General features: G+C 44.5%; 2 protein-coding genes across 5 annotated transcripts; both read right to left on the reverse strand.

Annotated features, from left to right (window-relative positions):
* Window positions 1–37,519: 37,519 nt before the first annotated feature.
* On the reverse strand, window positions 37,520–107,156 carry alg6 (ALG6 alpha-1,3-glucosyltransferase). 4 transcript variants are annotated; one of them, XM_070886146.1, is made up of 14 exons: window positions 107,086–107,156; window positions 101,967–102,051; window positions 101,241–101,330; window positions 100,459–100,547; window positions 94,440–94,519; window positions 85,372–85,439; window positions 84,449–84,631; window positions 82,227–82,362; window positions 75,219–75,304; window positions 56,280–56,364; window positions 49,446–49,516; window positions 43,028–43,096; window positions 39,250–39,448; window positions 37,520–37,820 (listed from the first exon to the last, which is right to left on the reverse strand). In XM_070886146.1, exons 2-14 carry the CDS (start codon window positions 102,032–102,034, stop codon window positions 37,623–37,625), a joined length of 1,422 nt encoding a protein of 473 aa, XP_070742247.1. In that variant the 5' UTR covers window positions 102,035–102,051; window positions 107,086–107,156; the 3' UTR covers window positions 37,520–37,622. The 4 variants fall into 4 exon arrangements, with proteins under 4 accessions (XP_070742247.1, XP_070742246.1, XP_070742248.1 ...); XM_070886145.1 differs by lacking the exon at window positions 107,086–107,156 and adding an exon at window positions 103,074–103,203; XM_070886148.1 differs by lacking the exon at window positions 107,086–107,156 and adding an exon at window positions 103,074–103,203 and having other exon boundaries at window positions 37,715–37,820; window positions 39,296–39,448.
* Window positions 107,157–108,708: 1,552 nt separating this feature from the next.
* Window positions 108,709–110,356, reverse strand: foxd3 (forkhead box D3). The gene has a single exon (XM_070886149.1). It carries the CDS (start codon window positions 110,279–110,281, stop codon window positions 109,148–109,150), a length of 1,134 nt encoding a protein of 377 aa, XP_070742250.1. The 5' UTR covers window positions 110,282–110,356; the 3' UTR covers window positions 108,709–109,147.
* Between the last annotated feature and the right edge of the window lie 33,823 nt (window positions 110,357–144,179).

The raw sequence follows: 144,179 nt of genomic DNA on the forward strand, positions 1-144,179 counted from the left end.
TCCTCAAAGAATTCCAGTAAATTAGTTAAACATGATTTCCCCTTCATGAATCCATGTTGCGTCTGCTTGATTGCACTATTCCTATCTAGATGTCCTGCTATTTCTTCCTTAATGATAGCTTCAAGCATTTTCCCCACTACAGATGTTAAACTAACCGGCCTATAGTTACCTGCCTTTTGTCTGCCCCCTTTTTTAAACAGAGGCGTTACATTAGCTCTTTCCAATCCGCTGGTACCTCCCCAGAGTCCAGAGAATTTTGGTAGATTATAACGAATGCATCTGCTATAACTTCCGCCATCTCTTTTAATACCCTGGGATGCATTTCATCAGGACCAGGGGACTTGTCTACCTTGAGATCCATTAGCCTGTCCAGCACTACCTCCCTAGTGATAGTGATTGTCTCAAGGTCCTCCCTTCCCACATTCCCGTTACCAGCAGTTTTTGGCATGGTTTTTGTGTCTTCCACTGTGAAGACGGAAGCGAAGTAATTGTTTAAGGTCTCAGCCATTTCCACATTTCCCATTATTAAATCCCCCTTCTCATCTTCTAAAGGACCAACATTTATTTTAGTCACTCTTTTCCATTTTATATATTGGTAAAAGCTTTTACTATCTGTTTTTATGTTTTGCGCAAGTTTACTTTCGTAATCTATCTTTCCTTTCTTTATTGCTTTCTTAGTCATTCTTTGCTGTTGTTTAAAATTTTCCCAATCTTCTAGTTTCCCACTAACCTTGGCCACCTTATATGCATTGGTTTTTAATTTGATACTCTCCTTTATTTTCTTGGTTAGCCACGGCTGGTTATCCCTTCTCTTACCGCCCTTCTTTTTCACTGGAATATATTTTTGTTGAGCACTATGAAAGTGCTCCTTAAAAGTCCTCCACTGTTCCTCAATTGTGCCACCGTTTAGTCTGTGTTCCCAGTCTACTTTAGCCAACTCCGCCCTCATCCCACTGTAGTCCCCTTTGTTTAAGCATAATACGCTTGTTTGAGACACTACTTCCTCACCCTCAATCTGTATTACAAATTCAACCATACTGTGATCACTCATTCCGAGAGGATCTTTTACTAGGAGATCGTTTATTATTCCTGTCTCATTACACATGACCAGATCTAAGATAGCTTGCTCCCTTGTCGGTTCTGTAGCATACTGTTCTAAGAAACAATCCCGTATGCATTCTATGAATTCCTCCTCAAGGCTACCCCGTGCGATTTTATTTGACCAATCGATATTTAGGTTAAAATCCCCCATGATTATTGCCGTTCCTTTTTCACATGCCTCCATTATTCCCTTGATTATTGTCCGCCCCACCGTGAAGTTATTATTTGGGGGCCTATAAACTACGCCCAAAGTGACTTTTTCCCCTTAATATCTCAAATCTCCACCCACAATGATTCAACATTTTGTTCATTAGAGCCATATCGTCTCTCACAACTGTCCTGATATCATCCTTTATTAACAGAGCTATCCCACCTCCTTTCCCTTCTTGTCTATCTTTCCGAATTGTCAGATACCCCTGTATGTTTAATTCCCAGTCTTGGCCACCCTGCAACCACGTTTCTGTAATGGCCACCAAATCATACCCATTTGTAATGATTTGTGCCATCAACTCATTTACTTTGTCTCGAATGCTGCGTGCGTTTAGGTAAAGTGTTTTAATGCTAGTTTTTAAACCATGATTTTTAGTTTTGACCCCTCCTGCATACATATTGTCCCTTCCTATCACCTTGTGGTTTACACTTACCCCAGTGCTACTCTGCTCTGTTGCCTCCTGCCTTTTGCATCCTTTCTTGGGGTTCTGTTCATCTGAGCTCTCACCCACTCTAACTAGCTCAGATTCCTCTCCTGGGTTCCCATCCCCCTGCCAAGCTAGTTTAAAGCCCTCCCAACCGCACTATCAAAACCACCCGCGAGAACATTGGTCCCGTCTCTGTTGAGGTGTAACCTGTCCGACTTGTACAGGTCCCACCTATCCCAGAAGCGGTCCCAATTGTTCAGGAAACTAAAGCCCTCCCTCCTACACCAATGCCCCAGCCACGTATTTATCTGACTAGCCTTCCTATTTCTACCCTCACTAGTACGTGGCACTGGCAGTAATCCCAAGATTACCACCTTTGAGGTCCTGGCTTTCAATCTTACTCCGAGCTCCCGAAACTCAGCTTTCAGGACCTCACCCCTCTTTCTACCTATATCGTTGGTACCAATGTGGACCACAACCACTGGCTGTTCCCCTTCCCTCCCCTGAATGCCCTGCAGTCACTCAGTGACATCATTGACCTTTGCACCAGGGGGAGGCAACACACCATCCTGATGTCACTTTTGCTGCCGCAGAAGCGCCTATCTGCTCCCCTAACTATTGAATCTCCTATCACTGTAGCCCTTTTTGGGGGCCTAAGTATGGCAAAAAAAATATTCTAAGTTTCCCTGTTGGATTTCTTCATTTTGTCGTGGCGTAACCCGATCTTTAGTTTTGGGGGTGGAGCCTTGATCCGCGCCAAAAAGATCGGGCTGCCATGGTAACCAGGGACACAATGTGAGCTGAGGCTGCAAAGTGAAGCATACAGGCAGCTCCCAACACATTAAAAGAATTGAAAAACACATAGCAGCAACTTACCTCCAACCCCACCCGAAGGGCTTGCCAGTCCGGTCCCATTCTCGGTCCCCATTCTCCTGGTCTGGTCCCATTCTAGCTCTCACTCTCGCTCTGTGTGTGTGTGTGCACTTGGGACTGGACTGGGAGAATGGGGACCGAGAATCGGACTGAACTGGCAAGCCCTTCGGGCGGGATTGGAGGGAAGTTGCTGCTATGAATTTTTCAATTTTTTTCGTGTGTCCGGGCATCTGCTGCGCCGATTTCCATACCTGCGTCAATTTCCTTAACTCTCCGGAAGCTTTTTCTAGAGAGGCCACATATGCTGGCCTAAGCAGAACTGGAGTAACTATCAGCTGGCCAAACTTCCCTAAATGACCAGAATTGGCGTAGGTGGCTGGTTACGCCCCCTTTGGCTGAAAAAAAAAACTGACCTAAAAAAATCGGAACTAACTGAGTTGCACTGGTGCAAATTGATTGGGGAAACTGTGGTTTTTCAACTTAGGCCAAAAAGAGCAGCCTGCTCAAAAAAAACGGTGCAAATCACTGGGGAAAATTGAGCCCATAGTGCTTTATCAATAAAAGATTTGCATTTATATAGTGTCTTATCAAGTCATTCAACTACCACAATGCAGTGAATTACTTTGTGTACATAAGTCACTACATTTTCAAACATGACAGCTTTTTACACGTTGCAAGATTCCATAAACAGCAATTCAATAAAAGACCAGTTAATTTGTTTTTGATAAATGAGGGAGGAATGTTGGCCAGAACACTGGGAGAATTTTGTGCTCTTTTAATAGTGATATAGAGTATCTAACATCCTCTTGAACCACCAGAACAGGCACACTGGGGCTTGGTTTAATGTCACGTCTGAAGAATGGCATTGATATAACTCTTAATACTGTACTGGAGTGTCAGCCCAGGAAACTTGAAATTAGAAAAACTGTTCGGCCCATCAAACCCACTCCTTCCATAGATCATAGAAAGATGACCCAACCCATTTAATCTCCTGAGAGTTCTGTGCAAATATATCCAAGGCTGATCAAACAAAGCTCAAAATATTCCATCCTCACCTCACCATTTAACCTTGGCATGCTGTCTCCTGGCCCCTTTAGCATTGGACCATTATGTCCTATATTTGATCATCTCAGTCTATACTCAAACCAATAACCTCCAATTATGTTGCCAACCAGATATTTATACAAAATAAAAAAAGAAAGTGCTAAAAATGCAGTGTGTTGGCCAGCACTGGTAAGGACAGGATGGGTTATTGTTTTGGGTAGAACCCTTTATCCAACTGATGAGCGAATGACACATAAATCATTTACATATCTTACTTTCTCCGATGATAACTGTTATGCATTTCCAGCTTTTAATTTTTTTTAAAATAAACATCTAAATATATTTCAAATTTTCAGTATTCGTACAATGTTTGTCTCATGGCTGTTCATCTAGTTCCTTTTTGAGGGAGTTAATGGCTACGATTTAAATTAAGTTTCACATTGAGCAGGTTGCTATAAGTATAAAGTACATTAATTAACCCCGGCTATATTGCCTGTAATAAACACATCAGGATTTAATGCTTTATCTGTATGGACAAAGTATCGGCATTGAATTTTATGCAATATTTCATGTATCTCATTTTGTTAAATATGGATTTTGTGTTTTATTTTTGCAATACTGAATGCACCTTTTTGGATTCAGCATCTATAAACTAACCTTAATTCACTTTCCATCATAAACATTTTAATCAATTCAATTTCTAAAACGTTTACATGGGCATAAAGTGTGTGTGGGATGAATGAAGGGGAGTATTAATCATTTAAGGTAATAGTGAGACACTGCTATTATTTTAACTGAAATGCACATGACACTTTAAACACTCCTTGAGTACAAGAAAGAAAGTCACATGCAATACTATGCACCTTTTCCAAATCAGGACTGGATTGTTGGCCACAGCAGTTGCCTAATGGAGTCCCATGTGCAACTGGATGATTGTGCAGGATAAAGCATTCCACTTCATAGCCACCACATGCCACTTTAAACATTCACACCCTCCACCACCGGTGCATCGTGTCTGCAGTGTGTACTATCTACAAGATGCACTGCAGCAATCCACCAAGGCTTCTTCAACAGCACCTTCCAAACCTGCGACATCTAGCACCTAGAAGAACAAGGCCAGCAGACACATAGGAACACCACCTCCAAGTTCCCCTCCAAGTCACATACCACCCTGACTTGGAAATATATCACCATTCCTTCATCATTGCTGGGTCAAAAGTCTGGAACTACCTAACAGCACTATGGGAGTACCTTCATCACATGAACTGCAGTGGTTCAAGAAGGTGGCTTACCATCACCTGCTCAAGGGCAGTGTAGGATGGGTAATAAATGCTGGCCTTACCAGTGATGCCCACATCCCGTGAATTAATAAATAAAAAAAAGATAATTGGTCAACTAATAGGCTTCAAGAAGTCTAAACATGATCCCAAATGTGTGAATGTTTCTGTGATTTTTGTGGGCCTGCAGATTTGAAAAACTTGTTCTTATTACAGTTACCGAGCTTGAGATGTATGAGAATCAGTAGAAACATAGAATCATAGAATGATACAGTACAGAAGGAGGCCATTTGGTAGAGCTATCCAATTAGTGCCGCTCCACTGCTCTTTCCCCCTATCCCTGCAATTCAAGGGTGAGGCAACCCAAACTGGGCTCATGTATATTCATGAAGGAAATGAGTGGTGTACAGAATAAGAATATACCTTTTTTACAGTTTCACAATATTATTTTCTTTCAAACCTCACCTTAGTGTATTGACTTTTTGAATTCACATGGCATTAGCCCACAAAAGAATTGCACTGCTGAAAATGTAAAGATTAGATCAAAGAATCACAGAAATTTATGGCACAGAAGAAGGCCATTGATACACTGCAATGAAAAGGATTACTGTAAGATTCTAACACATTACATTCACCATTGCAGTAATGGCTTTCCACCAGTTTGACTCTTCCACTCAAGGTGCTAGTTTGGGCAAGTTCCATGTGAAAAAAAAAACAGAATTTTGTCAAGCATGTACTGAGCATCTCTCTGTATCCAGGAGCGATAACACCTATTGCTGTCTGTGCATGTACCAGAATGGGCTCAGAGCTGATCATTAGGAATCCATACTGGCACCTACGGCAGATAACTCAATTTCCTATGTACTTTGCAGTATTTTGTAGAAGGTACACGAACCTGTTTCAGAAATTTAGTCTTCAAAATCAAAAGTGATGTGCATTTATACAATAGATATACTGGTGAACAATAAACTACATGTGCTTTGACTTAGCAGCTTAAAATAATACGTATTTTACTGTAGGTGCAAATGAAAAGAGCTCTCTTTGGTACGTAAAATACTTCCTAAATGGCAAAGCCAAAACTGCATTTCATCATGACCTGAGATTTCTTAGGAATCCTGGAAAATATTAGTTTGTGTAGCTATAGGAGTAAATTAATACTTTTTTCAGACTTGTATGGAGTGGTACAGGCAAGCTACCCCATTACAGTGACCCAATTTAATCTAAGGGGCAACATGGCAAAATGACAAGGGGGCACTGTGCTACTCTGGCTATTTAATGGATACGTGTAAAACCCAAACTAAGCATCGGTGAGCAGGTTATTGGTGAGTAAGTGTCGCTTGATAGCACTGTCGATGACACCTTCCATCACTTTGCTGATGATTGGGAGTAGACTGATGGGACGGTAATTGGCCGGGCAAGGACAGGACATACCTGGGCAGTTTTCCACATTGTCGGATAGATGCCAGTGTTGTAGCTGTACTGAAACAGCTTGGCTAGAGACGCGGCTAGTTCTGGAGCACAAGTCTTAAGCACTACAGCCGGGATATTGTCAGGGCCCATAGCCTTTGCTGTATCCAGAGCACTCAGCTATTTCTTGATGTCATGCGGAGTGAATCGAATTGGCTGAAGATTGGTTTCTGTGATGGTGGGGACCTCAGGAGGAGGACATGATGGATCATCCACTTGGCACTTCTGGCTGAAGATGGTTGCAAACACTTCAGCGTTGTCTTTTGCACTCACGTGCTGGGCTCCACCATCATTGAGGACGGGGATATTCATGGAACCTCCTCCTAAGTTAGTTGCTTAATTGTCCACCATTCACGACTGGATGTGGCAGGACTGCAGAGCTTTGATCCGATATGTTGATTGTGGGTTCGCTTAGCTCTGTTTATAGCATGCTGCTTTCGCTGTTTAGCATGCATGTAATCCTGTGTTGCAGCTTCACCAGGTTGGCACCTCATTTTTAGGTATGCCCAGTGCTGCTCCTGGCATGCTCTTCTGCACTCGTCATTGAATCAGAGTTTGTCCCTTTGCTTGATGGTAATGGTAGAGGGATATGCTGGGCCATGAGGTTACAGATTGTGATGGAATACAATTCCGCCGATGCTGATGCCCCACAGCGCCTAGTGAACACCTAGTTTTGAGCTGCTCGATCTGTTCTGAATCTATCCCATTTAGCACGGTGGTAGTACTGCACAACACGATGGAGGGTGTGCTCAGTGTGAAGATGGGACTTTATCTCCACAGTGACTGTGTGGTAGTTACTGCTACCAAACTGTCATGGACAGATGCATGTGAGACAAGTAGATTGGTAAGGATGAGGTCAAGTAGGTTTATTCTCTGTGCTGGTTCTCTCATCACCTACTGCAGGCCCAGTCTGGCAGTTATGTTCTTCAGGACTTGGCCAGCTTGGTCAGAAGTGTTGCTACTGAGCCACTCTTGGTGATGTACATTGAAGTCCCCCACCCAGAGGACATTCTGTGCCTTTGCTACCCTCAGTGCTTCTTTCAAGCAGTGTTCAACATGGAGAAGTACTAATTTATCAGCTGAGGTAGGCAGTAGGTGGTAATCAATAGGAGGTTTCTTTATCCATGCTTGACCTGAAGCCATGAGACTTCATGGAATCTGGAATAAATGTTGAGGACTCTCAGGGCAACTCCCTCCTGACCGTATACCACTGTGCCGCAACCTCTCGTGGATCTGTCCTGCCGGTGGGACAGGACATACCTAGGATTGGTGACTGAGGAGTCTGGGTATGATTCTGTAAGTATGACTCTGTCAGGCTATTGCTTGACTAGTCTGTGTGACAGCTCTCCCAATTTTGGCACAAGTCCCCGGTTGTTAGTGAGGTGGACTTTGCAGGGTTGACTGGGCTGGGCATGCTGTTGTGTCTGAAGTCAGTGCCTAGATTGATACCAGGTGGTCCGTCTGGTTTTATTCTTCTTATTGTTTTTCTTCTTCAGTTTTCTTCAGTTTCAGTGATAGCTGCAGTACCAAGATAGATAAACTGCACAATTCACTTAATACACAGGAAGCCTCCCTTTACGCCTTCCATAATGTTATTTCTATGTTCATTTTCCCCCATCATATACCTCATCCGGATCCTTCACTTCATCTTATGCAGGAGGCATCCAGCCATTGGTAAACCCCCCAACCCCCAAACCCCTTCCCCAAGAAAGTAGTGTGTGAAATGTATCCATAACTCTAACGGTAATCAAGCAAGCTGCCAGACTATTAATCCAAGATTACAAACCTCTGCCTGATTGCATTCCACTGTTTCAGCAATACGGCACCATTGTATTCTAGAGTATTGGATTATATCTACCCGTATAATTTTTATTCTATTTAGTGCAGATGTTATAGTAAAAATGAACTAACATACACATGAGGGGGTGCCATGCCTTAAATCCAATTTGTGTGGATTGTGCAGTTTATCTTTCTTAGTAGCTATCACTGAGACTGAGCTCGGAGGATGGTGATGTGGTCAGTACAGGAGACAAAGATGAACAAAGGCTAAGTTTGAAGAGGCAACTGGGACCTACTAACAGTGTCTGGCACTGCAGAGCTACCGGCTGCTCTCTGCAAACATCAGCAATTGCAATGTGTCTTGTGGAGCCTCGGTCCTAGGTACTACCCTAGTCTGTGCTAAGTTAATTGATCTCAGTCAGTGGAGCAGTACAGGGATTAGAGTTGGCCTCAGTACCTTCAGGTCATGGAAAGGAAAACAAAACTCTCAGGGCTAGAAATTCAGTTTTGGGTCAAAGCGTTTTTTTTTGGCGGAAAAAAACCGTTATGACTCCGCTATGATTTCGAGGCCAAACATTAGGGGAAAAATGGGGAAAAATATGCCCGGTGGAAAAAATTGGTGTTGAATGAAGATTTGCGGCACAAACTCCGAATTTTCTGCAACTTTTCTCTGAGGCCAATTGGGCCGACGGAGGGGGAACACAAAAAATGTTTTCCAAAAAACAAAAAACAAAAAAAATCACAAAACATTCACAAGACCCTTTTCTAGTGAATTGCTGCAAAAGAATTTAAAAATAAAACTTTAACTTACCTTTTTTACAAGGTTTCATACTTGCCACCGTTCCAAAGGCTGCACCGACAGGTTTTTCCTTGGTGTTATTTTTGGTCCCATCTACGGGTCACTGCTGAGCCAAATATCGGGCGAAAGCACTTTTTTCAGTCTTGCACGCCGGTGGTCCGCTCCCCAACGGTAATTCAAAATCGTCGGCACAAGACTTCAGGGAATTTCCCGCCACACCATTTTCTGCCCAAAATGGCGAAATTCCGCTGAAAAACCTGGCGCAAGGTTGCAAAATTTCCAGCCCTCAATGTTTCCACTCCTGATTGCTATCCAGTGAACTCTGCTGGAAAGTACACATGTGGAGATCAGGTGAAGGCAGCATTTGGCTGTGTTGTGATTCCTCTCGCATTTGAAAAGTTTGCCAATGTTCAGACATGAAAAATTTGCACGAAGCTTCTGGCACACTGTGCAATATGTCAGAAAAAGTCAGTGCTTTCAGGAGAGGGGGAGAATAATCCGCGGAAATAAAATACAAGCACTGTGCCCACTAAAAGTTCATGGCAGCTACGGCAATGCCTGACCAATTGAGATAAAAGTCATCATTCATACACAAATGTACATAGAACTAACATTAGTCCGATGTATTAAGTGAATTGTATAAATATTTCCAAATCTACAAGAGAAGATTTAGTTGAGTTTGAATTCTGGATAACGCCAAAGTTCTCAATATTTTATACTTTAAAAATTCTTCTTTGACAATAAACATTTTTGTTTGTGCTGAATGTTAGTCTGTAACGGACATTATTTTTCCCCCCTTATAACAAGAAGGAATGATATACTAATGCTGAAATAATGCAGCCCATTGACCATGGGAGGCTGTTTAAGTAAAGGTTATTTTTCTAAAGTACATGCATTTCAACATGGACCATGTGATAACAATGTGACTCCTCATCTGTAAGGCAACACAAGCCAGTCACAGTTCTATTCCCAACAGCCAATACCACTTATATTTAAAAGGATGATCATATCTGAAAAGTTGAAACACAATACTTGAATCATCTTTCTCATTCAGTGATTAGCTTGTTTGCACAGTGAAGGGATTATGTGGTTGAATCACAAGAGCATATCTTGGCAGAAATAATATTAGTGTTTGTTCAGCATTTCGTAATTTCAGAAGAATGTGAACAGACATACAAATTCATGTTTTTCAAATCTATTTAGTTGTCAAGAATGCTGCATTGCTACACCAAAAGGACAACAGTTTCCCCTCAAATTTCCCCTCAAAAAGGTTATTCAACACAAATATGAATTCAGAAAAGTTCCATAATTTTCTGACAGCTGGAAATTCATCAACCTTCCGCCGTGTTTTTCAGCGGTATTTCGTCGTTTTGGGCGGAAAATTCCCTGAAGTCTTGCGCCGGCGGTTTTGAAATACCGCTGGAGTGAGGACTGCTGGCGTGCAAGACTGAAAAAAGCGCTTTCACCCGAGTTTGGCCACAGCGCTGACCCAAAGATAAGGTAAAAAAAAAAGAGAGGAAAAACCTGTTGGTGCAGCCCTTGGAAACGACGGTATTTTGCAGCAATTCACTAGTTATGTATGAAGAAAGAGTCTGACTGAATACTGTGAGCTCAAAGTGAAGTGTGACCTTAGTCTTCTATTGCAGGTCTCCAGAGTGCCTCTCCAGCCTGTGAGGCCTTCTAAAGTACTTGTGCTCCCAAGGGATTATGCAAAACAGATACACTGCTTTGGGTACTGTTGAGGGGGATGACTCATCAGGGGAGGGCAGCAGCAGCCAAGTTCATGGCACCGTGGCTGGCTCTGTTGCACAGGAGGGCAGAAAAAAGAGTGGGAGAGCGGTAGTGATAGGGGATTCAATTGTAAAGGGAATAGATAGGCGTTTCTGCGGCCGCAACCGAGACTCCAGGATGGTATGTTGCCTCCCTGGTGCAAGGGTCAAGGATGTCTTGGAGCGGGTGCAGGACATTCTAAAAAGGGAGGGAGATCAGCCAGTTGTCGTGGTGCACATTGGTACCAATGACATAGGTAAAAAAAGAGATGAGGATCTACGAAACGAATTTAAGGAGCTAGGAGCTAAATTAAAAAGTAGGACCTCAAAAGTAGTAATCTCGGGATTGCTACCAGTGCCACGTGATAGTCAGAGTAGAAATCGCAGGATAGCGCAGATGAATACGTGGCTTGAGCAGTGGTGCAGCAGGGAGGGATTCAAATTCCTGGGGCATTGGGACCGGTTCTGGGGGAGGTGGGACCAGTACAAACCGGACGGTCTGCACCTGGGCAGGACCGGAACCAATGTCCTAGGGGGAGTGTTTGCTAGTGCTGTTGGGGAGGATTTAAACTAATATGGCAGGGGGATGGGTACCAATGCAGCGAGACAGAGGGAAACAAAAAGGAGGCAAAAGCAAAAGACAGAAAGGAGATGAGGAAAAGTGGAGGGCAGAGAACCCCAAGGCAAAGAACAAAAAGGGCCACTGTACAGCAAAATTCTAAAAGGACAAAGGGTGTTAAAAAAACAAGCCTGAAGGCTTTGTGTCTTAATGCAAGGAGTATCCGCAATAAGGTGGATGAATTAACTGTGCAAATAGATGTTAACAAATATGATGTGATTGAGATTACGGAGACGTGGCTCCAGGATGATCAGGGCTGGGAACTCAACATCCAGGGGTATTCAACATTCAGGAAAGATAGAATAAAAGGAAAAGGAGGTGGGGTAGCATTGCTGGTTAAGGAGGAAATTAAGGCAATAGTTCAGAAGGACATTAGCTTGGACGATGTGGAATCTATATGGGTAGAGCTGCAGAATACCAAAGGGCAAAAAACGTTAGTGGGAGTTGTGTACAGACCTCCAAACAGTAGTAGTGATGTTGGGGAGGGCATCAAACATGAAATTAGGGGTGCGTGCAATAAAGGTGCAGCAGTTATAATGGGTGACTTTAATATGCACATAGATTGGGTAAACCAAACTGGAAGCAATATGGTGGAGGAGGATTTCCTGGAGTGCATAAGGGATGGTTTTTTAGACCAATATGTCGAGGAACCAACTAGGGGGGAGGCCATCTTAGACTGGGTGTTGTGTAATGAGAGAGGATTAATTAGCAATCTTGTTGTGCGAGGCTCCTTGGGGAAGAGTGACCATAATATGGTGGAATTCTGCATTAGGATGGAGAATGAAACAGTTAATTCAGAGACCATGGTCCAGAACTTAAAGAAGGGTAACTTTGAAGGTATGAGGTGTGAATTGGCTAGGATAGATTGGCGAATGATACTGAAGGGGTTGACTGTGGATGGGCAATGGCAGACATTTAGAGACCGCATGGATGAACTACAACAATTGTACATTCCTGTCTGGCGTAAAAATAAAAAAGGGAAGGTGGCTCAACCGTGGCTATCAAGGGAAATCAGGGATAGTATTAAAGCCAAGGAAGTGGCATACAAATTGGCCAGAAATAGCAGCGAACCCGGGGACTGGGAGAAATTTAGAACTCAGCAGAGGAGGACAAAGGGTTTGATTAGGGCAAGGAAAATGGAGTACGAGAAGAAGCTTGCAGGGAACATTAAGACAGATTGCAAAAGTTTCTATAGATATGTAAAGAGAAAAAGGTTAGTAAAGACAAACGTAGGTCCCCTGCAGTCAGAATCAGGGGAAGTCATAACGGGGAACAAAGAAATGGCGGACCAATTGAACAAGTACTTTGGTTCGGTATTCACTGAGGAGGACACAAACAACCTTCCGGATATAAAAGGGGTCGGAGGGTCTAGTAAGGAGGAGGAACTGAGGGAAATCCTTATTAGTTGGGAAATTGTGTTGGGGAAACTGATGGGATTGAAGGCCGATAAATCCCCAGGGCCTGATGGACTGCATCCCAGAGTACTTAAGGAAGTGGCCTTGGAAATAGTGGATGCATTGACAGTCATTTTCCAACATTCCATTGACTCTGAATCAGTTCCTATGGAGTGGAGGGTAGCCAATGTAACCCCACTTTTTAAAAAAGGAGGGAGAGAGAAAACAGGGAATTATAGACCGGTCAGCCTGACATCGGTAGTGGGTAAAATGATGGAATCAATTATTAAGGATGTCATAGCAGTGCATTTGGAAAGAGGTGATATGATAGGTCCAAGTCAGCATGGATTTGTGAAAGGGAAATCATGCTTGACAAATCTTCTGGAATTTTTTGAGGATGTTTCCAGTAGAGTGGACAAGGGAGAACCAGTTGATGTGGTATATTTGGACTTTCAGAAGGCTTTCGACAAGGTCCCACACAAGAGATTAATGTGCAAAGTTAAAGCACATGGGATTGGGGGTAGTGTGCTGACATGGATTGAGAACTGGTTGTCAGACAGGAAGCAAAGAGTAGGAGTAAATGGGGACTTTTCAGAATGGCAGGCAGTGACTAGTGGGGTACCGCAAGGTTCTGTGCTGGGGCCCCAGCTGTTTACACTGTACATTAATGATTTAGACGAGGGGATTAAATGTATTATCTCCAAATTTGCGGATGACACTAAGTTGGGTGGCAGTGTGAGCTGCGAGGAGGATGCTATGAGGCTGCAGAGCAACTTGGATAGGTTAGGTGAGTGGGCAAATGCATGGCAGATGAAGTATAATGTGGATAAATGTGAGGTTATCCACTTTGGTGGTAAAAACAGAGAGACGGACTATTATCTGAATGGTGACAGATTAGGAAAAGGGGAGGTGCAAAGAGACCTGGGTGTCATGGTACATCAGTCATTGAAGGTTGGCATGCAGGTACAGCAGGCGGTTAAGAAAGCAAATGGCATGTTGGCCTTTATAGCGAGGGGATTTGAGTACAGGGGCAGGGAGGTGTTGCTACAGTTGTACAGGGCCTTGGTGAGGCCACACCTGGAGTATTGTGTACAGTTTTGGTCTCCTAACCTGAGGAAGGACATTCTTGCTATTGAGGGAGTGCAGCGAAGGTTCACCAGACTGATTCCAGGGATGGCGGGACTGACCTATCAAGAAAGACTGGATCAACTGGGCTTGTATTCACTGGAGTTCAGAAGAATGAGAGGGGACCTCATAGAAACGTTTAAAATTCTGATGGGGTTAGACAGGTTAGATGCAGGAAGAATGTTCCCAATGTTGGGGAAGTCCAGAACCAGGGGACACAGTCTAAGGATAAGGGGTAAGCCATTTAGGACCGAGATGAGGAGGAATTTCTTCACCCAGAGAGTGGTGAAGCTGTGGAATTCTCTACCAGAGAAAGTTGTTGAGGCCAGTTCACTGAATATATTCAAAAAGGAGTTAGATGAAGTCCTTACTACTAGGGGAATCAAGGGGTATGGTGAGAAAGCAGGAATGGGGTACTGAAGTTGCATGTTCAGCCATGAACTCATTGAATGACGGTGCAGGCTAGAAGGGCCGAATGGCCTACTCCTGCAACTATTTTCTATGTTTCTATGTCTATGTTTCTATGACTCCAGGGCATGAGCCCTCTGGTGGCTGTACAAAGTATATACAAGTTTACATATATAACACTCCCTCCCCCCCCCCCCCCGAAATCAACAGTGTAACTATTTACAAGGTGAGACGAACAGAGACCCTTCTTTGCCTGGTTGATCATCTCGGTGCAGATGCAGGTATTGGTGAACCATCTGTTGGGCCCTCGCTGGGCTGCTGTCCAGCTGGCCTTGCTGGGCTGCCTGGTGTGGTGAGTCCTGCTGGGCTGCTGCGGATGATGCGTTCTGTTTCGTGGCCAACCGCGGTGTCAGTTGCCACTGATGTGTGTGTTGGGGGGGTCAAAGAAGGTAGGATCCAAAATGGGTTGCTCAGGATAGCCAATGATTCTGAGTTTGATTTGGTCCAAGTGTTTCCGGTGAATGAGTCCATTTGAAAGTTTGACCTGAAACCCCCTGCTCCCCTCTTTGGCCACAACAGTGCCAGAAAGCCACTTGGGACCTTGTCCATAATTCAATACAAATACAGGATCATTGATTTCAATTTCGCATGACACATTTGCGCTATCATGATATGTACTTTGTTCATATCAGAGTTCAGAAGAATGAGAGGGGACCTCATAGAAACGTTTAAAATTCTGACGGGTTTAGACAGGTTAGATGCAGAAAGAATGTTCCCAATGTTGGGGAAGTCCAGAACCAGGGGTCACAGTCTGAGGATAAGGGGTAAGCCATTTAGGACCGAGATGAGGAGAAACTTCTTCACCCAGAGAGTGGTGAACCTGTGGAATTCTCTACCACAGAAAGTAGTTGAGGCCAATTCACTAAATATATTCAAAAGGGAGTTAGATGAAGTCCTTACTACTCGGGGGATCAAGGGTTATGGCGAGAAAGCAGGAAGGGGGTACTGAAGTTTCATGTTCAGCCATGAACTCATTGAATGGCGGTGCAGGCTAGAAGGGCTGAATGGCCTGCTCCTGCACCTATTTTCTATGTTTCTATGTTTCTATGTTGAAGCCGCCTGCTCTCTATCTGTTCATGTAGATCGGGCTGAACTAACGAGAGCCTTGTCTTAAGTGTCCTTTTCATGAGCAGTTCAGCAGGTGGAATCCCAGTGAGTGAGTGGGGTCTCGTGCCGTAACTGAGCAGGACTCGGGATAGGCGAGTCTGCATTGAGCCTTCAGTTATCCTCTTCAAGCCCTGCTCGATAGTTTGCACTGCTCTCTCTGCCTGACCATTGGATGCTGGTTTCAACAGGACAGATGTAACATGTTTGATCTTGTTGCTGATCATGAATTCTTTGAACTCAGCACTAGTAAAACATGGCCCGTTGTTGCTCTCAAGGACATCGGATAGCCCATGCGTGGCAAACATGGCCCGAAAGGTTTCAGTGGTGACAGCAGACGTGCTTGCCGACATTATCTCACATTCAATCCATTTGGAGTGCGCATCTACAACCACAAGGAACATTTTACCCAAGAATGGACCTGCATAGTCGACATGGACCCTAGACCACGGTTTGGAGGGCCAAGACCATAAACTTAGTGGCGCCTCCCTGGATGCATTACTTAACTGCGAGCATGTGTTACATCTGTGCACGCAGGACTCTAAGTCCGCATCAATACTGGGCCACCACACGTGGGATCTGGCTATCGCTTTCATCATTACGATGGTACTGTGGAGGTCACTGATGAAGGTGTCTCCTTCTTGGGAACTACTACCCAATTTCCCCACAGAAGGCAGTCTGCCTGTATAGACATTTCATCTTTGTGCCACTGGAACGGCTTTACCTTTTCCTGCATTTCCACTGGGACACTGGATCAGCACCCATGAAGCACACAGTTTTTAACTAGGGACAGTAAGTGGTCCTTGCTCGTCCAGGTTCTAATCTGTCGGGCTGTAGCGGGTGATTGTTCACTCTCAAATGCTTCCATAACCATAACTAAATCTGCGGGCTGCGCCATTTCCACCCTCGTGGTGGACAATGGCAGACTACAGTTTTCTGTGCCTAGCCTGTGGCGGATGGCGTAGTTGTATGCGGACAACGTGAGCGCCTATCTCTGGATGCAAGCCGATGCATTAGTATTTATCCCCTTACTGTCGGAAAACAGGGCTATCAGTGGCTTATGGTCAGTTTCCAATTCAAATTTTAGCCCAAACAGATATTGATGCATTTTCTTTACCCCATAGACACATGCTAACGCTTCCTTTTCAATCATGCTGTGGGCTTTCTCAGCCTTAGACAGACTCCTGGATGCATAAGCAACCAGTTGCAATTTCCCCAAATCATTAGCTTGTTGCAATACACACCCGACGCCATACGACGACGCATCACATGCTAGTACCAAATGCTGACATGGATCATACAACACAAGCAATTTGTTTGAGAATAACAATTTTCTAGCTTTTACAAAGGCATTTTCTTGGCTTTTGCCCCATACCCATTTGTCTCCTTTACGCAGTAAGATGTGCAGTGGTTCTAACAGTGTGCTGAGACCCGGTAAGAAGTTACCAAAATAGTTCAGGAGTCCCAGAAACTACCGCAGCTCCGTCACCTTCTGTGACCTCGGTGCGTTCTCGATTGCCTCCGTCTTCGAATCGGTGGGCCTGATGCCGTCCGCCACAATTCTTCTCCCCAGGAACTCCACTTCAGGCGCCAGGAAAACGCACTTCAAACGTTTTAACCTGAGCCCCACGCGGTTGAGTCAACTAAGAACCTCCTCCAGGTTCTGCAGATGCTCACTTGTGTCCCGACCTGTAACCAAGATGTCGTCCTGGAAGACCACCATGCGCGGGACCGACTTCAGTAAGCTTTCCATGCTTCTCTGGAATATCGCCGCCGCTGATTGAATTCCAAATGGGCATCTGTTATAAATGAAGAGACTTTTGTGCATGTTGATGCAGGTGAGGGCCTTCGATGATTCCTCCAGCTCCTGCATCATGTAGGCCGAGGTCAAGTCCAGCTTCGTGAACGTCTTTCCTCCCGCCAGCATAGCAAAAAGGTTGTCAGCCTTTAGTAGTGGGTATTGGTCCTGCAGGAAGAAATGATTGATAGTTACTTTGTAATTGCCACAGATTCTGACGGTGCCATCTCCCTGAGGACAGGAACGATCGGGCTGGCCCACTCGTTAAATTCGATGGGCAAAATGATGCCCTCTCTTTGCAGCCAGTCTAGCTCGATCTCTACCCTTTCTCTCATCATGTACGGTATTGCACTCGCCTTGTGATGGATGGGTCACGTCCCCGGAATTAGGTGGATCTGCACTTTTGCTCCTTGGAACATCCTGATGCCTGGTTCGAACAGCGAAGGGAACTTGTTTAAGACTTGGACACACGAAGTGTCATCAGCGGACGAGAGCGCGCGGACATCGTCCCAGTTCCAGCGTATCTTTCCCAGCCAGCTCCTGCCGAGCAGCATGGGACCATCGCCCGGTACCACCCAGAGTGATAGCTTGTGCACCGCTCCATCGTAGGAGACTTTTACAGTAGCATTGCTGATTACGGGAATCAATTCCTTTGTGTAAGTTCTCAGTTTTGTGCGAATTAGAGTCAAGACTGGCCTTGAGGCCTTGCTGCACCACAATTTTTCGAAAGTCTTTTTGCTCATAATGGACTGGCTCGCGCCCATGTCCAGCTCCATTGACACTGGGAGTCCATTTAGTTCAACCTTCAGCATTATCGGGGGACACTTTGTGGTGAATGTGTGCACCCCATGTACCTCTGGCTCCTCGGTCTGAGGCTCTGATTCGTCATGATCTGCCGTTGATCTGTCCTCCTCTGCAACATGGTGGTTTGCAGGATTAACAGGATTTGCAGCTCGCCTGCACATACGTTGGAGGTGTCCCATTGTTCCACAGCCCTTGCAAATGTACCCTCTAAAGCGGCATGAATGGAAACGATGATCACCTCCGCAGTGCCAACAAGGTGTTAATAGCCTTGCATTCATCACCCTTGATGGTGGACTCTGAGACATCTGTGGACGTGCAGCTGCAGGCATGTGGGGCCTGCCCTGCACGTTGCGATTTGAAAACAACATCAGTTTGTTTACAGTACTAGTAGCAGCACTCGTGTGCTGAGAGATTTGCTTAGTATTGTCACTGGTGGCAATGAGTGCCTGGGCTATTGCTATGGCCTTACTCAAGGTTGGGGTCGCTACAGTCAAAAGTTTGCGAAGTATCATTTCATGGCCAATGCCAAGTACGAAAAAGTCTCTGAGCATGTGCTCCAAATGTCCTTCAAATTCGCAATGTCCTGCAAGGCGTCTCAGCTCGGCGACATAACTCCTGGCTTTCAGACCTTTTGTAGGTGTAGAACCGATACCTCGCCATCAGAACGCTTTCCTTCGGGTTCAGATGCTCCCGGACCAGTGTGCACAAATCATCACATGATTTCTCTGTGGGTTTCGCTGGAGCAAGCAGATTTTTCATGAGGCCATATGTTGGTGCCCCGCAGACGGTGAGGAGAATTGCCCTTCGTTTGGCAGCATTCGCTTCTCCTTCCAGCTCGTTGGCCACAAAGTATTGGTTGAATCGCTCCACAAAAGTTTCCCAATCATCGCCCTCCGAAAATTTCTCTAGGGTGCCCACTGTTCTCTGCATCGATGGGTGCGTCATTTATATCTCGTTGACAGTTGTTGTGTATGAATAAAGAGTCTGACTGGATACTGTGAGCTCAAAGTAAAGTGTGACCGTAGTCTTTTATTGCAGGTCTCCAGAGTGCCTCTCCAGCCTGTGAGGCCTCCTTAAGTACCTGTGCTCGCAAGGGATTATGGGATCCCTTGGGACTCCAGAGGATGAGCCCTCTGGTGGCTGTACAAAGTATATACAAGTTACATATATAACAACTAGAAAAAGGTCTTGTGAATGTTTTGTAATTTTTTTTTTGGAAAAATATTTTGTGTGTTTTCCTCCTTCCCTAGGCCCAACTCGCAGCGATAATCGGCCTTGGACTAAAGTTGGCGAGGATCGCGGTTTCCGCGGAAAATCCTCGTGCAACGGCAATTTTTCCCGCCGGGCAGATTTTTTTCCGATTTTCTTTTCCTGAATTCTCTGCCTCGAAATCATAGCAGAATCATAGCACGTTTTTTGGCGAAAAACTGGTGATAGTGGAAGGGTGATGAATTTCCAGCCCTGAGTTTTTTATCCTTTACTCTCTTCCTCTACTGAAGGTGCTAACTCTTATAGGAGCACTGTTCTATGGGCACTGGCTGCTGGTCAGCACTTCACCAAGTAACCTTTCAACGTGGCTGGGCCTAGAAAGTTAATGTTGATATGTTGTAAGATCATTGTGCGGGCACCACAGCTGAGTCTGATCCTTTCTTCACATGTATACACTTCCCAATAGGGGTCTTTGGATAGGATTATGGAGCAGAAACTCCAGTTGTTCTGTCTCCCATCAGAAAAAGGCTGCTGAGAACAAATTTATTTTCCTGACCACAATACTGTTTGAGATCAGCTAACTCAACACAGATCAAAGATTGAATCTGGGATTTTCCTTGACTGTATAGCTTAGTGCATTCACTCATGAAGCTTTCATAGGAGCTCTTTATTCTCTCTCGTCTCCCTGAACTATGCAGGAAGATCCCAGGTTCCACCCCTGGTCAGCTGATATTAACTGGGGCAACAGTGGGGTATTACAGGTCCCAGTATTCCCAGTATCTCTAGGCTAAGAAGCAGTCACATATCCCACTTCTATTTGCTACTACTAGTCCCAGTGAAAGATGAATGGATAAGATGCACATCTGATGCTCTCCACTTTCAAATAGGCCATCAACACTAATTTTCTAGGCTTATTCATGAAGAATGGTCACTTGGGTGTGGTACTGGATGACTCCAGTGCAACAACTGAACTAGATTTGCAATATTAGTATCAAGTTAAGCTTGGTACAAGATTCTGGCTGCAGCTGGCTGTTAAACTCCTTGGCCTAAATGTTCCTCTCCATTGGGTTTAGCACTAAAATAGCGCCAAGACTAACGTTTCACTGCTCCTAGTGACCCCACTGTGAATCGATCCAATTTTCCTGGGTCCAACCTTTTGCATGATTGTAAGAAGGTCTCCAGTGTTATTTTTGCCTTCCATTGGTAGCCAGCTTCTGGGTGGAAAGGATATCCAATGCAGTCACAGAATCCGAGAAGAAAGCGAAGGAGCGTTGAAGAAGGTGCTGTCTGCATCATCAGGGCAGAAAGCTTCAAGTTTTGCAGAGTCCACAGAGAAGGTGTTATTTTCTGAGATAAGGAGAAGTGTGAAAATTCCTTTGGCACACAGAGCAGAAAATCAGAAAAATCCACACTGCAGGCGCAGTGGAAGTAGGTGTCAGGACCTCAGGTGTTCAGAACCCTGCAGATGGCAACTCAATGTCTTCTTCTTTTCCTCTTCTTAGGCAGTGCCCCAGAGTCGAGGATGACTTGCTTCCTCAATAAATGAATTCTAAGGTGACTGATGAGTCCAATGCGGGATCTACAGTCTCTGTCACAGGTGGGGCAGATAGCGGTTAGAGGGACGGGTGGGTGGGGTGCTTGATTTCTCGTACACTCCTTCCGCTGTTTGTACTTGGCTTCAGCGTGCTCCCAGCAAAGAGACTCGAAGTTTTCAGCGCCTTCTCGGATGCTTCTCCTCCCCTTTGAGTGGTCTTGGGCCAGGGATTCCCAAGAATCGATGGGGATGTTACATTTTTTTCAAGGAGCCTTTGAGGGTGTCCTTTCAAGACTTTTCTCTGCCCTCCTGGGACTTGCCTGTCGTGACGTTACTTGGAGAAGAGCACTTGTTTCGGGAATCTAGTATTGAGCATGCGGACAATGTGGCTCATCCATCGCAGCTGATCGAGCGTGATCAATGCCTCGATGCTGGGGATGTTGGCCTGAGAGAGAACGCTGATGTTGGTGCGCCTATCCTGCCAATAAATTTGCAGGATTTTGCAGAGGCAGCATTGGTGGTACTTCTCCAGTGCTTTGAGGTGCCTACTGTACAGAGTCCATGTGTCTGAAGCATATAGGAGGGTGGGAATCACTACTGCTCTGTAGACCGTGAGCTTGGTGCTGGGTTTGAGATCTTGGTCTTTAAACACTCTTTTTTCTCAGGTGGCCGAAGGTGTTGGACTTAGTCATCGATGTCTGTCCTTGCTGATAGTAGGCTCCCAAGGTATGGGAAGTGGTCCACATTGTCCAAGGCCTTGTCATGGATCTTGATAATTGGCGAGCCATACTGTGTGGTGGGGGCAGGTTGGTAGAGAACCTTTGTCTTACTGATGTTTAATGTAAGGCTCAGACCCTCGTACGCTTCAGTGAAGGTGTCAACGATGGTTTGGAGATCGGACAAACGCAAGTGTCATCTGCATATTGTACTTCAATGACAGAGGTTGGAACAACCTTGGATCTGGACGGGAGACATCGGAGGTTGAACAATTTCCCACTTGTCCTATAGATTAACTCCACTCCAGCGGGGAGTTTGTTAAAGGTGAGATGAAGCAAGAAAGATTGGGAAGAGCGTTGGTGCGATGACACAGCCTTCCTTGGCCCCGGTCTGCACTTGTATTGGGTTTGTGGTGGATCCGTTGGTAAAAATCACGGCTTGCATGTCATCATGAAGCAGGCGGAGGATGGCGACAAATTTTTGAGGACAGCTGTATTTGAGAAGGACACTCCATAATCCCTTGCAGTTGACAGAGTCGAAGGCCTTTGTGAGATCAAAGAAAGCCATGTACGGAGGTTGATGCTGCTCCCTATATTTTTCTTGGATTTGTCGCGCAGTGAAGGTCATGTCTGTTGTGCCCGTTAGTGGGCAAAATCTGCATTGCGACTCTGGGAGGAGCTCTTCAGCCACTGGGAGAAGGTGATTGAGGAGGATTCTTGCGATGATTTTCCCTGAGGCAGACAGCAGGGAAACTCCTCTGTAATTACCGCAGTTGGACTTGTCACATTTCTTGAAGATGGTCACGATTACGGCATCTCTGAGATCCCCTGGCATTCTCTCCTCCTTCCAGATAAGAGAGATGAGATCATGGATTCGCGCCAGGAGTACTTATCCTCCATGCTTCAGTACTTCGATGGTGATTCCATCTGCTCCTGAGGCCTTGTTGTTTTTCAGTTGTCGAATGGCCTTTTCAACCTCATGCCGGGCTGGGATAGTGCCGAGGTGGTGATGCGTAGCATGCTGTGGGATGGAGTCAAGAACACTCATGTCAAGGACAGAGTTTTGGTTGAGGAGATCCTCGAAGTGCTCCTTCCAGCAGGCACTGACTGTCTCTCTGTTCTTGATGAGCACATCTCCGTTCTTGACTCTCAGTGGAATAGGACCTTGAGTGCTTGGGCCGGAGATGGTCCCAACAGCGCTGAAAAATCCACCAAGTTGTGATTGTCGGCTAGTTGCTGGATTTCCTATGCTTTTTCCACCCACCATCTGTTCTTCAGGTCACAATTTTTTTGTTGGACCTCGGCCTTCAGTTGTCTGTATATCTGCTCTTTTCATAAGAATATAAGAAATAGGAGCAGAAGTTGGCCACATGGCCCCTCGAGGCAGCTTCGCCATTTAATCGGATCAATTGCTGATCCGACCAGGTCCACTTCCCTGCCCACTCCCCATAACCCCTTCTTCCCCTATTGGTTAAGAAACTGTCTATCTCTCTCTTAAAATTATTCAATGACCCAGCTTCCACAGCTCTCTGAGGCAGTGAATTCCACGGATTTATAACCCTCTGAGAGACGAAATTCCTTCTCATCTTAGTTTTAAATGGGTGGCCCCTTATTCTAAGATTATGCCCCCTAGTTCTAATCTCCCCTATCATGAAACATCTTCTCTGCATCCACCTTGTCAAGCCCCCTCATAATCTTATACGTTTTGATAAGATCACCTCTCATTCTTCTGAATTCCAATGAGTAGAGGCCCAACCTACTCAACCTTGCCTCATAAGTCAACCCCCTCATCCCCGGAATCAACCTAGTGAACCTTCTCTGAACTGCCTCCAAAGCAAGTATATCCTTTCACAAATATGGAAACCAAAACTGTACGCAGTATTCCAGGTGTGGTCTCACTAATACCTTGTATAACTGTAGCAAGACTTCCCTGCTTTTAGACTCCATCCCTTTTGCAATAAAGGCCAAGATTCCATTGGCTTTCCTGATCACTTGCTGTACCTGCATACTATCCTTTTGTATTTCATGCACCAGGACCCCCAAGTCCTGCTGTACTGCAGCACTTTGCAATTTTTCTCCATTTAAATAATAACTTGCTCTTCGATTTTTTTTCTGCCAAAGTGTATAACCTCACACTTTCCAACATTATACTCCATCTGCCAAATTTTTGCCCACTAACTTAGCCTGTCTATGTCCTTTTGCAGATTTTTAATGTCCTGCTCACACATTGCTTTTCCTCCCATGTTTGTATCATCAGCAAACTTGGCTATGTTACACTCAATCCTTCATCCAAGTCGTTCATATAGATTGTAAATAATTGGGGTCCCAGCACTGATCTTTGAGGCACCCCACTAATTACTGATTGCCAACCCGAGAATGAACCATTTATCCCGTCTCTCTGTTTTCTGTTAGTTAGCCAATCCTCTATCCATGCTAATATAGTACCCCCAACCCCGTGAACTTTTATCTTGTGCAGTAACCTTTTATGTGGCACCTTGTCAAATGCCTTCTGGAAATCCAAATACACCACATCCACTGGTTCCCCTTTATCCACCCTGTTCGTTACATCCTCCTTTCACTCGAGTTGTGGTTTTGTTTCCAATTCAAAAATGCCTTGCGTTTGCAGTTTATTAGCTCCTGAATCCCCTAGTCACTCTCATTGAACCAATCTTGATGTTTTCTGGTAGAGTGACCCAGTGTCTCTTCATAGGTGCTAATTATGGTGGACTTGAGGACAGATGAGGCACTGTGGACATGCTGCAGCTCTGGTTCATTGGAAGTTGTCGGGTTGGCTGTGAGGTGTTGGCTGAATAGGGCTTTCTTTGCAGGGTTTTTGAGTGCTTTAGTGTTGATTTTGTTGTGGCAGTATTTCTGTTGCCACCGCCGTTTTGAGGCTATGTTATTGGTGGTCAGTCCAAGAGACGTCAGCTCCTGTCATGGCGCAAGTGATGCGGATGTCCTTGTGGTCTCTCGCTCCAACGATGACGTAGTCTAGCAGATGCCAGTGCCTAGAGCGAGGGTGTTGCCAGGAGGCCTTGTACTTGTCTTTCTGACGAAACAAGGTGTTGGTTATGACAAGACCATGTTCTAAGCATTTCATCAGAAAACCTGAAAAGTCCACATTACAGGCACAGTGGAAGTAGGTGTCAGGACCGAAGAGCTTCATATTCAGAATCTTGCAGATGTCAAATCAATGTTGGAAAATATTTAATAGCATCCTCCGGTCAGCCAAGGTTAAGAGTACTAGCATTCATCATTTTCCATATTTGTTAAGTGCATGAGTATCTGTAACATTGACCTCTCAATGTTTCTCGTCGTGTCTTACTGTCCTGAGATTTCCTCAAAGTAGCATGAGACCCTTCATGTCCTCTTCTTTTCTCTACAAATGTTGCTTAACCCACTCCCTTACAGATATAAAGGTTATGAAAGTCTCATTGAAAACAGGGCTTTTGTCACCTGCTTAATGTAGTGGTCGCTTGTCAATTCATTTATGTAGCACATAATCTCCCAATATAGCCTGAAAAGAACCTGTATGATATAGATATTGCTTGCCACTGTCCTTTTAACTACCACACTTGAGTAGTTAGCACAACTCTGTAATTGTCTCCTTAGGAAAATGTTGCCTTCTGATGCATTGGCATCTTGACAAACTGTGATTTGAATGCATTGGTGTTAAGATATGGTGCAATGGGTATCTGCAGATTGGTGCTATTTTATGCCTGTGGTTCATTACCAAACTGGCATTCTTCTGGGCTTCCTCCACATATTATCATCCTATTCCTTCTCAAAACATAAGTACAGTGGGATGCATAGAGGAAAAGATTATTGTTGGGGATGAGGCAATGGCTGTCAAACTCAAGAATTGGCACAAAAAGTCTGAACCACCAGCAACAACCCTGTGGTCAGCAAAGTCCAAGTTCAGCAATCTTTGACACCAAGAACTTCCACAGTAATTGGTACATTAATCAAAATCAATTGAAAATAATCTCAAAGTAGCATCTTTACGTTTATGCATCTAGCAAGGTGCAGTGCCATTGATATGTTACATAAGAAATGGGTGTCTTTGTACAGCAGTCATTGAAAGCAAACATGCAGGTGCATCAAGCAGTTAGGAAGGCAAATGGTATGTTGGACTTCATTGCAAGAGGATTTGAATACAGGAGCAAGGATGTTTTACTACAGTTATACAGGGCCTTGGTGAGACCGCACCTGGAGTATTGTGTGCAGTTTTAGTCTCCTTACCCAAGAAAGGATATACTTGCCATAGAGGGATGCAGCAAAGGTTCACCAGAATGAATCCTGGGATGGCAGGACTGTCGTATGGGGAGAGATTGAGTCGACTAGGCCTGTATTCACTAGAGTTTAGAAGAATAGGAGGGGATCTCATTGAAATGTATAAAATTCTGACTGGGTTAGATAGACTGGATGCGGAGAGGATGTTTCCCCAGGCTGGGAAGTCTAGAACAAGGGATCACAATCTCAGGATACGGGGTAGGAAATTTAGGACCGAGATGAGGAGAAATGTTTTCACTCAGAGGGTGATGAACCTGTGGAATTCTCTACCACAGAAGGCTGTGGAGGCCAAGTCACTGAAAATATTTAAGAGGGAGATAGATAGATTTCTAGAATCAAAAGGCATCAAGGTTTATGGGGAAAAAGCAGGAATATGGTGTTGAGATAGAGGATCAGCAATGATTGTGTTGAATGGCAGTGCAGACTCGAAGGGCTGAATGGCCTACTACTGCTCCTATTTTCTATGTTTCTAAGAATATAAGAAATAGGAGGAGGAGTAAGCCATTTGGCCCCTCGAGCCTGCTCTGCCATTCAATACGATCATGGCTGATCTGATCTTGGCCTCAACTCCACTTCTCTGCTCGCTCCCCATAACCCTTGACTCCCTTATCATGTCCCAAATCTGTCTATCTCCACCTTAAATATATTCAATGACCCAGCCTCCACAGCTCTCTGGGGTAGAAAATTCCTAAGATTCACGACCCTCAGAGAAGAAATTCCTCATTTCCATTTTAAATGGGCAACCCCTTATTCTGAAACTATGCCCCCTAATTCTAGATTCCCCCACGAAGGGAAACATCCTCTCTGCAGTCTACCGTTAAGTTTTGGGGCTGGTAACCTGGTGTGTGGGGAGGAAAATTGAATGTTAATAAAGAATCACTCCACAAGGATTTTAATGATGAGGACTGGTTTTTCAGTGAGCGCTGAAAGGTGATAAGAGCAGGGATGGAGGAAAATACCAAAACCCTCTAGTTATCTGGTTAGGAGCAGGATTGTAAATTATAAGGTTATATAAGTTGTTCGTTATAAGTTACAGGATGATCAAATACTCTATAGAATTTAATGATTCCTTTGCTGTTGAATGGGGAGAGGGGGGGTTGTCTCTGAAGGTCTGCAAGTAAGCAGTAAATGGGCAAAGATGTAAGGGTGGATAAATATTTTCCAGTTTTGCTTGATTTCCCTTAGGAAGCAGTGAGTTTTTAAGCTGAACTTTCACTCAAGAAATGTAATGGGGTAGAGTCCATGATAGGGTAGACTGTATGTGGTCTGTCAAAGGAGCAGAATTAACAGTTTGCGTCGCCTGTTCTTGATCTATCCTTCCTTACCTTCTTAGCAGAGCAGGCCACCTTTTAGAACAGACACATGTGAGCACCAATGTCGTGAATCAGGTATATTTCCCAAGATAAGGGCCCAGGAATTCCTCTGGTGGTCTTCCCGCAGATAATTACCTCCTCGCTGGAGATTTTTTACGAAAGTACCTGTTGGTCTAGGAGGTGCCCTGGATTCCGGTTGGGAGGCCTTCTCCTCCCACGCTGCGAAGCGTGCTCCCGTCCCATGCAGAAGATGCAGTCACATGTGATTGCTCAGCCAATCAGGCAAGTATTTCACAGGTTCCCATTAATAGCATTGAGACTCGCGTAACTATGAGTTCTCAGTGCTATTAATAGGAACAAAACCAAAACGCATAAAATAATAAAAAACAGACCAAACATATTTAAAATTAATTGAAATTAGTTATTATGTCTTATAAAAATAATATATTTTCCCAATTTGTAAAAGTTTTTTTAATTATGGTTAAAAATAAACTTACCATAGCAGGGATGGTTTTTAACAATAAACTGTGTGTTTATAATTTAATTTTATCATGTTTTGGTATGTTTTAAAATACTTGCGCCTCTAAAAGTAGGCTATGCGTCTGCTTTTTCAGGCGCAAGATTTTTGAGGACATTTGCTGGGTAAGATATGCGTAAATCCCGCAATCTTGCCCAAGAAATGTCCTAGCTCCTGATATGCCTAAGATCTGTTAAGCTCCAGGTTGACGGGTTGGAAAAGCCTGTTTTCAGCGCATGCCTTCCCGGATCCGTAGAAACTTCGTACGGGCCCGGGACATTGGAATTTCTACCCCAATGTGTTGTGTGAAACTCTAAATTGATGGATGACAAATATTTTATGTTTATGCAGATTGAGCAAACATTGACACCTAACGGAAGTTAACAATTAGAACAGGATGATTCACTGACTTTTTACCAAGAGCCACTATCTCTATAACTCTTTCCACCTTTTTTCTTATTTTCTGTATCTGCACTGGTGTGTTGTGAATGTAAGTCCAGAGACACAAGGAGGACCTGGTCTCCCGAGGGTCACAGGTGACAGCCACTTCTTAGGTCTGACTTATAAGTACTACAGGAGTAGAGCATAAAGATATCAAGACTGCTGTGGGGATGAACTTTCTATTCACTGAAGGATACAAATTTTTACCCAGAATCCCCTGGCAAACAATTGGTCACAGTCCTCTCCTTTTTTTTAAAATTTATTTATTTATTCGTAGCCAATCTTTCCAATTCTTTGTCAAATCACAAACGCCAGAGGTCACCTTGCACACATCAAGGATCACTCTGCGTCAATGCTCTTAGCCAAAAGGCCGAGAGCCACTGCACCGTTCCTGGAAGTACTGCAATACCAGGTTCGTGCCATGGAGGTGGATGGGTCAGGCCCCCCACACACCTCCGTGGAGGTGGATGGGTCAAGCCACCCCACCCACCTCCTGTGACTAATGTTTTCTGCTGAAATTAATCAACCGTAATCAGCACCAATCAGTTTGTGTAGATTCACAGGTAAGTGCCTAGAAATATTTAGTCTAGTATTATTTGTGGCCCATCTCTCTTTCACTTGTGGTCTTCAACAAATTGCTGCTGCATTTACCTCTGTGCCTCCATTCATAACCTGCCTGGCTGGCTGTGGGACATTGACCAGCCTGTGATTCAGAACTGTTCTTCTCATCCTGCCTTACAGCAGAATAAACAAGCAGTTAATATTAAAAGACTTGGTGAGCCCAGCTTCCAAACAACAAGTGGATGAGCTCTATTAAAAAGAACTGTCTTAATTGCCCTGGTGACCAACCTCCCTGTCACAGGGAGGCCATGTGCCCAGCAGACAATGGTGGCTTTGAAAAGGGTCATTGGTAAGCTTTATCCAGAGTTGCCTTCTGTCCTGACTGGTTCCTGGTGCTCAGCTCGTGCAAAACACGCACAGACAGGTCATACACGTCATAGTGTTTGCACGGTAGGATGGTCAGCGCATGTTGTGCCCGGTCAGGTGAGCTTCTTTTTGACTTTTTTGTTTGGTTCACCGTTCAGTCACTCCGTTGGGCGGGCCACATCGTCCGCATGCCCGACACGAGACTCCCTAAGCAAGTGCTCTACTCGGAACTCCTACATGGCAAGCAAACCCAGGTAGGCAGAGGAAACGCTTCAAGGACACCCTCAAAGCCTCCTTGATAAAGTGCAACACCCTCACCGGCACCTGGGAATCCCTGGCCCAAGATCACCCAAAGTGGAGGAAGAGCATCCGGGAGGGCACTGAGCACCTCGAGTCTCATCGCCGAGAGCATGCAGAAATCAAGCACAGACAGCAGAAGGAGCACGCGGCAAACCAGACTCCCCACCTACCCTTTCCTTCAACCACTGTCTGTCCCACCTGTGACAGAGACTGTAATTCCCGAATTGGACTGTACAGCCACCGGAGAACTCACTTTTAGAGTGGAAGCAAGTCTTCCTCGATGTCAAGGGACTGCGCCTATGATGATGATGATGACATGACTGAAGTGAGGAACTCACGCCAGGTTGAGGTTCAAACATCATTGTTTCGTGATTCAGCATGTTGCACCATTCCTGACAGCAGCCTGCAAGCAAGTAACTTTGTGAAAGTCCATTTGTTCGGTTTAGAACTGTATGTTTGTTTTGGGGGAGTGGCAACTTCTTTTTTCCTGCAGCACGTTTTCCTAGATGCAGACCATTGTCTTTCTGTGCAGCTAGCGAAGAAAACAGGTTAATTTTATTTTATTCCAAACTGTTTTGGATGCAGCAGCTCTCACACTCCTTGACAATATATAGAAAACCCGCATCAGTTGATAATTGATTTGTCCCTCACCTCCAGCCTCTTTGATGCAACATTTCTAGTCTTTATTTTACCAATACCACAATCACTATTACACGTTCCTCATGTTCCTTCGAAGCTTGAATATACCATCTTATGCATTTTTCCTTCTCCTTGCATTTCAAGATTCATTATACCATCGCCTACTTTGAATTTCTTTTCAGGACTTCAACATTATGGAACTCCTTATCCATCAGTTTTCTCTTCACCTTTCAATCCACAGGTATTTAAATCTTGCTATCAGCTAACCATCAGCTCTTGGTTTTGTTTCCTCCTGCTCTTTTCTGCCTTGGTGCAGTTTTGTATAATGGGCCTGGGTCTTTCACTTAGGTTTCTCAATGAAACAAAGAAAATAATTCAGATATTTAGGATCTGACACATCTGTTGCTAAGAAAAGTTAATTTTTCTTGTTTTTTTGAGTATCTCAAAAGGAACAATAGTGTATGAGGTAAATATAAATTATTTGTCAAGACATTACAGATATCCAAAAGCTCTTGTATGTGCTGATGACAACAAAATTGGAAAGATAGCCAGTAATGTTTCTGACGCTGGAAGATATTGATTATTTGTGTGCGGTGAGAGATTTGGAAAATTCAATTAAAGGATTTGAGCAAAGGTTTCATAAATTTTTTTTCTTTCTACAGCATTGTTGTGTTTTAATCAATATTTTACTTTGCTATAGATTTTTTTTGAACATAAAAATAAATAACATTTAAACAGTTCTGCTTACCGCAGAAACAAATTTAACAATCTCTGAAAAGCGTGATCAGATGTTGTTACTGACTCGTACACACATTTGCTGGCTGTAACTCATTTCATTACTCATTTTATAGGTATTTTGTCCAAGGAGCTCTTATTTACTGTGACTTTGTGAGGGCAAAAAAGAAAACCTCAGCATTAAAAATAAATTGATTGGCAAGGTGCGATAATAAATAAACCAGTGTGGAGTGGAGTTGGCAAAAACTCGCAGTTGCTGCCCTTTACCCTGGCTTTAAGCATGGTTCAGAGAAAACTGTTTAGTTCGCTTCTGACTCCTGACTATTAAGGGTCACTCTGTGAATTGAATTCTGGCAGCTCTGAATTGTTTGCAACAGGGACAGCAGTTCAGCCTATCATTGGCGTCTGATTTGACAGTTGCAGCTCGGAAAGGATCAAGTCTAAGAATGCAGTGAGGATGGTAGGGGGAGGGGCTCAGGTTTCAGTAAGAAAACATATAAATCATAATTTTATCTGCGAACAAAAATCCAATGCAAAGTTAGAACTATTCATAAACAAAGTAAACAAAGTAATTTATTATTTAAAATAAAAACCCAATTTTACCCCTCCCTCTTCTAAGCTCTTGTTGGGGTCCGGTTCTGCAGCTGCCAGCTACCCTCTGCTGCCTTGTCCAAATGGCCATTCATGTGTTAGCCTAAATGGTGATTGCTGTCAGTAGTCATCTGCTGGCAATGTTGCACATGAATGTAGGAATTTATAGGATCAGAAAAAAAGCCATTAGGCATAACAGGCCTGTACTTTTCTGATTAATCTCCTACCCATCTTCAATCTCTCCACTAAAATATGTTTAGTTGCCTCGAATCAAATCACACTGTCCACCTTAATACCTTCCATGGTAAGTTTCTTCCACAAGTCCACTGCCCTTTACATGGACACTTTTATCGGACTTCTCCTTGCTCCTAATTACACAACTTTTAACTTGCGATCCTTTGTGAACCCTTTGCTAAACTGAACAATTTGCTTCAATAAACTTTGTAAATTCTCTTAATCTGTAAAAAAAAAAACTTCAATTAGGTCACCTCGTCTTTTCCAAGTAACAAAAGCCCAGCTTCCTTAGTTTTTCCTCAATGTAAATTCCTGATACCCACATCATTTTCATTGGTTGGTTTGGGTTCATTGCACGAAGCCTTCGTACACCTATTTGAGCTTTGGTTTAATTCTGGTTGGTTTTGCTAGTGGAACTATTAGATTACTATTTAAACTATTAGATTGCTATTGACAGATAGCAACTGGTTGCTAGTAGTTCTGTGGGAAAATAAAATTGAGCCTTGAATCTGTCAAAGTATTGCCTGGCCCTGTTCTGAATAGTCTAATGTCAACAGCTGATTTTTCCATAGCCTTTGCCAGAATCAAATCGCCTTCACGTATGTTTTAAAATGGAGATGAAATACATCTAAGACCTGTAATAAAATAAAACTGCTTAGATCTACATCATCTCAATGCCTCAGCATCCTCAAGCTGTTACTCACAGTTTAGGCTCACAGGCACTTGGGTGAGGTATAAGGCGGTGGCCAATACCTGTGGAAATGGACTGCAGTCTGAGCCAGTGCATTCAGAAAGGGGAGAAATCAAAAATCAAACGCTGTCATTTTAATCTTACATCTTTTGCTAATTGGACACAATATTCAAAGCAGAACTGATTGGGTGTGTTGGTAAAACAGTCCAGAATATCATGTATTCTAATTATCAGCATTTTAATTTTATAAATTCTGTACCCAAGGGAATGGCCCTTCGGAGTTTGGTGTGAATATGAAAGGGCAGATCATTGCAGCTGCCCGCTCATATAAATATATGACAGAAATGTCACTAAGCAAATCAATCTGTCCACTAAAATGCCTGCAGGGACTGCTCCCACAGGTGCACACCAAGATACAGTTTCTAGCACCTAATTTAAATGCCATTTGCCTAGACACAGTTCTCTCCCACCAACCCCCTCTCCTGCCAAAGAAAATCTTGAATATTTGTGAACTTGGGTAAATCTCAGTTATTTACAATGAAGGCGCAGAATCCCTTAAGTATTAACATCTATATTATTAAAAATTGTCTCTAATATTGCAGATCAGTATAATATTCAATGATTAGAAAACTGCAACAAGCTTATAATGTTGCTGACTGGTCCATGCTAACCAAATGACATCATAGACCAATCAGATCATGGAGAAAGAAAATTCCATTTGACTCACTCTGCCCGGCTGCATAAATAACTTTAAACACTGGGTCCATTCCCTCCTACTCTTCATCAATTGACAGAGCAAGCTCCACCCCAAGTGCTCCAGCCTTGTTACATGTCCTCACAACCTCACTGAATAGCTTTAATGTCACTCCCAGTGCCTGCAACTTCAGATCTTGCTTCTGTTGTTTTCCTTGGCTCCATGCACCCTCTTCCCTTGCTCTCTCGGCCCACATTTTCACTTGCCAAGTTTTCTTGGCTCGAAGTCCTGCTACCTAAGTTGGAGGCATGGAGAATGTTGCAGCAGATGGCTAATGCCAGATTTAAGTGGTTGAAGAGCTTCAGAACCAGCTGATAAAAAAATCAGCTGACATGCTGTGCAATACTAAAAATTAAGGCAGAAAAGCAGTTTTATGGCCTCCCTCTTTCAACCCCAAGCTCCACCATTTCTCTGACTTGCAAGCACACTAGTACTGGTCAAGGCCATGATGCTAGACCCTTTGTACCATCATTAGTGAGTCAAGATGGGCAAGGGTACAATTCATGAGTATCCATTGCTTCCTGCAAGCTTGGTCTGAATATTCCCCAGCCCCCAAGCCTGTGGATGCTGGGTAAAATTATATTTTCAAGACTGAGGATGAATAGATTTTTGATAGGCAAGAGTATCAATGGATAGGGAGAAAAGACAGGTAAATGGAGTTAAGGTATAGATCAGCAATGATCTAATAAAGCAGATCAGCCTTGTGGGGATGAATGGCCTACTCCCATTCCTGGGTTCCACCCCACTCTCTCCCAGTTCAGCCCCAGTGTCCTGTTTTTCTTGGGACAGCATTTCCCAGTCTTGCCTCGTCAGATCCAGATCTCCACCTGACCAGAAACATTTCAACTCATTTTGATCCTATTAAAAACATTTTTTTTTTTTTTTAAATGTAGCTTTTAAAACAGAAAATACACCAATTTCATAATCAGTAAAGGAACTTGCATGATGACAGACACGCAGGTGCAGAGAATGGATACAAACAGAAGGACAGACATAAGAGTGAGAAAGAGGGAACTACACACACACACACACACACGAGAAAAAAGAACAGGCCTCTGCCTTTTAGAGAAAGATATATATGCAGGAACAGGGAACCGTAACTTTTGCCTGTGAGCAATGCCATGGGAGATCAACTAGTATGTATACAAAACTAATGATGGAAGAAATTAGCTCGGTTGCCTTTGCCTGAGAGTTAGAGGTAACATTTATATTTAAACTGGAAGGAAAATTTGGGGAAGAAATAAAATGCACTCCAGCATGTTTATGTGCAAAACATTTCTAAAAACATTTGTGCCATTTTAAAGTTTCCAATCCTGGTGGAAAGTAGAAGCCAGCAGTGACAACACCGATGAGATGATGCTATTTGCCTCAGAGGGAGAGTATTTTGCAGAATGTATCTTTTTCCAAGTTGGTCTATCAGAGCAATCCTGGACAGGAGTCCCAAATTACAGATCTCCATTGGGACAGAATTGTTTTTTTTTTTAAATACAGTAGGTAGGTATTGGGGAACAACACTACTTCCCCTCCCCATCATATTTTCTTTCCCCTTTAATTATATACACGAAAGCAGAAATTTTCATGATAGCCAATTATTGTTTTTGCAGTAGGATTGCAGCCTGTTTGACAGCTGTCATTTCCAAGATCCATTTTCCAGTTTTGCCCCAGGTGGATCATATAACTCTCACTTTAACACCTTTAGGGGCCAATTGAAAGACAAAGGGAAAAAAACCACACCCAAACACAAAACTAAGTTTTTCTACTGCGGTAAAAACTTGGAGTGGACAGCATGTGTGAATGTGACGGAGAACAGGCTGCTGGGGTTCCAGATCACTGCCATTTCTTTTGAGCATTCCTGAGCTGCTTGGCACCTGTGACCCTTGCCAAGCACATGATTAAGAGGAGATTTTCATTGCATTACCCCCGAGGTGTCTCATTCAATGTATTGGGTCTGTCATTCGCTCAGAATGTCATGAATGTCATTTTCCAGTGCAGCTGGAGGGGGCAAAGAATCTTGCCCACCTCATAGTTGTGCTGTTTTCCAAATTCCAAAACCCAATAAAACACAAATAAACCACCGAGAAGAGATGAGAAAGCAGGTGGGAATGTGTGGCCTTCAGTAGGCCTTGACATCTTAATTTTATTTAAACATTGCTAATGGATTTGTTGCTTTCTCTGTTAGTATTAGATTTTGAATTTATTTCACTCTGTGCATAGGACATGCTCCACTTTCAAAGTGGATGTAGTTTGACTGTTAGCAATTTAGTTTATATATTACATACATATTTTGTATCTGAAATATATTTAATATTTATAATAAATTACTGACCATAGCAAAAAAAGATCAGGGGCTAGATTTTCCAGTCCTTTGCGTTCCGGGTTTTGCCCCGGAGCAGCATGAAAGGTAGCGTTCAGGTCTCCTGCGCCCCTTCGCGATCCTCGGGTCTGGTTTTGCAGCTGTGCTGAGCAGCAGCGCCGGGAAGAGCTGCGCCAGGCATGCAACGCCTCTCATTGCAACACTGGCAGGAGTTTGGACTTTCGCCCGGAAGTGTGCCTGCAATGACCACCTGGGTCCAGCATTGCCGGAGGTGCAAAGGTAAGTGCGAGTGTTTGTTCTTTTAACAATTTGTGTTGTGGTGGCGTGGGCAATGTTCTGGGAATGTGTTTGTGTTTTTTTTTAAAAAAGGTCCCCTCCCCCCAGGCCTCTCTCAAAGCGCACACGGCCCGGCAATTTAGTTCGCGAGTTTCCCATCCTTGCACCACAAAGTGTACAGCGCCTTCCTTAGCGCTGCGCCCCGATGCCCAAACTTCCTTATCAAAGCGCAAACTATTCCTGGCTGGTAACTTTTTCGCCCCGAAAACAGAAGAGACTAAAATCCAGCCCTATGCATTTCAAGCTGTGTGGAGAAATTTTTCGCACTAAAAAAATCAAATGCTGATTTTAAATCAGCAACTTCATCGGATATTAAAATCAACTTCACGGATTTGCAAAACCTCTCAAATCTTTTCTTTTGCATTTTTTTTCCCCTTATGCTCAACAAGGTGAGGGATGTTAATGCTGAGGTATGAACGCACTCCATCTAGTCTCTGCTCGCTGTATCAGCATTAAATAGTCCCTGCACAGCATTGGCCAGACGCAGAGTAAAGTTCCCTCTGTTCTGCTCCAATATGTCTCAACTCTAGAACACATTTCCACTCCAGTCATCCTGTAGCCTCTGAGGGAGACTGCCAACTTAGTACTGAATTTTAGGTAGTTATGTGCAAAACCCATTAAGAACTGGGTTGAGACTGTGCAAACTCATGTAACAGTTAACTGTCTGAATCCCCCAATGGTTCAGTTGGTAATGGTAGCATGCAATCGAGTCAAACTATATGAACCAGAAGGTGCCGTGTTCAATTCCATGTGTGTTAACAGATTTAGCCTGGGTAGTAGAAGGGGCACTGCAAATGGCCTCCAAAAAAAATGTTCTCACTTCTGATCACTATCCATCAACTCCTGCTGGACAATATACACATGTAAATCTCAATTACTGGGATAGGACTTGGCTATGGTACCCCCATATTATAACTGGCTAGACTCGTACATGAAAAATCACTCTTGGTGAAGGTAGTGGAGGAGGCACAATATTGTAAGCAGGAGTCCACATTTTCAGTAAGGGGAAGAATTGGCAAAGAAATATGCAGAGGATGTGGACAAATGCAGAATTGAATCTAAGCAAGACTTATGCTTCTATTGACATTCTTCACAAAATACTGAAGATAATGGAGTTAGTATTCATTAGATTTTGTTTTTGTATTTTTTTGTCTGATCATGAAGGACAGCCTGTTCCCAAACTGCCGCCTGTACTTCTCTGTTTTCCTGCAGCCAGCAAGCACACAACAGTTGATCTCCGCTCTCCTTATTTCGCATTCTCTTTGCAAACTATGGCGCAGATCAAAAAGTGAACAAGCTGGAGTATGGAATGGGCATCATGCTTTTTGTTTCCGCCCCTCCTCTCTGAAGGTAGTGGCTGATGCGAGGGTGTGGTTATCGCTGGATGTCGTTCAGGCTTAATTATCTCGTGCAAGTGTATAACCTTGAACAATGAATGGCAATAAAATATTAATCATGGGAGGCGTCACATACAAACTCAATCCTGTCTTCAGCAGATGTTCAAACACATGCACTTTCCAGCAGAGGTCACTACTGGATAGTCATCAGGAGCAGGAATCCTGGCTGATTTCTCACCTCCTTAAGCCAACGATGCTGTGACCAAATGTAGCAACCCATTTGTTGGCCTGGCTGAGATCAACTAGCTCAGTATAGACCCAGGATCTCTAGCTCAGCTACATACCGCATGGAGCATTTGCCAAATAATCCATTAAGGCAGATACTGATCTACTGGGGCAGATACGGTGTAGAATTTAAAAAAAAAAGATAGTTTTTCCAATCTGGATTTAAAACAGCAGCTTTTATTTACTGTGCTTTACAGACAAGATAATTAATTCCTAATGGGTTCTGATGAAAGGTCATTGACCTGAAACGTTAACTCTGTTTCTCTCTCCACAGATGCTGCCTGACCCGCTGAGTATTTCTAGCATTTTGTGTTTTATTTCAGATTGCCAACATCCGCAGTATTTTGCTTTTGTAATTAATTCCTAGTTTTGAGGTGCATAGAAAACGACTTGTCTTTTACTTCACTTTCCGTTGATGCTTCTTGTATAGAGGCTCCGATAGGTGCAGAATGTTGAAGTACGTCACGAAGATCAAGAAGTGGATGCAGGAAAATAGGGACACCAGGACAGGGAATAAGTCTGGCAGTTGTGAGGGAGGAACTAGCGTTGCACTTATCAAACTAAGTGTCGCCATGGTAATTACTGATAGAAGGAACTGCAGGAATAAAAGAAAAAGCAGTTTTTCAGTTTTATATTTTTTAAATCACATGTTTCAGTGAATCTTTTGGCTTTTAAGGCTGTAAAGCTCAAATATTAGAACACACCTAGGCTTGTTAATCTGCAAATATAACATCCTATACACACTTCCTTCTCCCTGCAGCCTTACTAGATTGAAATGCTCATTACCGTCTTTTACTTCGGTTCAATGTTTCCAAGGATGTCAAAACTGTGGAACTACTTGCCTTGCTCAGGTTCTCTTCTACAATCTACAGACTCTTAAAATCTAAGTTTGCTGTAACCTAAGTGTCAGCTGTGGCTCAGTGGGTAGAACTCTCGCCTCTGAGCCAGAAGGTTGTGGGCTCAAGTCCCACTCCAGAGACTTGAGCACAAAAATCCAGGCTGACATTGTAGTGCAGTATTGAGGGAGTGCTGCATTGTCGGATGAGACATTAAACCGAGGCCCCGTCTGCCCGCTCAGGTGGATGTAAAATATCCCATGGCACTATTTCGAAGAAGAAAAATAACTTGCATTTATGTAGTGCCTTTCGTGACCACCGGACGCCTCAAAGAGCTTTACAGCCAATGAAGTGCTTTTGGAGTGTAGTCACTATTATAAAGAGCAGGAAAGTTCTCTCAAGTGTCTTAGCCAATATTTATTCCTCAATCAACATATTTAAAAAAATGATCTGGTTATTACCTCATTGCACTTTCTGCGACCTTGCTCTGCGCAAATTGGCTGCCGCATTTTCCACGTTCCAAGTAACTACATTTCAAAACTACTTCATTGGCTGTAAAGCACTTTGAGATGTCCTGAGATCATAGAAGGTGCTACCATAAATACAAGTCTTTCTTCTATCATTTTTTCCCCAACGTTCCATCTTCTACAATGGCCATCTTTACAGCTCCTTCGTGTAAGGTTGCTAGTTTAGTGCTGGTTTGTGCCAACTGCTGGGCAGTTTTGGGCTGTGGGCCCATAACTACAGAAATTGGGCTGAAATATCTTCAGATTCATCTCATGCAAAGACCCATTTGGAATACATCAAGATAGAGAATGTCAAACTGGGAAATTAAATCTTTAACCCCACTTTTGTCACCTAGTGCTAACATTAAGCATTTCTTCATGAAGTACTACATGCGGTATATGCAAAGTAAAGTTCTCTCTTCTCTGCCTCATCAACATAACTTAACTTCAACCTTAGAAAAGCACCCCATTGTGATGCTTTCCATTTCCTGCAGCAACCATCCTTACGGCCAATTAGTGCTAATTAACTTCCATCCAACTGGTCAGAGCTGGATTGTAACCCATCTCCCAGATGTGACAGGGTACGGTGTGATCCCATTGTTCTAACGCTTCATACTTTAAAAAAAAATCCTTGTTTTAAATTTGCTTTTAAGTCAGTTTATAAAGCATAGAGGATACTTACTGCAAGTTTTGCAAGACATGGAGGAATTGTGAAGTGTGGAATGTACCTCCTAATGCGCTGGGAAAATGGCTGGAGTTGCAGATCCTTCACCGACACTTTTTCAAACGCTGACAGCAACTTTGTTGTGACGAGGAGGAAGGCCAAAGAGGTAACAGTATAAGGAAGGAGCAGCCCATCCTTCAGCAATAGGGGAAACATACTGTGAGGACATAACAAAATAAAGAATGTGGAAGTGAGTGAGCAGCTTTTATTCCTACTCAGTGATACTAGAAGAAATATAAAACTCTAAGTTAAAACTACATCCTTGGATTCAGTATTGGCACTGGACAATTAACAACGCTAAGATTAGCAACAATTGTTCTCTTTAGTGGACATTTGGGGCCCAAGTTTCGGCCTCAGTTGCTCCTGATTTTTTTGAGCAACTGGTGTAGAACGGAGTATCTTAGAAATTCAAATTCTCATCATTTAGTTTGCTCCAGTTCTAGTCAGTTAGAACAGATTCACTTTGGAACAGAATTTTTTTTTCCAAAAGGGGGCGTGTCCGGCCACTTACGCCTGTTTTCAAAGTTTCGGCAGTGAAAACTTACTCCAAACTAACTTAGAATGGAGTAAGTGAAGATTTTTGTACACTGGAAAAAACCTTGTCTACACTTTAGAAAATCAGACGTAGGTTACAAATCAGGCGTAGGGAATGGGGGGGGGCGGGGTTTAAAGGGAAGTTTACAAACATTAAACACTTCAGTTTTACAAATAAAGAGCCATCATCAATAATAAATGATAAAAAATCAATAAATCAACCAATAAATCAATCAAAAAAATTAATAGGAAATTAAAAAAATTTTTTAAATCAATAAATAAAACATTTTCTACTTACCGACTGCAGCACCGGGAGTCCTCCAACAGCGTGCTGGGATGCCCCCCACCCCCGCCAATGTGTCTCTGTCAGTGTCTCTATCTCTCTGTCTGTCTGTGTGTGTCTCTCACTCTCTGTCTGTCAGTGTCTGTGTTTCTGACAGCGAGGGGAGGAGGGGGGTAGAGGGAGAGTGGGGGGGGGCAGGGAGGCAGAGGGATGGGGAGGGAAGGGGGAGAAGAGGGGGGGATGGGGGGAAGAGGGGAAGGAGGAGGAGGAGGAGGAGAAGGGTGGGGGGAGAGGGGAAGGGGAAAGGGGGGGGAGAGAGAGGGGAAGGGGAAAGGGGGGGAAGGGAAAGGGGAAAGGGGAAGAGGAGAGGGAAAAGGGGGGAAGAGGGAAAGGGGGGAGAGAGGAGAAAGGGGAAGGGGGGGAGAGAGGAGAAGGGGGGGAGAAAGGAGAAGGGGGGAGAAAGGAGAAGGGGGGGAGAAAGGAGAAGGGGGGGGGAGAAAGGAGAAGGGGGGGGGAGAAAGGAGAAGGGGGGGGAGAAAGGAGAAGGGGTGGAGAAAAAGGAGAAGGGGGGAGAAAAAGGAGAAGGGGGGAGAAAAAGGAGAAGGGGGGGAGAAAAAGGAGAAGGGGGGGAGAAAAAGGAGAAGGGGGGGAGAAAAAGGAGAAGGGGGGGAGAAAAAGGAGAAGGGGGGGGAGAAAAAGGAGAAGGGGGGGAGAAAAAGGAGAAGGGGGGGAGAAAAAGGAGAAGGGGGGGAGAAAAAGGAGAAGGGGGGGAAAGGAGAAGGGGGGGGAAAGGAGAAGGGGGGGGAAAGGAGAAGGGGGGGGAAAGGAGAAGGGGGGGGGAAAGGAGAAGGGGGGGAAAAAGGAGAAGTGGGGAGAAAAAGGAGAAGGGGGAGAAAAAGGAGAAGGGGGAGAAAAAGGAGAAGGGGGGAGAAAAAGGAGAAGGGGGGAGAAAAAGGAGAAGGGGGGAGAAAAAGGAGAAGGGGGGGGAAAGGAGAAGGGGGGGAGAAAGGAGAAGGGGGGGAGAAAGGAGAAGGGGGGGAGAAAGGAGAAGGGGGGGAGAAAGGAGAAGGGGGGGGGAGAAAGGAGAAGGGGGGGAGAAAGGAGAAGGGGGGGAGAAAGGAGAAGGGGGGGAGAAAGGAGAAGGGGGGAGGGGAAGAGGAGAGGGGAAGAGGAGAGGGAAAGGGGGGGGGAAGAGGGGAAGGGGGGGAGAGAGGAGAAGGGGAAGGGGGGAGGAGAAGGGGAAGGGGGGAGAGAGGAGAAGGGGAAACGAGAAGGGGGGGAGAAAGGAGAAGGGAGGGGGGAGAAAGGAGAAGGGGGGGAGAAAGGAGAAGGGGGGGGGAGAAAGGAGAAGGGGGGGAGAAAGGAGAAGGGGGGGGAGAAAGGAGAAGGGGGGGAGAAAGGAGAAGGGGGGGGAGAAAGGAGAAGGGGGGGGGAGAAAGGAGAAGGGGGGGGAGAAAGGAGAAGGGGGGGGAGAAAGGAGATGGGGGGGGAGAAAGGAGATGGAGGGGAGGAAAAGAGATGGGGGGGAGGAAAAGAAATGGCGGGGGTGGGGAAAGGAGATGGGGGGGGAAAGAAGATGGGGGGGGGAAAGGAGATGGGGGGGGGGAAAGGAGATGGGGGGGGGGAAAGGAGATGGGGGGGGAAAGGAGATGGGGGGGGAAAGGAGATGGGGGGGGGAAAGGAGATGGGGGGGGAAAGGAGATGGGGGGGGGGAAAGGAGATGGGGGGGGGAAAGGAGATGGGGGGGGAAAGGAGATGGGGGGGGAAAGGAGATGGGGGGGGAAAGGAGATGGGGGGGGAAAGGAGATGGGGGGGGGAAAGGAGATGGGGGGAGGGGAAGGAGATGGGGGGGAGGGGAAGGAGATGGGGGGGTGGGGAAGGCTGAACGGGCCGGGCCCAAGACTTCGGGCAGGGCCCGACCCCAGCACCAGATGTACAGATAGGTGGCGTTGGGTCGGGTCAGGTCCGGGAGCGCAGGTCGGGTCGGGGGGGGAACGCGGTTCGGGGGGGGGGGGGGGGGAGGGGGAGGGAGCGTGGGTCGGTTCGTGTCGGGGGGAGGGAGGTCAAGTTGGGTCTGGTCCGGGGGTGGGGCTCGGGCGCGCGGGTCGGGTCAGGAGGGTGGTGGGAGGGAGGTCGGTCCGGTTCGGGTCGGGGGGGGAGGGAGGGGGAGCGCCGGTCGGGACCAGTCCGGGGGGTCGGGTCCGGTCCGGGGGAAGCAGGAGCTGGGCGTGGGAGGAGCCTTATTCACGCAGCCCCAGTGAGGCCATTGGTCCAAGGCTAGGGGCTGCGTGCTTCGGGCCCCTCCCACAGTTTTGGGCGCCTGGAGCTACTGCACATGCGCGCCCACTGTAGTGCGCATGTGCAGAGGTCCCGGCACTGTTTTCAGCGCAGGGACCTGGCTCCGCCCTCTACAGCTCGAACTGCGCCACGCCCGGCTCAAGAGGACCAGCAGGGAGCCGGAGAATCTGGAAGTTTTTTTTTAGGCGCACTTTGTGGCGCGAAAAACGGGCGTCCAGGTCGGGGCTGCGCCGTTCTAGGTGCGGCCCGAAACTTGGGCCCATGATAAGAAGGCCAGTAAGTTGGGCTGATTATGAATTAGGAAGAAGCTTGTTGGGCATTTCCCCTAAAAAACTTGGGTGGTGCCCAAGGCTAAAAGAAGAAATGTCTTTCAGCACAAGCTTTGGAAACACAGTGGCCCAAATACCTTACAAATGTCTAAGAGAGAAATAATGCAACTTTTATTTACTAAAATTATATGCAAAGGACAGGAATTACAAAAAGACCAATTTGTAAGTCTGGAGTTCCTTCTCACTTAAAACAGGAGAGGAAATGAAGAAACACCTACAGGTAAGGCCAACTCAAATTCACAGAATCTATTAGCATCCATACAGAGATTTCACACAAAAAAGCTGATCTTACCTAAAAGTTGACACGAGCAAAAACCAAGTTGCCATGAAGGGGATTTCATGTAGAAGCAGTAACACGGGTCTGAAAACAAACAGAATAAAAGGCGCATGAACAAAGATTTGCAGAGCTGAACTGAAATGGACAAGGAACGTGTGGGTAAGCACACTGCCTTGCATGGTACAGAGCCATATAGACAAGGAAGGTAGGAGGTTCAATTCCAGTCTGTACTCCTTTAGCTGACCTTGACCTGGGCAGTGCTAGGGGTATTACAAATTGTCTCAATATTTTGTGTAGAGTGAGGAAATATTAGTCAAGGATCATGCTCCTGGTCATTGCCGCATGAGCTCAGCTGAAAAGTATATATTTTAAATAGGGTTGGGCTCTGCGGTGATGCCCTCCACTGTCAAATAGTCCATTTACATTCCCTATCAGACAAATAAACTTATATTCTCTATCTGTTGAGCAACCAGCTCACACTTGCTGTCTGGGCAACATGAAGAATGGCCTCCTGGAAGAGGTGGTGCGCCATTAGCATCATGTGACTTTATCCCAGCACCTGTCGGTGCTCTCGGGAAAGAAGGGGAGAAAATATGCAACTTCCTACTAATTTTGTCTTTCCCCGTCCCCACCTGCCCATCAGTATTGATGGTAGAGAAGTTGTACAAGCCTCATTGTTCAGGAAAAATCTCAAGGTGGCCAGAAAGTACATGTTTGAACGTTGAACGAGAACAGGATTGGGACCACCTGTAATACACGGTGGAGTGTTAGCTTGGCTCAGTTGGTAGCACTTTGCCTCGGTGAAAAGCTTCATTCCAAGATTTGGGCACATGATGGCAGCTGGCACGCCAATGCAGTAGAGAGTGTGCTGCATTGAGAGGCGTCATCCTTCAGACAGATATTGAACTGAGGCCCTGTTCTTCTAATGGTTCAAGTGGATGTTAAAGATCCAATAACACTATTTGAGGAAGTGGAAGAGTTCAGGTGCCCTGGTCAACATTCCACTCTCAATCAACCCTACTGAAAATAAATTAATCGGTTATTCATCGCGTTCCTTTGTAAGATCTTCCTGGATACAAAATGACTGCGACATTACAGTCACTGTACTTCAAAGAGACTCATTGGATGTGAAGTGCTTGAGATATTTCTAAGAAATGGAATGAAGTGGCATCTAAGTGCAGGTTCTTTTCCTCCCCCTGGTTGAATAGGCAGCCTACACTCACTGCCTGGCTCACATGTGATGAATGGGCACTTAGGAAAAATATCAGTAAGTGGCTGATGCCTATAGAACCATACCCCAAGCAAGAGTCAGTGCCTTCAGGAACGGAGGGAGAAAATTAGAACAAAAAATATATAATTTTAAAATAAGATATTGAGTCAGGGAAGCAAGACTGTAGCCAAGCTTTGTAAATTATTCCCATCAAATGTGCTTTGGGCAGAAGGCAGCTCTGTTAATTTTATGGCAGCAAAGAGCCCACTCACTGACTATTTGCCTCAAGGTAGGAATGAGAAAGAACAGAAGACCGTCTGTTTGAACAAATTGATGGGTTGATAATGTTAACTGGCAAGAATATCAGTCATCAGATTAGTGAGTAACCATGGAATAATAATTTAATCTCGTTATTCTCGGCCAGATAAGTAATAGACATTTTATAAATAAATGCTCTGTTCATTTTAGCTACTTCATGCAGTGTTGCATAACATATTCTGACCAATTCTCTTCTTTAAATGAACATGTATTAATTTCAATTAAAAAAATTAAATCTTTCTCAGACCAATCTCCTGAACGGGCTGATTCATAGTGGCGTATGGTTTCTCAAATGCTGGCATCCACCTGTATCTCATCCCAGTGTCTATTCTTCATGCTTAAGCCTAGAGAGTCTTATAAAAAGGCTATTTATTTGTATCTGTGTGGTGTGGTGGGGGGGGGCGCAACATCACAGATGAGATTGATATTATCTGAAAACATTCAATTCCCAGCAAGGCTCCCTGGATATCTACCAGGAGTAGGAACCCTGCCTAATTTTCCCCTCCCTAACCAAAGGTCGCCGAGATCAATTGTAGCACCCCACTACTACCCTGGTAGATAACTCAGCAAAGGCCAGAGACAAAACCAGGAACCTTCCAAAACTTTAATGGTCTTATACCACAGCACACAGTGCATTCACTCACTGAGCCTTCAGGGCACGTCAATCAAAAATTATCGAGACAATTACCCAATACCTGTAACAAATCAGCTGTTCATGAGCTTGAAGCATCAGCTTTGCTCAGTTGTTAACATCTGAGCCAGCAGGTTGAGTTCAAGCCCTGTTCCAGGATTTGAGCACATAATCTAGATTGAATATATAATTTGGATTATGTTGGAAAGTTCTCAATGTAGCAGTTATGACAAAGCTACGATGTCCCGATCACTGAAATTAAAAAAAAACAGCAATTCCTTAATGCGCTGCTTTGCAATATATTCAATTTGTACTAGCAAGACATGGAAACTAGAATGTAATAATTGAAAAAGACACACTTCTGTCTAAAACACTCAAATATATTGTGCATGATGTTAATTATATCATCTTCATCAGTCACGTGCTCATAGCTCACACCTTTGTATTCCTTACAGCATTGATTACTGCAACCACCACAAAATAGATATTGGGTTCACATAGAGCATACATAGGTCAGTCTGACATATATAATGAAACATATCTTCCAGTTATGAGGAACAATAAGAAAGTTGAGCTTGTTTTCATTGGTAAAAAAGAGACTTTGAGATGACCTAATCGAAGTTTTGAAGATTAAGAATGGAACTGACAAAACTGATCGAGGCAAATTGTTCACTGAGGGGTTCAAATGCCAAGGGATAAGTTAAAAATTAATAAATTAGGGCTAAGAAGCATAATAGATCAGTGAAATAAGTTGCTGGGGAAGGTAATTGACAACATAAGGAAGCTGGTTTCTGAAGAGAGCAGGGACTGAGAGATAAAGTGAGAAAATGGGTAAGTAGGATTAGTCTATCAAAAAAGGGATGGGCTTGTTGACCCTGATGGACCTTCCCAGTTATTCCCATGTTATCTTCTAAAGTGAACTAATCTCTATTATTTTACTGAAAATATTGCAATATCATGAGAAATGAGAGAAAAAAAATTAGAATCTTATCTATAAAGAAACATACTGTAACTAGTGGAGTACCACAGGGATCAGTGCCGGGGCCTCAACTATTTACAATCTATATTAATGACTTCGATGAAGGGACCAAGTGTAATGTAGCCAAATTTGCTGATGATACAAAGATAGGTGGGAAAGCAAGTTGTGTGGAAGACGCAAATAATCTGCAAAGGGATATAGATAGGCTAAGTGGGCAAAAATTTGGCAGATGGAGTATAGGGCCAAAATTTGGCCCACCCGCTTTGTCGGCGCACTCACGAGAGATGTGCCGACTTCCTAGGCTCAAAATAGCGCCAAAAGGATGTCCCTGGATTCTGGCCGTCCTGTCGACTCTCCCGGGGCTTGGCGCGGCATGGCGATTCCAAGGGGGCGTAGCTAGGGCCCTGCGTGTGAAAGAGTGCCGACAGCTGTCCGCATGTGCATTAGAGCGTTCACGCATGCGCAGTAGCTCCTGCTGATGATCCGTGTTGCAGCGTGGGACCTGATGCGTCTCGCCCCTATCCCTGGCCGAGTGGCCTGCCACACAGGCCGGTCTGCTGCCTTCCCGGGCTAAGGCTACAAATAGGTTGGTGTGAGTTTTGATCGGTGGCCAGGCCGGGGGGGGGGGGGGGGGGGTAAGTTTTGATCCGGGGGTGGGGGCGGGGGAGGGATGATAACTGTGTAGCCAATAATTTTAATGAGCTTACTCGACTTTCCTTAACCCTGTTGATGAAAATACTTTTCTATGAGCAGGAGGTACTTCTATTTTTGATTTGGATATTTTGAAAAAATTATGTAAATATGTTTTGTCTCTACTTTTTTTATTTTTGTAGTTTAAGTTTCCATGAATGCTTCGGTTGTATAGTAAATTAACTTTGTGAAGCTTGTCATATGATGTCCTGTATAGCTGTTTGATCCTATTCACGTTCTTTAGTCAAGTCATTAGTATCTATCCGCACTGATTTATTAACTCTCCGCAAGGGTTTTCTGTGCGGCCACAAGTGGCCACATACGCTGGCTTAAGTTAGTTTGGAGTAACTATTAGCTAGACAAAGTGGCCTAAATGGCCAAAACGGGCGTGGGTGGCTGGTAACGCCCCTTTTTGGAAAAAAACTAAACAAAAAAAAATCGTAACAAACTCACTTCCACTGGCGCAAATTGAAGTGCAAAATGGGGATTTTTTTTTTTAAAAAAGATACTCCAGAAAAATCAAGTTGCTCCAAAACACACAGAGCCACTCCTGGGCAATTTTGAGCCCATAATGTGGGAAAATGTGAGGTTATCCTCTTTGGTAGGAAAAATAATAAAGCAAATTATTTAAATGGGGAGAGATTACAAAATGCTGAGGTACAGAGGGATCTGGGAGTCCTTGTACATGAAACACAAAAAGTTAGCATGCAGGTACAGCTAGTAATTAGGAAGGCAAATGGAATGTTCTCCTTTATTGCAAGGGGGATAGAGTATAAAAGTAGGGAAGTCCTGTTACAACTGCACGACCACACCTGGAATATGTGTGTAGTTTTGGTTTCCTTATTTAAGGAGGGAAATACCTGCATTGGAGGCAGTTCAGAGAAGGTGCTTGACAGGGTAGATGCAGATAAGGGATTAAGTAGAATAACACTTGCCTTTAATTAAATATTTCTAAATAATTTACTAAATTGTGCAAATCCCTTTCATTATATTGGGTTTTCTGTTCTGTTTCATAGTTTGTACCATCTAGAAGCTGAAATATTAAGTGTCACATACCTCAACTAAAATACAACATGCTCCTTTCAAGACAGCTGACTGCCTCCAATGTCTGATTATTTTAATTTTAAATATCACAACTAACCAATTTTGAACACTAAACTAAAGCACATGACAATCTGAAGATTTGAACTCCCTGTGCTACTTAGACAGTACAAGGGCCTCAAGGAACTTAAAGGGGAAGCTTACTCACTGAGTCAATGATACAATGGGAGTTACTGACACGCTCGCCCTTTATTACAATGTTGAGATAATAAAGACTTGGATTTCTATAGCACCTTTCACAACCTCAGGACGTCCCAAAGCGCTTTACAGCCAATGAAGTATTTTTTGAAGTGTAGTCACTATTGTAATGTAGGAAACATGGCAGCCAATTTGCGCACAGCAATCTCCCACAAACAGCAATGTGATAATGACCAGATAATCTGTTTTAGTGATGGTAATTGAGGGATAAATATTGGCCAGACCAGGAGGAATAACTCCCCTGCTCTTCTTCGAAATAGTGCCATGGGATCTTTCATGTCCATCTGAGAGGGCAGACAAGTTTAACGTCTCATCTGAAAGACAGCAACCCCAACACTGCAGCACTCCCTCACTGCACTGGAGTGTCAGCCTAGATTTCTGTGCTCAAGTCTCTGGAGTGGGACTCGAAACCATAACCTTATGACTCAGAGGCAAGAGTGCTACCAACTGAGCTACGGCTGACATTAATGATTTACAGAGAGTCTGGAAACAGACATTTAGTGTAAATCTCCTCTTGTCCCTGGCATAACATCATGAATGAGCAAACTCGCGCATTTTGTGTTCACGTCACTGGAACGGAACATGATGATGATGATACACATGGGATAGTAGAACTAGGGATTGTTGTGTGGAACAGGGAGACAAAATGGGAAGGGGAGAAAATATCCTTTTTTTATAAAAACAAAAATTATAATACTGCCCCAAGATTTAAAAAAAGGGGATACTACAAGTGCCTGCTGAGGTAGCGGACCATAGACTAGGAAGGTCCTGGATTCAATCTCTCATCTGTGCTTTAGCTAGTCTTAGCTGAGATAGCAGTTGTGGTGCTATAATTAGCCATAGCTGATATACGGAAGGTTAAAGAAACCAGCAGGCATTCCTACTCCTGATCGGCGACCTGTGAATCCCTGTTGGAAAGTACGTACCTAACAGAGAGGGGGGCACAGGCTAGTTTGCGATGTCTCCCCTGGAGTTGAACAACCCATCAACATTCACTATCTAGACTCGCACATTAAGAACGGCCACTTGAGTGAAGTTTTGGAGAGCTGCTGGCACTTATGCAATCATATCCCAACAAGAATCAGGTGAGAAGGGAAAATTGGGGGCAGGAAATCTTAAAATTTCTGGTTTAAAACACCTCACAGTTTTAACTAGTTTACTGCTAATACTGCCAATTCCTTAACAAGTCCCAATAAAGAGACAGCAGCAAGAAAAGAGAATTCTCACTTAATTACACTGTTGCCCATCACATGTTTCATCAGTTTGTATCTCACAGGAGGTAAAATAACAGATTTCCAAAACTTACAAAGCAGCCAGAAGTATAGACTTTTCGTGAACTTGGAAGGAAAACAGGAAGAACGACAAGGAACAATTCACCTAGAAATCGCAAAAGTAAAAAAGGATTTTAACTTCAGTTTGTGCCAATTATAAATTGCAGGAAATATTCAATGTGCTTTCGCCCACCCCCCCCCCAACTTTTGTCTCTGCTAATGGCACCAACTCATGCTAGGGTACAGTTTCACAAATGCCAGGCACCTTCGATACTTCAGTGTGGGCTGAGGCCAGTGTTAATTATTGGTCATTGGCCAGTTAACGAACCACTTCTGGAAATGCGTCAACACAAGAGAAGTGGGATCCCAGTCTGTTCCTGTGATTTTCTATACACACAGCTCCTAATTTCAGTTACACATGGGGGAAGTTGCCAAGTGGAATCCAGGTGCTCCCGCCGCCATTTTAATGGTGTCCTTTCACTTGATGTATGAAGCTGGAATAACACTGCCTCCTAACATAATTAACTTGTATTCTTTTACAGAAGTGGAGAGGAATCTTCACTGAATCCAAGCTCAGTCAACATTCAACTCAGCTGAAGGGAAAACCAATCTATCCTAGCTCCCATCCAGAGAAAGGGTTCAATTAAAACAAGACACATATTGCTCCTTCTTCCTGTGGCAATGTGCTTGGCAGCTACATGCAGTGGCATGACTGAAATCAAGTAAAAGAAAAGACAGACTTGCATTACACAAGTCACTGTGAGCAATGACAGATACAGAACCCCCAATCCATCACACCATCATTCACGACTTTAGCTTTTAAACAAGACATTGGGCTCAATTTTCCCCATGCCGTTTTTTGGCGTACTGCCAGAGTTATGCCCATTTTTCTTGGCCCCAACAATGCCAAAAAAATAAATACCAAGTTTCCTTGTTCTATTTTTTGAATTTGGCGCCGTGCAGCCTGTCCTGTAGCTTCCGGGGGGATGGAGCCTAATGTCTGCGCCGAAAAAAATTACCCCCCACTTGCGTGAAAAAAGTACAGCTCCCGGTCTGCATTCGACCATTTTTAAAGAGCCAGTTGTGTGTGAGAACTTTAATTCTCAGTGGAAAAATCGGAGCTGCAATACAATATGCAATGCGGCTCAAGAACCAAGAATTTCTTACAGGATGAAGTGGAGGCACTAGTTACTGTAACTGAGGCCAGATGGCACGAGCTGGACACCAGCAGAGGTCACATAAAAGTTTCACCAAAAGAAAAGAAGAAATGTTGGAACCAACTTGCAGAAAATTACTGTGCAATGGTGACCACCCAGAGGTCTGGAGGCCAGTGCAAAAAGTGACAGGACCATGGTCAAGTAGTTAGTGCAAGTAATATTTTCATTTATTCACTGGAATTGCAATTGTAAATGTGACCATCTGTATGTCCCACCCAGCAGAAAGACACCCCCTCTAAAAAGTTGCAAAGATGAAAATGTAAAGGAAGGTGGTACACAGCAAAAGGGAAAGAACTCAAACAGGAGGCGGCCCGGCAAATCTGCACCCACTGACACACTGGAACTGGAGAAAAGCAACCACCACTGCACAAATTGGGCCCACACTCGACGGAGACGGTAAGTCCTGCAAATTCCATAGTCTGGCTTTGCTAAATGTTAAGTACTGCGCGGGCTAGCCATGCTTCAGTTCATGAAGATGTCTCCATCAGCTACGCTTTGGTTGATGCAATGTTGTATCATTCATCGTGGTCCTTCAAATCAGCCTGCTGGCTGTGCTGTGTGAGCCTACTCATGCCACCCACCCTGCCCCCTCCTCTGCTGCTAACCATTTGCCTGGTCTGTTATATTTTGCAGAACTTGAGGCCAACCCTGACGATGAAGTAGAAAATTCAGATGCGGACGAGCCTGAAGAGGAGAACATCGTCCAACCCTACCTTCCAGTCGAAGAGTATGGGGGTGAGGGGATGGATGAAGCTCCCACGTACTCACTTTGGAGGAGGTGTAGGTGCCACCCATTGAGGTGCCAGCCCCTTTCCTGAGTGGTACGAGTGTTGTTGGGACATTCCATGGTTTCCAACAGTCCGAGGCGAGGGATTCCAGTGGGGTGCAGTGAGGCATACCCAGGGCCCCACTGTCCGAGGGTGCGGGTCCCAATGGGTTGCAGTGAGCTACACCCAGGGTGAGGAGGGGAAGGAGAGCTCGACAGCGCTTTCCTGAGGTGCAAGATCTAACAGTGGTTCAGATGATGGCAATGAGTGTGGAAAGCACTGATCTTACACGATCACTCCTGGATACCATCAGTGGGGTGGGTGATGAGGTATCGGGACTGTCCGAAGAAGTAACAACACTCACGAGAAATGGGAACACTGTCCGGGAGGGAATGTCTCAGGCAACAGATACAATGTCGGTGCACATGAGGGAAGGTGTGTCACAGGTAGCTGAGACACTGTTGGCGAACATGAGGGAGGGAATGTTGCAGTTAATTGATACACTGTCAGAGCACATGAGGGAGGGAATGTCGGAGTTAGCTGCTGCAATAAGGGAACACACCCAGACCCCATGCCTACTGACAGAATCAACTGCTACTCCCACTCCAATCCCCAGACTAGCCTCTGAAGTAGCCCAAGCTGGGCCCTCCACATTACCGCCCGTCTCCCCCCGCCCCCCCCCCCCCCCTCCCGCCAGCCGCCCACCCCCAAATCAAGAAGTGCGCATTACCTGAGATGTTCGAAAGAATAAGCTTGGTACCAACAAGAGAAACTCTGTGCCACCACCTGCGGTCAGGGGTGAAGGCAACAAGACCAACTGCAGTGGGCGGTCTTAGAATAAGATGGAGAAAAGATGGGTGCAGACTTTCTTTACTACTGTAACTGTTCTCAAATTAAAAGTTTTTTGTAAGTTATGTAAATTTACAAGTTTAAAAGTTTGTAAGTGACCTTAACTGAAAACTTTAAAGTTTGATACAAGAAAAATTTTATTAAAGTGAAGTACAAACAAATGTTTGTTAAACTTTTGAAAAAATATATTTTACTTTATAACTGAATCATTTACATTATTTATTCCATTATTAGCAACTTTCTGAACTAAAGAAGAACCATTTTCATTATTTGTTCCATTAACACAACGCAACATTACGGAACAGGTCCAAACAGTAAACATGGTCCATTTGGAATAGTTGCCACTGAGCCTTCAGGCAGCAAAGCGTTCACGAATGAGCTGCTGCGCAAGGCTCGAGCAATCGTTAAAGGGGCATGACAGCCCGCCCTCCTCCGCCGTCGTGCTCCGGGTTCAGGTCGTTGCATGGCTTCCTCAACCTCCTCCTTGTCATCTGCATCTTTCTCATCATCAGCCACTCTCACCTCAGGTTGGTCTTCACTACCAGCTGCTGCTGCATGATGGCTAAACGCTATGCAGTATGCAGCACACAACAGTGAACGGACCGACAATCTCAGTGGAGTATTGCAAGTAGCCTCCGGAGTGGTCCAGGCATCAGAAACGCTGTTTCAAGATGCCAATGATCCTCTCTATTATGTTGTGCGTCGCAATGTGCGATATGTTGTATTCCCAGTCAGCTTCCGTCTGGGTTATGCGTAGAGGCGTCATGAGCCAGGTGACGAGACCGTACCCTTTGTCTCCCAGTAGCCAGTTCTGCCCTTCTGGCTGCTGCTGAAAAAGCGCTCTCGTGTAGGATGAACACATCATGGGTGCTCCCAGGGTATCTTGCATCAACTGACATGATACAATGCATGTCGTCACACATGAGTTGCACATTAATGGAGTGGTAGCCTTTTCTGTTCCTGTACATCTCGGAATCCTCCAAAGGTGCTCACAAGGCGATGTGGGTATAATCAATGCAGCCCTGTACCTTTGGGAAGCCAGCAATCCTTGAGAAGCCCACAGCCCCTTCACACATTGCCTGGACGGTCATGGGGAACTTTATGTAGTCATTCCTCCGGGCATATAGTGCAACAGTCACCTGACGAATGCAGATGTGCTGCACATTGAGAAATGGCGCACACATCCCCAGTTGTGGCCTGGAACGATCCAGATGCATAGAATGAAAGTGCAGCTGTAACCTTCACCTCAACTGACAAAGCAGTCCTCCCGACGCTTCTAGGTTGCAGATCTGCTTTTACTAACTCACAGATCTCAGTTACAACTTATTTGTGGAAACACAGCCTTCTGACACAGTCTGAATCATTCAGGTGCAGGTCCGAACGCCTATCTCGATATACCCTAAGTGGGTAAGGCCTCCTGCCCATCATCCTACATGCACAGAGGTTCCTCATGCGATGACGTCAAATCAATTGCTTCCTCCGCAGCACCATCATGCAGAAGGCTCGCACGAGGTATGGCATTGTCAATATTGCCCCAATGATTAAATTGTACCTTTACAAGAAGCTTAAAACAGCAGGCAGGACAAGCTTCTTGGTTCTCTCTCCCCAAGGTAGACGCCCTAGTATGGACCACACCCAGGTCTGAGCATGCGCAATGATCGGGAAACATCCCCCCCCCCCCCCCCCCCCCCCCGCCCCCCCAACCGCGGCTTCACTTGATGCATAGTGTAAGGCTTCTCATGCCTTCAGTTCGCCTTCCGTCTTCCACCCCCACCGCAGGCTTCTTTTCAAGCCAAACCAGTGTGTCCAGTCGAGGGATCGATTCTGCAGGTCGACGCTCCGACCCTCGAGCCCGATTTGGAGACATTTAGTGGTGGCGTGGCATTTTTTTTTTTTTTAAATCAAAACTTAAAGAATTCCATGAAACTTCCATTTTCTGCGTTTTAAGTGTGAAAAATTTACGCTTGATGATGCATATTTGTGTGTTCTTGACACCCTCCAAGACTTCGCCTAAAAACAATGGCATCTTTCTGCGCTGATTTCTTGTTTTTCTTAAGTGCCCAGAAGCTTTTTCGGGAGTAGTCACATATATCATCCTAGGAGAAATGTAAGTTGGCCAAACTTGCATAACTGTGAAAAACTGGCGCAGACATCAGGTTACGCAAAAAAAACTAACCTAAAAAAATCGTAACTAACTGAGTTACGCTGGCGCACAATCTTTGGGGAAACTTGGATTTTAAAAAATTTAGGCCAAAAAAAGTGGCATGCGCCAAAAGAACGGCACAAATCACTGGGGAAAATTGAGCCCCAAGGTTGGGAATCTGGTCCTTAGTAATACAGTCTGAAAGAAAGCTACTTGAATTGGCTTGCACTGTTCATAAATTAGCTAACGCTTCAACATATGATAATAAAAAATATTCTGCATTCCAAGCATAAATCTATATTTCCAATCCTTCCAAAACTGTCAGCATCATTAGAGTTGTAATGATTCACAAGATTTATAGAGCGTTTTGAGTGAATTACTGCTACATTTTAAAATCTTATTGGCGAACAATCAGTTCATAAATTCATTGTTGCATACTTAAAAAAGCAAATATTTTAAATCCAAAGTTACAAGCACATTATTAAAACAAATTAGTTGAATTTATAATTGTGCTGTCAAGTGTATTCTTTGAGGTTTTTATTGTTAACCCCCAATTTTCTCCCCTCCTTCCCTGCAGACTTTGAGTTCCACAGCTACTGGCTGCCCTTTGCAACCTCACCCAAGCAGTCATTTTTGGCTAAACAGCGAGTGTTGGTGGACTAAACAACTATGGATGATGATGTCCTCCTCCAAAAGGCACATATTCAGCAAAAGTCAGTCGACAGCAATCAGGAGTGGGGATCCTAGCTAATTTTTCCCCTCCTGAGGCAGTGAAGCCAATTATAGTATCCCAACTCCTGCCCGAGCTAAGATTAGCTAACTAAGCACAGACCAGCAATAGAACCTGGAATCGTCCCATCTGTATGACTTAGTATTACACTGGGCAGTGCCTTCATCATCCACCAGGCCATCAAGGAGCATAGAAGCACTGTTGACGTTTTGTTTTAAACTGGTGCGTCTGCAGAGTGCAGCTTACATTCCACAACACATGTTGCCGACCAGCCGTGGAGGGATCTTATGACATGAAGGAATCCTGTCATTATCTGTCTTCACTTTCACTCCTAATACACTGGGTTACATTCCCTGAATATGTGCCAAACTACCAGAAGGTCAAAATCTAAAGGTGAAGATTAAAATTCTCTCATTTGTATATATATTTTTTTTAATTCTCTCACTGCCCAATATTGAAGGACAAACAATTTCAGTGGAAATTATTTTTATTTTCTAGAAACGAATTAATCTGGGACTCTCTCGATAACTGGATGGGTAAATGCACTGCACAGTTTAAGTAGCACACATCAGGAAGGCCCTAGCCACGAGCCAGTCAATCCAGGGGATGTGCCCAATATCCTTTGGGCTAGGAAGGGGAAAATCCTGCCAACATTTCCATTCTTGATCACTGTCCAGTGACCTTTGCTAGAAAGTAAGTGGGCTCTTGAAAAATGCACCGATGCCGTCTAGACTTAGTGGGATATAGTTCCTCAGGTGACACCTACCCGCAGTACCTCAATCAGCTGTCTAATTTTCATGCATGAGCTGAAAAAGTGAGTCTCAACAGAATATTGAACTGTGGGGGGAACCACAGCTCTGCTCAAACCTGTCATTACCAGATGTCCACACACATGCACTTCACTGCAGTCACGGGATGGCGATCAAGAAATGAACTCTGGTGATTTTCCCTCTACCATTGCTCTGCCTGAGAGCAGCTAACTCAGTACAGACCAGGAGGGTGGGTGCCCGCTGAATCGAGAGATCTTTTTGGTCTGTATAGCTCAGTTCCACACCAGTTTGTGCGCTTACCAACTGAACCCCAGGGAAGCTAATTTAACAAAATAAACTAATTGCGTGCAATGAACATCAATCTGGCCTAAATAAAGTAAATTGAAGACTTACCAGTGCAAATTTGAACCCTTTTATTGTGGGATTAATAGTCAGCTTTATGCATGTAGGTAACAGTGTCAAAAGTGTTGCAGCAAAACTGAAAAGAAAACAATGTGGTTCAATTACTAGCTTAGAAAATACCTTCACATCAAATTCAAAACAAAGCTAGGATGCTTTACTGAGCATTGAAGTGAATGAAAGGAAGGGTGGGGATGACTTACCTCATAACACTCCCTCTCTTTTGGGAAATACCCCACATCAGATCACTGCATCTTCTTGATACATCACCCAAGACCAGAAAATCAGCTTGCGGAGAATCACTGATGAGGCATTTGGACTTGATGTCAAACACTAACCCACCCATATCCAAAAATGTTGGCCGTTGTGAGGGAGGTTGAGTACTCTACCACTTTAGAACTCATTTTGAAGAAAACTATTTGGAGATATAAATATCCTCCACACACTTCAATTTAGCATCTGATTAGGGATACAAATATTTTTTTCTCTCTAAATGTTTGTGTTTCTCAAGGTGTTGGATGCCAGTCTGGGGAATAAGAATATAGCAAAGTACAGGTGCAGAAAACAACTCCCCCTTAATCATCTACTCCCTCAATTATATATCTAATACTCCTTAATTTTTTCCACACTATCTGCTTCCATTGCATATTTGAATAGTCTTTTCCAAATATTCACCGTGCTCTGCGCAAAGTTGTTAAATTCAAACTGCTTATGTACCTTCCCTCTTCTAAGCTTAAGCCCGTGTCCCTTGGCTCTAGACTTCGTGGCAATTTAACCATTCCCTTAAGAATCTTGAATAATATTTCCCCAGAGCCTCCTAAACAATCCTAGGCACTTCAACCTCTCCTCATAGCAGAGATGCCTTAACTTAGGTATCAGTTTGGTTGCCTTATTCTCTACTGCCTTCACTGCCTGGATATCTTTGCTGTGACCAGAATTGTACACAGTACTCCAGCTATGGTTGTATCTGTGTCTTGTACATACTCTACCATCTCCTGGGACTGAGGTCTATCCTTCTGGCTATACTAAGATCCAGTTAGTGATCCTTATTGTTGCTGCACACTGCGCTGTTGGCTTCAGTGAGCTAGATACCAATGTCCCCAAATCCATCTCATGTGCTGTGTACTGTAAACTAGAGACTTTTATTTTATAGTCCCATTGTTTACTTCCCTTTCTTAGTCTCAGTATCCTCCATGTGTCCATATTAAATGCAATTTTCCCCTCATCAGCCCACCTACCTAACCTTTTTATTTGTTTTCCCTTTTCTCTATTCTTTAAACCCTTCCCAAATGTCATGTCATCTACAAAAGTAATGCTTTAAAAAAAAAACCTTCTGGCACGCTGTGTCAGTATCAAGCATTTTACTGTCAGGTATAAGCAGGGCTGATGCAGAGTAAATGTCGCATAACAATCTGCCTTAACTCTAACCCCAGAACACTGCCTGGTACTGCACCAGTGTGACAATTGTCCATCCTAGTGGTGTTGGAGTGCGATTGCTAGTTTAGTTGCAATTTGTCTTGCATTGTGGGCAGTGTTGTGCTGTCGATATATGCACAGCAGAAACTGGATTGGCATTACCCCAATAATCTTGTTGCCAACAGAAAAAGGCTCATCTCTTTGGGCTGCATTTAATTTCAGATTCCACAGGAGAGGAGACACAAATGCAGGCACAACCCCCCCCCCCTCCCCTCACAGACACAAATAACCTAGCTTAATGCAGCATTTGTTTTCTCTCCCCATCTCTTCTGAAGCCTCTAGGTCACAAGTACTGACAGCCTCAAGTAACTCCCAAGTTGTCATTCTTCATGTAGAAAGAATGTGTCATTCATAGAGCATCAATGCTAAGTGCAATTTGTCCCCACCTAGTATCGGCAAATTCGCACTTTTCAGCAGAAGCCAATAGATATAGATTTTCTCCTCGGTAGAAGAGGGCACTGAGGTCAATTGCAGTGTCCCCAAAGTCACCCCAGCGGTGATCAGCTAACAAACATATCAGGGGGTCACAGCTTCCTAGTCTTAATGGCTCAGTAACACAGGAGGCAGCTTATTCACTCACTGAGTTATTGCAAGAACTTCAAAATGGTCAATTTAAGATTACTGAAATTGAAGTGTACTTTTAGGTAGACCATTCACACACTGCACAAACTGGCCACCCAAATCAATCACCAGCAGTTCACTCACTCCAGCCAGTGTAAAGGTCCAGATCATTCAAGAGGAAATAAACGGAAATATTGTAAAGTAGAAACAAAAATGTTGTGCATATAAAGTAGTTTTGTTTTATGTTGTGAATATTAAAATTACACTCAGGATAAATGGATATGAATTGTGGAAAATGTTACTCAAAGAAATACTGCAGGATCTGGCTCATTAGTAAGACAACTACAAGCCTGTGTTTAGCTATTTATTCAATAAATATTTTTTTGTTTATGTACAAGCTTATTTTTCTTTTATTATTTGTCTATGACCAGCCTGGCTTGGACACCTTAACTGGTGAGGTGGCTTGCAGGCTGCTATCAATGCCCATTCACAACTGTTATAACAAAGTGTTTCTCTGAACATATCAACAGTTCTGATCCCAGGTATGTGGGGAGTTACGGCTTTAAACTAGTAAGATGGGGGGAGGGATCTACAAGAAACATAACCAGCCTAAATATAAACAAAACAGGAAGAGAGAGCATAGGAAAGAATAAAGTAAGAGGACAGTTATGGCAAGGGAATAAATAGAGTTATGGAACAGGATTCAAAAAAGATGGTTAAACATCAAGTGAGAGGAAATCCTATTAAAAATGAGTTAAACTGTCTGTACAGCAATGCACAGTGTCCGTAATAAAACAGGGGAGCTGGAGGTAATCACGTGTTGCGAGGAAGCAGGCATAGTAGGGATTACTGAGACATGGCTACAGAAAAATCAGGACTGGGAATTAAACATTGCAGAATACAACATATTTAGAAAAGATGGCGGGAAAAGGTGAGGTGGAGTAGCTTACCTATTAGGGATAACATAATGGTAGTAGGAAAAAAAGTGATGCAGCTATCAGCAAGACAAAAATAGAATCCATATGGATAGAAATAAAAGATAATAAAGGATCAATCACACTAATAGGTGTAGTCTACAGACCACCGAATAGTGGAAGGGAGGTGGAGGAAGAAATAAGCAAACAAATTAGGGAAATTAATAAAAAATAAATCATAGGGGATTTCAACTACCCTGATATTGGGCTCAATTTTCCCCAAAGCTGTTTTTTGGCGTACTTGAAGAGTTACGCCCGTTTTTTTAGGGCCCAAGTACGCCAAAAAAAATCCCAAGTATCTGAAGGAAAAAAAATTGCAGGGTTATGGAGAAAGGGCAGGGAAGTGGGACTAGCTGAGAGTCGGCACAGGCTCAACAGGCCGAATGGCCTTCTTCTGTGCTGTAACTATTCTATGATTCTATGAAGACATTAAGAAACTTGCAGAATGGGCATGTTATTGGCAAATGAAGTTCAACACAGATAAATGTGAGGCAATAGATTTTAATAGGAAGAATAGGGAGATCATATATTACTTGGAGGGTGCAAGTCTAGGTGGGGTAGAGGAACAAAGGGATCTCAGAGTACAAATATACAAATCATTAAAAGTTGCGACACACGTTAACAAGACCATAAGGATTTCTTCCTAGAGGTATAGAATTTAAAAGTACGTAAGTTATTCTAAACCTGTGTTGAACCTTGGTTCAACCACGAGTACTGCGTACAGTTCTGGTCGCCATATTATAAAAACAAACTCGTCATCACCAACACCTTGTTCTGCCAGAGGGACAAATACAAGGCATCATGGCAACGCCCTCGCTCCAAGCACTGGCACCTGCTTGACTTTGTCATCGTACGAGCCAGGGATCGGAAGGATGTGCGCATCACACTGTACATTTACACTGTACATTAATGATTTAGACGAGGGGATTAAATGTAGTATCTCCAAATTTGCGGATGACACTAAGTTGGGTGGCAGTGTGAGCTGCGAGGAGGATGCTATGAGGCTGCAGAGTGACTTGGATAGGTTAGGTGAGTGGGAAAATGCATGGCAGATGAAGTATAATGTGGATAAATGTGAGGTTATCCACTTTGGTGGTAAAAACAGAGACACAGACTATTATCTGAATGGTGACAGATTAGGAAAAGGGGAGGTGCAACGAGACCTGGGTGTCATGGTATATCAGTCATTGAAGGTTGGCATGCAGGTACAGCAGGCGGTTAAGAAAGCAAATGGCATGTTGGCCTTCATAGCGAGGGGATTTGAGTACAGGGGCAGGGAGGTGTTGCTACAGTTGTTCAGGGCCTTGGTGAGGCCACACCTGGAGTATTGTGTACAGTTTTGGTCTCCTAACTTGAGGAAGGACTTGCTATTGAGGGAGTGCAGCGAAGGTTCACCAGACTGATTTCCGGGATGGCGGGACTGACCTATCAAGAAAGACTGGATCAACTGGGCTTGTATTCACTGGAGTTCAGAAGAATGAGAGGGAACCTCATAGAAACGTTTAAAATTCTGATGGGTTCAGACAGGTTAGATGCAGGAAGAATGTTCCCAATGTTGGGGAAGTCCAGAACCAGGGGTCACAGTCTAAGGATAAGGGGTAAGCCATTTAGGACCGAGATGAGGAGAAACCTCTTCACCCAGAGAGTGGTGAACCTGTGGAATTCTCTACCACAGAAAGATGTTGAGGCCAATTCACGAAATATATTCAAAAAGGAGTTAGATGTCATCCTTACTACTAGGGGGATATAGGGGTATGGCGAGAAAGCAGGAATGGGGTACTGAAGTTGCATGTTCAGCCATGAACTAATTGAATGGCGGTGCAGGCTAGAAGGGCTGAATGGCCTACTCCTCCACCTATTTTCTATGTTTCTCTGTTTCTATCACCCGTGCCATGACAGGAGACGACGACTGCTGGACGGACCACCGCCTAATCTGATCCATCATCGACATCAACATAGCCCCAAAGCAGATGGAGCGGCAGAAGCAGTGCCGCAAAAAAGTCAATGCCGGAGCACTTAAGGACCCAGCTAAGAGAGCCGTATACAGTCAGCACCTCACAGCTAACCTGGCATGCCTTGACAACCCCAAGACGCAGAATGTCCATAGCACTTGATCTGCCCTCCAGGCCTCCATAACTCGTGCCTGCAAAGAAACACTCGGTTACTCAACCAGGAAGCACCAGGACTGGTTTGATAAGAATGATCAGGAGATCCAAGAGCTAATAGATCGCAAGCGCAGGGCGTTTAAGCCTTAAACAACAACCCAATGCAGGAACAGCAAAACAGCATTACAGACGGCTCAAGGCTGAGGTCCAACAAAAAGCCCGGAACCTAAAGAACAGGTAGTGGATGAAGAAAGCACAGGAGATACAGCAGCTGGCCGACAATCATGATGTGCGAGGATTCTTCATCGCAGTCAAGGTCACCTATGGACCAAACACCCAAGGCCCCACCCCACTGCTGGCCAAGAATGGGAAAACACTCATCAAGGACACCGAGGCAGTCAGGGCCCGCTGGAAGGAGCACTTCGAAGATCTCCTCAATCGAGACTCTGCCTTTGACTCGAGTGTTCTCGACTCCATCCCGCAGCATGCTACCCGCCACCACCTCAGCGAAACACCAACGTTGCACGAGTAGAAAAAGCCATAAGACAGCTCAAAAACAACAAGGCTATGGGTGCGGACGGAATCCCTGCTGAGACATTAAAGTATGGCGGAGAGGCACTGCTGGCACGAATATACGACCTCATCTCTCTCATCTGGAGGGAGAGCATGCCGGGGGATCTCAGATGCAGTAATCGTGACCATCTTTAAAAAAGGGGACAAATCTGACTGCGGCAACAACAGAGGAATCTCCCTGCTATCAGTCATTGGGAAAGTCGTCGCTAGAGTCCTCCTCAACCGTCTTCTTCCCGTGGCCGAGGAGTTCCACCCGGAGACACAGTGCGGATTTCGTTCCCTATGGGGCACAACGGACATGATTTTTGCAGCGTGACAGCTGCAGGAAAAATGCAGGGAACAGCGCCAGCCCTTATACATGGCCTTCTTCGACCTTACAAAGACCTCTGACACTGTCAACTGCGAGAGTCTATGGAGCGTCCTACTCCGTTTTAGATGCCCCCAAAGGTTCGTTACCATCCTCCGCCTGCTCCACGACGACATGCAGGCTGTGATCCTTACCAACGGATCCATCACAGACCCAATTCACGTCCGGACCGGGGTTAAACAGGGCTGCGTCATTGCCCCAACCCTCTTCTCAATCTTTCTCGCCGCCATGCTCCACCTCAGTCAACAAGCTCCCCGCTGGAGTGGAACTAAACTACAGAACCAGTGGGAACCTATTCAACCTGCGCCGTCTCCAGGCCAGATCCAAGACCACCCCAATCTCTGTCGTCGAGCTACAGTACAAGGACAACGCCTGCATCTGCGAACATACAGAGGTCGCACTCCAGGACATAGTCGACGTATTTACTGAGGTGTACGAAAGCATGGGCCTTACGCTAAACATCCGTAAGACAAAGGTCCTCCACCAGCCTGTCCTCACCGCACAGCACTGCCACCGAGTCATCAAGATCCACGGCGCGGCCCTGGGCACCGTGGACCACTTCCCATATCTCGGGAGCCTCCTATCAACAAGTCGAGTCATCGACGACGAGATCCAATACCACCTCCAGTGTAGCTTTCGGTTGCCTGAGGAAAAGAGTGTTTGAAGACCAGGTCCTCAAAACTGCCACCAAGCTCATGGTCAACAAAGGCGGGAGTTCCGGCGGCAGAGCGTCGAGAAGCCTACAAAGGCCAGTGAGACCAGGAGCTTGGGGAGTCGGAAGTTCCGGCGGCAGAGTGTCGAGAAGCCTACAAAGGCCAGTGAGACCAGGAGCTCGGGGAGTCGGAGAGGCGGCAGTTCCGGCGGCAGAGCGTCGAGAAGCCTACAAAGGCCAAAGGCCAGTGAGACCAGGAGCTCGGGGAGTCGGAAGTTCCGGCGGCAGAGTGTCGAGAAGCCTACAAAGGCCAGTGAGACCAGGAGCTCGGGGAGTCGGAGAGGCGGAAGTTCCGGCGGCAGAGTGTCGAAAGGCCTACAAAGGCTAGTGAGACCAGGAGCTCGGGGAGTCGGAGAGGCGGAAGTTCCGGCGGCAGAGTGTCGAAAGGCCTACAAAGGCCAGTGAGACAAGGAGCTCGGGGAGTCGGAGAGGCGGGAGTTCCGGCGGCAGAGCGTTGAGAGGCCTACAAAGGCCAGTGAGACCAGGAGCTCGGGAAGTCGGAAGTTCCGGCGGCAGAGTGTCGAGAGGCCTACAAAGGCCAGTGAGACCAGAAGCTCGGGTAGTCGGAGAGGCGGGAGTTCCGGCGGCAGAGTGTCGAAAGGCCTACAAAGGCCAGTGAGACCAGGAGCTCGGGGAGTCGGAGAGGCGGGAGTTCCGGCGGCAGAGCGTTGAGAGGCCTACAAAGGCCAGTGAGACCAGGAGCTCGGGGAGTCGGAAGTTCCGGCGGCAGAGTGTCGAGAGGCCTACAAAGGCCAGTGAGACCAGAAGCTCGGGGAGTCGGAGAGGCGGGAGTTCCGGCGGCAGAGTGTCGAAAGGCCTACAAAGGCCAGTGAGACCAGGAGCTCGGGGAGTCGGAGAGGCGGGAGTTCCGGCGGCAGAGTGTCGAAAGGCCTACAAAGGCCAGTGAGACCAGGAGCTCGGGGAGTCGGAAGTTCCGGCGGCAGAGTGTCGAGAGGCCTACAAAGGCCAGTGAGACCAGAAGCTCGGGGAGTCGGAGAGGCGGGAGTTCCGGCGGCAGAGTGTCGAAAGGCCTACAAAGGCCAGTGAGACCAGGAGCTCGGGGAGTCGGAGAGGCGGGAGTTCCGGCGGCAGAGCGTTGAGAGGCCTACAAAGGCCAGTGAGACCAGGAGCTCGGGGAGTCGGAAGTTCCGGCGGCAGAGTGTCGAGAGGCCTACAAAGGCCAGTGAGACCAGAAGCTCGGGGAGTCGGAGAGGCGGGAGTTCCGGCGGCAGAGTGTCGAAAGGCCTACAAAGGCCAGTGAGACCAGGAGCTCGGGGAGTCGGAGAGGCGGGAGTTCCGGCGGCAGAGTGTCGAAAGGCCTACAAAGGCCAGTGAGACCAGGAGCTCGGGGAGTCGGAAGTTCCGGCGGCAGAGTGTCGAGAAGCCTACAAAGGCCAGTGAGACCAGGAGCTCGGGGAGTCGGAGAGGCGGGAGTTCCGGCGGCAGAGCGTTGAGAGGCCTACAAAGGCCAGTGAGACCAGGAGCTCGGGGAGTCGGAAGTTCCGGCGGCAGAGTGTCGAGAGGCCTACAAAGGCCAGTGAGACCAGAAGCTCGGGTAGTCGGAGAGGCGGGAGTTCCGGTGGCAGAGTGTCGAAAGGCCTACAAAGGCCAGTGAGACCAGGAGCTCGGGGAGTCGGAGAGGCGGGAGTTCCGGCGGCAGAGCGTTGAGAGGCCTACAAAGGCCAGTGAGACCAGGAGCTCGGGGAGTCGGAAGTTCCGGCGGCAGAGTGTCGAGAGGCCTACAAAGGCCAGTGAGACCAGAAGCTCGGGGAGTCGGAGAGGCGGGAGTTCCGGCGGCAGAGTGTCGAGAGGCCTACAAAGGCCAGTGAGACCAGGAGCTCGGGGAGTCGGAGAGGCGGGAGTTCCGGCGGCAGAGTGTCGAGAGGCCTACAAAGGCCAGCGAGACCAGAAGCTCGGGGAGTCGGAGAGGCGGGAGTTCCGACGGCAGAGTGTCGAGAGGCCTACAAAGGCCAGTGAGACCAGAAGCTCGGGGAGTCGGGGAGGCGGGAGTTCCGACGGCAGAGTGTCGAGAGGCCTACAAAGGCCAGTGAGACCAGGAACTCGGGGAGTCGGAGAGGCGGGAGTTCCGACGGCAGAGTGTCGAGAGGCCTACAAAGGCCAGCGAGACCAGAAGCTCGGGGAGTCGGAGAGGCGGGAGTTCCGGCGGCAGAGTGTCGAGAGGCCTACAAAGGCCAGTGAGACCAGGAGCTCGGGGAGTCGGAAGTTCCGGCGGCAGAGTGTCGAGAGGCCTACAAAGGCGAGCTTGTGCAGCTGCAACGAGGACAAAAGGCAAAAAAGAAGTAGAAAGAAATCGAAAGGAGGTAAGTGATTGGTAAGTAGCTTTTCTTTTTCTTTTCTATTTCAGTAAGTAACATTTAGCCTTGTTGTTGCCAAATTAAGTTAATCTAGGGGTTAAAACATGGCAGGAGAGCTCAGACACGTGTTATGCTCCTCCTGTACAATGTGTGAAATCAGGGACGCCTGCGGTGTCCCTGACGATTACATGTGCGGGAAGTGTATCCGCCTCCAGCTCCTGACGGACCGCGTTGCGGAACTGGAGCTGTGGGTGGATTCACTCTGGAGCATGCACGATGCTGAGAATGATGTGAATAGCACATTTAGTGAGTTGGTCTTACCGCAGGTAAAGGGTCCACAGCCAGATAGGGAATGGAAGACCAACAGAAAGAGCAGTGCAAGGAAGATAGTGCAGGGGTCCCCTGCGGTCATCCCCCTGCAAAACAGATACACCTCTTTGGGTACTGTTGCGGGGGTTGACTCATCAGGGGAAAGCAGCAGCAGCCAAGTTCATGGCATCGTGGCTGGCTCTGCTGCACAGGAGGGCAGGAAAAAAAAAGAGTGGGAGAGCGATAGTGATAGGGGATTCGATTGTAAGGGGAATAGATAGGCGTTTCTGTGGCGGCAACCGAGACTCCAGGATGGTATGTTGCCTCCCTGGTGCAAGGGTCAAGGATGTATCGGAGCGGGTGCAGGACATTCTGAAAAAGGAGGGTGACCAGCCAGTTGTCGTGGTGCATATAGGTACCAACGATATAGGTAAAAAATGGGATGAGGTCCTACGAGACGAATTTAGGGAGCTAGGAGTTAAATTAAAAAGTAGGACCTCAAAAGTAGTAATCTCAGGATTTCTACCAGTGCCACATGCTAGTCAGAGTAGGAATTGCAGGATAGCTCAGATGAGCAGTGGTGAAGAAGGGAGGGATTCAAATTCCTAGGACATTGGAACCGGTTCTGGGGGAGGTGGGACCAGATGGTCTGCACCTGGGCAGGACCGGAACCAATGTCCTAAGGGGGAGTGTTTGCTAGTGCTGTTTGGGAGGAGTTAAACTAATATGGCAGGGGGATGGGAACCTATGCAGGGAGACAGAGGGGAATAAAATGGAGACAGAAGCAAAAGATAGAAAGGAGAATAGTAAAAGTGGAGGGCAGAGAAACCCAAGGCAAAAAACAAAAAGGGCCACTTTACAGCAGAATTCTAAAGGGTCAAAGTGTGTTAAAAAGACAAGCCTGAAGGCTCTGTGCCTCAATGCGAGGAGTATTCGGAATAAGGTGGACGAATTAACTGCGCAGATAGCAGTTAACGGATACGATGTGATTGGCATCACGGAGACATGGCTCCAGGGTGACCAAGGCTGGGAACTCAACATCCAGGGGTATTCAGCATTTAGGAAGGATAGACAGAAAGGAAAAGGAGGCAGGGTGGCATTGCTGGTTAAAGAGGAAATTAATGCAATTGTAAGGAAGGACATTAGCTTGGATGATGTGGAATCGGTATGGGTGGAGCTACGGAATACCAAAGGGCAGAAAACGCTAGTGGATGTTGTGTACAGGCCACCAAATAGTAGTCGTGAGGTTGGTGACAGCATCAAACAAGAAATAAGGGATGTGTGCAGTAAAGGTACAGCAGTAATCATGGACGACTTTAATCTACATATTGACTGGGCTAACCTAACTGGTAGCAATGTGGTGATTTCCTGGAGTGTATTAGGGATGGTTTTCTAGACCAATATGTCGAGGAACCAACCAGAGAGCTGGCCATCACTGGGTGATGTGTAATGAGAATGGACTAATTAGCAATCTTGTTGTGCGAGACCCCTTGGGGAAGAGTGACCATAACATGGTAGAATTCTTTATTAAGATGGAGAGTGACAAAGTTAATTCAGAAACTAGGGTCCTGAACTTAAGGAAAGGTAACTTTGATGGTATGAGGAGCGAATTGGCTAGATTAGACTGACAAATGATACTTAAAGAGTTGACGGTGGATAGGCAATGACAAACCTTTAAAGATCACATGGACGAACTTCAACAATTGTACATCCCTGTCTGGTGTAAAAATAAAACGGGGAAGGTGGCTCAACCATGGCTAACAAGGGAAATTAAAGATAGTATTAAATCAAGGAAGAGGCATACAAATTAGCCAGAAAAAGTAGCAAGCTGGAAGACTGGGAGAAATTTAGAATACAGCAGAGGAGGACAAAGGGTTTAATTAAGAGGGGGAAAATAGAGTTCGAGTGGAAAGTTGCTGAAAACATTAAAAATTACTGCAAAAGCTTCTATAGATATGTGAAGAGAAAAAGATTAGTGAAGGCAAACATAGGTCCTCTTGCAGGCAAATTCAGATGAATTTATAATGGGGAACAAAGAAATGGCAGACCAATTGAACAAGTACTTTGGTTCTGTCTTCACAAAGGAAGATACAAATAACCTTCCGGATGTACTAGGGATCCGAAGGTCTAGTGAGAAGGAGGAACTGAAGGATATCCTTATTAGGCGGGAAATTGTGTTAGGGAAATTGGCGGGATTGAAGGCTGATAAATCCTCAGGGCCTGATAGTCTACATCCCAGAGTACTTAAGGATGTGGCCCTAGAAATAGTGGATGCATTGGTGATAATTTTCCAACAGTCTATCGAATCTGGATCAGTTCCTATGGACTGGAGGGTTGCTAATGTAACACCACTTTTTAAAAAAAGGAGGGAGAGAGAAAAAGGTAAATATAGACCAGTTAGCCTGACATCAGTAGTGGGGAAAATGTTGGAATTAATCATTAAAGGATGAAATAGCAGCACATTTGGAAAGCAGTGATAGGATTGGTCCAAGTCAGCATGGATTTATGAAGGGGAAATCATGCTTGACAAATCTTCTGGAGTTTTTTGAGGATGTAACGACAAGGGAGAACCAGTGGATGTGGTGTATTTGGACTTTCAAAAGGCGTTTGACAAGGTCCCACACAAGAGATTGGTGTGCAAAATCAAAGCACATGGTATTGGGGGTAATGTACTGATGTGGATAGAGAACTGGTTGACAGACAGGAAGCAGAGAGTCGGGATTAACGGGTCCTTTTCAGAATGGCAGGCAGTGACTAGTGGAATGCCGCAGGGCTCAGTGCTGGGACCCCAGCTCTTTACAATATATATTAATGATTTGGATGATGGAATTGAGTGTAATATCTCCAAGTTTGCAGATGACACTAAACTGGGTGGCGGTGTGAGCTGTGAGGAGGATGCTAAGAGGCTGCAGGGTGATTTGGACAGGTTAGGCGAGTGGGCAAATACATGGCAGATGCAGTATAATATGGATAAATGTGAGATTATCCACTTTGGGGGCAAAAACACGAAGGCAGAATATTATCTGAATGGCGGCAGATTAGGAAAAGGGGAGGTGCAACGAGACCTGGGTGTCATGGTACATCAGTCATTGAAAGTTGGCATGTAGGTACAGCAGACGGTGAAGAAGGCAAATGGTATGTTGGCCTTCATAGCTAGGGGATTTAAGTATAGGAGCAGGGAGGTCTTACTGCAGTTGTACAGGGCCTTGGTGAGGCCTCACCTGGAATATTGTGTTCAGTTTTGGTCTCCTAATCTGAGGATGGACGTTCTTGCTATTGAGGGAGTGCAGCGAAGATTCACCAGACTGATTCCCAGGATGGCATGACTGACATATGAGGAGAGACTGGATCGACTGGGCCTGTATTCACTGGAGTTTAGAAGGATGAGAGGGGATCTCATAGAAACATATAAAATTCTGACAGGACTGGACAGGTTAGATGCAGGAAGAATGTTCCCGATGTTGGGGAAGTCCCGAACCAGGGGACATAGTCTTAGGATAAGGGGTAGGCCATTTAGGACTGAGATGAGGAGGTGCTTCTTCACTCAGAGAGTTGTTAACCTATGGAATTCCGTACCGCAGAAAGTTGTTGATGTCAGTTCATTGGATATATTCAAGAGGGAGTTAGATATGGCCCTTGCAGCTAAAGGGATCAAGGGGTATGGAGAGAAAGCAGGAACGGGGTACTGAAGGAATGATCAGCCATGATCTTATTGAATGGTGGTGCAGGCTCGAAGGGCTGGATGGCCTTCTCCTGCACATATTTTCTATGTTACCTGCCCTCCTGTATGGCTCAGAGACATGGACCATGTACAGTAGACACCTCAAGTTGCTGGAGAAATATCACCAACGATGTCTCTGCAAGATCCTACCAATCCCCTGGGAGGACAGGTGCACCAACATCAGCGTCCTCACTCAGGCCAACATCCCCAGCATTGAAGCACTGACCACACTCGATCAGCTCTGCTGGGCAGGCCACATAGTCCGCATGCTAGACACTAGACCCCCCCAAAGCAAGTGCTCTACTCGGAGCTCCTCCATGGCAAACGAGCCAAAGGTGGGCAGTGGAAACGCTATAAGGACACCCTCAAAGCCTCCCTGATAAAGTGCAACATCCCCACTGACACCTGGGAGTCCCTGGCCCAAGACCGCCCAAAGCGGAGGAAGTGCATCCGAGAGGGCGCTGAGCACCTCGAGTCTCAACGCCGAGAGCATGCAGAAATCAAGCGCAGACAGCGGAAAGAGCGTGCGGAAAACCAGTCCCACCCACCCTTTCCCTTAACGACTGTTTGTCCCACCTATGACAGAGTCTGTGGCTCTCGTATTGGACTGTTCAGCCACCAAAGAACTCACTTCAGGAGTGGAAGCAAGTCTTCCTCGATTCCGAGGGACTGCCTATGATGATTATAAAAAGGATAGAGGCACTGGAGAGAGTGCAGAGAAGATTTACAAAGATGATACCAGAAATGCGAGTGTACACATATCAGGAAGGTTGAACAGGCTGGGTCTCTTTTCTCTTGAACAAAGGCTGAGGGGTGACCTAATGGAGGTCTTTAAAATTATGAAAGCTTTTGATAAGAGTGGATACAGAGAGAATGCTTCCACTTGTGGGGAAGAGCATAACTGGAGGGCATCAATAGAACATAATCACCAAGAAATCCAATAGGGAATTCAGAAGAAACTTCTTTACCCAAAGAGTGGTGAGAATGTGGAACTTGCTCCCACAGGGAGTGGTTGAAGCGAATAGTAAAGATGCATTTAAGGGGCGGTTAGATAAGCATAAGAGGGAGAAGGGAATAGAGGGTTATGCTGATAGTTTTAGATGAGGAAAGACAAGAGGAGGCTCAAGTAGAGCATAAATGCCGGCATGGACTGGTTGGGCCGAATGGCCTGTTTGTGTCGTATATCCTATGATCTGTAATTGATTTCAGCTGGAGTGAGAGCTGGGCATCTACGACTGGCATCAGTAGTACCCTTTGGGGGACGGGGGGACGGACAGTAGGAATAAGCCACATTTCCAGTTCCTATCCATTCCACATCCTATTCATGTGTATGAATGGTGGGTGAGGGCAGGATCCTGCATGATTGTGACTACCTCTACAGTGATTGGGCATGATGATGGAGAAAAGTTGCCATCTACTGAACTACATCCCAACATAAGTCACCATCTTTAGCAAAGATGGGGAGAAACTGAATGGCAGTTAAAAGCACATATTGAGCTTTTATATTAATGGCCCAGATTTTGCTGTCAGTGGCGAAGGGACGGTGCTCGTCACTGGTCTTGAAAAAAGCTGCCCACAATGATTTAGCGAGTTCTAGAGCACAGATTTTCTCTTTTCCGACGTCAGTTTCAATTTGGTGCCATCCATAAGGGATCTGTGATGTCCAGCAACAGGACAGGCAGGCTGATCAACCAATCAGGTTGAAGATTTCTCAAAGACAGCAAAGCAGGAAGTCAAAGGCAGGGACCATAAATTACATTTAAATAATTGTACAGAAAGCAAAATAAAGATTCAGGGAGACACATAAAAATTAGAACAAAAATTTTAAAAATAAAATGTTCTTCTGTAGGAATGAAATGCCACACTTTTAAAATTAGTTTTTCAGGGCCAACAGTAATTATGACTCAGTCCGCCGTTAAAAACTCAGTTACTGCCTCCAGTGCAGCCTTCGGCCGCCTGAGGAAAAGTGTGTTCGAAGACCAGGCCCTCAAATCTACCACCAAGCTCATGGTCTACAGGGCTGTAATATCCGCCCTCCTGTATGGCTCAGAGGCATGGACGATGTTCAGAAGACACTTCAAGTCGCTGGGGAAATATCATCAACGATGTCTCCGCAAGATCCTGCAAATCCCCTGGGAGGACAGGCGCACCAACATCAGTGTCCTCGTCCAGGCTAACATCCCCAGCATTGAAGCACTGACCACACTCGATCAGCTTCACTGGGCAAGCCACATATTTCGCATGTCAGACACGAGACTCCCAAAGCAAGTGCTCTACTCGGAGCTCCTTCATGGCAAACGAGCCAAAGGTGGGCAGTGGAAACGTTACAAGGACACCCTCAAAGCCTCCCTGATAAAGTGCGACATCACCAATGACACCTGGGAATCCCTGGCCAAAGACCGCCCTAAGTGGAGAAAGTGCAACCGGGAGGGCATTGAGCACTTCGAGTCTCAACGCCGATAGCATGAGGAGGTCAAGCGCAGGCAGCGGAAAGAGCGTGCGGCAAACCAGTCCCACCAACCCCTTCCCTCGGCGACTGTCTGCCCCACCTGTCAGAGTCTGTGGCTCTCGTACTGGACTGTTCAGCCACCAAAGAAATCACGTCAGAAGTGGAAGCAAGTCTTCCTTGATTCCGAAGGACTGCCAATGATGATGATGACTCCTGATTGAACAAGGCTTAACATTTTCATTGTTTTTTACAACAAGAATAGTGTGTAAATAGTTGAAGTTCATGACAAATCACTGATTTCTAATGATGCCATCTGCGAAGACTGTAATAGCGCACAGTGGCGGAGCAGTGCATCACTGACAGCACGTACACACTCTAGAAGTTACTGTCCGTTTACACAGTGATAACAGCGAGCACTGACAGTTTTGCCATCATTACAACCACAAATTTGGGGCCATTGTAAATTAATTACAATTACCGTAAAAATGCAAAGCCATCCACATAGAGGGATCTTGGTGTGCAAGTCCACAGATCCATGAAGGTAGCAGGACAAGTAGATATGGTGGTGAAGACGACATACGGAGTCCTTTCCTTTATTAGCCGAGGCATAGAATATAAGAGCAGGGGGGGTTATGCTTGAGCTATAAAACACTAGTTAGGTCACAGATAGAATACTGCGTGCAGTCCTGGTCACCACATTACAGGAAAGATGTGATTGCACTAAGAGAGCGTAGAGAGAAGATTTACGAGGATGTTGCTAGGACTGGAGAATTTTAGCTATGAGGAAAGATAGGCTGCAGTTGTTTTCTTTGGAGTAGGAGGCCGAGGGGAGATTTAATTGAAGTGTATAAAATTATGAGGGGCCTATTTCCCCCTAGCAGAGGGGTCAATAACGAGGGGGCATAGATTTAAAGTAATTGGTAGAAGGATCAAAGGGGAGTTGAGGAGAATGGTTTTCACCCAGTGGGTAGTGGGGCTCTGGAACTAACTGCCTGAAAGGGTGGTAAGGCAGAAACCCTCATCACATTTAGAAAGCACTTGGATATGCATTTAAAATGTTGTAACCTAAAGGCTATGGACCAAGAGCTGCTGATGGGATTAGGCTGGATAGCTGTTTTTCGGCCGGCACAGACATGATGAGCCGAATGGCCTCCTTCTGTGCCGTAAATTTAATAAGAATATAAGAACATAAGAATTAGGAACAGGAGTAGGCCATCTAGCCCCTCGAGCCTGCTCCGCCATTCAACAAGATCATGGCTGATCTGGACGTGGACTCAGCTCCACTTACCTGCCCGCTCCCTGTAACCCTTAATTCCCTTATTGGTTAAAAATCTATCTGTGATTTGAATACATTCAATGAGCTAGCCTCAAGTGCTTCCTTGGGCAGAGAATTCCACAGATTCACAACCCTCTGGGAGAAGAAATTCCTTCTCAACTCGGTTTTAAATTGGCTCCCCCGTATTTTGAGGCTGTGCCCCCTAGTTCTAGTCTCCCCGACCAGTGGAAACAACCTCTCTGTCTCTATCTTGTCTATCCCTTTCATTATTTTAAATGTTTCTATAAGATCACCCCTCATCCTTCTGAACTCCGAGTAAAGACCCAGTCTACTCAATCTATCATCATAAGGTAACCCCCTCATCTCCGGAATCAGCCTAGTGAATCGTCTCTGTACCCCCTCCAAAGCCAGTATATCCTTCCTTAAGTAAGGTGACCAAAACTGCATGCAGTACTCCAGGTGCGGCCTCACCAATACCCTATACAGTTGCAGCAGGACCTCCCTGCTTTTGTACTCCATCCCTCTCGCAATGAAGGCCAACATTCCATTCGCCTTCCCGATTACCTGCTGCACCTGCAAACTAACTTTTTGGGATTCATGCACAAGGACCCCCAGGTCCCTCTGCACCGCAGCATGTTGTAATTTCTCCCCATTCAAATAATATTTCCTTTTACTGCTTTTTTTCCCCAAGGTGGATGACCTCACACTTTCCGATATTGTATTCCATCTGCCAAATCTTAGCCCATTCGCTTAACCTATCTAAATCTCTTTGCAGCCTCTCTGTGTCCTCTACACAACCCGCTTTCCCACTAATCTTTGTGTCATCTGCAAATTTTGTTACACTACACTCTGTCCCCTCTTCCAGGTCATCTATGTATATTGTAAACAGTTGTGGTCCCAGCACCGATCCCTGTGGCACACCACTAACCACCCATTTCCAACCCGAAAAGGACCCATTTATCCCGACTCTCTGCTTTCTGTTAGCCAGCCAATTCTCTATCCATGCTAATACATTTCCTCTGACTCCGCGTACCTTTATCTTCTGCAGTAACCTTTTGTGTGGCACCTTATCGAATGCCTTTTGGAAATCTAAATACACCACATCCATCGGTACACCTTTATCCGCCATGCTAGTTATATCCTCAAAGAATTCCAGTAAATTAGTTAAACATGATTTCCCCTTCATGAATCCATGTTGCGTCTGCTTGATTGCACTATTCCTATCTAGATGTCCCGCTATTTCTTCCTTAATGATAGTTTCAAGCATTTTCCCCACTACAGATGTTAAACTAACCGGCCTATAGTTACCTGCCTTTTGTCTGCCCCCTTTTTTTAAAACAGAGGAGTTACATTAGCTGCTTTCCAATCCGCTGGTACCTCCCCAGAGTTCAGAGAATTTTGGTAGATTATAACGAATGCATTTGCTATAACTTCTGCCATCTCTTTTAATACCCTGGGATGCATTTCATCAGGACCAGGGGACTTGTCTACCTTGAGTCCCATTAGCCTGTCCAGCACTACCCACCTAATGACAGTAATTGTCTCAAGGTCCTCCCTTCCCACATTCCTGTGACCAGCAATTTTTGGCATGGTTTTTGTGTCTTCCACTGTGAAGACCGAAGCAAAATAATTATTTAAGGTCTCAGCCATTTCCACATTTCCCATTATTAAATCCCCCTTCTCATCTTCTAAGGGACCAACATTTACTTTAGTCACTCTTTTCCATTTTATATATCTGTAAAAGCTTTTACTATCTGTTTTTATGTTTTGCGCAAGTTTACCTTCGCAATCTATCTTTCCTTTCTTTATTGCTTTCTTAGTCATTCTTTGCTGTTGTTTAAAATTTTCCCAATCTTCTAGTTCCCCACTAACCTTGGCCACCTTATACGCATCGGTTTTTAATTTGATACTCTCCTTTATTTCCTTGGTTATCCACAGCTGGTTATCCCTTCTCTTTCACTAGAATATATTTTTGTTGAGCACTATGAAAGAGCTCAATGATTCTAATTGGGGAAAGGTGGGGGGGCGGGTGGGGAAGGCAAACTATGAGATGTCTTAACAACACAAAATAATTCAACAGGGATAAAAATATTACCTGAGCCAAATCTGGGTCTGAGATGATAAAACCTTCTTCACCTTCAGTATCACAGATAAACTGCACCACACATTTCCGACTTTATCCTATTTAGAAAAACACAAGTAAATAATCATCAGACACAACATGCAAATTGTTTCATTAAGTACGTGTAGTCTTGGAAAATAGTAACAAGGATCAGAAAGAGACTGGATTACATTCCAATTTTTGAACTACTTGTTGACCAGTTTCATCTCGCCAGCATCCACACTGCCGTGGTAGCCATTTGCTTACTTGGCTGTTCTGTCCACCAATATGGTGACTTACATGAAGTGTTGGACCCTGTGGACCATGCAGATTGTGCGCAGTACATGTATTGTGGTTATCATTCGCCAGCAAGTATGCATTTCAAATAAGGGAGATGGATCTTGAGACCAGGCCTTCGAAAGGACGTAGAGAAGTTTTAGAGAAGAGCAATAAAAATGATCCTGGGATTTAAAACTCTAGGTTATGGAAAAAAGATTCAAAGAACTGAAATTGTTTTCATTGTCAGAACAGCAAGATTAGAAAGCATAGAATGAGAAAAGGCCATCCAATCAATCAAGCCTACTCCTTCCACACAGTACATGCAATCTATCCAATCATGGACTCTATTGCTCCCATTTCATTTTCTGAGGCATACATATTCTGGAATATTTATGCATTCTGTTACTATCCACAGACAATATTATTTTCCCACTACTCCCCAGCCCTCAGCAGCACAGGAACTAGTGACCTGCTATCATATTCCCAACCAGATATTTATCTGGATCCATTGTGATGGGAGTTAATTTATTCAAACTCATCAGCTTTTGCTGAATCTGTTCCACATGATTGAAAACTATTGATGACATTATTTAGCTTAAACTGAGAGTGCTTTACTAGAGAAAACAAATACACTGCAAGAAAAACTAGAGATTAGAAGATTTTTTTCTTACCCACGCAAGTGTGAGTACACAAACAGACATCCAGCAAAATAGAGTAACTTCGTTAAAAAGGGAGCTGGATAAATTCTGGTTCGGAATGGAATTGAGAACGACAGAAAATTAAGTATCTGGGGCCCAAATTTTCACCAACCCCTTTTTTCGGCACACTTACCTAAAATGCGCTGACTTTGCGCGCTGGAAACGGCGCCAAAAAACGGTGGCCGCATCCTGCCCGCTCTGCAGAGTCTCCGGTGTCCCAGCGTGGCGTAGATAGTGAAGTGAAGGGCAGAGCAGCAGCCCAGCGCAGAAAGCACTGCTGGCAGCTGCGCGCATGCACAGTGAAGTTTGCGCGCATGCTCCTCGCCCTCCCAGCGTGTCCTGCGGGCTGTGAACAGGACCCGATGTTTGCCGCACCCTATCCCGGCCGAGTGGCCTCCCGCACCAGCCGGCCAGCCCGCTGAGCTCCTGGGCCGTTGTAAGACTTCAGTTTTATTTTTTACTTATTGATGGTTGTGCTTGAGAGCTTTGATTGGGGGGGGGGGGGGGGGGGGGGGAGGAGGAGAGGAGGAGGGGGGGGGGGGGGGGAGTTTTTTGGGGGTGGGGGGTGGGTGAGGAGGAGTATTTTGATTGGGGGGGGGGAGCGGGGGGGGAAAAAAAGAGAGACTTTTTTTTAAAAACTTGGATTCTGGCATAAAGGTACGATTTCTATTTTTTAATGTGTTATTGATTGATTGCTTATTACAAAGCACTAAACAAAGGCCAAAAAGTAAATGTACTAACCTGTGCCGAATTATTAACTGCCCGCAATGTTTTTCAGAGCTGGCCACATACACTGACCTAAGTCGATTTGGAGTAAGTTTTAGCTGGCCAAAGTGGCATAAATGGCCAAAACTGGCATAAGTGCCTGGGAATGTCCCCTTTTGGAAAAAAAAACTAAAAACATCATACCTAACTGACTTACTCCGGAGCAAATTTTTTTGGGGAAATGGCATTTTTTAAACTTACGCCAGAAAAAACTTACTCCAAAAAAATTGATGCAAGTCATGGCCAAAATTAGGCCCATAATGAGATGAAATGTTGTATGAAATACAATAGTTCCTGTACTTCTTAGATCGTTGTGGTCAATATGACCTATGGAATGCAACTGGGCAGGGTTGACTTATGTGGTTGCAATTTTACACTGATAGCCTAGTGTCTTTACTCAACTACCTTTGTTAGAGATTTTGGATTGTGGAAGCTGTGCCTGTGGTTACTCAGCTCTGTTGAGATTTACTAAATTGGGAGAGTCCCTGACAGTGCATATTGTACATGGCTTGATAGGCTGAATGGCATTTTCTTGTTCCAATTAATGTTCAGGCGAATTCTTTTTCTCAAATATTTACTAAAGTTTAGTGGCCCTGCTGCAGAACCTAAACAAAGATCCCTGCTTATATTCTCCCCTTTAATTTCTTAATATACCCCACTTCGCACAATAGTGCCACACGACATTCCATCGTGTATTGTTAAGAGGGATAAACGAAGGAAACATCTCGCAGCCCAAAACCGGGTATCAATGAGGCACTGTGGATTTTAAACAGCAGCAGAACTGTACAACACCACAATCTAACCTCAAGGCCTGACATATGCCTGGATCATGTCCCTTCTCAATCTTCTTTCGAAAATAATTTTAGTTCTGCGAGTCTCTCCACATGTTGTTCACTGTTGTTTTCTTTCTGGTGACAATTGAGTCACATAATTGAACTAGGAAAGTGGAAGTTCCCCCAACTCTAGTTATTATATCTGTTTCTGTGCTTTACTGTTGTCACTCAGTTGAGATGATGTAATGGTCTGGGATGCAGCCTTCTCCAGGTGGGCCACCGAGGTGCACTGCCATCCTCTCTGCCCCTCACCAATGAAATGGTGCTGTGAAACATTCCACCCAGATGCGCAGCAATGCTTAACTTGAGGTCAGTGGATGCTGAATTTTGGAGTACTGAAGCTGGAATTCAGATTCAAGCACTTTGAATGCAACTCTAATCCTCTGCTACTGGAGCACCCAGGGAATAATACAATACTTTACTTGCTGCTGTTGGGCAACAATCTTAATTGTAAACTATGCAAGTACTAAAAAAACAGAGTTAACATCTTAATTTTCTAATATATTTGAAGGTTACAACTAAACTATGCAATAGCACAGACTAGTGGTCATTCACAGAAAATGTGTCCATTTGGCTGTCACGTCTCTAACCTGGAATATCAAAATAGGCCATAACCGAGGAAAATCTAATTAGTGTTTTTCTTTTTAAAAATCCCCCGAGTGTTTTTGGCAGTAACAAGACTGGCATGGCAACAAGGTAAATCAAGTAGTATTGATAAGGCGACGCCAAGCTTGGATTTTTAAAGCTTGATGATTTTAAGGGGAAGGCAAGACTGAGGGAGGTAAAGGCTTCCAGAGTTTTGAAACTTAATGAGCTAGAGTTTACTGTGCAATGAATCCTCAGGTTTAACATGCGGAGAATGTAGGGAGGAGGAAGAGGTTGTGAGCAACATTTCCGGAGCTTAAGGAAAATGGGAAAGTTCAGAGAAACACGAATAAAATAAGACAAGACAACTGAAATGGAAAGAAAGTTTGGAAAGTGGAGGTGAGAGAAGGTTACAATGGCATTCAGGTGAATCCAACGAGTACAAATTAATAAAGCTCAGACATCAAACCCATCAAAAATTCCATTAACACAGCAACTGGGAAAACAGTTCCAACATACAGCTTTTCTCCTGGCTCCCAGAATGGTAGATTTCTACATTTTCTCTGCACACATCTCATCACATTTGAAGGAGTTTATCACACTGGTACCTGCAGAGTTTTATAGTAACTAGCACAAATGTACACGTAGTTCCTCTCCTTGATCGACAGCAAAAGCCCAGCTTGCTCCAAAAAAAAGAGCTTTTGTTGCATCCCCAATTGGCCCAACTAGTTGATCCAATGAGTGCTGACAATGCAAACCAGGAAGATCCCAGGTTTGATTTCGAAGCGTGACAAGTTAGCTGATATCAGCCAGGGAAGCACTAGCAGTGCTGCAATTGACTTTGGTGCCACTGGTTAGGGAGGGTAGAGTTGGTCAGGGTTCTAGCTCCAAATCACTATTCAGTGCCCGCCCCCCACCTCACCCCTGCTGGGCAGTAGTCATGTGGATTGAGGATGATGAGGATTGGACTCAGTTGTGAGGCCCTTCTGGTCAAACACCTTGTAGACAATAGTAACCTAAATCTTCCTTTTTTAACTGGATTTTTTAATCTTATTTTGCATTTTCCACTATTAATTGCTCTCTCTGTTCAAAGCATGCTACTCTCCTTTAACTCTCTACTGGTCCCTGCAGCACCATGCATCTGCTGGAGCTGAGAATGCAGGGCAAATGGCTCCTTTCGATACATCTATTGACTGGACACCACGTGATGTGCAAGACTGGAGTGGTGAAGCCTCTTGGCATTTGCTTGGCTCCCCACTGTAGCACCATAACCAAGATCAGGAACCCAGCAGTATGGGAGAAATCAAAATTGTGCCCCACTGTGTCGCTGGGCTCTAGCTTTCAGGACAGGTGGATAATTAAGGGCAATGAAGTTAAAAAAGCAAAACTTGCCTAAAGATAGCCCCATAAGAAAAGTAAACACATTTCTCAAAGTTCTGGAGCAGCAAAGGTGCCTCAATTGCTCCAGACATGGGATATCGAAAGGGTAGGAGAAAAGGGAGGAAAACAATGCTGAAAAGTGCACATACCAGTAGGTTGGGATTGGTCTCAGCTGTGATGTCTGTGAGGTCTCGAGGTTGGAGCAACGTAAATCATGACAGCTGCCAGAATGGTGCGTGTTTTAACAGCTCAGAAACAAGCTGATTCGATTAAGTGATCTGGTGTCCAAGACCATGTCTATGTTATGCAGGATCTAATGTAGCACATAATCTAGACTGACACTGCACTGCTGTATTGACCAAGTGCTGCATTGTTGATGGTGCTATCTTTTGAAGAGAAATTCAAACCAAAATCTCCTCTGCCTGTTCGTGAATATTAATGGTCCCATGGCACCATGAACAGCAAATACCCCAAGTGTCCTTGCCAACATTCGCCCCCAACACCTTGTCAAGTGGCATCAGGTTTCAAGCGAAGTGCAAAAGGATGCTGCAACAAGTTGTATAATCTTTTAACACTAAATAATCTGTAGTTCAAAGTAATTAACTATATTACCTATTTTTATACATTCGCTGCATTACCATATTCATTATATATTGATATTAAATGGGATATTATACACTTATAACCAAAGCTGTCTCAATGACTCAGTGAATAAATGCTCTTCCCAATGTGCTACTGGGCCACGTAGACCAAGAAAGTTGCAGGTTCAATCCCTGATCTTAGCTGAGGCGACAGTAGAGGGGCTACAGTTGGTTTGAGTAGGCAGGTGGGGAAATTGTGCTTCCGCTTGCTAAGACGGGAAGTTGGGATGGAGGAGCGGGGATTCTTGCTTCCAATTTCTATCAGAGAACTCAGTGTAATGTATTTGCAGGTCAATGAGTATAGGAATGGGCTTAGATATAATAACACAACCAGTTAATTAGCCTGTTGACATTTAATGCCTAGACTCACACTGAGAAGATATCAGAAGGTGGCCAACACCTGTGGAACAATGTGCCAGCATAAGCTGGCAACTTCAGAGAAGGAGGAAAAGCTAATTAGGTAAAAAGGAAAAAAAACTTGCCACCCTCTGTCGTAGATAACTGCTTTAAGAAACTGTTCTATACATCTGAACGTTGTCCCCACACCTGTGGTTAAAAGCACCCCATTTACTGTACAGGTGCTTTTAACAGAAAGGAAGGCAGAAGAGATGGCAAATACACGGAGCTCACCAACAGCTGAAGCATTCCCACTCTGCCACGTACAGATAGTGAGGTGGTTCCGGCATCACTGGAGCAAATAAAGAAAACCAAGATTTTGAAACAGATTTGCATATGCAAAATAGCTCCCATTCATTCAGTTGTTTCAGAAAACATCTGGAAACTATATTCTTTTCTCCAATAATTGCTCCTGTTGCTGGGGAATTGCACAGTTGAGTGATCTGGAAACCTGTTGTTACCTGTATGGATCACGAGTGAGTTTCAGTCACTCAGGCCAAGAGTCACAAATTTGTTTTGCCGCCTGTACCTTTGATTTCAGCAAAGCTGTTTACAGTGCACCAAACACCAAAGTCTGGTGCAAGTTTCCAGCAAGCACAGTCGCCTCAGTGGCAAGAATGCAAATGCACCGCCAATTTCAGGGGTTAAGTTTGGGGCAGATTGGTTCTATAAATGGGCTATCTGTGGATGGCTGTGATATCAGTATCAAGAATGCAATATTCGATACCTCTGTTCAGGACAGGAAATAGAAACGGCAGAGACAGTTGTCAATGTCACAACTGGAGGAGCCATAACTTCACATGCAAGCCTGCCACGCCCCAGACTGATAGAACCATTTCCCTCATACATGGCAGAGATAGAATATCTGCCCTGAATTTGATGAGGACATAGAGAAAGGTTAGAAAGTTAACACTTGATGCATTCTACAAACAAACCGAAGATATCAATTTTATAGCTCATCGTGTAATTTACACTTATCAGCATATTTTTTTAAAACAGCAATTGGAGATGGCCAACATGTCACACTCAACTCAGAGTGCTTACGCTAACAATTTCTCAAGTTCATCCTCGCCCATGACCAAATAAGTCATCCGCTGCAGACTTATAAGCTGATGCCGAGCTAATATTATCAGTGAAATGTTAGTCAGGAAGCTTTCCTGATGAACTTGGTGCCAGGTGAGGACACTGAGCTCTGTGACTGAGGTTTAGTTGGTTAATTGGACTCCCAACTTTTGCTCGATTTTTAAAAAGCCTTTTTCCCAACGCTTCAGCCAACTTGGTGTTAAAGTACTTGCCCACCACACAAACATGGCTTGAAATTACTGGTGTCTTGCTACAACCTCAAAGTTTAATGCGGTACATAAACATTTATGATTAAGCAAACACGGTCAGTAATATCGCTTGAAGCCCATTTTCTGAACATACCTCAAACAGGCCTCGATCAACTGGAAAAAGCCTTTGAAGCACCTGCAGGGACTGCTGGAGACTGGTGAGGAACGGCAGCCAGCAGCACGCAAATGAAATCAGCACCGTAAGGGCAATTTTGATCAACTGGATCATCCTGTAATAGAAGAGAAGAGATTGGTTTTCCTGAGCAGCAAGGCTCACTTCGGCTTCTCTCGGCATTGCTATCCATGGCAAAAAGAAAATGGAATGAAGCAAACCGTTACATAGCACCGCGTTTTCTCTCAACCTGTCCAGAGAGCGCAGGCCTCGGTGACTTTCTTCACGAGTGAGCATGTGGGCTATTCAGCTATGGAGGCTATCGCAGTGGACCCCCATCCTGTCCTCAATTGATATCTACACATGTCGACTTTCCAGCAGTGGATAGTGATCATGCACAAGAACGTTGGCTAATCTTCCCCCTCTATACCTCCAAAAACACGGAAACCAGCTGCAGCACCTCTACCATCTCCCTGGTTGATATCAATTAATTTAGCAGAGACTGGGGTAGAACCCAGGCTCTTCCTAGTCTGCATGGCTCCATACCACACTGGAAGGTAGTTTTGCTATGAGTCACTAGGGGGTGAAGGGAAGTTGAAATGTTATCAGGTGAAATTCCAACACTTCATCTTTCAGTGCAACATGATCGATAGTTTCCACCTTTCACACGTTAACAAAAAAAGCAATGCAACAAGAGTGACAGAAATACAAGCTCTATTAAAAGTAGCCCTGGGTTCGAAGAGCACAGCATGGGTTCTACAGCGTAATATCTATAAAGGAATGTCTGAAAGTGTCTGCAATTTCTCCCCCCTCCCCGGTTATGTTCCAACACTCTATACAATTATGGACTGCAAAGAGCACTCAGTGCTAAGCCAGTATGTACGTCGCCGGCAGTTTTTGGCTGTCAACAATCTCATCTTTCGATACTCCAATAGCACCCGCCCTTGGCACTCAGGCATGGTTTCAATAAGTATGACAAATAGTATTCTATGTCAACTCAAAAGATGACTAAAAACTAAAATACCAATCAAGGAATAGTTCAGACTGAACATTGAAAATCATAGGTTTACCGTGCCAAGTAAAAGATCTTTCAGTTAGTGCAGACAGCTTTTCCACAAGTATTCCGCACTCAATGGTACCATTCTCACCCGAGTCAGAAGGTTGTGTGGGTCAAAACCACTCCAGTACTTGAGCACATGATCTAGCTTACACTCCAGTGCAGTACCGAGGGAGTGCTGCGCCGTCAGAGGTGCCATCTTTTGGATGAGACGTTACATTGAAGCCCCATCTGCCTGCTCAGATGGATCTATGGCACTATTTGAAGAGCAGGGGAGTTCTCCCAATAGCCTGGCCAATATTTATCCCTCAACCAACAAAACAGATCTAGTCATTACCTCAGGATTGTTTGTGGAACTCTGCGTAAATTGGCTGCCATGTTTGCCCTTATTACAACACCTGAAAAGTACTTTAGTGACTGTGAAGCGCTTTGGGACGTCCCAAGATTGTGAAAGGCGTTATATAAATGCAAGTTTATTTTCTTACAATTAACAGCAGTATATTCCACCTCTAATATTCTCCCCACCTTTTCTGAGCACACTGACTCACGGGATATGGTTCCACAAGCAGCGACAGCTCTCCAATATCTTGTACAAATGGTCATTCTACATGTCCAAATCTTCAGACTGAGTGACAGCAGGCTAGTCAACTACGAGGGCCACATCAGCCAACTCCAATTCAGTCCTCATGCAGTCCACGCATCCACCTTCCAGTAGGAGTTAATGGATAACAATGCAGAACAGAACCCTACTGAATTTTTTCAGCCATTCCTATCCGTTCGGAAACAAATTACAACATTCCTTTTACTGCTCCAACTGAGCACAGACCTGGGACCTTCTGATCTACACGGAGTAGTGTATTCATCATTAAAAATGCTTGCAGGTTGGCTTTGTACAACTCCAGTTGGACACCACAAAATCACCCCAACAATTATCTACAAAAAGGTTGCTTAGCAAGAAAAAATTCTACTTTTTTCTCAAAGATTTTAAGTCGAATGTTAAGAAAGATTTCCCTTTTACTTAAAAAAAAAAGCTTGCATATTTATTTTAAGCTGTTTACAGAGGGAGAGAAAAACAGAACAATTCTCAAGTCTTAAAAATAGTGACAAGGACCACGAGTCTATTTAATTTATTGTTTCAGTTACTCACCCATCACCTTTCAGATCTCTCTTTAAACAGTTTCCAAGGAGATAGCAGAAGAAAGGCAGTGCGTGGTATAGTTCCATTTGCTTATAATTAAGAGCCAGGCAAAATGCCATGGAGCCAAACAGGACACGATCAAACACAAGGCCCAGCAACCCCCATAGTGCAAGGCCCAAACTGATAGAGTTGTATGTGATTTCATGTTAAGGATAGCACACAAGTGTTCACCCAGAAAGCATACATGGACACACCAATACTCTCACCACCTCTTTCACTGCCATGTACCAATACTAAGAAATCAGGCCAAAGCCACCTACTTTCGAATATGAAAATTTTTTCCAAAACTAAAAATGTAATTTAATAAATTCAGAAAATTTTGAATGAGTAGGATTTAGATAAAGTTCCAAGACACACATTTGATTTAATCCTTTTCAAATTCAGTTTGAATGGCAAGCAACAACATTTCCAGTTGCTTATAATCAAGAGACATATTTTATTTCAGTGTATTATGCTTTTCTCTTCACCTCGAAGATGCTGGCTCAGGTTGTGTATTGTTCCATGGGTGCTGGACACTCTGCTGTCTCACTTGAGTGACAATACCAGCAGCTTATTGGAACATGGGATGGTATCGCAACCAAGCCCAGTTCTGCTCTCATCCAACACGTAAACCCATTTTCCAGCAAGGCTCCATGAAGAGCAATCGGTAGCAGAAACTGCTGACTGAATTTTCTTCCCCTTAGTCAAGGGGTTACTGAAGTTATCCTGGCTGAAATCAGTGAACTCACGAAAGGCTGGGGATTGAACCTGGGACCACCCTACACTATGGCTCAGTGCCACACTTTACAGTGCAGTCACTCACTGAACCATTGGGGAGCTGAATGTGTTGCTTCAACAATTAAAAAAAACTTCAAAACCGCTACTGGTAAGGATATTGAAAATGCCCATGGTCGATAAGAATGAGTCCAGGATACAGCAATGCACACAGCATAGACGAGACCTGCAAAGAATAAAAGCAGAGTTTGTAGCTTTGCAATACCCCTCAGATATTAATTAGCATCAATAAATTAGTATTTAGATAGTGACACAGAACCATGGCTTTTGATAAGCAATGACTTTCTTTCCCAGCCAATTTTCTCCCCAGCTCTTCTGAAGATGCTAACTCATGCTGGGATTGCAAATGCTTTGTACACCCTGCAGCATCTCACCCAAGTGGTCACTGTTACATGAAGTGTGAGCAGTTATTCAATACAAGGGCATCGTAGCTGAGCCCAGCAAAAAACACAAACGGTCCAGAAATTCCAACGTCCGGGGCCCGTACAAAGTTTCTCCGGACCCGGGAAGGCATCGGAAAAGCCGGTTTTCAGCACGCAATGCGGATTTGCCGATCTGTCAGTCTGGAGCTTGACAGATCATACGCAGATTGGGAGTGAGGACATTTGCTTGGGCAAGATTGCGGTATTTACACATATCTTGCCCAGCAAACATCCTCAAAAATCTTGCGCTTGATAAAACTGAAAACTGTGAAATACATACCTGATTGGCTGAGCAGTCACACGTGACTGCACCTTCTGCGTGGGAACCCTCTGGACGGGAGCTCGCTTCGCAGCGCGGCAAGAGAAGGCCTCCCCACTGCAATCCAGGGCGCCTCCTAGACCACCATGTACTTTCGTAAAAATTCTCCGGTCGGGAGGCAATTGCCCGCGGGAAGGACCTCGAGAGGAATTTCTGGGCCGTGCACACTTTCCAACAGGGGCCACTGGATACTGATCAGGACTGGGAACCCTGCGTGATTTTCGGATGCTAAGACCATTGTAATATAAATCTAAAGCAGCCTTCTTGCCAAAACAGATCACAAATGCTTTTTTCCATGTGTACTTTTATTTCCCCATTTTCCCTGAAGGTGCTGACTCATACTGGTCTGTGGTTTCACTGATGCCTCTGGTACCTTAAATTGCCCATTCTTCCCATTTGTGCAAGTCTAGACGGGGAGTGTAATCAGCCTAGTTGACCACAATGAACACCATAGTCAAGCCTGATCCGGGTCAGATTATTTGACCATAGGGTGTATTGTGACGGAGCGCAATCCTATCCCCACCAGATGTCAACAGACACACTTTCCAGCATGGCTCATTAATAGAAAGGAACAACTTTTGCCATTAACCTCGCGTACAGTTGCCCAGAGATTTTTTTTTACGGGCTTGTCAGCGGAAACTTCCTGTCATCGGGTGTCTAATCCAGGGGGGCACCCTCTGCAGGGGATCTGTGGCGTCTGTGAGCAGGTAAAGCTGCAGGGAGTTTCAATTAATCCGAGTGAAGATCCCTCACTGAGACACGCAGACTGCAAAGCAGGAAGTACAAAAACAGAATATATAAATTACATTTAAACCATTGTACAGGAAGCAAAATAAAGATTGGGACATACATATGAAATTGAGGGAGAGACAAAAAAAAGAGAAAAAATAAAATCTGCAACATTGATTTTCTTCTGAGGGAATGAGACTCCATGCTTGTAAAATTATGTTTTTAAGGCCAGAGATGTTGTTCAGCAGTAATCATTACTTATTGCACCATTAAAAACTCAGTTACTCCTGACTGTACAAGCCCTAACTTTTTCATCTGTCTTTAGAGTGAGAATAGTGTGCAATTAGCTTAAGTTCACATCATTACAGTGAGGTCTGTGCAGATTCCATCTCCGAAGACTGCGACAGTGCAGCCATGGAGGAGCAGGGCATCACTGACAGCAGCCTCCAGATTTCCGCGTTTAACTGCACATTTTCAGATGCCAGAAGTTGCTGTCAGTTTTACCCTGACGCGAACAGCCTGGCTGTTATTAGTACAGCAAAATCCAGGCCAATATTTATCCTTTACAAAAGCATTGCATGATGATTCACTGATCACCCAATGTCAGACTCAAGCATATATACTGGAAAGATCCAGGTTCCATTCCTGGAGTATGCAGAGTTTATGGGATCTCAACAGAGTTAGTATTGCTATGTTAAAGTCAGCTCCAGCGACCCTGGGCTGGTGAGGGGAGAAGTCGAAAGAGGGAAAATCAACTAGAGTATCTGCGTACAAATATTTAGCGATTGTTGGGAAGTGAGCAAATGTGGACATGAGGCCAGGATAGCATCAGGCTGGACTATGATGCCCTACACAGTCAAATATACTGCCGTCAAGACTTACATAGGAAGAAAAGCCACTTGCTTGAGGCACCATAGCTCAGTATGAATTAGTGTCTTCAGGAGAAAATGGGGAAATAAAAACACACAGCTGAAATGGAAAACAATATTTTGTATTCTGTTTGTTGATAAGACAGTTGCTAGGGAGTTGTGTCCTACGACATAAGTGCGTTGTGTTCCTATGTGATTTTAGTCAAGTCACGCAGATGCTAATTTAGGAACACGGCGCACAACCAAGAACGTGGGGCAGTTAATGCACAATTGCAGCTGTTACCTTTATAAGAAGTACTCTGATAATTACACTGGACGAACAGTGAATAAATGTCATTACTTCTCCCTCTCAGCTGTTGATTGCCTGGTAGTCGCCCCCTGCACATACCCCACCCACCTCCCCCCAACTAGCTCTCCCGCATGCTTCTTGGGAAACGATTTCAAAAATTGTTTACCAGCCAAACAGATCCGGTTTCATGGCATACATATTTTGCGCGTTATCTTGAAGCACCCACCATAGATCAAGGAAGCCTTCACCTTGACTTTTATCAGCATGTAGAGCATGTTAATGATTTGGTCTTGTTGTTTCAGTATACAAAAATACCAGTAAATCTAACGATGATTCTGTAACGTGATAGAATTTAAAACTTCGGAACGGTTTCAAATGACGTTATCCTCAAGTCATGCAAGCCACGGCCGTATGATCGAATGGACTTCACTTGTTCCACGGCTATGTTCCAGAGGAATTAACTGAAACTCTCCACACATGTCCTAAGCCTTTCAGTCACCTTCACTAAAATGTCAAACCGTATTAAGTTGATCATCTGGTCAATCAAAAACCAGAAGTGCTGCTAATCATTCAGTAAATCTTATTCCTCCTCAATTCCTCCTCCCCTCCCCCAAACAATTTTCCCTCCTCCTCTCCTAAAGGCACTAACTCTTGTTGCGGTATGCTTCCATAAGTGTCCTTGGATACTGCACCCAAGTAGACATTCTTCACATGAGCCTATACAGCAAGTGCCGGTAGGCTATTTTCTCATGGGAAGGTGACTCATTACAGTGGAGCCCGAACCTGCCTTCACCCAACTTGTGTCCACAAATACAGAAACACACACACACACACACACACACAGTGATCCGGAATGGGAACCCACGCTGATTCTCTCTCCCCTCTCCCTCCCCCCACAACGCCGAGACCAAACACTTGAAAATGTGATTAGTCAACTCAGTTCAGACCAGGAGTTTGAACCTTGGATGCCTGGTTTCTACACCAGGCACTTAATTAAGTGCACTTAATTCAGTGAGCGCCATTACAGGATCAGTATTTTTCTTGAGCTAACCAGTGGTGAATTTAATGTATTAAAGTATCAAGGTATGTGGTAGTGAGGTCACCAAGGATTTAAGTAAATGTGGATGTGTGAAATTTTGCACTATGTCCACGTCAGCTATGAAAAACACCGAACAACTTACATTTACATAGCACCTTTCACAAAACGTTTCAAGATACAGTAAAGGAGAGTGGGGGACACCAAGCAAAAAGAGAGAAGTTACAAGAGGATATTGAAGACAAGGTTGAAGAGGTGGTTTGGACCAGATTTTAAAAAAAAAGGTGAAGAGGTAGAAAATCAAAGTAGTTTAGAACAGAATTCCAGAATGTAAGGGTGTGGACACAGAAGGCACAGTCACCAATGGTGAAGCGGGAGGGGGGAGATAGAAGAGAAAGTAAAGGATGGACTGGATTGGGGTTTGAAGCCCAGCTCGGGATTGAACGAGCCACCAAAGGTTGTACACCAACGTCAGTCGGAGTGGCAAGGGAGGGAGATGAAAGTGAGACCCGTGTCAAGTTTCTGGTAGGATCAGAACAGAATGGCTTCAGGCTTTGAAAAAAACTCTGGCTCATCCAGGACTTGATGTCAAAAAGGAAAAGAAAGAAAATATTTAAAATTTAAAAATTGTACAATTACATTTGTAAAAGTTTAATGGACAATTTATGTACAAATGCAGCAACTTGAAAATCATGGACGGTTAAGGGCGAGATGCTGTTTTCACGAAGCTAGCGGTGGAGCGGCGCAAGTTGTCCAGCAACTTACGGTGATTCACAATTCACAGGATATCTCTTCCTCCACACAAGTTGCTGGATGATTTTCACATTAATAACAGTGTGCATCATTCACATGCTTCTTTTCTTCCCATCATATTCTGGCAATTGTTTTCAGAAAGGTAGGAATAAAACCAGGAGAGAGCAGTGCCACGAAGGTGGACCATAGAAAAGGGGCAGTGGAGGAAAATGAAGTGTTTGACTGCACCAAAAAGCCATGTAGAGGTTGAAGAGGGATAATGTCTTGTAGTACTAAGCAAAAATTCTACAGATACTGGAATCTGAACTAAAAACAGAAAATGCTGGAAATCTCAGCAGGTCAGGCAGCATCTGTGGAGAGAAAGAGAGTTAATGTTTCGGGTCAAATGGCCCTTCGTTAGAACTGGTGAATGTTCGAAAGAACAGATTCTTTAGGAGCACTGAAAGGGGATGGGGAGTAAAGAACAAAAGGGAAGGTCTGTGATAGGATGGAAGACAGGAGAGATTTGAGGGACAAAAGGGAAGATGGCCAACTTGAGATGGGAATAGCAAAAGTTAGAAAAAGATTAGTTTAGATAGGGTGTGAATGGCAAGATAATTACCAGCTGCCAAGGGAAACACAGAAAAAATACACAAAAACAAAATATGGGTAGAGGTTAAAGTCTGAAATTGTTGAACTCGACGTTGAGTCCAGAAGGTTGTAAAGTGTTTAAATTAAAGAGGAGGTGCTGTTCCTCGAGCTTGCATTGAGCTTCATTGCAACAGTGCAGGAGTCCGAGGACGGAGAGGTCAGAGTGGGAGTGGAGAATTAAAGTGACAGGCGACCGGAAGCTCAGGGTCACGCTTACGGACTGAACAGAGGTGTTCTGCAAAGCGGTCACCCAATCAGCATTTAGTCTGCCTAATGTAAAGGAGACCATATTGTGAGCAGTGAATACAGTATACTAAATTGAAAGTAGTACAAGTAAATCGCTGTTTCACCTGGAAGGAGTATTTGGTGCCCTGGACAGTGGGAAGGGAGTAGGTAAAAGGGCAAAGTGTTGCATCTCCTGCACTTCCATGGAAAGGTGCAATGGGAAGGAGAGGATGATTGTAGTAATGTATTGCAGTCACAGCTACGCAAGATGTTAGTAGATAACCAGTACAGTCTTGGTGTGAGAGTAGGATAGAAATTAGATAGGAGAGAATGGTGGGCATAGAGTAGGACAATAATGATACATTTGAGGACTGCAAATTAATGGGAGTTTGGAATTGGCCTAGCTGTTTGACAGGGAAGAGAAATTAAAGATAGGTTTTCTTAAGGAGCTGAAAAGTGGGATTAGGCTGGATAGCTCTTTGTCAGCCGGCGCAGACATGATAGGCCGAAATGGCCTCCTTCCGTGCTGTAAATTTCTATGATTCTTTGATAAGGGGGGGGGGGGGGGGGGGTGGGAAAGAGATGAAGGAGAAAATGATACACGATGAAAGGAAGAGGTCTTCTTTCATATGGTAGTAACAAAGCAAATCAAATGTCAATATCTAATTTGGATATCCAGGCCAAAGCTTCCATTGTAACAGCATAGATATCTTGTACGCTGCCTGCAAATTTCCTCTGAGGGCAGTGCTCAATGATGTGCTCCAGGGTCTGATTAGGAGCATGATGGCGATGTTTTAATCTTCCATCTAAGGAAGAGGTTAACTATGTTGCCGAGAAATGGGCTTAGAAGTGCCTGGTAAATGGTAAATGAAGAAGAGCTGGATCGAGGGGATCAAGAGAGTAGGTGGCGGTTCTGAGATAAAATAATCTGATAAGGTTGTACAGGGTGCTATAGACTGTGGTGGGAGGGCCAAGATCGTAAGGTTCGGGTGTGTGCTGAAGCCAACAGAGGCAGATTAACTGAGTGGAAAAAAGTCCACAGCCTCTTTGGATTGGATGTCAGAGGTAAGGATGGGAAAGATGGGGAAAGGGAAGTCAGACTGGCAGGAGATGGGGATTGTCCTTACCCCTATTATTGAATCTGCTTCCACCACCCTTTCAGGCATTGTTTTCCAGATCATAAGAACTCGTTGCGTAACAGAATGTCTCATAGCAGTGCATTTGGAAAGAGGTAATATGATAGGTCCAAGTCAGCATGGATTTGTGAAAGGGAAATCATGCTTGACAAATCTTCTGGAATTTTTTGAGGATGTTTCCAGTAGAGTGGACAAGGGAGAACCAGTTGATGTGGTATATTTGGACTTTCAGAAGGCTTTCGACAAGGTCCCACACAAGAGATGAATGTGCAAAGTTAAAGCACATGGGATTGGGGGTAGTGTGCTGACATGGATTGAGAACTGGTTGTCAGACAGGAAGCAAAGAGTAGGAGTAAATGGGGACTTTTCAGAATGGCAGGCAGTGACTAGTGGGGTACCGCAAGGTTCTGTGCTGGGGCCCCAGCTGTTTACACTGTATATTAATGATTTAGACGAGGGGATTAAATGTAGTATCTCCAAATTTGCGGATGACACTAAGTTGGGTGGCAGTGTGAGCTGCGAGGAGGATGCTATGAGGCTGCAGAGCGACTTGGATAGGTTAGGTGAGTGGGAAAATGCATGGCAGATGAAGTATAATGTGGATAAATGTGAGGTTATCCACTTTGGTGGTAAAAACAGAGAGACAGACTATTATCTGAATGGTGACAGATTAGGAAAAGGGGAGGTGCAAAGAGACCTGGGTGTCATGGTACATCAGGCATTGAAGGTTGGCATGCAGGTACAGCAGGCGGTTAAGAAAGCAAATGGCATGTTGGCCTTCATAGCGAGGGGATTTGAGTACAGGGGCAGGGAGGTGTTGCTACAATTGTACAGGGCCTTGGTGAGGCCACACCTGGAGTATTGTGTACAGTTTTGGTCTCCTAACCTGAGGAAGGACATTCTTGCTATTGAGAGAGTGCAGCAAAGGTTCACCAGACTGATTCCCGGGATGGCGGGACTGACCTATCAAGAAAGACTGGATCAACTGGGCTTGTATTCACTGGAGTTCAGAAGAATGAGAGGGGACCTCATAGAAACGTTTAAAATTCTGACGGGGTTAGACAGGTTAGATGCAGGAAGAATGTTCCCAATGTTGGGGAAGTCCAGAACCAGGGGACACAGTCTAAGGATAAGGGGGAAGCCATTTAGGACCGAGATGAGGAGGAATTTCTTCACCCAGAGAGTGGTGAACCTGTGGAATTCTCTACCACAGGAAGTTGTTGAGGCCAATTCACTAAATATATTCAAAAAGGAGTTAGATGAAGTCCTTACTACTAGGGGGATCAAGGGTTATGGTGAGAAAGCAGGAATGGGGTACTGAAGTTGCATGTTCAGTCATGAACTCATTGAATGGCGGTGCAGGCTAGAAGGGCCGAATGGCCTACTCCTGCACCTATTTTCTATGTTTCTATGTTTCTATATCCCTTCGGCTTTTTTGCCAATTATCTTAATTGTCCTTTGGTTACTGATCCTCCTGCCACCGGAAACAGTTTCCCCCTATCTACTCTTTCAAAACTCCTCACAATTTTGAGCACCTCTTTAAATCTCCCTTAACCTTCTCTGTTCCAAGAAGTTGTTATTGATATCATGTATTTTTTGTTGTTGTTCTGTTCTGCAAGGCCTCAACTTTATTTTGCCTGTTGCAATAAACATTTGCTCTATTGTAACGGAGACCATGTCTCATAACTTCTTTTAAAAAAATTAGCTCATTTGATGGCTGAGTGGGTAAATATACTGCTCAGTGTGATGCTGAGCCACACAGACCAGAAAGGCCCAAGAATCAATTTCTGGTCTTGTAGGCATTGGCTGCCCTCCAGTATCTCACTATTCTTTGAGTACAATTCCAGACAATTGTTGTTGATAGGCTACTTGACTGGTGGCAGGTGGTGGAGGAAATCAGTCTGATCCTATATTTATCCTGTGCTTACACATGTCTTTCCAGAACTAAAGTTACTGGATAGTGGTCAGGTGATGGAACTCTGGCTGATTTTTGACCCTCCTCCTCCTTTCTAGTTCTGGGAACAGTGGGAAATTGTAGCATTTCAAATGCATTTCAGCTTTGGCTCAGTGGTGGTACTCTCACCTCCGAGTCAGAAGCTTGCGAGTTTAAGTCCTACATATAATCTGGGCAGTGCAGTGCTGAGGGAGTGCTGCATTTTCCAAAGTGCCACTTTTCAATCAGATATTAAACTATATTCCTGCTCAGATGTATGTAAAAGATCCCATGGCACCATTCGAAGAGGAGCAGGGGAGTTTTCCCAATGCCCTAGCTAATATTTATCCCTCATCCAGCAGCACGAAAAGTAGATTAACAGGTCATTTATCTCATTGCTGCTTGTGGGACCTTGTTCTGTGCAAATTGGCTGCCACTTTTATCTACAGAAAAACGACTACACTTCATAATGAAATAATTGGCTGTAAAGTGTTTTGGGATATCCAGAGTTTGTAAGATATATAAATGCAAGTTCGTTCTTCCTTTCTGTTGACACAATTTGACTTTTTATAATTAAATAAAGCATGTGTTCTTCTAACCACAATGCAGCACTAGAAATAGCAACAAAGAAAAAAGGATGTAATGCCATTTGGCTGACCCCTGGAACAACTTTCAGACACAACTTCCCACTTCTAAGCTTCATTATAAGTTTTGTGCAAGTTGATGCTGAGGGTACATGGCTCATGACTGAAAATCTCTCAGCTAGCATTTGTCTGATGTTGTCAATTTTGCAATTGCAGTAGTAACATTGATTGTAATGCCTACCTTCTTGCTCTCTGGTCCTTCACAGTGATGAATGTAACAGAGGATCACAGGGACATATATAACAAGGTCTGTAACAAACACTAAACAAAATTGGCAGAATATCAGAGAACTGTAAACATAAACATTTTTAGGAACAGGAAAAAGTCTCAAGGCTTAAAGGGCCCATCCTTTTTAGAGATCCATGCTACCTGCCCAATGTTTCAATGTATTCGTCAATTCCTCATCGAGACTCTTGAACCCACTTATACCGCCTGCTTCAAGACTTCCTCAGTAATTTGTTCAACACATCTGTGGTGCTGTTTGACAGGTGCCAGTCACCCCAAGATACCTCAGCCAAGTGGCCACTGATCATGTGTGATTCTGGACAACTGCTAAGCATCAACACACTTCTTACTATTGGGGGGGGGGGGGGGGGGGGGAAGAGAAGGGGGCAGGAGGTTTCCATAAATAACAAGACCCAGGATCAATGTATAGAAAACACTAACAACCTTAACTGATTTCTCCTCCCTCTTCCAAGAGCTCCAATTGTAGCACCTCAAATACCACCGAGACGGAGATCAGCTAACTGCAAAGGCCACGGACACAACTTAGGGCATTTTGGTTTGTATGGAACACAGGACCAGGAGCAGGCCATTCATCCCCTTGAGCCTTTTCTGCCATTCAATGAGATCATGGTTGATGTGCACCATGACTTGATTTGCCTGTGTTTGCTCCATACCCCTCGATAGCCTTACTTAACAAAAATCATTTCTATCTCAGTCATGAAAATTTCAATTGACCCAGCATCCACAACTTTTTATGGGAGTGAGTTCCAGACTCCCACTACTCGGTGTGAAAAAATGCTTCCTGATTTCACTCATAAATGGGTGTTACATGCTACCTTTACCAAATGAGCCATCAGAGAAGCTCCGCACTTGTGTCAAAAAAGTCCCATGTGATTTTCTTCACGTTAACCTGGTTTTGAACATCTGTAGTTGGCATGTGAAAAAGTTAGGGTGGCACAGCAGTCTGGATAGTCAACATTCAGCAACATGGCACTGAGGAAAGCCGGAATGTCAATCATGGCCAATCTGCTGTGGATCCACTTCAGTGGCCTGCCATGCTCTTTCACTGCTGGTGCTTTAATCCAGCATAAAATAATGGAATGCAAGCGAGGGTTCTTTCTGAAATGACTTGGAACAGTCTAAATCCCACTAAAAATCATCCAGAACTAATTGGAACCTAACTGATAATCTCAGAACTCACTAGGAGATGGTTGGTGGGAGAAATGCAAAAAATTCCCATTAGTGCAGTAGGGGCAGTCTTGAGTGTTTCCAGCATCTTCTGTTTCTATTTCAGATTTCCGTCGTCTGCAGTATTTTGCTTCTGTTGCACCACAAATTTGGCCCATTGGCCCGGGCGCACCGCAGGGTCGGACCGTCCGTCCCAGTGCACCACGGGATCAGTCCATCAGTTCCGGCTCAGTCCGTCCCGTCTTACCATGGGTCAAGGGGTTTCCCTTTGGTTTAATCCGTTGCTTCAGGCCATGGTTGAAAGATTTGCACCGTGGGGTCAGTTGGTCTCATCACACTGTGGTTCAATGTGCTGCTCCAGGGGTTCACTGTGTCCCATCATGATAAAGTGAATTGTTGAGATCCAGAGACTCCCCCTGAAAACATTGGTTGGTAAACTCAAATATAAAGTTAGTAAGAAGCACTGCAGTGCAAGATACAACTAGAAAGAGTAGTCACTTCACTCTTGGGTATGATTAGACATTTAAGATTTGTTTTATGGATCCCGGAGACTTTTTGCATGGGGCGGGGTAGAAGAAAATTAATACTTGTATTCAGCCCAGTAACCCCAGCTGTCCTTCTGAATCCTCAAGGTCACCAACTGAACAGGTCTTAATATATACTCCAATCTAGGATAGTGTGCTGCAGCAGGTGTTGCATTTCAGAATCTACCTCAAATTTAGTTAAAATTAAAACTTTTTGCACCAGTCTTAAAAAGAACCATGAGACTGCATGATATTCACCATCAGTTCAAAAGGATGGATCATGAATAAATTCATCTACACCCTATAATAGGCGAGATGTGTTGCTTCCGTAAAGCTAAATTGTTTATCCTCATCATTCTTAATTAGGTAGAAGTGTTTTTGTGCTCTTCCACTTGGCCTTAATCTCTCCATGACAAAGTGCATTGCAATATTGGCCAGTCTCACCATTCATCCTACTTATTCAAGCCATGAGTTGTCTAAGTGATTTCATCCATTACCATTTTGCAGAGTCCAAATTCTTGCATATTGTGCTACCTCATGTAGGTCACTTCTGGCATTGAAGCACTGCCTAAGGTGCCCACTTCAATTACATGTTATGCTGCTTAATCACTGTGGTAATGAAGTGACTTGCCCCAGAAAATGTTTTGACTTGCCAGCTTGGTGGCCAAAATAAGGAGGGACAAAGGATTTAAATAGCACAAGTAACAGAAAATCCACCATCTTGTAGGTGTATAGGCTTTCAGGGGTCAAAAGTTGAGCCAATTGTCAGAGAATCCACCCTCTTCACAGCTCTTGTAGGCAAGTGTTGATATGGCTGGTCCAGTTCATCATAGGCATTCCCTTGGAATTGAGAAAGACTTGCTTCCACTCTTAGAATGAGTCCTTAGGTGGCTGAACAGTCCAATACGAGAGCCACAGTCCCTGCCACAGGTGGGACAGACAGTCATTGAGGGTAAAGGAGGGTGGGACAGGTTTGCCGCGCGTTCCTTCCGCTGTCTGCACTTGTTTTCTGCATGCACTCAGCGATGAGACTTGAGGCGCTCAGCGCCCTCCTGGATGCACTTCCTCCACTTAGGGCGGTCTTTGGCCAGGGACTCCCAGGTGTCGATGGGGATGCTGCACTTTATCAGGGAGGCTTTGAGGGCGTCCTTGTAACGTTTCCTCTGTCCACATTTGGCTCGTTTGCCATGAAGGAGTTCCAAGTAGAGTGCCTGCTTTGGGAGTCTCGTGTCTGGCATGCGGACAATGTGGCCTGCCCAGCGGAGCTGATCAAGTGTGGTCAGTGCTTCAAGGCTGGAGATGTTGGCCTGGTCGAGGACACTAATGTCCAGGGGATTTGTAGGATCTTGTGGAGGAATCATTGGTGGCATTTCTTCAGCGACTGGAGCTGTCTACTGTACATGGTCCATGCCTCTGAGCCATACAGGAGGGCGGGTATTACTACAGCCCTGCAGACCATGAGCTTGGTGGTAGATTTGAGGGCCTGGTCTTTGAACACTCTTTTCCTCAGGCGGCCGAAGGCTGCGCTGGTGCACTGGAGGTGGTGTTGAATCTACTCATCGACGTCTGCTTTTGTTGAAAAGAGGTTCCCGAGGTATATGAAATGGTCCACGTTGACCGGAGCCGCACCGTGGATCTTGATGACTGGTGGGGCGGGGGAGGGGGGGGGGAGCAGTGCTGTGCGGCGAGGACAGGCTGGTGGAGGACCTTTGTCTTACGGATGTTTAGTGTAAGGTCTATGCTTTCGTACGCCTCAGTAAAAAGGTCGACTCTGTCCTGGAGTTCAGCCTCAATGTGCGCAGATGCAGAGGTTGCGGTGGTCCTGGACCTGGCCTGGAGACGGCGAAGGTTGAACAGCTTCCCACTGGTTCTGTAGTTTAGTTCCACTCCAGCGGGGAGCTTGTTGACTGTGAAGTGGAGCATGGCAATGAGGAAGATTGAGAAGAGGGTTGGGGCGATGACGCAGCCCCGTTTGACCCTGGTCCGGATGCGGATTGGGTCTGTAATGGATCCGTTGGTAAGGATCACGGCCTGCATGTCGTCGTGGAGCAGGTGGAGGATGTTGACGAACTTTTGGGGGCATCCGAAATGGAGGACGCCGTAAACCCTCACAGTTGAGTGTCAAAGCCTTTGTAAGGTCGAAGGCCATCTAGAAGGGCTGGTGCTGCTCCCTGCATTTTTCCTGCAGCTGTCGCGCTGCAAAGATCATGTCTGTTGCGTCCCATAGGGGACCAAAATCCACACTGTGACTCCGGGAGGAGCTCCTCGGCCACAGGGAGAAGATGGTTGAGGAGGATTCTAGCGACAACTTTCCCAGTGGCTGATAGGGAGATTCCTCTGTAGTTGCCGCAGTCGGACTTGTCCTCTTTTTTTAAAAGATGGTCACGATCACTGCATCTCGGAGATCTCCCGGCATGCTCTCCTCCCTCCAGATGAGAGAGATGAGGTCATGTATACACGCCAACAGTGCCTCTCTGCCATACTTTAGTGCCTCAGCAGGGATTCCATCCGCTCCCGTAGCCTCGTTGTTCTTGAGCGGTCGTATAGCTTTTCCTACCTCGTGCGGCGTTGGGGTTTCACCGAGGTGGTGATGGGTCGCATGCTGCGGGATGGAGTTGAGAACACTCGAGTTAAAGGTAGAGTCTTGATTGAGGAGATCTTCAAAGTGCTCCTTCCAGTGGGCCCTGACTGCCTCGGTATCCTTGATGAGTGTTTCCCCATTCTTGGCCAGCAGTGGGATGGGGCCTTGGGAGTTTGGACCATAGGTGGCCTTGACTGCGATGAAGAATCCTCGCACATCATGGCTGTTGGCCAGTTGTTGTATCTCCTGTGCTTTCTTCATCCACCACCTGTTCTTTAGGTCTCGGGTTTTTTGTTGGACCTCAGCCTTGAGCCGCCTGTAAGTTTGCTTTGCTACTCCCGAGTTGGGTTGTTGCTTAAGGCTCATAAATGTTCGGCGCTTGCGATCTATTAGTTCTTGGATCTCCTGATCATTCTCATCAAACCAGTCCTGGTGTTTTCTGGTTGAGTGACCAAGCGTCTCCTTGCAGACACTGGTTATGGAGGCCTGGAGGGCAGACCAAGCGCTGTGGGCATTCTACATCTCGGGGTCATCAAGGCACACCAGGTTAGCCGTGAGGTACTGGCTGTATAGGGCTCTCTTAGCTGGGTCTTTAAGTGCCCCGGCATTGACTCTCTTGCAGCACTGCTTCTGCTGTCCCCTCCGCTTTGGGGCTATGTTAATGTCGATGATGGATCGGATTAGGCGGTGGTCCGTCCAGCAGTCATCAGCTCCAGTCATGGCGCGGGTGATGCGCACATCCTTGCGATCCCTGGCTCGGACAATGACATAGTCGAGCAGGTGCCAGTGTTTGGAGCGAGGGTGTTGCCACGATGCCTTGTATTTGTCCCTCTGGCAGAACAAGGTGTTGGTGATGACAAGTTCATATTCTAGACATTTTGTCAGGAGTAGGGTACCGCTGGAGTTGGCTTTCCCTACCCCCTCTCTGTTAATCATGCCTCCCCAAAGGGCTTTGTCTTTGCCGACCCTGGCGTTGAAGTCACCCAAGAGGATTAGTTTGTCGCCCACGGGGACGCGGGACAGGGATTTTGAAAGGTTGGAATAAAAACCCTCTTTGGTCTCATCTGTTGCATCGAGTGTTGGGGCGTACGCACTGATGACTGCGGCGCATTGGTTCCAGTATAGGGCGAGTCATGAGGCGTTCGTTAACCACGCAAGGGGAGTCTTTGAGGCGGTCGACTAGCTCTATTTTGATGGCGAAACCAACTCCGTGAAAGCGGCGTTCTTCCTCTGGTTTCCCTTTCCAGAAAAAGGTGTAAGCTCCACCTTGTTCCTTAAGCCTCTGCTCAATGACGATCCAAAATTGATGGTGGAAGACTTGGCAATGCTGGCGCCATTGAAGGTCAGGGGGAGATGGTTGGTCTTTTTCTTATGCGAGAAGGTCATTACCTGGCATTTGTGGCATGAATATTACCTTCCACTTGCCAGCCTAAGCTTGGACGTTATCTTTTATTACTTCATGATCAGTGCACTTACAAATGGAGCTGCAAAACAGCCCCATACCTGACCTTATGATGGAGGAAGGTCATTGATGAAGCAGCTGAAGATGGTTGAGCTGAGGATGCTTTGTTGAGGAATCCTGGAGCTGGATAACTATCCTGACCACCACAACCATCAATCTGTTGTTCATTTTACTTTCATTTTACTTCAGATTTGCAGTTATCTCTAAAATTCTTAATTACCTGTTGCTCGCATGAATAGTTTGTGCCCAAGGCTCTCATACCCATGAGATGTATGAAGGGCAATCCACTCTGGATTTATCGATTCAGCTCTGAATAAAAAAAAAACGTTTATCTCTAGACTAAAAATGCATTTCACTTTTTAAAAATGTACACATCATCAATAAATGATACCCAATGACAGATAGTACAGGTACTACAATTTTATTCTCCCCCCCCCATCTAATTCCCTCTCCTCCCCAAATGAAGTGATTCATACTGGGGTATGACTGCCTTTGACACCTCACCCAAGTGGGCAGCCCACATATGGGAGCCTAAACAGTAAATGTTGGCAGGCTGTTTAACTATAGAGTGTGCATCTTGAGCCTGATCCTGTCCTCACCCATTAGAACAGCTCACACAAGCTGTTTTCTTTCCAAGTTTCAAAATGTAACATTGTGGCAGCTGGCTTAAGGGAGCTGAACAACACCTGAAGCCCATGAAAAAATGCTGCATTCCAACATCTAAACTACACATTTGCAATCTGCAATTTATGCTGAGGCATAATTCCAATTCTACTAGTGGCTATTCTTCACGTGCAAACCTAGATAGCAAATATGAGCACAAAGAGCATAAAAGCCAAAAACGATCCTGATCTCACCCAACATCTATACCACTGCACTTTCCCATGGTGGGAGCAGGAAAAGGGTGGTCACTGATCAGGAGCTAGATTTTACAATTTATTTTATATTAAAGACTAATTCTAAATAGGAGTTGTCTTATTAACAATAGCAGATCAAACTTACACATATGCACAAATCAGGCTGTGATAAGCTGTAAGAGGCGGATAATCAAGGCCCCAGTACTTCAGATTATTGCTGCTTGTATTGAAGTACCTGAAGAGAGAAACAAATCAACCATAAAGAGAATTCATTCTGAAGTAGTTGGTTCCTGCATTGTTTGAAAAAAGTTATAGATTTTTTTTAAATTAGGTTCATTTACTGAACCTTCATATTACATATTTTAGCAACATACTCTAAATGGCTCTGTAGGTATTACACCACCCGATATAGAACCAAGATAGCCCCAGGTTCAATCCCAGGTCTCTGCTGAGTCAGCCGATCTCAGTAGTAAGGGTGCTACAATTAACCACAGTGCCATGGTCTAGCGAAGAGGGAAGAAAGTCAGGGATAAAACTTGCCATCGTTATCTAATGACCCCTGCCGGAAAGTGTAGATGTCAGGTGAGAACAGGACTGTGCTTGACTGTAATGCCAAGCCCCTTCCAATGGTTGAAAAACTTCCCAGCATTCCCTGTCCAGGCTTGCATGCAAAGAATGAACACGTGATTGAGATACTGGAAGACTACCAGGGCCAATATCAGTGCTGTCAGGAGTGGGACGGGAGAGGAAAAGGGGAGGTAGAAGGGAGGAAAAAAATTATTCACTTCAATCACATATTCTAAAGAAAATCCTCAGCGACACACCCCAACACCTATAAATGTTGAGTGAGTGGAATAATGAGACTACAAACCATTGATGGATTGGGAGGTTGAAGGTAATCTCCTGCCAGTGTCTCTGAGCTTCATAATCTCCAAACATAGGTGGTTTCCCAGCACCTGAGGACACAGAAAAATAACAGCTGAACAGATAACATTAAATGGCACTACTTTCATGAAAAGGTTTTTTGGCAAATTCTACTCAAGCGTAACTGCATTGCCCCATGGGGAAAGCGAGTAACACAGATCAAGATCCCCAGTTGCATCGCCGTAAGTTAGTCGATTTCAGTTACTGCAGCAGTACAATAATTCGCCTCAGTGTCACTGCACTAAGGAGGGGAAGGTGGGAAATCTGAAAGGTGGAAAAAAGTGTTTGGCAAAAAACAACATACCTCAGATGCTGGTAATCTGAAAATAAAAATAGAAAAAGTTGGAAATACTCAGCAGCTTGGGCAGCATCTGTGGTAAAACAGCAGCAAGTATTTCAGTCCTTCAACCCTTCTTCAGGACGATCAGATATTACAGGTGAACAGCATTTTAAAAAAAAGCAACACAGGGAAGCAAACAGAATGACTTGGGTGGAGTACAGGAGATAATAAAATTGTAGCCCTGATATTAGCAAGAGAAAAAAGAACGCATAATGAGAAATCAACGACAGTGTGAATAGCTAAAGGGCAGCATGAAAATTCATCAAGATAGAGCAGGCTCCACTGGTTCGGGAATCTGGTGGAAGAAAAAAACAGGTCGACACCTGCTTCATAATATGAAAAACATACTTGCCAAACTTTTTTGCGAGGACTGACAAAAACACAGAAAATCCTCTAATTATGTTTTGCAAGATGATATCGTACAGGCAAGTGGTTTCACAATTTACATCGCGATATTGTAGGCTTCCAAAAGCAATGATAGTTTGCCAAATACATTCTTCAACAAAACCTGCCCCTTTAACAAGTCAACAAACTGAGCCCGCTCCACGGTGCCAGTTTACACTGTGCTTATTAAATGCAAAGGCTGTTGTCACCATTTGCAGTTTACACACAACTGTAGTAGTGTAGTGCTGTTTGGAGTGGGGAGGGCTCTCTTTTTTTTTGCATTGTGTGGGGCTGAATGATAAGAGATGAGGGGAGCGGCAGCTCACTGACCTGAGTAAGGATTCAGAGACACTGCCCAGCGCACCGTGAGGCTGACTGCGACTACGATGGCAATGACACTCCATCTCTCCATGCCGGACCCAGATGCTCCCTGCCTCCTGTTCTCTGCTGTGCCCAGCGCTTCCCGCACTCCGCGCATGCGCCTCTCATCCGGCGCCGCCTGATGACGCGGCCAGCTCAGGCAGGTCGGTGTGCCTTGCCTATGAGGCGTTTATTTCCATTTATGTCAAGTTTATTCGATTTAAGTTCTGGAGAAGACACTAAATAGATGCATCACCTTCAAAAATAAACTTTCAAATCGTTTATATTCTTATTGGATAACTACAGTATAGACATTGTATAAAACGATATTTATTTGAGTTAAATTACTGTAGATATCTACATCCATTTCAGAAGTTGTTTCAAATTCTCATTACAATAACTTACAGTAGTTTGTATTTATGTTGTCTGGATTTCTTTTCAAATTGATATATTTTATTTAAATCAGGGGACATAGTTCATAGCTATATTCATTTGAAAAAGAAAAAAGGAAGACTTGGATTTATATAGCGCCTTTCGCGACCACTGGACGTCTCAAACCGCTTTACAGCCAATTCAGTACCTTTGGCGTGTAGTCTCTGTTGTAATGTAGGAAAATCTGGATCAATAAAATTATTTAAGATTGTTTAAATTGACATTCCGTTCCCTATTTTACATATGTTGGGTAGTATCCTAATGATACGTTGTCCTTTCCACGTAAAGACATGTTAACGGATATAAATACTGAAGAAAAGAACAGGGAAATGTTGGGAGTGAAAGTTATTTAATGAAAAGAAGGAAGGTAACCCAAATAAAGTATGGAACTGTATTTATTTCTCACAGTGATGCACATAAAAATAAGCCACATTATTCATCAGGAAAGAATGAGACCGGACAGGTCAGGAAAACATCAGGATGCATTTGTTTATGCTCTTGCAAGCATACCCATAGCGTCAAACGAACGAGGAAAAACTGGTGTTTTGTGAAACCGTTTGAGCTGAAGAGTTAAGTTATTTCACCTGGGCGAACAGCATCAGGTTTCAAACTTTCTGCTATGCTCCCTTGTATTGCTGCCAAAATTAATATTATTTTAACCTCATTTGTCATCATACGTTATAATGGAACCAGTTGAGGCAATTAGTTTTATCTAATTAGATATCTCATACATAACTTCGAATATATTTAAGTTGAACTGGATATTGACATGGTTTGAGAATGTCATTTAATTGAATTCCTTAGCTTTAATACAAAAGTAGAATCATTTAATTGGATTCGTTTTTTGCTCATTCTGACGAGGCTTTGGTCGCTGATTACTTTTCGCCTTTTGCAGTTTATGATCATTCCTCCTATAAAGTATTGGTCAAACGCACAAAAGCAGAAACATTGCAAGTTTTCGTGAATTATTATAACATTGAAAAACATCATTTAAAGGAAATTCTCAACGTTGTTACTTTTGTGTATGAGTAGCAATTCCTTGTGTTTGACCAACAGTCCAAAGTCAGTAACGCCTGCGATTGATTGCTTAGAACTGTAATTGCAATGTAATTATTATTTATTATTATTTTTTAGATATTTTCACGGAATGTTAACGTCAGTTTCGGACAGCTCAAAAAATTCTGTATATGTCAATATCAACTATGCTGTATCTTGAATGATATTTATAAAAAGGACCATTTATTAAAAATAGATGCCTATACCTAATAAACATAATACGCATGTATAACGTAGTATTTCTCATATAAGTATATGATATAGTTACTTTATATCATAAATATATAAAGATTATACATTTACATACATCTTTAGAGAATCCACTCGACGACGCTAGTTAATTGAGGGCATTGGTGTGCAAGGTTTACAGAATGTCAGAGTTTAGCCATCCTACAAGAACCCATGAGATAGATTAACCTCGGACTGCTGTCTTTTACTGACTGTAATAGCTATAATTACATTGTTTAAAGTCATCGCTGTCAAATATTTTAGCCGGTAGTTTAAAAATGCACTCAAAAAGGAAAAAAAAAACCTGCCAGCGTACTTCGTGGCTATATATCCGAGCAAAGAACGGCAATAAACAGCAGACTTCGGCCCAAGAGTTGGTGGAAGCGAATCCGCGCTCCTAGTGATTCGCAATTGGGCTCCCTGGACTTCTATTTATTTTTAAATAAAATATTCGAAATACAGAGACTGCGAACAAAAGAAAAACTGACAACTTCATAACGCTCGCCGATATCCTGCAGTTTAATTTAAGTCGGATTGCCTGTCAGTGTAAATTGCGAAGAGCTGACAGGTAAATATTAGGTAAAATTAACAGCACAATAATCCTCAATAGAAAATTAAATCAAAAGGAAGAGGATTGTTGTTAGTTGAATTTCTTGTTGACCAGCTACAGGGGCTGATTTTACCTCCCGAAGGTGGCACATTTACTTTATAATTAAATTAATTTTAACCAATACTGCGATTGGACAAACATCGAAATTGCGAATTAATTTTGCTTGCATTATTTAATGTATTTATTTGCTACCAAGCGTGTTTGGTGTATTTGCATACATTTTGTATCTAACTTTGTGCTCAGTCACTGACTGTGTGGTCCAAGTAAAGGCTCCAGAGTTTTTTTTAAACTGATTCCTCACACTAAAAACTTATAGTATAGGACCTCGGTGAGTGAAGGTTTAATTGGCGTATTAAATACAAAAATAGCTGGGATCCCGAGGAACAAGAACAGAGGCATCACTTTTCTCACAACTCAATCTGAAAATAACCTTGCGCAAAACATAGTGAATTCAATCATAACAATTAACCAGGTACATCATTCTAACACGGACACACACACACACACACACATATATATATATATATATATATAATTTCTCCTTCAATTTTAGATGTCAAAGGGTTAAACTTTAATGATTCATTTTTATTTGCTCTTGTGTTGAAAGTAGCTATCGGACAGTTGCTAACATTTCAGACATTTTAAGCACATTCCGTAAGTGCCATCTAGTGCAGCGTTTCGGTATCACAGACTCCCGTCCAAATCCAACCCCGAGCTTCCAAATGGAACGAGATTTGGTTAAGTTGCAATAATTATTATGGTGCTGCTGACATCATTATCAACACTTTACTGAGATCCAAACTCTAGGCAAAACAAGGACGGAAATTATGGTTACAAATATTCGTCTCATGGCTGATTAGTCAGTTGCACTTCTCCCAAAATGCAGTTTACGTTTGGGTTTCAGTTTTTAAAAAGTTTGTTTCAGGCTAGAGCTCTTATAATGTCATTTGTAAAACCCAATTGAAGTAGTTTTGAGCAGGTGAGATTGTAAAATGGTATGTTTGTTTCAGCCGTTCATTTATGTAGAAGTCTCTATGAAACTCATATTTACGCAAGTTTCGTTTCGCAATTTTTTTTAAAAAAGAGGCATAAATCATTTTGAGCATCACAGTTGACCGCAGGGTGACTCAAAAGCTACAACTGCAGATAAATTCGAATCAGTAAAAGTTACAAGCAACAAAGGATCAGTGTTGGAATGAGCCCCTGTTATGGCTCGTCATTTCGGAATAGTTATATCAGCAGGTTCCTGTGCCGGACAGTGACTTTAGGAGTCGCCTTCTCCTTTCCCAGGGGTATCAGTTAAATATAGAACTAACGCTCGTGTTACACTAACCATCCGCCATTTGCTAGTTTTGTGTAAACGCAACTCATAACCAGGGTCACAACTGCCGAACATCTTGTTACGTTTATAGAAGCAAGAGACAAAACATTTTTAGATCAGTTTCAATTTCCTTGTAAAAGGATTACTGAGGGAGATTCAATTTAGGGACGGGATCTGGTATTATTAAGTTGCCCTTCAAGTAAAGTTGGAGGTGGATATTTCTTTCTTCGTGTCAAACGATTATCAAATATACTTGGTGCTCAGACCACACCCCGACAGGCAGGGCGGCTCGCTTCATTTGGTGTATTTATACTGAGCTATAAATGTTTACTCACCGTAAAATAATATTTACGGTTATAGAAAACTCACGTCCAAGTTGTTCACGCAAACGTTGTTCAAGTTGGACGGGGTCAGTCATTTCGCAAACCTCTTTAAGCACAGAGTGTGAAGTAAATAAGGAAACTCAATACGGGTAACGACACTTGAAGCCACGACACATAGATAAACAATTAGGGGAGAAAGTCTGGTGAATCTAAAATCAACCTCGTCGCCCGAGATCATTTACAAAGTATTAAAATATCAAAACGGAAAACGATCCGCATAGGTTTTTTTCTCCCTCTGCTATGTTTTTAAACAAAGATTTTCAAGCTCAGAACCTTACTTTTCATCTGTTTCCAAAAACTGAAAGTTAGATTAATGTGTGTGTTTTATTTGTTTGATTTCACGTTACACAAGTTGGGACAATCACGCCCAGTGTTTACACAATAATTATTTTCATAATGAAGTGTTCACCCGTACCAGACAATGCTAGTTTTGGAATTTAGATAATTGATTAGTTAGAAGTTCCGGATTTATTTCAGTGTGTTTGTTTAATATTTATTGAAAATATTCGTTCAAATGTAATACTTTTGAGACGTCTACCAAATACGTCTGCAACTGGGATACATAGGAGAATGACAAGATGTCATTGTGAATGGAGCTTAGTATTTCCAGAACACCTAGATTCTTCTCTTCAGTCGCGCATTGCCTTTAAATTTCCATTCCCTTACATTTTATAACCTGCGTGCAGTTTCCCCCTTTTCTTTAGCATTAAATGTTTCAGGTAACTTGCAGATAATCGATACCGGATTGCTGATGCACCCTTGCGTCTTGTTTTAAATTATATATTATTATTCCAATGATTGTGTAGAAGATACAGACAATTTCATTCAAAAAAATCTGTATTTACAACTCCAGATCGGCTGTTATAGCAGGTTCCTCTTCAGCGAAACAAAATCGGCTCGAACAAACGTTGTGGACCAGTTTAAAGTGTTTGACTTTAATAATTTACTGAGTTCCATTTAACAATACAATCGTATGGGTATCCCAAATAAAAAAAGCGACCACATACACTCAGGAATATATTTATTTAGATATAAAATATATAATTTACGACAAAGCACCTCACTTAGAGTTTTGATATGACTGTGATGTACAACCTTTTTAAAATGGTAAAATATTCTAATTAATATATTTTGTTGCATTACTAAAATGGAATTGAAACAGATTTCAGTCGAGCCCTTTTCAGCTTGCCCTTGCGAACCTCTCTTCCATGAAGTTGAACAGTAGGTGCTGTCAGCTCAAATTTCACAGCTAATATCTTCAGCAAAATGTTTACTGATTAAATGGCTTTTAATTTTAAAAAGCGCCAATGACCTCTATGCCGTCACTTCAAACAGAGAGCTTTTATTTACAATAATATGCTGAGCTGCTGTGTTTCTTATATTTTGGATGTTACTATCGAATGAGAGTGTGTTTTAATGTCTCAATCTGTAACCCTATGCATTTAATACAATTATGACAGACCTCCCCCCTCTAAATCTGCAAGGCAAAGAGGATCTTATTTTTAGAAATGAACAAGGACATAAACGTTTGCAATTTGTAAAATTTATTTACAAAGTTGTTTAATTCCCATTGTACAACACGACGGTAGCGCTACATAGAATACATATATTTAATTCATATAAAGGGCTTTAAGCTTTTGCAGTCGTATACAATATTGACATTTGTTTCTCCTGTTGAATTAATTCTTTAGAATGATTCAGTCTTCCTTAATATCTATACATGTTCGTCAATAAACTACTGGCAATGAACCTTTCAAAAAAGACATTAAGTGTGAAAGTCCAGAGCTCTATACTACAACTGTGAAACAGTCTAATTAAAAAATAAAACTCAATGACTATGAACCGATAGGTTCTTTATACAAATATTTACAAACGTATTTACCTGTACAGAAAGCATTCCTTTTTTTATATAACATAGGATTATAGTCTATAATTTGCAGTCAAGTTCAGTGCAACCCACTACCACAGGAGAGAAAAAAAGATGGTAAGTGAGCAGTTGGAAGTGGAGGAGGTATTAAGATGGCCATTTAGCCACTGCGGCTGCTGAAGCTGCTGACTGTAAGAATTGTCCGGAGATTATGTTCGTGGGGACACTGAGTATAGGGGTGATTGCAGCCGTGGTTCTCGCTAAGGACAAGGGCTGAGGACTGATCAGGGCTGACTGAACGGTCACTGGCGGCCGCAGGAAAGTTTGTGAGCTGCCTGACGTGCTGGTCACCCCGATGATATTCTCGATGCTGAAAGAAGGTCTGCTGGTGGGTTCGGTTTTCACGATGGACGTGGAGCTCAGGCTGCTGAGTTGGAGCTGGAGACTGGGGCTGAGCTGGGAATTGAAAGCTTTCCTGTTGAGTTCACTGGACGGGATAAGTGGGACAACTGGGGGTAGCATGGGACCCACAGGAGGGATATAGGGATACTGGAGAGCTGCGGGGTGAGGGTAGGAGGCGGGATGCAGCGCATAGGGACGCCCGTAAGGACCGCTTAGGCTATAAGCTCCAAAACTCTGCATCATGAGGGCAGTCTGCTCCCTCAGATGGTCAGCAGGCTGCCTCTTGAACCTTTTCCTCCGACGGAGAAAGCTCCCATTGTCAAACATATCTTCAGATTGTGGATCCAGCGTCCAGTAGTTCCCCTTTCCCGGATTACCAGGCTCCCTGGGAATCTTCACAAAACAGTCATTTAGCGACAAGTTGTGCCTGATGGAGTTCTGCCAGGCGGGGAATTTCTCCCGGTAGTAGGGGAAACGGTTGCTGATGAACTCACAGATCCCACTAAGGGTTAACTTTTTCTGGGGACTTTGCAGGATAGACATGGTGATAAGAGCAATATACGAATAAGGTGGTTTCACCAGGCTGTTCTTGGGCTTTGAGGCGTTGTTGCCGCCCGGAGAGCCACTTTCCTGAGTTTCCGATTTCGTTACTTCTCCCTCCGAGGAAGGCTGGCAGATAGCGGAAGGGCTCTCTGCGATTTCCCTTGCCCCGATTTCCTCCACCTCTTCTCCCTGATCGTGGGTGGCGTGGCTCTCAGAGTCGCTGTCCTTTACCATGCCCTCGTCTCCTTCTCCCACCACATCAATATCGACATCCTCGGCTGTGAGGACCGTGTGCCCTGACATGTCGCTCGCACTGCCGCTGCCTGACAGGGTCATCACGCTTTCCCTTTCACAAATCAGCAAAAAAAGGTAAGAGCTTGGCTTCTTTTCTGATGAAACTTCTCTCCCCTCTCTCCCCCTCCTGTCTCTCTCGTCTCTCTCTCACACACACTGTCTCAGCTGGCAGTCCCTTGCAGATCAGATGACAACGCTTTTTTTAATGCAGGTCAAGGGGCTGTCAATAATAGTTACCTTTAACTTTTTGACAGCCTATTTCAACTTGTACATTGCAACTTTTTAACTTTTCCTGTATTTTTTCGCAATGCATAAAAAAACGCTTCAGGTACGCAGCTCTTTAGCTTTTTATGCCTCCTTTTTATATATAAAAAGACTGTCTGGAGATTGTTTCAGTTAAAGATATACTCTCAGGATTGTCACGTGAGGGACTAACGTCAGACTTCCCTCTGTTAAGCCATGCAAAACTCGAGTTATTTCATGTAATCGTCAACATAGATCCGGCCAAGACAACAGTAGCACCACTCATTCCTACAAGCACCATTTCATCAAGGCGATCAAAGCATTCTTTGTCAATAAACTTGCTAGCAGAACAGAGCAAGACGAGACCTCAAATTATTTAACTGGGTGCATTTTTTTTTGCAATTGCACTTTTTGGCCAAATGGACAAATATGTTATACAATACGATGTTTGTTTATTTATTAATTTTGCTTTATTTTAGGGCATTTCCCCCTCCCAATCAAAACAGTGAAAACAAATATTGTGATTAGATATTAAAACATATTAATGAATGTGACACTATTTATTTCGTTTAGCAAATTTTGTGTAGATTGGCGTGACGTTATCTTTCTTTGTAAAGACAATGATCAGTTTATTTTTTTTCTTTACATTGACTTACAGTCAGGCACCAGCGGCTAAACGACATTTTTTGTTAGAAAGATGTATTATAACTCAGATAGGTTGCCGCACATATAGCAAAATGGTTATTGATTAATCTATTAGATTTAGTGAAGAGGGAACGAAAAGGGTAAGGGAGGGCGGGGGGGGGGGGGGGGAGACGTGCGGTAACAAAAGGAAAACTACAAATAAAGAACTTTGGACCAGGATGTGCAGAGGTGTTAACGAGCTAATCATCCCATGTGTTAGCATATGAAAAACTAGGAAATGGGAGAGTGTGGGTGAATGTGAACGAGCCATTCACAGCACTGAAGGTAAGCGTTTGTCTCAATGCTGTTCCCAGGAAAGAAGATGTTTAACCTGCAGCGTGGAAACTATACTTTTCCAAATAAGTTTAACAGGAACTGACACCGTCTTTTAAACAAAAGCCCAATTTCAGCGCAATAATGCCTTCCCAAAAGCAACGTCTTTATGAAAATCTGCTGTCTTACATTTTTTGTAACACTGAAGATTTGTGTGTAAATACTAGGTTTAATTTATGTTTTTTTTTGTTTTGGTATTAGGTTAAAATCGAATTGATTTGTTCTCCCAATTCCTCCTACTCAAATCAGAATATCTTTAAGTGACAAAAGAATCAATTATTCTTTCCACCCTCCTATTAAGACTAACAAAACCATGTGAATGGGTTTACGACATGTTTTCGATGGGAGGAATGAATAACCATTTAAACCTGACAGGGCATCCCTGTGACACAAAATGATATTATAAACTGTACGCGATCTCCCCACAGAGCAAACCACGGTTTTTCTCCCGTATAAAGATACATTTTCCGGCAATAGAATTTCCCTTCATTTTTTTTTGCAGGTTTGCTATTTCATGTTATGATTTTATTTTATTTTGCCCAAAGTAGATTTTTATTATCTGTTAACATTAAGGCGTTTAAATACAAACGAAACAATAATATTTTGTAAAGGCATCTGGCCTTATTTTTTGTAGAAATTAGATACTATTTACTTCAATTAATAAACTGCAATGAAGATGTATAGCTTAGTGTTTTTAACAAGTGCTGAATCCAAGCGAATTAAGATATGTTAAACAATGACTGAGGACAAGAAAACAAAATGAATCAAGTCTGGAGGGGAGTGAGAGGGGAAAAACCTGCATTGTGTGGTTGTAAATTGGTTATAAGTGAGTGAGTGTTGGTTGCTGTTTGCATTTGTGTAAATACGACAGAACATCTCAGTTTACAAAGCACTTTGTTTTCTCGTTTGTTTACTTTATCATGGGCCGACTGCCACAATCAAAACTTATTTTAAAAAACTTTAAATGATTCTATCAAACTCTTAACAAAATCTGATTTACGCTGGAATAGACCAGAAAGTCGCCTCGATATAGACAAGTTTTAACCTCTTTCCGTTTTTATTCGTTCTAATTATGCGATTAACTTTCCGTGTGTCACATTTGACGAAAATCGTGCACATTCTGCGGCTGAAAGTGATGGGATTTTAATTGTTGAAGCAAAATACTGATTTTAGTGTAATCTGCGAGCAGGAGAGGTTACTGTAACAGGGGGTTCTATAATCACTCTTCATTTAAAACCAGCTACGTTGGTAGGCTAACCATCATTGGCAACCACCATTCGCCACACAAAGTCTCCTTTTTGCATTTGCTTTTTACACTTCCCGTCTTCCTGTTTGAATCTGGGTTCAAAAAGTTCCACATTAAAAAATTGACAGTTCCTTTGTATGATTTCGAGATGAATTAAAATGTTCCCAGAGTCTGGAATGCAGCTGCAAAATAAGATCAGTGATTTCATTTATGAGCACTATATGATTTTTTAAAAACCCTCTTATATTCGACCATCTGGGCTGTTGCTTTCAATTGCGATCAGCTTCGTGGTCGGAAGAGCATCGTTAAGAGAAGCATAAAATGCCGTCTTTGTTCCAAAAGCATCATCCTATTTATTTGCGATGATCTTCTTAACTCTCAGAGGAGTTGGGCAGGGAATTTAAAAAAAAAACAACCACAGAACGCAGGTCTCTTTGATGCGTATTTCTTAAACACAATAAAAGTCAAATTAATTAAATCATACCATTAATTATGACCCTTAGCGTGAAAAGGATTGTTTCCCCTCGATTAGGGATGTATTGTGCTAATCCCCGTGTTGACTCAGAGAACTGTCTGTTCTACAATCATTTCTATAGAAAGCCTTTCTAGACCAATTTAGCAAATCTTAATCGGGCATGTTTAGGGTGAAATAATGATTTGGATATCACTGCGATTGTTTCAATTGTAGATTTTAATGTTAAGAAATAAGCGGGAATTTCAGGTTGACCCAGGTTAGCATAAAAGACACACGTGGATTTCAGACTGAAACAGCCGCGCGGATTGTTCATTTTCGAAACTAAACGCCAAAACCTGTAAACTTTAAATGCCAACTATTTTTACGTGAAAGTTCAACACTACACAGAAAACAATAACAAAAAAAGATGCATAATCCCCCTCCCCTGCTCAAAACGTCCTGATTTATATATCAGAGCGTCTATAATCTTATTTAATTTCACGTCGCTAATGAGAAGGCGCAAATCTCTGAGCGGAGCTGGGCGTCACAGATCCCTTTTAAAATAATAACAGGATCCTGAGCGAATCTTCCTAATAGGAACCGGCATCTAATCCAGTCAAGATGGTGTACTGGGATGGAGGAAGAAACAGAGGGAAGGAGTGAGCAGGAGGATCGAGAAAGCTATATTTGTAAAAGGAAGGAAAAGACGTAGGGAAATATATAAATATATATATATTAACGGGAAATAATAGAAGAGGCAAACGAGTAAAGGGAATATTTTTAGTCCACTTATTGTTTGGTCACCCCTCCTGCGTAAGTGGCGGCTTACATGAGACTAAAATACACTTGTTCGTGTTTACTAATTTCCTAGTTAAAGATAGCGGAGATTTGGACCCATCTGATGCGTTTGCGATCAGATGTCACTCGGGCTCGACAACCCTAAGGCTGTGGCTCCACAAAGTGCAATTGCCAGGATCTAATCGCTTTACACACAGCACGGGAATGGTATCAAATACGTCCTATTTCCACTCCTTAAACCCTATTAGCCTCCACGATGAATTATGTAAAATCTCGACCTTACACTCGGATTATTAAAGGAGAAATCCCATTATGATGTACATGACAGGAGCGAGAGTGAGTTGAAGGGAAATATTCTTTCTGCCCCCAATGCGTGGGCTGGCTCCAAACTTCGGCTACACACAGCGGAGCAACAGTGAGGAATAAAAATATATTTTACATTCATGTGCTATGCTAGCATCCCCTCATTTCATTATTGGAGATATTAACGGTAATAATATCTGAGAAACAGCAGCCTCTTACCTGTGGCATATACTCTTCTCAACCTTTGCACATCCAGGAAAATCAATATATTTACTAGCCGTCTAACTGAAATCAGTAGCAGCATCAAACCTTTTTACCTACGGTGTACAGTGTCTGTATCACAATAACCCCCACCCATTAAGATCACTTTCACGGTTATTTCTCTACACTGTTAAGAGAGCGAGCGCCTCCACGCCGGCTGATTTAATTGGCTTCTTTAATATTTTTTTCTTTAAAAATATCAATTTCCGGCTCCCACTAGATGTTTGCACTGTAATTTTCACAACATGTTTTGGATAAATTGATTGAAATAACGTGGCAGTAATATTTCCAGCGCCGTCTTTATTAACGGTCGGTCTCTTTCTCAAGATTGTAAAATTGCTTACATTTATTTAATTCTCCAATTAACTATAATAATGCGGGGAGGGGGTTGGCAAAACAGAATATTTCATTAATATATACGTTGTAACTTAACCAATTAAGACGATAAGGGGGAGGGGGTCGAAACGGCGGTAATAATGGATAGGAAAAAGTAAGTGGGATAACTCCAATTTATACAAATCAAACAGTGCTTAATAAAAAGGCAACTCGTTTAATTAAAGGTTCAAAGAAATCGGATCCAGCATTTGGACAGCATTTAGAATGCGAGTGAAATTCGTGATGAATTAATGGCATTGTTGGCGCGCTCTTAATTATAGTTATTATGTTAATTATTTTACATTAGCATGAAGTTATCAGCATGTCAGGTTTAATCAAAATGCATCGTTCTGCAAAAAACTGTTCTTTTATTCCGCGATGTGAGATTCTACATCATGCGGGTTTATTGTTTAAAGATATAAAAAATGACTTTTTATTGAAAGAAATGTTTAATTTGGTTTTGTACGGTCTGGTCACGTGTAGCCTGCAGGCTCCAGCTCCTAAAAGGGCTGGATTCGCCATTATCACCCCCTTTAGGAACCTACTCCATCAACGTGTAACTCTCTGTCAAACAACATGAAGTTGCTCATTTTTATCTGTTGATATTTTTTTGCAAATACGACGCGGGCAGCCCTGCTTTCACAACCAGAGAGAAGTGGTCGGAACAAAAGAGATATTCAATGGCACTGTCAGTGTGTTCGCAACGTTTGCTCACAAAGCGTCAGGGCAAATTTTAATATCCAGACACGACTCCCGCATCCAGCAGCATTCCACTTATAATTGCGAGGAGGAAATATCGACATAGCAAAAATAATCTATAATTAAAAAAAAATCTAAATACCATTCCTCTAGTTACTCACAGCTTTATCCAATTATATCAGTTTTGTGTATTAGTACAGCTTGGTGTATCGTTTTACTGACACCGAAATGTGTTTTCAGCGTCCTCTTTCCGCGATACCTGTAATCATATAACCAAGTCATACATCACTTTAAATAGCAAAGTATATAATAATCAATGTAAAATACAGAATGGCCTGTCTTTTAAATTGTACAATAGCTTCACTCGGATTCCTAATGTGTCATCATTTTTGTATTTGTCTCTAACCTGCCACTGAATGAACTCCGGAGATGTCAGTGCGGCAGTGATGAGAGATGTGTGAAGGTGACGAGATCTCCAGGAAAGGGTCACCCATTGAGACCTGACTCAAGCAGAATTAACCGAGGAGACTGTGGCTTGAGCAGAGCAATACCAGACCAGAAAATAGGCATCGCATGGTACAGTTTGCCCTTCAGAGACTCTTAGTTAAGAATTTACCAGTTATTCTCCAGCAGGAGTTGTGGTTTACATTTTATATTTTATTTTACACCGCGGCGATAAAGTCCAAGTTCACGTTTTGTTCAAATCGTTTATTACGCTACGGGCCGCTTCAAAAATTCAAGCCTGTGAAATGGCCCTACTCTTTAATTTGATTTTCAGAATAGTATTATTGAATCTTCTTCCCAATCTTTGGAAAAAAAAACTTGCTCCAATTTGGAATAATTGGCGCCACTTCTGAAATCATTTAATGACCAGGTGAAAGCCATTGGTTTATTTCGACAATTACTTTTTTTTAAAGGAAGTTAACAGATTGTTGGGGAGGACGGGCATATCTGCTGTTTTGTTGTAGCACGAAATGGCCCAGCGTAAATTGAACAATTTAATCTCAAAATACATCAAACTTTTTTGGAGGATGGATGTCTCTCACCGGCAATAACAACGGATTTTTATAAAGCGTGTGTGTAAAAGACAGATAGGAGAACTATGTTTGTTTCGGGCAATATCAAGTTCATTCAATACGCATAACTAAAGGTTATTCAACCACCAGTATTAATGAAATAGCACAAGACAGACAACACGCAGTGTGGACATCACATCTCGGCGGTGTATTTCCAATTCCATGTGTCGTTGTTGATATGTTTTATTATGTTTTTTTTCTAGATGTTTTGTTGAAGATATGACACAGATATATTGACGGGAACTTCTGTGTTTTTGCCTCTCCAATTCCTGCATTCCTGGACCGCCGACAGAGGCAGGAAGATCACTTGGGTCGGTTGGCCCCAGGAACAACAGGATGGTCCAAGCGGTCTGATTTTATTGACTGCACTGGTATAATTTCGAGGAGTTATACTGCCAACATGCGCCGCTCTCTCCAGAGGCAACGCAGAGCTCTGCGCACAGCGGCTAAATTGCTCTGCTCACCGACCTCCGACTGCCGGTGAAGTTTTTAACTTTTTAATGACACAAGAGAGACGACTTTATAAGTCCAGGGAGATGGAGGCCATTCATTCATACTGCGAGATTGTCCACGCAACTTTTGGGCCACAGCATCTGGTTTTCTGCAACACACAGGTTTAATAGCTGATAGTGAATCGTGCAACTTCTTACCTTCATCGATCCTGCTTGTAATTTACAGGTGTTTAATACCCAAGCTTGGCATTACATAACCACTGCTTTTTCAATTATCTCTTCTCTCCTGCACGTTTTAAACTTATCGGTGTCCTGCAATATGGACTTTGCCCCTACATACACCTAGGTGTCTCCAAAAAATCTTTAAATGGCTAAATCAGGCTTATGTGTCAACATAACAAAGAGGGAATAAGTGTGACCAACATACATTTTGAGTGGTGGGATCAATAATGCAGTCATTAGCTTCAAAGAAGGATATATATCAACTTAGACTCAGTTTGGCTTAGGTGCACTCCCACCTCTTAAGTCAGAAGGTTGACTCACACGTTTGAGCATAAAATCTAGTTTTACCCTTCAGTGCAGTATTGAGGGAGAGCTGCATTATCTGAGATGCTATCTTTTGGATGGGAGGTTAAACCAAGCCTTTATCTATCTCTTCTGGTGCTCCATGTGGCTTTTAAAGATCCTTTGGGACCTTTCAAGGAGAGCATGGTGATCTGGCCAACATTTCTCCTTGACCCTATGCCCCCCAAAAGCAGATTAACATATTGTTCATCCTTTTTACTGTTTGTGGTATATTGCAGTGTGCAAGTTGGCTGCTGCATTTGCCTATATAACAACAGTGACTGCACTACAAAAGTTATTATTATGAAGCACTTTGGGACATCACGAGGATAATAATAAGATGCTATATAACTGCAGGTTCTTTCTTTCTATATGTTGGACAACTATTGGATGCAATAGGTGTTTTATCAGTTGGTTCAATCAAATATCATTGTCACTGAACTTTATGATGTGAGGTTCACTGTTTGGGCAAATATTGCACCCAATGGGTCCCAAAGTGTCTTCCAATTATATAATTGATTAAAGAAACGTGGCCACCACCCCTTCACTCAGTTTACAGATGCACTACTACTGTACCATTAGCTAACCTAACATGGATTGAACACGGAACCATATCAGAATGGTTCCGTGTTCAATCCATGTTGGATTAGCTAATTGCTGGCAAGATAATAAAGGGACATTACAAGTGGCCTCAGCATCCCAACAATGAGGATAGGAAAAATCAGCCAGGGTTCTTGTCTCTGTTCACTATCCAGTTACATTAGGAGTCAAAGTAGGTTAGGTTAACTGGGAATGAAGGTGATGCAGCATTTACCAAAGTCATTATAGCATCTTTTCAAAGCTGAAGAATATAGAATTGCTTCAGCCATAGTCATATGGCTGTGGCTGCGAGAAGGAGCATCTGAATTATTAATTCAAGTTCATGGTGGTGTTGTGGTTATTAATGGAATGTTTGTTGTTGGGTGAAGTATTTTCCCTAATGTTGGCGGTGAAGATAATAAATATTTAAATAGTGAGTGTGCTCTGATATGCCCATATATGTGGAACAAAAATAGTCCTGTAAGATCATATATCATGGATGTTTGTTATTGCATGGGCTGATCTATGGAGAATATGACCAAGCCAGCCATGATATATGACATATTTTCAAATGTGAGCCCAACTGGACAATGCAGGAGTGACAAAAACAAAAATAAATAATGCTCACCTTGTGAATAGAGATATTCATCACAAATTATTATAGCACTATTAATAAGCTATTAACTAAAAAACAGATTTAAATAATTGTTCATTATACTTTATATGCTTAAGCACATGAGTTAAAGTTATTTTGCGCTATCATGCTGTCATTGACCTTGACTCCTTTGCCTTTGCAAACTACCACCCTATTTCCAATCTCTCTTTCCTCTCCAAAGTCCTTGAACATGTTGTTGCCTCCAAAGTCCATACCCATCTTTCCAACAACTCCATGTTTGAATCCCTCCAATCAGGTTTCTGCCCTTGATACAGCACTGAAAAGATCATTATAAAAATCACAAAAGACATCCTTTGTGACTGTGACTATGTAAACTATCCTCTCTCAATCTTCTCAACCTGTCTGCAGTCTTTGACACAGTTGACCACACCATTCTCCTCCAATGCCTCTTCTCTGTTGTTCTGCTGGGTGGCACTGCAATCGCCTGGTTCCATTCCTATCTATTAAGTTGTAGCCAGAGAATCACCTGCAATGGTTGCCCTTCCTGCTCCCGCATCTTTACCTCTGGTGTCCCTCAAGAATCGATCCTTGGCCCCCTCCTAATTCTCATCTACATGCTGCCCCTTGCCAACATCATAAGCATAACGTCAGGTCCCACATGTATGCCGAATACAACCAGCTCTACCTCACAACCACCTCTCTTGGCGCCTCCACTGCCTCTGATTTGTCACATTGCTATTCTGATATCCAGTAATGGATGAGCAGAAATTTTCTCCAATTAAATATTGGGAAGGCCAAAGCCACTGTCTTTGGTCCCTGCCAAAATCTCCGTTCCCTAGCCACCGACTCCATCCCTTTCCCTGGCCACTGTATGAACCACATTGTAGGCAATAGCGTCCTATTTGACCCTGAGCTGGTTTCTGATCCCATAACCTCTCTATCACCAAGACTGTCTACTTCCACCTCTGTAACATCGCCTGTCTCCATCGCTGCCTCAGCTCACCTGCTGCTGAAAACTTTATCCATGCCTTCATTACCTCTAGACTCGACTATTCCAATGGTCGCCTGGCTCGTCTCTCACCTTGTACCCTCTGTAAACTTGCACTCATCCAAAATTATGCTGTCCGTATCCTAACTCGCACCAAGTCCTGTTCCATCACCCTTGTACTCACTGACCTACATTGGCTCCCGGTCTGGGTACACCTAGATTTTAAAATTCTGATCCTTGTTTTTAATGGCCTCCATGGCTTTGCCCCTCTCTACCTACCTCTGTAACCTTGTCCAGCCCTACAACCCTCTTAGATCTCTACGCTCCTCCAATTCTGGCCTGTTGCGCAGCCCCAATTTTCATCACTCCATCAGCTGCCTTTGCCCTAAGCTCTGCAATTCCCTCCTTAACCTCTCTGCTTCTCTTTAAAACAAGCTTTTGATCACCTGTCCTAATATCTCCTCATGGGGCTTAATATCAAATTTTGTTTGATAACGCTACTGTGAAGCGCCCTGGGATGTTTTTACTACATTAAAAGCACTATGGGCCCAAAATTGGTGAAGGCCCCCACCCACTCAAGTTCCTTCCAAAGGATCATCGATGGCTGCCGATGTATCTGACGGTTCTTTGGGCAGGATTTTCATCATCCAGGTTCCTCGAAGGCACTTGCCGCCCAAGTTACACCGAGAATGGAGTCGGGCCCATGGAGGGTCGAAGAACTAAAAATGAAAAGCATCAAAAACAAAAAAAAAACATCTGACGACATTCAGGGGACCCCATCCAGGTAAGTACTTATAAAGAAATAATTTAAATAAACTTCACTAACCTTTTTTATAGCATCTTCACACTTACCATTGAGGACAGAGCTGCCTGCACTCAGCGGTCTACCACCGACTCCAGCCGACTCCCGCCTGCATGAATATGGCATCTTGGCGGGCGGGAGTGTACTTACTGATGTCGGCGGGCGCTTCCCAGCGGCTCTCCCCTTCCGCCCGCTCCAGACCACGACGAAAGTGGCACTGGGCAGTTCGACGAGAGGCATGCTGGCGACAGTGGGCGGCAGTCGGCGGCAGTAGGCGATAAGTTCTCTAATTTCGGCCCCTATATGTTGTTGTGGTGTAATACATATGAAAATATAATTTTTTAATTTCCATCAATAGTTTCCCCACAACCAGCAAAACCATAATACTAATTATGTGTGATCTTGACAGCTCTGTAATATCACCAGATGGTGGCACAAAGTGTGGGACTAGGAAATAATGGTAAAGTGCAGAGCCCTCTTGGTTCATATCAATATAGAGTGAAGCCCCATATTCATATCATCAGAAAATTTTCAGCTGCAATACTTCATTTAAATATTGCCTACAGGCCCCAGTAATTGTTATAAGGTAGTTTTTTGCACAAAAAGTATTCTTGCTGTAATCTTTTTGTGGCCATATCAATATTGGGCTGCAGTCTACCTTCTTGTTGATGGAGGCTGAGTATCATTGTAGCTTCCTGGTTTTTCCTATAGTCTCAGTAATATCTGCAATCTGACACGGATGAAGTCTGGGATTGAAAGGCAGCAGCGGTGAAGGCCGCAACTGGGAGATGGTAGCAGCAACGTCCAGGGATAGAAGACAGCGACATTGAAGTCCAGGACAGAGTGTTGGAAGGAAATGGTTTCTTGAATGGGGAATGGGCTTGAGACCAGAGATTAGCAGGTGCTAGAGTAGGGAGCAGTGGCAGTAGGGCCTAGATCCAGGTAGAGTAGAGGGAATGAGGGAGCAGGACCAAGCAGACAGTTAACTTTATGAGGAGAAACTGCAACTGATATATCAGTTTTATGCCACAATATTATTTTTGGAAGAATATGATTGGCCAGTTTTTGTGACCTAATGAATTAGAAAATACATGACATATTTGATTTTAAAGTCTGATTGGTCATTGATTATATGGGTCTGAGGTGTGACAGGCTCTTAGATCGAGAATTTGGGACAAGGAGTGGGTGGAGGGGTAGTGGTCTATGTGATCTGGTTGTACAAAGTTCTGGAATGGGATTGAGTGAAGGGACAGTGGACTTCAGTTCTAAAAAAGAAAGACTTGCATTTCTATAGAGCCTTTCACAACCTCAGGATGTCCCAAAGCGCTTTACTGCCAATGAAGTACTTGAAGTATAGTCACTGTTATAATGTAAGAAATGCAGCAGCCAATTTGCGCACAGCAAGCTCCCACAAAGAGCAATGTGATAATGACCAGATAATCTGTTTTTAGTGATATTGATTGAGGGCTAAATATTGGCCAGGACACCAGGAATAATGCCGCTGCTCTTCTTTGAAATAGTGTCATGGGATCTTTCACGCCACCTAAGAGAGCGTTCTGGGCTCAGTTTAACATCTCACCCAAAAGACAGCATCTCCAACAGTGTAGCACTCCCTCAGTACTGCACTGCAGTGTTAGCCTAGATTACAGTGCTCAAGTTGCTAGCATGGGTCTTAGAACCCACAACCTTCTAACTCCAAGGCAAGCATATTACCAATTGAGCCACAGCTGACACAGGTGGGAGCTAAGTGGTTGAAAGGACACTACAATCATAGATTATGCCACTCTTATAGCTACAAAACATTTAGTAATTTATAAAGTAAATGGAGTCATTTTTCAGAGTGACATAGATTAAAAAAGACATATTTTTAAATCAAAGTGAGTGGGTGGAACTCCTGGTGAGTGACATGTGGGAGGTCTAGCCAACAAGAGGCATCTACATTCACACCAGAAGTTACTGAGAGTGACCATCACAGAACTGCCAACATTGGGAAAGTGTCATGAGTAAAATATATTAGCATGGAAATTACTATGAGCATTGCTATCATTCAGCATTTAATGTGCTCTTATCAAATTTTCTCTCTGCTATTTTACTGGCAGTGTTAACCTGTTTATTTTAAATGGGTTAATGCCTCTAATAAAATAGTGGAATTTGACACAAGTACATCAAATGTGTGTATGATAATGTCACTCACATTAATTTCCAGGTTATTGTAACAAAGAGTGAGACTTATTGCATTACCCTTTTAAACATATCAAGGCTGAGTTTCTAAATGCATCCTCCTGACAGAAGAAATATTGGGAAATCATGGATGTGTTCCCCACGATTTTCTGTCTATTAATTTTAATGATTGTAAATTTGTGGGAAATGCGCCCACCATTTCCCGATACATGATCCGAACAGTCAAGACCCCTCACCAAGAATGTGCTTTCAGAAAATAGTCCCTATTTTAGAGTGAACTACATCAGAATAAGTTGCATTAAACCAAGATGAGTGAGACCTGATAAATATACAATCTTGCATTGTATTTTAAAAGGTGACGTATTTTGATGTATGTCTTAAAATTAAACACATCTTCATGTGTTTAAATGGGATTATAATCTATGTTATTTCTGCTGATTATAAACCTTGCTCTTAACATTTGCCCTATGTTGACAGAGGAATACACTAGGCAGATATTGTGCAGGCTGTTAAATCATTTCTCATACTATTGGTAGTACAGTATATGTTTGTCATACACTGTTTTTCTTCAACTATAACCACATTGACTGCACTTCAAAGTATTTTATTGCCTATGAAGCACTTTGGGATGTTTCTAAGAGAAGTGCTAAGACACTATATAAATGGAAGACTTTTTTTGTTTGTATTTGTCAGAAAAAAACTGCAATAACAGGCTAAATAAATGAAAGAGACACAAGGAACTGGGCTTCCATAGGTGGGTGAAAATGCAAGGGATCTGGAATTAGTTCTTTGGTTGATGGACCTGAATGGGTTTTTCTGTGAAAGACAATACTCAAGAAACCTTTCTGCTCCGACTTTACAAGTAAATGTACTGCTAAGTGTGGCAATGGCTTATACAAAGCAGGAAGTCCTCGGGTTCAAGTACTGGTCTGTACTGAGTAAATTGATCTCAGCCCAGTGACAGCAGAGGTGCTGCTGAATTACAGAGGAAAATTATCATCAGGAATATAGCTCATGATCACTATCCAGTGATTTCTGCTGGAAAAAGCATGTGGTTGGTGAGGTCAGAAATAGATTTTCTGTGATTCCTCCCATGATTGAATAACCTGCTAACAGTCAAGGTTCATACATGAAGAATGAGCACTGGGGTAAGGTAGAGGAGCTCCTGACCCTGGTGGAATTGTACTCCAGCATGAGTCAGTGTCTTCAGAAGAAAGGGAATGGTCAAAAGAAATCTCAACCATAGTTTCTAAATTGTTGCATTAAAAAAAACTTTCTCTGCACAGTATGATAATGAGAATTTTGTCCGTGTTAACCGACACAAGCTAATTTAGATAATGATAACAATAATAATAATCCTGGCCTAACTTTGTAGCCTGTGTTTAAAGAATTCAACATCTAAAGCACCTTCATGAGTTGACATTGTCATTCCCAAGGTTGCATGAAATTACTTTTTAATTGCAGGTTATAATGGACCATTTCTCCCTACAGTTATAATTTATTGTCTTTTTTCTGGAATTTCAGATAATGTAGCTGGTGATCTGAAGAGAATATGCAGATCAACACTCAGAGCCATTATTTTATATCCATTGTTTTTTTTCCCACCGTCAATTATCACCCACCTCTTGTGATGGCACTAGGGTAGATTTTCATCTTTACTGCCTAGAAGCCTGGGCAGAGCATAAAAGGAAATTCTGGCAGGGAGGTTCACAAGTCAGTAACATAATCCAATAGATTTTTCTTCCATTGACAGTGTCGGCAGGCTATTTGACTTGGGGGAGATATCAGAGCCAAGCAGGATCCTGTCCTCACTCAACATTCCTAAATGTTTTCAGCAGGACTCCTAGTTATCCTCCCTTGCATCAGGTACTGAGGCCAGTTGTAGTACTCCCACAAGTGTCCCAGCTGGGATTAACTAGCTTCGGGATAGAACTTGGGACTCTCTTGGTTTGCTTGGCTCAGTTACTCACTGGGCAGTGCAACTGAACCATGGGTGGAACCCACATTGATATGTTTGGAAACAATTTTGGATATAAAAGTTTAGGCTGCTTCAGCACTACAAATATAATGTAGTATAATAGTAATTATATTTACTTCATGGTTTCTAATGTTGAGAGGAAGACCCCAGTCCCCCCTCCCCCACTCCTTCTCCCAAAATGACCATTGTGGGAAAGTGCACGTATGTGGATGTTGAGGACAATATCATGCTAAACTGTACTGCCCTCTCATGATTAAATAACTGAAGAATATTCACTGTCCAGGTTCCAGGTGAAGAATGGCTACTTGGGTGAGGTATCAAAGTGTGTCCAACACCTGTGGGACTGTACCTTAGAGTTACTCGGGCTCTTCAAGAGGGAAAGGGAGAAAATTGTTTGAGAGAAAAGTAAATTCCATTGTATTATCTTTGCTGTTTGTGAATCCAATAAAGGTCATTTATTGAATAATTATGAACAGCAATGCAATTACATTCTCATCACTGAACAGTACGCACTTTCATTTATTCCCTTTAGTCAGACCAGTTGGTTTGTGCTGTTTGCTTTTACAATGAAGATCAATTAGCTTTTCCATCATCCATGATACTATTTATTTCAGACATGATCTGAATAATTTCAATTAAATCATTTACTGAGGATTTGTCAGCAATGATTTCTGTAAGCTCCACAGATAGTTCCACTGTGATCATAAGATCCACCTTGAAACTGAACCCCATCTAATCCAAGACTTTATGTATGAGTATGATGTGCTAGGGGTCAAAGAGAACTGTTTTTTTTATTCCATTTTCTCTTCTTTACTTCCCTCTTTTGATTGCAGTGGCTGTTGATGGGATGGGGCTCCATCGGTCAAATAATCATTCTTCACATAGCAGCATGGACAGTGAATATTGGTAAGTTATTCGACTGTGGGGGAGGAAATTACAGCCATGTTGATCCTGTCCTCATCCAATGTCCATATATGTATACTTTCCAGTAGCAGTCATAGAATCATAGAATCATAGAAACTTAAAGCACAGAAGGCAGCCATTCAGCCCGTCGTGCCTGTGCTGGCTCTTTGAAAGAGCAGGCATGCTTAATCCCACATCCAGTATTTGCCCAATTCTCTTTTAAAATTGTTAGTCACTTTATAATGATCAGAAGCAGCCACTCTGGAGGATTTTCTCCCATCTTATTCCAGGGTTACTGCTGTCAGGAAATGCAGTTCTGAAGATTTTTCAGTGGTTGTGTTGTCAAGAAAAGTGGAACCTCTCTTGCCGGACATTTAACATTGGATCAGCTTCATCTACTTTGAATTTGTCCTTCATTGTCCTCTTGAAGAAAGAGGATTCCCCCTTATTCTGAAGGCAGAGTTGAATATTTAACAGAGAATATGAAGTTGTAATTCATTGACACAAACAACTGCCCACTCATCAAACTTTTGGTTTTATAACAGAGGTTCCCCAGATGCGTTGTGGCAACTAGATTTAGTGAGTGCCTTAGAGACATTATTTATGTCCCCCAATGGGCTTGTGGGTAAATACACGACCTGGTTTGGCAGTTGGAATAATGATCAACCTGTGTTCTTGAACAGGGAGAGAAATATATATCAGCCAGGACTTCCTCTCATGATTGGTGCGTGTGTGTGTGTGGCAGTAATACTACCACAGTTGATTAGCAAAGCAACTACTTTCTGGTTGCTGAACAGTACATTTACAATTCAACATTCACTGTCCAGGCTCATATATGAAGAGTGACCACTTGGGTGAGGTACTGAAGAGCTGCTGATGCTCGTGGAACCATACCTCATACAGCAGAGAAGAAAACTGCAAGAAGAAAAAAAAAATCCATAAAGGATTCCTCTTGAGAAGGTCTGAAGAGCTGTAACTTTGAAAGGAGTTTGCTCCCAAGACCAGGGCTGTGTGAATTTCGAGATTCAAACACTCTGCTGAACTTTAACGCTCCTTCTGCAGTTGCCAAGTTGAGGAAAAGGAATTTCAACTTTTTATAAAAAGGAATTTGTTTTTCCTCATTAAAATGCCTTTTTTGTACAGGGTAGCCTGTTTTAGCTCACAATGGTACCCTCTCGGCATGCTATAAATATAGCAACTGCACATTACACAAGACATAATACCAAAGATGAGTAATATTACTTTTAACAAAAATAAAATAAAACATCTTATTTGACTTGGATTGTATGGTGATATATTCCTCAGAATGTCTTCATTTCCTTTGACCTCAGTCTGATATTTCTTCTACTTTACAGCTCTCATAATTATTAATGAAGTCCATAAGATAATTATGGGTGAGGAAGGCCATTCAGCCCAGAGAGATCCTAACATCTTCCCATTGTAACAGCCAAATGTTTCTGAAATGATTCCAGAGTTTGTGCATCCAATCTGGAAGTTTATTCTACATGTTGATTACTCTTTGCGTGAAAAAGAATATCCTGATATCAGTCCCAAAGTTACTTTTTACCATTGTGAGCCAGTGTATCCTAGCTCTACTTCATTACATTGTCCTACCATCTCGGGGCCTCCTTTCTCCGACAAGCAACAGTTCTCAAAATCTCTCAAACTCTCAGCCTCTCCCAGCCTTAAATGATCCCAGGGTTGGTGCCTCCATTCCTCAATCTGGAAGTTCATTCCACTTTCTTCTCTTGAACCTCCTGCTTTTATGCTCAGCTGGTTGGGGAAAATTTCCCCCCACCCCATAAATCCAGTTGCAATTACCTTCTTAAAGGGCCATACCTTTACTCGGGGATCAGGGCCCTCATCAGCCTGTGGCTGACATACCACCCCTCAATCACCCTGCAACACACCCCACTGCCCCCAACCATTGGCTCTAGCAGTGATATACCACCCCTCAATCACCCTGCAACACGCCCCACTGCCCCCAACCATTGGCTCTAGCAGTGATATACCACCCCTCAATCACCCTGCAACACGCCCCACTGCCCCCCAGCCATTGGCTCTAGCGGTTCGCATCACGCAACAGTACGCTTGGGAGAGGGCATCAGCGTTCCCCATTCCTGCCTGATGTTCCACCTCAAAACAATAGGGCTGGAGAGACAAAATCTACCGGGTAACACTGGGATTTTTTTCCTTTGTTAGACCCCATCCATTTGAGGGGCATGTGATCAGTAACTATGAGAAACTATGGCTCCAGCAGATAGTACATTAAGATTTTGATGGTTCATTTAATTGATAGGAACTCCTTCTCTACTGTAGCGTACCATTCCTCCCGAGACAACAGTTTTCTTCTCGGGTAGAGCATGGGATGTTTCTCTCCATCAATTATTTGAGAGAGGCCAGCTCCCAAACCCACCTCTGAGGCATCGGTTCACAAAACAAATTTTTGGCTAAAGTCTAGGACCATGAGCACAGGATTATTCATCAAAGACAATCCCTCGAAATCGAGGAAAACTTGCTTCCACTCTAAAAGTGAGTTCTCAGGTGGCTGTAGAGTCCAATGTGGGAATTACAGTCTCTGTAACAGGTGGGACAGACAGTGGTTGAAGGAAAGGGTGGATGGTGAGCCTGGTTTGCCGCACGCTCCTTCCGCTGCCTGCGCTTGGTTTCTGCATGCTCTCAGCGACGAGATGCGAGGTGCTTAGTGCCCTCCCGGATGCTCTTCCTTCACTTTGGGTGATCTTGGGCCAGGAATTCCTAGGTGCCGGTGGGGATGTTAACTTTATCAAGGAAGCTTTGAGGGTGTCCTTAAAGCATTTCCTGTGCCCACCTGGGACTTGCTTGCCGTGTAGGAGTTCCGAGTAGAGCTTTGGTGCCAGGGAGTCTAATGTCAGGCATGCGGACGATGTGGCCCGCCCAACGGAGCTGGTCGAGTGTGGTCAGTGCTTCGATGTTGGGGATGTTGGCCTGAGCGAGAACACTGACGTTGGTGAATCTATCCTCCCAGTGGATTTGCAGGATCTTGCGGAGGCAACGCTGGTGGTACTTCTCCAGCGCTTTGAGGTGCCTACTGTATATAGTCCACATCTCTGAGCCATATAGGAGGGCAGGTATCACTACTGCTCTGTATACCATAAGCTTGGTGCCAGATTTTAGGTCCTGGTCTTCAAACACTCTTCCTCAGGCGACAAAGGCTGCGCTAGCACACTGGAGGCGGTGTTGGACCTCGTCATCGATGTCTGCTCTTGTTGATAGTAAACTCCCAAGGTATGGAAAATGTTCCACGTTGTCCAAGGCCGAGCCATGGATTTTGATGACCAGGAGACAATGCTGTATGGCGGGGTCAAGTTGGTGGAGGACCTTTGTCTTACGGATGTTTAGCGTGAGGCACATGCTTTCGTACGCCTCAGTGAAGGTGTTGACGATGGCTTGGAGTTTGGCCTCTGAGTATACTCAGATGCAAGCGTCGTCCGCGTACTGTAGTTCGGTGACAGAGGATGGGACAATCTTGGATCTAGCCTGGAGGCGACGTAGATGGAACAGGTTCGCATTGGTTCTATAGTTTAGTTCCACTCCAGCGGGGAGCTTGTTGATAGTGAGATGGAGCATTGCAGCAAGGAAGATCAAGAAGAGCGTTGGTGCGATGATGCAGCCCTGCTTGACCCTGGTCCGGACGTGGATTGGGTTTGTGGTGGATCCGTTGGTCAGGATTGCGGCTTGCATGTCATCGTGGAGCAGGCGGAGGATGGTGAAAAACTTTTGGGGGCAGCAGAAACGGAGGAGGACGCTCCATAGTCCCTCGCGGTTGACAGTGTCAAAGGCCTTTGTAAGGTCAAAGAAGGCCATGTACAAGGGTTGGTGCTGTTCCCTACATTTCTCTTGCAGTTGTCGCACCGTGAAGATCATGTCTGTTGTACCCCTAAGTGGACGGAATCCGCACTGTGACTCCGGGAGGAGCTCTTCAGCCACAGGGAGAAGACAGTTGAGGACGATTCTTGCGATTACTTTCCCAATGGCCGACAGCAGGGAGATTCCTCTGTAGTTTCCGCAGTCGGACTTGTCCCCTTTTTTGAAGATGGTCATGATTACTGCATCTCTGAGATCTCCTGGCATACTCTCCTCCTTCCAGATAAGAGAGATGAGGTCATGCATTCATGCCAATAGTGCTTTCCCGCCATTTTTTAGTGCCTCAGCGGGGATTCCATCTGCTCCTGAGCCTTGTTGTTCTTGAGCTGACTGATGGCCTTTTCTACCTCATGCAGGGCTGGGGTTTTGCTGAGATGGTGGAGGGTAGCATGCTGTGGGATGGAGTCGAGGACATTCGAGTCAAAGGCAGAGTCTCGGTTCAGCAGGAAGAAGCTACGGCCTCTCACGGACCTCCCAGGTTTGAACTCGGCATCCCTTCGGTCCACCTGGACCTGGCGACTCGGCGTCCCTTCGGCCCTCCTGGAACTCGTGGCACATGGTGCGGGTAATTGAGGCGGCGACCTTCCTGTCCTCTTCAGCGGTTCACCAAGAAACAGGATTATTACACAACACTTGGCTCAGGTCCCTGAAGGCAGCCTCTGCCACAGGGTTCCTGCGGAAGTTCAGAAGCTGCTGCTCGCTGGGCAACAGGCAGTGTGTTGCTACATGACCCCGCTGATCACACTGGTACATTTTTCATGGTATCCTGTTTATTCCAGGATTTTTCAGCGCCCTCTTGCCCCCCCCTAGAGTTTTATCTGCACAGGATCCAGTCCCATTCTTTGGTCTCAGGAGTTGCCCAGTGATGCACGGCTTGGAGAAGATTGGGGATCTGACCAGTTCCTTTGCAGTGAGTTGTTCAGGCTGTCCTCTCTGGTTTTCCTAACTCCCTTTTCTTCTGGGAATGTAATAGCTTCTGCAGTGTTGGACAATGCATGGTATCTATTTGCTAATCTAATTTCTTGGATAGCTTCACAAGGTTTACTACATTTCTTGCTTCCTTTATGGAAGGCTACTTCTCTTAAGACCCTGATGGTTTGCATCCTTGGGTCGTAAGAGGAGTAGCGGCAGGGATTGTGGATGCATTGGTTGTAATTTACCAAAATTCCCTGGATTCTGGGGAGGTCCCAGCAAATTGGAAAACTGCAAATGTAATGCTCCTATTTAAAAAAGGAGGCAGACAAAAAGCAGGAAACTATAGACCAATTAGCCTAACATCTGTGGTTGGGAAAATGTTGCCGTCCATTATTAAAGAAGCAGTAGCAGGACGTTTGGAAAAGCTAAATTCGGTCAGGCAGAGTCAGCATGGATTTATGAAGGAGAAGTCATGTTTGGCAAATTTGCTGGAGTTCTTTGAGGATGTAACGAACAGGGTGGATAAAGAAGAATCAGTGGATGTGGTGTATTTGGACTTCCAGAAGGCATTTGACAAGGTGCCACATAAAAGGTGCACAAGATAAAAGTTCACGGGGTTGGGGGTAATATATTAGCATGGATAGAGGATTGGCTAACTAACAGAAAACAGAGAGTCGGGATAAATGGTTCATTCTCTGGTTGGCAACCAGTAACTAGTGGGGTGCCGCAGGGATCAATGCTGGGACCCCAACTATTTACAATCTATATTAACGACTTGGAAGAAGGGACTGAGTGTAACATAGCCAAGTTTGTTGATGATACAAAGATGGGAGGAAAAGCAATGTGTGAGGAGGACACAAAAAATCTGCAAAAAGGCATAGACAGGCTAAGTGAGTGGGCAAAAATTTGGCAGATGGAGTATAATATTGGAAAGTTTGAGGTCATGCACTTTGGCAGAAAAAAAATCAAAGAACAAGTTATTATTTAAATGGAGAAAGATTGCAAAGTGCTGCAGTACAGCGGGACCTCGGGGTACTTGTGCATGAAACACAGAAGAATAATATGCAGGTACAGCAAGTGATCAGGAATGGTATCTTGGCCTTTATTGCAAAGGGGATGGAGTATAAAAGCAGGGAAGTCTTGCTACAGCTATACAAGGTATTGGTGAGGCCACACCTGGAATACTGCTTGCAGTTTTAGTTTCCATATTTACGAAAGGATATACTTGCTTTGGAGGCAGTTCAGAGAAGGTTCACTAGGTTGATTCCGGGGATGAGGGGGTTGACTTATGAGGAAAGGTTGAGTAGGTTGGACCTCTACTCATTGGAATTCAGAAGAATGAGAGGTGATCTTATCGAAACGCATAAGATTATGAGGGGGCTTGACAAGGTGGATGCAGAGAGGATGTTTCCACTGATGGGGGAGATGAGAACTAGAGAGCATGATCTTAGAATAAGGGGCCGCCCATTTAAAACAGAGATGAGGAGAAATTTATTCTCTCAGAGGGTTGTAAATCTGTGAAATTCACTGCCTAAGAGAGCTGTGGAAGCTGGGACATTGAATAAAGTTCAGACAGAAATAGTCAGTTTCTTAAAGGATAAGGGGATAAGGGGTTATGGGGAGCGGGCGGGGAAGTGGAGCTGAGTCCATGATCAGATCAGCCATGATCTTATTGAATGGCGGAGCAGGCTCAAGGGGCCGTATGTTCTTATGTTCTTATGTTTATCAACCTTAGTCCATCCGGTATCCCCATTTCTTTGGCTTCCTTCAGCACTTGTCCCTCTGTCATGAAAACATCATTTCTGATTGTACTGGTCTCCAGCTCCAATCCCTGAAGGTTCACTCATGAGGTCTGATACTAGCCTGCCCATATCACATATTGGATATGACTCACATACTGAATCTAATATTGTCCAATCGCCTTCAAAATCCCCCACCCTTCTGTCAGCCCTTATCAAATACACTGTTCTCCATTGCTTATAATTTGGCAACATACATCTAAGTGTCCATTTTATTTCAGCTAAATATGTACCACTGAATCATAGAATCATAGAAATTTACAGCATGGAAGAAGGTCATTTCGGACCATCATGTCCGCACCAGCTGACCAAGAACTATCCAACCTAATCCCACTTTCCAGCTCTTGGTCCATAGCCCTATAGGTTGATATCCTCTTTTCTTGCATTCAATTCACCTGTCTTTTAACACTTTGTTAATCACCCACTTTTATTGTTTTTTTAAAATTCCTTTTATGGTGATAGTTTTTAGCTGTGCCAACAGCATAGCCACATGACACAATATACCTGTGCAGCATTTTATTACATTTACAGACACAGGCAAAATATAGCCATCGTTTTAACCTGCACACTATGTGTTATATATGCAACCCTTGACAACCTGTATCACACCACCACCAGAAGGCCTATCTGTTGGAGTTGTTGATAAGCAGGCCTCCCATACTGTACCAGCACTCTGAAGTTCAATTAAAAGAGCTAAAGTCACACTTACTCATTGCATACAGTACTCAGTTTCATCCTTTATTATGAGCATAAAAATTGGCGACGAGGTAATGAACAATCCCGCGAAAATGCAAAGAACTGTTGGTGTCCTGGAGAAATTCTCAGAAGGGGATGATTGGGAGGCTTTCATGGAGAGACTCAACCAATACTTTGTGGCCAACGAGCTGGAAGGGAACGAGAACGCTGCCAAACGAAGGGCGATCCTCCTTACTGTCTGTGGGGCAACAACCTATGGCCTCATGAAGAATCTTCTAGATCCGGTGAAACCAACAACCAAATTCTATGAAGAATTGTGTACGCTGGTCCTGGAGCACCTAAATCTGAAGGAAAGCGTTTTGATGGCGAGGTATCGGTTCTACACGTGTCAACGGTCGGAGGGCCAGGAATTGGTGAGCTACTAAGGCGCCTTGTAGGACATTGCAAATTCGATGGATTCCTTGAACAAATGCTAAGAGACATTTTTGTGCTTGGCATTGGCCATCCGGTTATCATTCGCAAACTATTGACTGTTGAAACACCGAATCTGAGCAAAGCCATAACGATAGCCCAGGCATTTATGTCCACCAGCGATAACACCAAACAAATTTCGCGGCATAAAGAGGTTTCGGCTAGTACTGTGTACAAAGTAATGTTGTTTTCAAGCAGGAATATACATGGCAGAATGTACACGCCGGCTGCTGCCCGACCTCAGATGACCCAGAGTCCGCCATCAATCGTTAATGCGAGGCAGTTAACACTTGTTGGCGTTGTGGAGGTGATCATCGGGCCCATCAAACATTATGCGTGCAACAGCTGCAGAACAATGGGACACCTCCAGCGAATGTGCAGATGAGCTGCAAACCCTGCAAACCACCACGTTGCAGAGGAAGATCGATCCATGGTGGATCAGGCTGAACTAGAGACTCGAACCGAGGAGGCAGAAGTGTACGGGGTACACACCTTCACCACGAAATATCCACCGATTATGTTAAAAGTTGAACTGAATGAATTCCAGTATCCATGGAACTGGACACAGGTGCGAGTCAGTCGATCATGTGCAAAAAGGCCTTCGACAGGCTGTGGTGCAGCAAGGCACACAGGCCCAAGCTCAGCCCCATTCACACCAAGCTAAGAACTTACACCAAAGAGCTGATCTCTGTAATTGGCAGTGCAGAAGTAAAAGTCTCATATGATGGAGCGGTGCACAAACTCCCACTATGGATCGTGCCAGGGGATGGTCCCACACTGTTCAGCAAAAGCTGGCTGGGAAAAATCCACTGGAATTGGGACAACATCCGAGCGCTTTTGTCCGTTGACGACGTCTCATGTGCCCAGGTTCTGAGCAGATTCCCATCGTTGTTCAAGCCAGGCATTGGAAGTTTCTTGGGGGCAAAGGTGCAGATCCATTTGGTTCCCGGTACACGACCCATCCACCACAAGGCATGGGCTGTACTGCATATGATGCGCGAGAAAGTGGAAATTGAGCTGGACAGGCTGCAGCGAGAAAGCATCATCACGCCGGTGGAATTCAACGAGTGGGCTAGTCCGATTGTCCCGGTCCTCAAAGGTGACGGTACGGTCAGAATTTGTGGGGACGATAAAGTAACGATTAACCGTTTCTCACTACAGGACCAGTACCCGCTACCCAAGGCAGATGACCTATTTGCGACCCTGGCTGGAGGAAAGACGTTCACCAAGTTGGACCTGACCTCGGCCTGCATGACACAGGAGCTGGAGGAATCTTCGAAAGGTGTCACCTGCATCAACTCGCACAAAGCTCTGTTCATCTATAACAGATGCCCGTTTGGGATTCGTTTGGCCGCGGCAATTTTCCAACGGAACATGGAGAGCCTGCCAAAGTTGGTTCCATGTACTGTGGTTTTCCAGGACGCATACTGGTCACAGGTCGGGACACCATCGAACACTTGAAGAATCTGGAAGGGGTTCTAAGTCGGCTAGATCGCGTGGGCCTCAGGTTGAAATGCTTGAAATGTGTTTTCCTGGCGCCAGAGGTCGAGTTCTTGGGAAGAAGAATCACAGCAGACGGCATCAGACCCACCGACGCCAAGACGGAGGCCATCAAGAACGCGCCGAGACCACAGCACGTGACGGAACTGCGATCGTTCCTGGGACTCCTCAACTATTTCGGTAATTTCCTACCCGGGTTAAACACCTTGTTAGAACCCCTACATATGCTACTGCGCAAGGGAGACGACTGGATATGGGGGAATTCACAAGAGGCTGCCTTTGAGAAAGCCAGAAATCTGTTATGTTCAAACAAACTGCTTGTTCTGTATAACCCATGTAAACGATTAGTGCTAGCTTGCGATGCTTCGTCATACGGGGTCGGGTGTGTGTTACAACAGGCTACCGAATCGGGAATTTTGCAACTGGTTGCCTATGCGTCCAGGAGTCTGTCCAAGGCCGAAAGGGCCTACAGCATGATTGAAAAAAATGCACCAGTATTTGTTTGGTCTCAAGTTTGAGCTAGAAACTGACCATAAGCCGCCCATATTGCTATTCTCAGAGAGCAAAGGGATTAACACCAATGCCTCTGCCCGTATCCAAAGATGGGCGCTCACGCTGTCGGCATACAACTATGTAATCCGCCACAGACCGGGCACAGAGAACTGCGTTGATGCTCTCAGTCAGCTACCATTGTCCACCACCGGGGTGGAAATAGCACAGCCTGCAGACTTGCTCATAGTGATGGATGCATTCGAAAACGAAAAGTCACCCGTTACGGCCCATCGGATCAGGACCTGGACCAGTCAGGATCCTTTACTGTCACTGGTAAAAAACTGTGTCCTCCATGGGAGTGTCCCAGCGGAGATGCAGGAAAAGATTAAGCCGTTCCACAGGCACAAAGACGAAATGTCCTTACAGGCGGACTGTTTTTTGTGGGGTAATCGCGTGGTCTTGCCCAAGAAGGGCAGAGAAACGTTCATACACGACCTACACAGCACCCACCCAGGCATAGTAATGATGAAAACCATAGCCAGATCCCATGTGTGGTGGCCCGGCATCAACTCAGATTTAGAGTCATGCGTGCGCCAGTGCAACACTTGCTCTCAGTTGAGCAATGCACCCAGAGAGGCATCGCTAAGTTTGTGGTCGTGGCCCTCCAAACTGTGGTCTAGGATCCACATTGACTTTGCGGGCCCATTTCTAGGCAAAATGTTCTTGGTTGTTGTGGATACTTATTTAAAATGGATTGAATGTGTAATAATGTCTGTAAACACATCCACCGCCACCATCGAAAGCCTACGAGCCATGTTTGCCACACATGGCCTGCTTGATGTCCTTGTCAGCAACAATGGGCCGTGTTTCACCAGTGCTGAATTCAAGGAATTCATGACCCGTAATGGGATCCAGCACGTCACATCTGCCCCGTTCAAGCCCGCATCCAACGGCCAGGCAGAACGGGCAGTTCAAACCATCAAGCAAAGCTTGAAATGGGTGTCAGAAGTCTCTCTGCAGACCCGACTGTCCTGACTCCTGCTCAGCTACCGCACCAGACCCTACTCGCTCACCGGGGTTCCCCCAGCCGAGCTGCTCATGAAAAGGGTGCTCAAAACAAAACTCTGTCTCGTCCACCCTGATCTCCATGATCACATCGAGGGCAGGTGGCATCAACAAAGCATGTACAATGATCACGCAAACTTGTCACGTGATATTGAGGTCAATGATCCTGTGTTTGTACTCAATTATGGACATGGTCCCAAATGGGTTGCTGGCACGATCATAGCCAAAGAAGGGAGTAGGGTGTTTCAGGTCAAATTGGCCAATGGACTAACATGCAGAAAGCATTTGGACCAAACCAAATTGCGGTTCATTACCAGCTATGAGCAACCTGAAGAGGACACCACCAACTTCAACCCTCCAACACACACACAAGTGGAACCGACATCACGGTTGACCACGAAGCTGAACTCACCATTCCCAGCAGCCCGGCAAGGCCAGCTACCCAGCAGCCCAGTGAAGAACTAACCAACTCACCCACACCTGCACTTGTACCGAGATGATCGACAAGGGAACGAAAAGCCCCAGAACGTCTCACCCTGTAAATAAGTGTACTATTGACTTTGGGAGGGAGTGATGTTATGTATGTAACCCTTGGCAACCTGTATCACACCACCACCAGAGGGCCTACCAGTTGGAGTCCCAAGGGATCCCAGCAACCCTTGGGAGCACTGACTATAAGCAGGCCTCCCACGCTGCACCAGCACTCTGGAGTTCAATTAAAGGAGCTGAGGTCACACTTACTCATTGCATACAGTACTCAGTTTCATCCTTTATTATGAGCATAATACTGTGTACTTCTTAATGTGGGAGAAATGCTACACAAGATAGAGACTATCGCCACGAAATTGGGATCGGTAGCGCCTGTTGTTTGGATGCTATGGGTGCAGTTTGGGTACCAAAATGGCATCAGATGCACGCGCACACACTTGTGGGACGACTCGTGCCATATTGGTGAGGACGTTAGTTCACGCACAGCGAACATCCAGCAGAAGTATGCGATGCAGGTAGATCATGATGTCAATCAGTCTCCAATGCTGATTTGACACCAGCACAGCCATTTTGGAGCTCAGCTCTCCAGCTCAGCTGGACACGCATTCTGTAGCAGGAAGGAACCCTTCCCCCGCCACTGCCCCCTTCCCCCACCGGCTCGATTTAAAGGGATCATCAACTACTTACAGGTTAGTTGCTGGTTAATTTCTTCTGGCTGTTGATATGTTTCTACAAGTGTTTGGTGCTTTCTATGTTGTATCCATTTGTAAAAATCTACAGGGAGTGATGTGGCAGGTGCTGAAGGACATTTGAGTGACTTCAAAGCATCTGCACAAATCACGCTGCCAGACGTGGATGCACTAGTAGGCATTCCCTTGGAATACAGCATGACTTGGAGAATGAACAGAGGGCACGCAGAGCAGGGCAAACTGCTGGAAGAGGAAGGAGGAGGAGGAGGGGGAGAAGGGCTCTTAGCAGGAGTTCATATCCATATCGCATGGCAGCTGCATTTCAGCCAACATGGCAAACCAAAGGGTGGCTACTGGGCGACATGGGCTATCTCCTGATGACATGGCTCATGACTCCAGTGCGCAACCCATGCACATGTATGCAGCATGCATACATTGAATGCCATGCTGCCACACAAAATGTGATAGAGCAGACCATTGGCATGCTGAAACAATGCTTCCACTGCCTGGATTGCTCTGGAAGAGCCCTGCAGTACTTGGCAGTGCAGGTGTCAAGACTCGTGATTGTCTGCTGCATGCTGCAAAACCTCGCCATCAGGAGGGCACAGCTATACGGTGAGCAGTTGAGGAGCAGGAACATGAGGAGGAGGAGGAGGAGGAAGAGGAGGAGGAGGAGGAAGAAGGGAGAAGGCAACCAAGACAGCCTGTTTCTGCCCAGGCTGTCCGTAAAGAACTAATTCGGATACAATACCAGTAACCGCAATCCCAGTTCCCCATTCACCAATAGTGCCATACTTTCCCTTCCTTCTGTCACTGACCATCACAGCGTCCACTTGGTCACAATGCAAAAAGAAAAACTACCACAAAGTAAACATTCCAAACCAAATTTATAAATTAAATCATGCCATAGTGTATACAAAAGTCAACTAATTACCCTTGTGCATTCCCTTAGTGACTGCCTTCCGTGTGCCTTTGCCTGTCTTAGTGCAGCATGGCTGGTGAAAGGCTGCTGACTTCCAGTGGAGGACACTGTGGATAGCCTTGGAGGATGACCTCAAGCAGTTCTAGGCCTGGAAGGCCCAGCTGCGGACTGCACCATCTCAGCATGGGCGGCAGCAGTCTGTGCTGGCTGAATGATAGGCAACAGCTTGGCACTGGTGGAGTGGCAGTTGTGGGAGGACGAATGCTGGCCTCCAAAGAGAGGACATGGAGCCATTGGCCCTTCCCTGGGGCTGCGCCCTAGTAACCTAGTAAACCTAGTAAAGCTAGTAAAGCTAGTAATCTGTTGGAGGCCAGATTGCTGACCTGCTGTGACACCCTGCAAGCCCCTTTGCACACTATAATCCACAGCCATGGTGGCAGCAGTCTAAGTTTGCATGGCAGAAAGCTGACCCTGCATGATAGCAGTCTGAGCTCCCACTGCAGCATCCAGACATTGGGTGGCTATTGATCATGCTGCAATGGAAGCTGCGACATTGGCTATCAGATGCTGCATCGTGGTTGGGTCCACAAGTGTGTGAATGGAATTGACACCCACTTCCACGCTGGGAAGGATGGGCTCCAAGCTTTGCGAAAAGCCCTGTGCCAAGTTGCGCATACCCATCCGTGTTCTTTTGTGGGCTGCCCCATTAAAGTTCTCATCTGAGTCCTCTGCAGCAGAACTCATGTGCGACTTCGCCCTCCAGCCTCTGCCCTTGCTGCAGACCACTCTTGTCCGATGTCTCACCACGTGCAGATCCCATCTGTAATCTATTCTCTAAGATACGCGCAGTGTCAGTATCTGAGCTGATGGTTGCGATGTGAAATCAAGTGATGGTGCTGTGTATTCATCATCACCCTGTTCTTGGTGTTCCTCCGCTGCTTGGCCAGGTGGCACTTCCTGGATCTGAAAGGGAAAATGGCACAAAGGTACGGTTGTGGTGCAGGGAAGGGGGCAGTTTATAAATGAGAAGAGAATGTAGGATGAGGGGGAAGTGGGATGTGAGAAGGAGGATTAGGTATGAGGATACCATCATCTTTGATGGTTTCAACCCCGCCACTGGCCACCATCTCAGCAATGACCACCCCAATAATGGCCACCACCGTCTCCTCCCTGGGGGTTACGAAATGAAGGCGTTGCTGCCTTCCTCCAGTTAGCCCCTGCTACCTCCGGGCCTCCTTGTCCTGCAAGAAAGAGGGAAGTATGTCAGTGAGTGTCGTGAAGTCTGTTTGACTGTCATGGCTATCATGGATGAATAGCTTACATTGTGTGCAAGCTGTGAGATATGGGTGTGAGTGTTACAGCAGTGCTAAGTGTTTGAGGGTGACGTGAAGCCTATGAATGATAGGTATTGTTATATATGTAAACCTGTAAATATCTTGTTTAACCATCAGAGGGCTCACCCCCTGGAGTATCAAGGGATCCCACAATCCCTTGGGAGCACCTGTACTTAAGGAGGCTTCACAGGCTGGAGAGGCACTCTGGAGACCTGCAATAAAAGACTGTCACATTTGACTTTGAGCTCACAGTATCTGATCAGACTCCTTATTCATACATAATAACTGGCGATGAGATGCAGATGACGAACCCCACGGCAACGATGCAGAGAACAGTTGGCATCCTGGAGAAATTTTTGGAGGAAGATGATTGGGAAACCTTCATGGAGCGACTCGACCAATATTTCGTGGCCAACGAGATGGAAGGAGAAGCGAACGCTGCCAAACAAAGGCTGATTCTCATCACCGTTTGCGGGGCACCTACATATAGCCTCATTAAAAATCTGCTTGTTCCTGCGAAACCCACAGAGAAATCATATGATGATTTGTGCACACTGGTCCGGGAGCAACTTAACCCGAAGGGAAGCGTTCTGATGGTGAGGTACCGGTTCTACACGTACAAGAGGTCTGAAGGCCAGGAAGTGGTGAGCTATGTCACCGAGCTAAGACGCCTTGCAGGACATTGCGAATTTGAAGGACATTTGGAACACATGCTCAGGGACTTCTTTATACTTGGCATTGGCCATGAAGTAATACTTCACAAACTTTTGACTGTAGACACCCCAACCTTGAGTAAAGCCATAGCGATAGCCCAGGCGTTCATCGCCATCAGTGACAATACCAAGCAAATCTCTCAGCACACGAGTGCTGCTACAAGTACTGTGAGCAAAGTAATGTTGTTTTCGAATCGTAACGTACAGGGCTGGCCTCACATGCCTGCAGCTGCACGTCCGCAAATGTCTCAGATTCCACCATCAAGGGTGATGAATGCTAGGCTATTAACACCTTGTTTAATTAATTAGCAGTCTCGTTGTGCGAGGCCCCTTGGGGAAGAGTGACCATAATATGGTGGAATTCTACATTAGGATGGAGAATGAAACAGTTAATTCAGAGACCATGGTCCAGAACTTAAAGAAGGGTAACTTTGAAGGTATGAGGCATGAATTGGCTAGGATAGATTGGCGAATGATGCTTAAGGGGTTGACAGTGGATGGGCAATGGCAGACATTTAGAGACCGCATGGATGAACTACAACAATTGTACATCCCTGTCTGGCGTAAAAATAAAAAAGGGAAGGTGGCTCAACCGTGGCTATCAAGGGAAATTAGGGATAGTATAAAAGCCAAGGAAGTGGCATACAAATTGGCCAGAAATAGCAGTGAACCCGGGGACTGGGAGAAATTTAGAACTCAGCAGAGGAGGACAAAGGGTTTGATTAGGGCAGGGAAAATAGAGTATGAGAGAAAGCTTGCAGGGAACATTAAAACGGACTGCAAAAGCTTCTATAGATATGTAAAGAGAAAAAGATTAGTAAAGACAAACATAGGTCCCCTGCAGTCAGAATCAGGGGAAGTCATAACGGGGAACAAAGAAATGGCAGAGCAATTGAACAAGTACTTTGGTTCGGTATTCACTAAGGAGGACACAAACAACCTTCCGGATATAAAAGGGGTCAGAGGGTCTAGTAAGAAGGAGGAACTGAGGGAAATCCTTATTAGTCGGGAAATTGTGTTGGGGAAATTGATGGGATTGAAGGCCGATAAATCCCCAGGGCCTGATGGTCTGCATCCCAGAGGACTTAAGGAGGTGGCCTTGGAAATAGCGGATGCATTGACAGTCATTTTCCAACATTCCATAGACTCTGGATCAGTTCCTATGGAGTAGAGGGTAGCCAATGTAACCCCACTTTTTAAAAAGGGAAGGAGAGAGAAAATAGGGAATTATAGACTAGTCAGCCTGACATCGGTAGTGGGTAAAATGATGGAATCAATTATTAAGGATGTCATAGCAGCGCATTTGGAAAGAGGTGACATGATAGGTCCAAGTCAGCATGGATTTGTGAAAGGGAAATCATGCTTGACAAATCTTCTGGAATTTTTTGAGGATGTCTCCAAGGGAGAAGCAGTTGATGTGGTGTATTTGGACTTTCAGAAGGCTTTCGACAAGGTCCCACACAGGAGATTAATGTGCAAAGTTAAAGCACATGGGATTGGGGGTAGTGTGCTGATGTGGATTGAGAACTGGTTGTCAGACAGGAAGCAAAGAGTAGGAGTAAATGGGTACTTTTCAGATTAGCAGGCAGTGACTAGTGGGGTACCGCAAGGTTCTGTGCTGGGGCCCCAGCTGTTTACATTGTACATTAATGATTTAGACGAAGGGATTAAATGTAGTATCTCCAAATTTGCGGATGGCACTAAGTTGGGTGGCAGTGTGAGCTGTGAGGAGGATGCTATGAGGCTGCAGAGTGACTTGGATAAGTTAGGTGAATGGGCAAATGCATGGCAGATGAAGTATAATGTGGATAAATGTGAGGTTAACCACTTTGGTGGTAAAAACAGAGAGACAGTCTATTATCTGAATGGTGACAGATTAGGAAAAGAGGAGGTGCAACAAGACCTGGGTATTATAGTACATCAGTCATTGAAGGTTGGCATGCAGGTACAGCAGGCGGTTAAGAAAGCAAATGCATGTTGGCCTTCATAGCAAAGGGATTTGAGTACAGGGGTAGGGAGGTGTTACTACACCTGGAGTATTGTGTACAGTTTTGGTCTCCTAACTTGAGAAAGGACATTCTTGCTTTTGAGGGAGTGCAGCGAAGGTTCACCAGACTGATTCCCGGGATGGCGGGACTGACATATCAAGAAAGACTGGATCAACTGGGCTTGTAGTCACTGGAGTTCAGAAGAATGAGAGGGGATCTCACAGAAAAATTTTAAATTCTGACGGGGTTAGACAGGTTAGATGCAGGAAGAATGTTCCCAATGTTGGGGAAGTCCAGAACCAGGGGTCACCGTCTAAGGATAAGGGGTAAGCCATTTAGGACCGAGATGAGGAGAAACTGCCTCACCCAGAGAGTGGTGAACCTGTGGAATTCTCTACCACAGAAAGTTGTTGAGGCCAATTCACTAAATATATTCAAAAAGGAGTTAGATGTAGTCCTTACTACTAGGGGGATCAAGGGGTATGGCGAGAAAGCAGGAATGGGGTACTGAAGTTGCATGTTCAGCCATTAACTCATTGAATGGCAGTGCAGGCTCGAAGGGCCGAATGGCCTACTCCTGCACCTATTTTCTATGTTTCTATGTTTCTATGTTGGCGCTGCGGGGATGATCATCGTTTCCATTCATGCCGCTTCAAAGGATACGTTTTCAAGGGCCGTGAAACAATGGGACACCTCCAACGTATGTGCAGGCAAGCTACAAACCCTGCTAATCTTGCAAATCACCATGTTGCAGAGGAGGACAGATCCACGGCGGATCACGACGAACCAGAGCCTCAGACCAAGAAGACAGAGGTCGATGGGGTGCACACATTTACCACAAAGTGTCCCCTGATAATGCTGAACGTTGAATTAAATGGACTCCCGCTGTCAATGGAGCTGGACACGGGCGCGAGCCAGTCCATTATGAGCAAAAAGACTTTCGATAAATTGTGACTCCCATTCGCTCTAAACTGAGAACTTACACAAAGGAACTGATTCCCGTAATCGGCAGTGCTACTGTAAAGGTCTTCTACGAGGGAGCGATGCAGAAGTTACCATTCTGGGTGGTACCAGACGATGACCCAACGCTGCTCAGCAGGAGCTGGCTGCGGAAGATAGGCTGGAACCGGGACAACGTCCGAGCCCTCTCGCCCGTCGACGACACTTCATGTGCCCAGGTCCTAAACAAGTTCTCCTCGCTGTTCAAAGCAGGCATCGGGAAGTTCCAAGGAGCAAAAGTGCAGATCCACCTAATTCCGGGGGCGCGACACATCCATCACAAGGCGACAGCAGGACCGTACATGATGAGCGAGAGGGTGGTGATCGAGCTGGACCAGCTCAACAAGAGGACTTCATTTCGCCAATCGAATTCAATGATTGGGCCAGTCCTCAAGGGAGACAGCACCGTCAGAATCTGTGGTGATTA

Source organism: Pristiophorus japonicus, chromosome 8 (genome assembly GCF_044704955.1).
Source record: "Pristiophorus japonicus isolate sPriJap1 chromosome 8, sPriJap1.hap1, whole genome shotgun sequence".
Classification (NCBI taxonomy): Eukaryota; Metazoa; Chordata; class Chondrichthyes; family Pristiophoridae; genus Pristiophorus; species Pristiophorus japonicus.

Excerpts from the sequence above, each read along its gene's own strand:
- alg6 (XM_070886145.1), bottom strand. The coding sequence starts at position 103,155 with ATGGAGAGATGGAGTGTCATTGCCATCGTAGTCGCAGTCAGCCTCACG. Across the intron at positions 101,331-101,966 it reads AACCTCCCAATCCATCAATG|GTACTTCAATACAAGCAGCA; the intron begins GTTTGTAGTCTC and ends TTCTCTCTTCAG. Across the intron at positions 37,821-39,249 it reads CATGTCTTGCAAAACTTGCA|TTCCTTCTATCAGTAATTAC; the intron begins GTAAGTATCCTC and ends TTATTCCTGCAG.
- foxd3 (XM_070886149.1), bottom strand. The coding sequence starts at position 110,281 with ATGACCCTGTCAGGCAGCGGCAGTGCGAGCGACATGTCAGGGCACACG.